Here is a 144,179-nt window from a genome sequence, read left to right on the forward strand (position 1 = left end):
TATGAAATATCACGAATTATTCGGTTGGTATAAGTGTCTCTTGGTTCATGAAAACTATCAAATGCATATTTCATATAACACATGTATTTCAAAAATAGTGTTTCTGATATTACTTCATAGTGTTTTGGTAATTAAGTCATCGACTCAACTTCATCTGCCTCCTTGATAGATGCCAATGAATTTAAAAGGTGCAAAGTTTTTTTCTGAAAGGTCAATGGAGCTTTCTCATTATTTGGCGTCCTTAATTCGTCGTCATCGCAGTTGTCTGTTAACTTTACAAAAACGTTCTCCTCTGAAACTATTGAATCAATATTTGCCACGATCATCATTATGATTTTTAGTTTATAAAATGTGTCTGATGACCCAACCTACCAACCCCCCAAAAATGCACGTTTTTTTGCTTATATCTTTCTAATGTCACCATTTTGAGCAAATGTTACACGCAGAATAAATCGTGTAGTCAACATGGCCAACATAATAATTATTTTAACATTTTTTGTTTTTTTTTGTAATCTTTATAATCTACTGGCCCAAATATTATTATTTGTAGGTTATCTCGTGTGTAAAAGAGGGACGTAATATACCAAAGGCCTTAGGGACAGTCAAACTCATAAATCTAAAACAAACTGACAACGCCATGGCTAAAAATGAAATAGACCAACAGACAAACAATAGTACATATGACACAACATAGAAAACTTATGATTAAACAACACAAACCCCACCAAAAACAAGGGGTAATTTCATGTGCTCCGGAAGGGTAATCAGATCCTGCTCCACATGTGGCACCCGTCGTGTTGCTTATGTGATAACAAATCCGGTAAATAGTCTAATTCGGTAGGTCACATTCATGAAAGGGAAGGGGATTGTAGTTACGACGTAAGGAACATATCCGATATCATTTGTGAAACGGTTATTCCATAAAGGTCAACCAACTCGTGATGGCGTCCGTAAAATTTACGAAGGGATGATTTCAACTTCACCATTTGGAACTATTGGTTTAATAGCGTCCTTGTGAGCAGCAATCCTCTATCAAGATATGAAATGCAAGCACGGGAATGTAACTATATCGGATGACCCTGTCATTCAACCAACAGGGTCACAATGGCTAAACATCGAACATAGGGGTTTACTATAAAAAAAAAAGTCTATACTATTGGAAAATTAAAAAAAAAAAAATTGAAATTGAACACCTATCTAAATAATGAAAAGGGTGAAAAGGACAATAACAATCAAAACCAAGGAGTAAACAAAGACTCACAAAACCATAGACTACATAAGGATCACCTGCTTTGCTAAATTTGGCTAAATTAAACCAAAATTGGTATCAATTATAATTAGGGTATCTTATATAATTGATTATCATGATTTTAGATTTAAACTAATTCACATGATTTCCAAAACCATAGTAGATACAGGTAAGCGGCACAGGCTTGTGTGAGCCTCTAATTTGACCGAATGGGTTGAAACTGTTTATGTCAAATATCTTTTCAAAACAAATTAGGTGGTTTTATTCGGAATGCTGTGTTTCTTTTGAAGAATGATTATTTACCTTTTTTGAATAATAAGCATTCGATAATTCTATAGAAACCAAAAGCCTTTTCCCTTGAAATGTTACAATTCGATGGTTTACTGACTGACGATTACTGTAAGCGATTTTCTAAATGAATGGATATTGATTGAAAACCTGTCCCTACAAGGAATATTACATATTTAAGTAATGCTGATATGGTACGCCCGACTTTAATTAATAAACTTCAGTGTTTAGATTAACAAGAATCATATTCTTGTATATACCAAAGAAATGGTAGTATATCATGTTAAAATAAACGTGGGCAATTTAAAAAAATCAATAAAATGATGTATTAACATGATTAACATACTTTAAAAGTCTAGTTTTTTTCTGACAAAAATTTGCTTAGTTTGCCTCAAATCAACTTTTTATCTAACCTACGTCAACAGTGTACATTTAAAATGGCTTATCTATTTTATTCATTATATTATTTATCTGGTTAGATTTAACTGCATTGTTAATGTTTCGTAACCGCTTTTTTTTTAAAACCAGCTCATCAAACTTAAACAAAACACACTGTAGGTATACTCCCACCTACAACATTAAAATAGTCAAAAACGCATAGGCTAGACTCGAAAAAGTGTTCAAAAATAAAGCAGAGATGACAAATTAGGGTTAAAAGCTTCAATGTTGCATAAGGTGTTTATTTAATTGGTCTAATAAAATTAACGGTACCAATTTTCTTGCACCAGATGCGCATTTCGACAATATATGTATCTTCAGTGATGCTCGTGGCCAAAATATTTGAAATCCAAAGCTTATATAAAAGATGAAGAGCTATAATCCAAAAGGTCCAAAAAATATAGCCAAATTCTTGAAAGGAATGAGAGCTTTGCACGAGGGAGATACATTCCTTAATTTATAATAATTTCTAATACTTTGTAACAGCAAATTTTAAATAACACAAAAAATCCGTATTTCATGCCAGTACCGAAGTACTGGCTACTGAAAAAGAATCACTGGCCTTTTAAAAAAGGTCAAAGTTAATGTTAATGTCTTATGATAGTATTTAAGGAGATGTAATCTGTATTTTATCATTTTGAATCCTTCAAAGATGAACAAGGTATGTTTGTTTTATCTGATCGTGTTTAATGACACATAGCTGAGATAAACTATGCAAATTTGAAAGAAACTTGATTTTAATCAATTGAATAATTAATCACATCTTTTTGTATATACCTACATACGGTAGTAGAGGGGCATTATGTTTTTTGGTCTTTGGCTCCGGTCGTCCGTCCGTCCGTCCGTTCGTTCGACCTGCTTCAAGTTAAAGTTATTGGTCAAGGTAATTTTTGATGAAGCTGAAGTCCAATCAACTTGAAACTTAGTACACTTGTTGCTTATGATATGGTCTTTCTAATTGTACTGCAAAATTTTACTTTTTACCCCAATTTCACGGTCCTTAAAATAGAAAATTAAAGTGAGAGCGTTTGGTCAAGGTAGTTTTTGATGAAGTTGAAATCCAATCAACTTGAAAGGTAGTACACATGTTCCCTAATGTATACTTTTTTTTAATTTGAATGAAAAATTAGATTTCCACCCACTTTTACGGTCGATGGAACATGGAAAATCATAGTGCGATTGGGGCATCCGTGTACTTTAGACACATTCTTGCTTTAATTATTCTTAATTAAAATGCAGTATTTTTTTTTTATAACTTGGAACATAGTATCGTTATAGAAACGGGTACCTCTATTTAGATGTAAATTATGAGGCTCAAACACAACATTTGAAAACAATAATATTACAATTGCTTGAAGTTAAACAACGGTAAAACTATTAAAAAAAATAGGCAACAGTAGTATACCGTTGTTTGAAATTCATAAATCGACAGAGAAAAAACAGATCCAGATTACAAACTAAAACTGAGGGAAACGCATCAAATATAAGAGAACGACGACACAACAGAAACACAACATTAAAATGTAACACACAGAAACGAACTATAATATAACAATGACCATTTCCCTGACTTCGTACAGTTTAACTATTAACTATGCCTTTCAACATGAGTATGATGAGTGAGATAAAAAAAAAGATATATGAAAATCCTCCCTAAACTTAATGATAAAGATAACAAAACATACAACTTTGTAGAAACAATGATCTACTACATGTTATATAAGTTATGCAGCGATTTGTCGATTTCTGTTAAAACGTTTTTGCTGTATATCTCTTAGACATGTCTTCTATGTATACAAAAATACATCCGAAAATATAACGTTATGTGAGCGATCTTCTAATTATCCTGCAATTCTTGATATTTTGTTTTACAGTTAGCTACCAATGATGACCTGCATTCAGCTGTCGCTGAGAAGAAACTTAAATTATTAAAAATTCTCCTTGAAGGTGGCTCCGAGGTTAATAGACGTGCATATGATGGGAAGACCGCCTTGGTGATTATATGTTGTAATTTTGGAGTGGATTACAATGAAGAATACACAATTAGTGTCATTACATTACTTCTGAAGCACAATGCCGACCCGAACGTTCAGGATCGTAAGGGTAGAACCGCTATAATGTATGCCGTGCACAACCTTAAGCCAAAATCAGTAGTGGATTTATTACTTAAACATGGTGCTGATCCATTAATTTGTGACAATCTCGGTAAAAATGCAATAAGTTTAATACGAAAAGAGTATTGGTCTCAATACTTTGACTGCTTCAGTCAGTTTGTTGAACCACCAATTGCTTCTATAGGCAACACAAATGTTGAAACGATAAAAGCTTTTAGACCATCACAAACGAAAGAGAAACGTATACACAGCTTAGGCTATCAAGAAAACATCCGCAGATTGAAAACGACTACAAAATTGGACGTAATAAAAGATAAAACATCGGACAATGATATAGATTGGTATTTTTCTGACGATATATTTTGCCCACACACTGTTCCATCTGTAAAGGAAGAGGCAGTTACTGGAGAAAATGCAATTTTGCGTCGAGTATCACACTTTCCAGGACACAAAAATGAAGATAGGGTATGTAGTTTGGTGTTTCAAGAGGCAGAGTTTGGTAATGCACGTCAAGAACCTAGTACAAATGACACTGCCATGTTTAACACAGATGAAAAAGAGAGGCGATTGATGTTCGGAAGGATTGGCGGCACAAGCAACTCCGACAATGATATTTCGTCAATGGACATTAATTTTCTTAAAAATGGTACTGCAAGATGTTTCCCGAAACTTCCTCCCATAGAAAAGATTTCAAATGATGCAATTAAGAATACTTGATAAAACTGGAGCAGACATGATTGACACGTCTTAACAAAACCGGTATTACAATACTTTTATAGTGTTTATAGATGTTTCTCAAAACTTCTCCAATTGAAATGATTTTAATTGAAATGCAAATGTAATGAAAGATAGATAACAAAATTTGGTATTATGTTATTGAATTAGTTTTCGAAATTATGGGACAAAATAGACAAAAAAGTTCAATACATGTATATCACACATTGATCTTGATTTCTAGGCGATACAAAATTTATCAATGTTTAGCCTTCTGAACGCAATAACAAAATTATGAAGTCATTGATTGAATTAAAAACTGAGTGTGAGGTATTAACTTTTAATATGTTAATATAGTTCGAAAGTTGATTACTTCCCCGTGTGATGGTCTCTGTCTCATAAACAATAAAATTGAGAATGGTAATAGGGAATGTGTCAAAGAGACAGCAACCCGACCATAGAGCAGACAACAGCAGAAGGTCACCAACACGTGTTAATGCAGCTCCACGCTTCCGGGGGCGTCTTTCAGCTGGCCCTAAACATATATATATATATATATACTAGTTCAATGATAATGAACGCCATACTCCAAATTGTAAAAAAAGATACTAAAATTAAAAATAATACAAGACCAACAAAGATCAGAGGCTCATGACTTGGGACACGCGCAAACATGCGGCTTGGTTAAACATGTTTATGAGAGTTCAACCTTCCCCCTATGCATCTAACAAATGCAGAAAAGTAAACGCATAACAATACGCTCCTTTAAATTCTGTTCAAGATAGTTCAGAATCTAATCTATCATAAACCCTGGTGTAATAATTCCGTAATACATAAATTTCACTCGCTAAAATCTTAAACATTGTGACATACACGAGCGAATCGTACAAGTTGAAAAATTTTAAAATGAAAAATGTACATTAACATCAATACATATTTTTTTTTATCCAGTAACATACTATTTATATCAGTACACGAAGGGATTAGTCATTTAGTTTAAAAAAAGGGGGTTTGGGTTTCTCCTAAAAAAGATATTTTGATCCAAAATAAAATTGAGAACAAATTTACTGCGGTCAAACAGGTTCTGCATTATTCCTGATTTTCCGAATACTGTATATTTAATAGTGCTAATTAAAAAAAAAATGAGTGATGGCGTAAAAAAACTAAAAATGTTTATACTCAAAAAAGAACATACTACTTCCCTTTATGAAGTAAAATAATCGTCCAATGAGTGCATTTTCCTCAATATATAGACATAAATAGTATTTTGGACAACTCCATAGGTAAAGAAATATGATGATAACAACTAGACGTTTATAAGGTTTTTTTTTTTTTTTAAATAAACACACTATTATCAATGTTAAATATTTCAAAAGGTTCCTGACCTAAGACTGAAAAGATGGTAGCTGCCGTTGTACGTATATTTATTTGCACTTCTTTACGTGCTAAGATGAACAAATACATTAACCAAAAGCAGGCAATAATTAAATTGCAGTGGAAGCTTTAAATTACATGCCTTAAAATTATTTGTCAGGTCAACAGTAAAACTTAAGCTTTGATAAATTTCAAACAAAAAAATAATATGCAGTGGTAGATCAAAAAATGTAATGCGGTTTTGGGTTTGGATGCCCCCTTTATTTAGACGATGCATGATTTAGAATGAGAAATATGGCTGGACCCATCCTTCATCCTTGGAAGAATTCCCTTTCAAAATGTCTTGATACGCGTCTAGTATATCCTCACATATAGTCAACAATATACCAAACAAATTGTGGATGTTTGCCCCGAACAATATTTTCTCTATTACAGTGTCTGTCAAAAATCAATAAACCAACTCTCCTCTAATAAGAGGTTAACTGACTATCCCGCGTATGTTGAATCGTATCTATATTTAATTTGGTTCCCTGTTACACCTTCTACAAGTTATTCCTATCTATTTTATATTTTTGCTTTTAGCACAAACTTAACAATGGGTAGAATTCTTGAAACTTTACACTTTTCTGTGATATGTGATCAATTGAAATTTCGACCATGTTAACCTTTTTGAGCTTACAGAGGTAGAGCCAATTTGCCGGGGATTTTTTTCACAGAAGGGCCAATTTCAAAAAATGCCGACAGAATAGAATTTACTATAAAAACAAAAAATAAAAATGCTTTTTGATCAATATCTCGATTTACATATATTATGACACGTGTGTTCAATAGTTAATTTAACCCTAAAAAAAGATGAAAGTCCAATATGCGGCTTTTCGGGTGTTTTTAGGAGGAAAAAAAGGGAATCCCCCAAGAAGGACATTTCATACCAAAAAAAAATATGCTTATTATGACTGCTGTTATTCATACTACTTTTTCCCTCAAAAATGAAATTGATTTTAGTGTGTCCTTATAACATAAAAGACAACTTTTTAAAGAAAAAGTGCAACATCGATAAATTGTACCAATAAAGCTTTTAAAAAAGAGATATAATGATAAGCAATGCCGTAGCTCAATCAGTAGAGCACAGGACTACTAATAAATTATGGTATTGAAGAAAGGGTTCGAATCTCGCTCAGAATATGTGCATTTTTTGTGGTCTTATATTAAATTTTAATGTTTCTAACATATTTTTTCGGATGTTTGCTTAATTCATAGAGTGATTCTGGTTCATTTTGACTATATAGTGTACTAGTATATCATTTTACGTGTAGCAAAGTAACAATAATGTGTCGCTTACTGTGTGCAATCCTATGAATGTTCATACTCTTCACTTACTTTCTATTCATGTGTTTACATTTATTAGATGTATTCAAGGGACAACTAGCGACAAACTGATGTAGGTGCATGCATATAATCAATAACACGATAATTTATTCTATAGAATCCTACATATGGGGGTGATATATACACATAACTTGAAATAAGGCCATTGTATACAAGTTTCAAAACAACATGGTATTATATGTAACAAATGCAGTCAACAACAATTTTGTCGCAAATTCAATCTGTTTAGATACTAGTACTTTATTTTTTACCACCGTCCCTACACCGGTAACTAAGTCATCAGAAAATAAAACAACAAAACAGAACAAATTAGTTACAATACAAATCGTGATTGTAGGTAAAACAGTAAGAAGCTGTGATATCTGTATCACAACGAAGGGCCGATTTGTTAAGATGAACGAAAAGGCAACAATATAACATGTGTTAGTAACACAGGGTGATCTATGACCAATTGATGTAAGATGTTCTCCGGTTAAAATATAAACATGTATTATCTTATCTTATAGACGATAAAACCTTAAAAGACCAGGGCAAATACAGATATACATATATTCAGAATGATATAATGACGATTTGAATTTGTTCGATATTATTTGTCTCCTTGACAAGTTACGTGGTATGGCACCTTGCTTAAAGGATGTTGATAATAAAATAAAATCAATATTAAAAAATCAATAGTCTTGGCCTTGTCTGTGTAGGAATACCTGTTCAAGGTATGAAAATACATGATGTGACGTATTTTCATGTACTATAAGTAGCATCTATCAGGCTATTTAAAACATGATTTACCTATCTTATCGAATGAAACAAATTGCCTGCAAATTGGCTCTACCTCTTGCAGGGTTATTTTATCGAGCATAATAAGGAACAAAACATTATTATCTGTTAAATACAAAAGTCAGGAACAAATCATTATTCATATGAGTTGACCAAGATTTAGGATGATAATAGTATGTAAAAAGAAGACAAACGATACTAGAGGGACAGTCAAACTCATAGATTGAAAAAAAAACTGACAACGCCATGGCTAAATATTAAAAAAAATAACAAGCAGACACACAACAGCACATAACACACAACATAAAAAAGACCAAAATGTAAGTTTGGTTCGCATTTGATTTAGCATGTTTTTAACATTATCTTTAACAGAAAAACATCAATCATAAACATGAGTTTTCAGTGATGTAAAAATACGTTTAATACGTCGAATTAAATGTCACTCTTTTTATCAGATTACTCCCTGTGTAATTACTTTTTTCCATCACTAGTTTTACCTTCTAAGAATTAATGATTTGTACTTTCCACTTATATCATTATATAATATCAAATCCTAGATTTTTTGTGTTTGTTTTGTATTTTTAAGTGTTTGCTTTCTCTCAGCTTTTGAGTTTTGACAAATTTCCAAATTAGATCGTACGGAATTTAATTTTACAAATCTTTTGTTGCGTAATAGCAAAATACTTGAATCAACTTATAAACTTTTATTATACAAGAAACATGACGGATGTCACATGTGAATAACAAGACAAGACCCCAAAACGCTATCAACCACTTGAATAAGTAAAATAACAACTACAACATTAACGAATTGCCCTAACTACCTAGGTTTTTGGTAAGGGTTAGCTTAAGTCTTCTTTTTCCACGTGCTGTATTTTAGTGTATTGCTATCGTGTTGTCGTCGTGTTGTCGTTATTTGCCTTGGCAATAACAGTTTGTGTTCGACTAAACAGTTTGAATATCACTTTGGTTTATTTCTTCATTTAATTTAATTACAGATACTGTTATTTAACTTTGACAAGACATGATAGTTATGTGACATTTAAGTGATATATTTAATATAGAAAAAATGTTAACACTTCGATGGTGTTTACCAACTATTAAGTTGCAGCTTTGTTTATATTAGTAACCTAAATATGTTTACGTTTTAGAATGTTTGTGCCTTGTTGATAGTTGACTCACCTTCGTATATTTATATTTTTTACTATTACGTAAATGATACTACTTACCTTTTGTTCTTAAAAGTACATTAGCTGTCAAATTATCGTACACCGATTTTACTCGAATTCTCATGTATGTTTATAACATATCAACACGTACATTTGTAGTATGAAGCTTCTGAAATAAACAGTCAACACTGTACGTACTTGATAAGATACATCAAAATGTGTTCTGTTTGCCATCTTGTTAACTATCGGGATGATCTCTGAAGATTGCCGATGGTCACATAAACGATACATGTATACACATCAACATTCATATAAATAGACTTCGTACAATTCGTATTCTATTTTTATTCCATAGGTTGAATGAAGTATGTCAATTGTCGTTTTTACCAGTAAGGCAATTTTGTTTGGATGGATCGATTCTGCCAACGCAATGGTTTAACTTGGTGTCACTTTGAATTATGACATTCTTTATCTTTTCCACTTTTGTTAACATACGAAATGGGCGCCAATGAAGCAGCAGACCAATATGCATTTTATATACATATCAATATTATACATAACATTGAGAATGGAAATTATATAGATCATAGCAAAGAAGCTTAATCTGATTTTTTATAAAATTTTGATTTGCGGGTTGCTGAGCTATTTAAGTAGTCTTTTGCAAACAAGATGCGCTTCTGGTGTATACGTGTTTGATGTTGTAATTTTTGACTAGTCAGTCAACATCAATCAGGCAAAGTTAACAGAAGGTTAATTTTCTATTGTTAGGTTCATTTGTTTAATTTTTTCAACTGAATTTCACATACTGAATCGAGTGAACATTTTTGAATGCAGTGTTAATTATATTTTCAACAAGCAATTATTTTTGGAAAAAAACATGCCAATACACTGTATGTAACTGGTTCAAGTACTCTTTATATGGTGCACTCGACTGTAGAGACAATTTCGAGGTTTTTTATTTTAATGCAAAGAAATTTAATGCAACGATGGTATATGTACAATATGACATGTTTATATTGTTCGAAAACTTTGCTTGTTTGAAATAATTGCCTCTTAAAATTGCATAATGCTTATGCCATTTAACAAGGTCTTTAACCTGCAACGAACATCCATCCTAATATCAACACAAATGTATTTATAGTCCATTTGAGTTTAAAATAGGAAAATATGTTGCAAAATATCTAAAAAGGGAAATATCCCTACACTGAACTTGAATTTTATTTATAGAAAAGATCCCAATGCAATGCAAAAATAACAAGCTTACAGGTAAAAATAGTTTATTTTCATTAGTTTCAGTGTCAGAGGACTTTGAAGAAAGGTCAAGGTAAATGTCAATAATGTATATCAGTATATAAGGAGTCGTCATTTGTATTTTATCACTTTTGATTAAATTTGAAAAATTTAAAATGAACAAGGTAGGTGTCTTTTATTTTGGAAAACATACGAAAATTGAGATAACTTAACTGTTGACTAATAATTACTAAGACATATTTAATTGAAAGAAGTTTTCAAACATGAGAGAGAGAGAGTAACGTTATTATAATCATTAATAACTTATCTATGTCAGTAAGCAAGGTATAATAACACCCCAACTTTCAACCTTTGACAGATCATTATACAATTTAAGTATATTGTTTATATCCAATAATTTACTAAATCGTTAGTTGTTAAAATCCAAACCATTGCATCCATTTCTTCAAAGAAACACATAAGATATTCACAGTACCGCTTTCTCAACATGGAAGCGAGGTAACAGATGATTTTATTTCACATTAAGCAAACACAATTTTGTTTACTTGTTATTTTTACAATAGTTAGTTGGATAATTGCATGATAAATACATTCAATGTATTGAACATTGTCCCGAAGGTAAAACACTAAAGCATAACTTTATTTAGGTACGGCGTGATCAGGCTATGTTCATGTCTGTGTTATGTTTAATGTTTCTTGAGATATTTGCCTTGTATTGACGTGAAAAAGGATTCACAAACAACATTATTAAAACCTAGTTACAATCATATATTTGCAGTTGACTTCAAATGATTCTCTCCATTCGGCTATCACGGAGAAGAAACTGAAACTGTTGAAAATTCTGCTTGAAGGTGGATCAGAAGTTAATAGACGTGCATACGATGGAAAAACAGCTTTAATGATAATATGTTCTGATTTCGGAGAAGAACATGATGCAGACTACATAATTGCAGTTATACAGTTACTGCTTAAGCACAAAGCTGACCCTAACCTTCAAGATCGTAAGGGCAGAACCGCTATTATGTATTCCTTGAGAAACCTTCAGCCAAAAACAGGTGTGAACATTTTATTAAAACATGGTGCAGATCCATTTATTTGTGACAATTTCGGTAAAAATGCTTTTAGTTTTATTGACACAGAGAATTGGTCCGAGTACAAAGAAAGCTTCAGTCAGTATGTCGAACCAACGAAACAACAATATGTTTTGTTTCCCACAACTTCTGCTATAAATGAAAAAAGAAATGACAAGATAAAGGCATGTAGTTTCCTACAAAAAGAAAAGAAACGTGTCTATAGCTTAGAGTATCACGATACCATATGCAGATTATTGACGCGTAGGCAAACGGACGAAAATAAAGATACCACATGTGATAATTCTATACATGATCGTTCGTTCGACGATATGTTTTCTCCACAGTCTGCTCCAGTTGAGAACGAAAATAAAATTACTGTAAAGAAGAAAATGTTGCGTAGGGCATCACACACTCCAAGTTACACGAATGAAAATATTGAATTTAGTTCGATTATAATGGAGGCAGAGTATGGTAATGCCCGGCAGAAAAGGGTAAATTCAAACCCGACTGCAAGTAGGAAAACTGACTATGAGAGAGATCGTGCAAACTCTTTTAAAGGAAAACGTCAACAAAAGCCAAAACGGCGACATTCTTCTAGTGTAGAAGCTAGTACGAATGATTTGTTTATCTTCAACAAAGATGAAGGAGAAAGATCATCGATGTTCGGAAAATCTATCGTCACCAGAAACTCTGACACTGATATATCATTAAATGATAAAAACTTTCTGATGCATGGTGCCGTCAGATCTTACCAGAAACTTCCTCCAATTGAAAAGATGACGAATGAAATAAACAGAAATGATTAAATAATGACAGAAACTAAAGAAACTAACATATATATCGTATTGACAAAAACCGATTATTTTCAAAATTCTTTTTTATATATCAAACATTGCAATACATGTATGTCAAACGATAACATAGATTTATATATAAATATTAATGTAAATAAAGTCCACATCCCACAGCAAGTCCTCTGTTTGAATAGGTAAAGCATGTTGCACTCAATAATCTACAAAAGACAAACAAAAAATGTTACAACAAATATTCAATACTGTTTTCGAGTATATATGTGCTTAAACAATTAAGTATATCTAACAAAACTTCTTGTGTACATGCGGATGGTGAACACCCTTATCGAATTTCAAATCGAGTCCATCGTATTTAAATAGACTCATGTTCAGTAAACCGGTTACAATTCTATTGGTATATTAATAGAATTATTATACGATAAAATTCATCCGCCACGTACAAAAATATCTTTTTATTAAAAAAGATCTAAAAAAATTCGTTCATGTTCCTTTTTTTTTTTAAGGAAGACGTCAAAATTGTTACAGTAACCATGTTAACTATACACAAAGAAAACCCAAGTGAGGCATTATGTGTCCACAGAAAATACGAAAACATCTTACAAAATCAAATAAGCAAGAATATTTGTTATATCACATAGGTTGAAATTGCCGACCTATGAAAGGGCGATGCAATTCACTAGTTTTACAATAACAAAATAGCGAATGTTTAGAGTACATAAACGTCAAATCTTTAAAAGACAATATGTCACTCTTACACGAGGATACTGGCAAAAAAACCCACGAAAACAATATGAAAATATAATTGATTACCTTTAAACTGGTTTCAAAATTTTCAAAGGTCACTGTTTGTTAACAAGACAATAACAAAATTTGAATTATATTAATAACCATCCAATCTATATTTAGCTTGTTAAAAGACAAATATAGACTGTTGGACATCAATATTTAGACTTTACTGTAATTTTAATTTTTTTTTACGTCTATTATCAAACAAATATACACTAGCAAAACTGTGAAATCGACTAGTTTTAAACGCCAATATGTCAACTAAGCACACGGACACTGGCAACATATTTACAAACTATGTAAGTATATGAAATATAGTTGTTCACCATTACAGTTTTTTCAAAGGTCATTGTTTGTTAGCAAAACAATAAAAGCAATTTGAATTATAATAATAATTTATCAAATACAAATAAAAAAGCTTATAATAAAAATATACAGAATGTCAGACTTTTCATTTATATTTTCTGCTATTTTATATCAAATCGATTTTCACTCCTATTTTTATTTAAGTATATAAATACAAAACTGCGTAAACAGCAACAATTGATAATCCCATTTAGACACCTTTTGTTGTGGTTATTAGTTATTGCATATGTGCAAGATGTTTTCAATGGTAACGGAAACATGTGAAAGGTCCCGTTTAACTGTTAATTAACCCCGAAGCTTATTTACAGTGGTCGAATACACACTTTAATCATACATTGCCCTTTCAATTATGTTAAACACTCCTATAAAAATATTTTCAAATAGTGACAATCTGACTAAAGCTCAAAGCCTATAATATCTAAAATTGTCCAACACTTTGAACGTCTTCCACTTCGGACTGATTCATCAGTTAAATGTCGGTTTTTTTTAAATTCTGGATGTATACCCTTTTTTTAGATAGAAAATGGTACATACTGAAAATTATATTAAAACATATCAAAATAACATCAATGCTAACATCTAACTTGTTAAAAATACAAAATTCGTGTAATATACGCATCTATTTTCTGTTCCTGGTTTTTACCAAAATCTAATATTGAAAACCTATATTAAGGTCAATATTAAATTCAACATTAATACTACCTCATGAATTCCCTTAGCTGTATTTGGAAGAGTCAATATATACTTCTCCACATTAGGTAACCATGGTAAAATATTAAGCCGATGACAAGTCGAAATATTATGTACTTTTGGCCTTTTAAACTTGTTTTGATAACTATTTACACCACTGGGTCGATGCCACTGCTGGTGGACGTTTCGTCCCCGAGGGTATCACCAGCCCAGTAGTCAGCACTTCGGTGTTGACATGAATATCAATTATATGGTCATTTTTATAAATTTTCTGTTTACAAAACTTTGAACTTTTCGAAAAACTAAGGATTTTCTAACCCCAGGAGTAGATTACCTTAGCCGTATTTGGCACAACTTTTTGGAATTTTTGGTCCTCAATGCTCTTCAACTTTGTATATGTTTTGGCTTTTTCACTATTTTGATCTGAGCGTCACTGATGAGTCTTATGTAGACGAAACGCGCGTCTGGCGTATGAAATTATAATCCTGGTACTTTTGATAACTATTTACACCGCTGGGTCGATGCCACTGCTGGTGGACGTTTCGTCCCCGAGGGTATCACCAGCCCAGTAGTCAGCACTTCGGTGTTGACATTTATATCAATTATATGGTCATTTTTATAAATTTTCTGTTAACAAAACTTTGAACTTTTCGAAAAACTAAGGATTTTCTTACCCCAGGAGTAGATTACCTTAGCCGTATTTGGCACAACTTTTTGGAATTTTTGGTCCTCAATGCTCTTCAACTTTGTATATGTTTTAGCTTTTTCACTATTTTGATCTGAGCGTCACTGATGAGTCTTATGTAGACGAAACGCGCGTCTGGCGTATGAAATTATAATCCTGGTACTTTTGATAACTATTTGATTCGAGCGTCATAGATGAGATTTTGTTTTGTACACGAAACACTTTTTTAGCGCAAATACAACCTTAAAATTCTGGCAATTATGATGACTTTATTTTTTTATTCCATTTCGTACATGCTTGTTTTGTACGGTACTCAATTTTCCTCTATCCTACATGTAGATATATACACTTTTTTTGCAAGTCTTTTTAATCAAATAATGATGTTTTGATTTTGAACACATGTTACTTTTTTACACGTGAATTGCATGATTATGTAATAAACTTTTCGTTTATGTTCCTTTCCACCAAACAGAGATTTTTTGTCTTCATATTTTGCATATTTAGAGAAATTATTTAGGCAATTTCTCGCCTTTGTCACCAAATTAAAATGTGAAAAAGCAATACTCGAATGTAAAGATTTTTTTTATTTTATTGATATTGGACGTCTTTTCATTTAAATGGACAATTATACAGGATTCATATTTGATTGTCTCCCTTTGAATAGGACAAAGTTCCAACTTGGATATATACTAGTATACTAAATAAGGCATACTAAGTCTGGGATGATGGATACATACTCTTGCATTTTATATATTAAGTCTTCACATCTCTGTCAATGTCTGTATGGTGATCCATATCAAACAGTGTACTTCATCAGCTTCTGTTAATAGGTGTATGCTACGTCCATGATGGTTGTAACAATTAATTGGATTTAAAAATCAAATGTGTGTCGCCAATTTTAGAGTTGAAAGCTAAACCAAATTAAACAGATACATTAGCAAAGCATATCATACGCGTGAGTAAAATACAAAGTATTGACATTTCATGTGGAGACTAGTTCATGTTTTAACAATTAAGACTTTTAAAAATTTGAGTGTACTACATTAATGATTAACGTATGAAAAACTTTTATTTCAGCAGAAGTTTATTTTATAAAAATGTTCATATCACCTACTGAGTGTTGATAATTGTTAGATACGTTAGTATGGGGAAATCTTATCTGCGATAATGATGACCATATTTGATCTACAAGCACATACTAAATCTTTAGTGTGTGTTGCAATTGGAAATGTATATTTTTAATGATTGTAAATGAAATCAAATTATCAACATGTTTAGCTTTTTTACAAAGTGCTAGGATTCTAACTCCATAAAACATACTTGCAGTCAACCTCATATTAATTTGGTCTTACTTAGGTATGGCTTGTTCTTACGTATATAAAAATTTAAACATACAAGGTTTTCATAATATTCTTTTTTTTTCTGGGGGGAGGGGGAGATTTGGCTCGTATTCCTGATGAATTTGGCATTGTACATTTTTGTTTCTTACCGATGAATGATGGGACATATCTCTTAAACATGTTTTACTGACGTCTACACTTGCTTCATATTTTGTACATAGTTTAAACTATCGCATGTATAATGCATTTGTAGTGAACAATAAAACATTGCTCTAATTGAGTTATCTCCCATGGATCACGGAAAAATAACTAAACAATTTTAATTCACCAATTCTTTCTCCTTCCTTTCTTTTTGGAATATGTAAGATACGTAGAATCATAATGTATAAATTGTGTATTAAGGATGTATGCTTGTCATGTTTTGGAATTTTTGTCAGATTTTCGGAATCCTCTGGTTTTATCAATTTGCGTGCCCAAAAAAGTCCCCATTAACCCCCATTTTTCTTTTAATAAATCTTTTAATGTATACTTATAATTCATATAAGGCTTACAACATTTTATTCATTTTTTAATAGTATTTGAGAATTTTAACTGGTTAAGTATGAAAAATCAAGAGAGAATATTTTCCCACCAATATTCCAATGGCTAATATCTCGAAAACAAGCACATTGACCCCTATATTTTTTTTTGCTTTTTTTATTCCTCAATTTATTCCTTACTAATTCATACTAGTTTTATTAAATGTTATTTAATTGACACTGAGCAGCAAACATTATTAAGTCTGCACTTTCATAAATGGAGTGGCCCCATATCACTTCATGTTATCAACATATTTCAACACAAAATTGACACTGAACAGCAAACATTATTAAGTCTACACTTTAATAAATGGAGTGGCCCCATATCACTTAATGTTATCAACATATTTCAACACGTGTACAGGTTGTCTACGAAAGTTTAAAATATTAATTGCTTCATGTCTGAAGGTTAAACACTCTTTTTATAAATAAACTACATCTGAAAAATAAGCGAGATTTCTTAGAACTCAAATTCCTTTCCGTGAAAGGGGGGTATGTTTCTAAAATTAAAATGTACCATTATATGTCTATCACCTTAAGTACAAACATTCATTGAACATGTTGAAACTTTTCATTCATATCGAAGTTTGATATATATATAGTGTTTGTCACAGGTGAAAAGTGTAAACAATAGCCAAACTTTTGAGTTTGTGTTTGATTTTAAGTTTCAATTTGTTATGCTTTAACATTGTATATCAATGTCCAATAATAGTGGATAGTTGAGCGTTATTAAAACATGTTTAACCCCAAAATATGCTTCATGTGACTCTCCCAATTCAGATACAGTGGTTGCGATTAGTTAATGTCAGTTTCGTTTTTCGTTACTTGTTCGTACATACCACATTATGTATGTGTTTATTGTTATGCATGTTGGTGTCATAGATGAAGGAAGATGTGGAGTGAGTGCCAATGACACAACTCTCCATCCAAATAACAATTTAAAAAAAGTTAAACCATTATAGGTCAATGTACGGCCTTCAACACGGAGCCTTGGCTCACATCGAATAACAAGTTATTAAGGGCCCCACAATTACTAGTGGAAAACCATTCAAACGGGAAAACCAAAGGTCTAATCTATTTAAAAAAATACGGGAAACGAGAAACACGTATATATTACATAAACAAACGACAACTACTGTACATCAGATTCCTGACTAAGTACAGGTGCAAACATTTACAGCGGGAGTGAACGTTTTAATGGAACCAAACCTTCTCCCTTTTTCTGAAACAATAGCATAACATCACAACATAGAAAAGCACACGATAAAATATCAATTGGCAGTCTTAACTCAATCAAAAAATGTAAATTAACACATTGTTTATAATTACATTTTATACATCATAGATTTTTATATTTCACTCAACGTCGTATGTTTTACTCGTAGTCGAGGTCTACATGCTTGCCTATATTTTTTACAGTTTCGTCGTGGTTTGACGTAGAGATATATAGTTGGTGTCAACCAATTATGCTGAGAATTCCTATTTTTCTATTTTCTAAAGACGTGTCTGGAGATCGGTAGACACTAGCTGTCTAATAATTATTAATGTTTACCGATTTTTATTAAAATGATTTGTAAAGATGTTAGACATCAACATCTATACAAACTATTACAATTCTAAACTAAACAATTAACAGGGCATGGGGATGAAAATACGTAGCTTCGTATCGTGTGTATTCTAGTTTAGACGCCATTTAATTAATTATCGATTTGACCTCTAAAATCATCTGATGACCACATAAGCGAAGTAAACATACAGTTTTAATTTGGATTTGTCATTTACCTTCGTAATAGAATTATGTGTATGACGTACATTTACAATCGTGCATACATTGATCGATATGTGCACACTTCTCATGTTTAAGTGGCGTATGTTTTATGTATTAGCTTAGTAGTGTTTAATTTGATTATGTCAACAGTACGTTACTCATCACTGTTACTTGCGTCTTACTTTCGTCATTAGATATAATCTACACGATTGACACATGAAGTTGACGTCTACAGTACAATATTACAATATGTGTTTTGTAAAATATTGGGATGAGGTATATAAAATATGTTCGTCATATAAATCTTAGTACTATTTACAAAAGAGAGCGACGATACCAGAGCGACATTCAAACTCGTAAAAAATAAAATGACAACACTATGGCTAAAACAGACAAAACAAACAGACAAACGATAGTACACAAAACACAACATACACAAATAAAGACTCATCAATACAAACTCCACCAAACACCTTGGGTAATAACATATGCTCCGGAATGGTAAGCAGATCCTGCACCATCCTGCATCACATGTTTACCAGTCGTGTTGCTCATGTTGACTATTTTCAGCTTTGCATAACTATTACCCATGCTAGATTTGAGATCGACTTCATCGTATTATCAAACAGAGATATTTCTAAGAAATGTGTAGGAACATAAACATAAATCTTTTGTTAAGAATGCGCAATCTTAAATGTGAAAAAAACGAATCGATTCTCACAACACATATGTCCAAAATTAGATTATAAAAATCCTGAAGTTCGTCACATGACGATCACTGTATGGTGATGGATAGCAGAATTCATTGAGGATTTTACTTTATCAACGGTTTTTTCGACTTTGAGTTTTTTTGGATTATTTCATAAATAAACAGATAACACCATGCATACCTAAATTTTAATTGAAAATTAGAGCAAACCATTTGATTACTTTGACAACAATGTGTGAATAAAACAACCTCAGATAATAGTTAAAAATATCAAAAATAAGGTGCAGCGGTCAATATGGTATTCTAAACTTAATCACTATAAAAACAAATAAATATATTATGAAAAAATGTCAGGTGTTTACGATATTATTATTCTAAAATAGTACATCTTATGTTATTAAAGCTAATAGCTTATGTAGAGAAGTGATCTGCTATAATATGTCTATCGACCTAACCAGATCCGTTTATGTTACAATAAAATCGATTTTAAAATAATTTTATCTTATTTATGTATATGTTTTACAAACACGGTAAGACACATTCCTTGAACATTATTTGAAGCACTTTTCAATAGGTGGCAGTTTTGAGGCAGTTTTCAACACACCATTTGTAAGTATTTGTTTATCCACAGGAGATATATCTATATTTGAGTTTCTCAAACACTTTTTTTCATTGTCTGTCTGTACAGTATTATTGCTACATTCTTTGTCAACCTTAGCTTCTGGACACGATTGGCGTCGGCCAAATACTGAAGCTGGTAATTGTAGACTATCACCATGTAAAGAACTAGCTCTTTCTTGACGTTGTTTTCCTTCGTACATAGATTCTTTAAATGCATAAGCTGTTATTTGCACATTTTCATAATGTAGGGATTGAGCTCTACCTAGGCGTTGTTTTCCTCTGTACAAAGCTCTCCCGCATTTCAAAGCGGGTATTTGAAAATTATCATCATGTAGGGATTGAGCTCTATCTAGACGTTGTTTTACTACATGCGCGTCTGACTCAAAAAACAAAGCCGGTATTTGCTGATTATTGCAATGTTTTGAATGAGCTCTATCTTTGCGTTGTTTTCTTCCGTCGACCGCTTCCTCAAATACTAAATCTTGTATTTGTAGGTTTTCACCATGTAGTGAATTTGATCTAATTTGGCGTCGTTTTCCTCCGTTCACAACTTCTTCAAAAACTGAAGATGGTATTTGCAGACTATCATCATGTAGTGAATTTGCTCTAACTTTACTTCGTTTTCCTCCGTTCACAGCTACTTCAAACACTGAAGATGGTGTTTGCAGACTATCGCCATGTAGTGAATTTGCTCTAACTTTACTTCGTTTTCCTCCGTTCACAGCTTCTTCAAACACTGAAGCTGGTATTTGCAGACTATCACCATGTAGGGAATTTGCTCTATCTTGTTGTCGTTTTCCTTCGTTCAAAGCTTCTTCAAACACTGAAGCTGGTATTTGCAGACTATCACCATGTAGGGAATTTGCTCTATCTTGGTTTCGTTTTCCTCCTTTCATAGCTTCTTCAAACTCTGAAACTGGTATTTGCAGACTATTACCATGTAGAGAACTGGCTCTTACTTGGCGTTGTTTTCCTCCGTTCACAGTTTCGTCATACACTGACGCTGGTATTTGTAGGTTGTCACCATGTAGGGAATTGGATCGCACTTGGCGTCGTTTTACTCCGTTCGAAGCTTCATCCGACTTTGAGACTGGTATTTGTAGGTTATCCCCATGTAGGGAATTAGCTCTCACTTGACGTTGTTTTTCTCCGTCTACAGCTTCTTTGAATACTGAAACTGGTACTTGTAGGTTATCCCCATGTAGGGAATTAGCTGTTACTTGGCGTTGTTGTCCTTCGTGCATGACTTTCTCAAGTGTAGTTTGAAGAAATGTTTCTATTTTTGGCTCACAAAGGGAATGTTTTACCTGACAAACTTGTATCTTTGGTACCTTTTCAAGCATAATATCATCTTCAATAGTACATTTTTTTATAACAGTTGGAATGTAACTCAGACAATTATTTTCCAGTGCACAATCTTGACGCATACTTTTATCATCTGTTTCATCTATAATTTTCTCAGATGTCGAACATATGATTAGTATATTAATGTTCGTTTGACATTTTGGATGGTGTGTATTGTTATCCTTACTGTCAGATTCATGAAATATGTAAGGCTCGTCAATATCAACATTATCGGTTACAATGGTCGAAGCGACTCTTTGTAGAACTCGCCTCTTTGAACTGACGTTAGGACGTAAGAGCGTCATGAACTGAGACAAATTATTCTGTTTTATAAAACAGAATGCATTTTTGTCATATTTGTCACATATATAAGGATCTGCCCCATATTTTAAAAGTAATTCTACTGTTGCCATTGGTGCCGAAAACATCAAGGCGTACGTCAGTGCGGATCTACCCTTTATATCTTGCAAATTTGGATCTGTTTTATTTTCAAGAAGTAACTTGATAATCAAATATACGTCGCCCTCATGCTTCTCCTCTCGGATATGACAACATGCGATCATTAAAGCTGTCTTTCCATCGTACGCTCGGCTGTTTACATCGGTTCCTCCATGAAGTAGAATTTTAATCAGCTTTATCTTCTTTTCAGCCACTGCTGCATGAAGGGCATTACATCCAATTGCCTAAAGATATATAAAGTGATGTTAACACTTTGATTTACAGCATTACACAAAGAAAATAATTTAAATCAAGTTAAATAAAATTTTCCCAAAACTCGATGATGTCTATACAATATGATTCTCGTGAAAATTTTGTCTTCTGAATTGTGTTAAATGATTGCAGATAGCATATCCAATCAGATGACAATGCCTTTATGAAGGATAAAAACCTTTGTAATACCTTTGTTATAAATAAAGAAAACCTATTAATCCAAAAATATCAATCGTGACAATTTCCATTCAAACTGAAAAAAAAAAAAAAATATTTTACACTTGCAAAAGCTTCTGTATCTTTTTTCAGGCAATATAATCATGATAAATGCGAAGTTCTACAATTCTGATGATTAAATGATATAATTTTGCCAATAGCGTTACGTACAATTGGTTTCGTCTCATTAATGCTTTTTGTTGCTGTGTACATGTAACGTTAATATTGCGCAAAGATAAACTATAGTAAAGAAGTATTGAACTTGTGGTTTTCTGTAATATTTTAAAATACTATAATGTACTATACTGCTCAAAACTGTAGATCTGTTTTGATATTTTAAAAATATTATGCAAACAACTACCTATATTCCATATGAATACAATTTTTTTCATTTTTATGAAAATGTCAGTCATATTGAAGACCAAACTATTTTGTTTATTTTCAGAAAGATTTTTTAAATGTGGCCAATTCATTCGAAATCATCTTATACCCGTTCTTAAAAAAAATCTATTAAACGCGGGAATATATCTGAAAGTATTTTAAGTCCTTTTGTAATATTATCATTTCGAAATATGTAAAAGGATTATTAACACTTTCTCAGACTTCGAGTACTTTTATAAAATAGCGTTGTGTGTTCATTTCGACCAAACTTGCAATGATGTCAAAAATAAGAGAAAAGGGTCTAAATGAATACAATGTTTCTGCATCCATGCTAATTGTGATCTACGAATCCTCGGAAAATTGAAAAGTCCCTTTTACGTATTCGCTACCTTAAGTGCACATGAACTTCAATACAAAACTACGGTAACTTAAACAAAAATAAGTATTTTCGATACTTTTGCTGATTTTTTAAGAAACTTTTGAAGTTGAACATTTTCTCCTTCATTGATTAAATAATGGGTTGGTATTTATCGTTGCCCTCAGCCTATTTTGTGGTGGTTGGTTTTTATTGGCGAAGTTAACCACAACTTGTTTTTGGTTGTTTACTGTCAAAAGTATATTTTGTTCATGTTAGTTTTGTACAAAACTTGTTTTGTGTAGTACTTTTAAATGTTTGACACTTTTGCAGGTGATACACATATTCATTTGGTCTTGTGTACTATTATTAGTGTTTTTGTCTTTTTATTTTTTTGACTGTCCCTCTTGTATCTTTTGCTTTTCCTTTAATGTTAAGAGATTGTTCATACGGTCATGTGAATGTGAATTCACAATATGGAAATGTATCAATTTAACATTTTAGAAATAAAACTTTTAATATTGTCTTAATCTGACTTACACAGGCACATTCATTGCGTTACAGATTTTTTGAAAGAACAGTTAATATGTATGCATGTTTTATTAGAAATAGTGATGGTTCTTCATTCTGTCAATACTTATACTATATATTATTCAATGCCATATTTTTTGTTTGACTGTAATATCTAAACAATAAATCGGTTGGCAGTGTAATTGTTGATTTTTCAGTTTCGGATATCACGCGGTATTAACTTATCAAACTACATTTTGATACCTGCGAATACTCTCTGTTTTTTTATTTAAAATACAAAAGGAAAAATCCCTTTGATAAAAAGAAAAAGGAGCCAAACATCCCCGAACAACAAAATGAATAAAGTGACTGATTCTCTGAACTCGGTACAGGCAAGAAACAAAATTACTATAACAACTGAGCGAACCTTAATTGCATACGCACAACACTATATTATTAAAATATGCATTTGAGATCATTAGTTTTGGTTGGATATTATAGGGTTATTGCATGAATATTGGGGAATATTGTCCCGAGTAGAATTTTATATTGCACGAGCTTGCAAGTGCCATATATGTTCTACAAGGGACAATATTCCCAAATATTCATGCAATAACCCTGTTATTGTACAGCAATATAATAGTGTAAAGTAAAAATTGGTTTAAACTAAGATTTAATTGGTTATCAAAAGTACCAGGATTATAATTTCATACGTAACCAAAAGTTAGCGTGCAGAATTAAAGACAACGTTGATGACGTCATGAATTTTGAAGATTTCATTGCACTAGTGCAATATAAGAATTTATTGCACGCTAACTTTTGGTTACGTTCTGTGGGAAATATTATATTGATATACAATAATGTTATTTATAAAACAGATAAGAAAAAAAAACACCATAAAATAAAAGATATATATGACTTATGTTGCAAACTTAAAATCAGTAATATTTTAAAGTTTTTAGATTAAAATCAATTAATTGTTATAAAACTATAATAACGATTAAATAAACAATACATTGCTATATACAAAATGATATACGCATAAAAAGTAATTTCATCTATAAATTATCATCAAAAATGTTGAAATATGTTTTAATCACTTGAATTATATCAAATTGCACTTACTGATTTGTTCTCTCACAAATATATATGTATACCAAATTTCTTCATCAGAATTAAATATAATTAATAATGTATCGACAAATTGTATTAAGGATTACTTACTGTGTTCATCATGTTCATCTCACAAAGATATTTAGATTCAGTAATGACAGTTTTCATATGATATTAGTTTTTATGCTCATAAAGATTATAAACAATTAGCGTTCACTGACATCAATACGTTAATTCTCTGTACTTTCCTTACAGTACATATTACGTATCAAGTTACATGCTAAAGAGTATTTTATAAACACGTGTAAAAATAGATAATTGCTTGCCACCTGTTATTAGTATTAATTTGTATCTGCTTGATCTGTTATTCAATATTAATTATATTTGCCTTCCAATGACAAACGTGTAGTACTGAAGATATATTAAACGTAAGTAGATAAAAAAAAGGAACTCACAAATACAGTGAACTCTAAGGAAAATTAAAACCGGAAGGTCCCTAATGAAATGGTAAAACAAATCTGCTGAAAAGACAACAGTTTTCATATTCCTGACTGTGTAGCATTTTAATGTTTTGTCGTTGTTCCCCTCATATATTTTATGCGTTTTCCTCGCTTTAAGTTTGTTACCCCGATTTGGTTTTTGTCCATGGATTTATGAGTTTTGAACAGCGGTATACTACTGTTGCCTTTTTTGGTACAGTCATTTTCAAATAAAGTAGCTGATGTTATATTCAAAATAAAAGAAGCGGCATCGTTATCTTTCTGATGTATGTATTATGTATTGACAGCGCAGATAAATGAATAATGGTAAAAGTTTGGCTGTTAAATAATATAGCACATGCATTATCAATTTTATACACTGGGTCGATGCCACTGCTGGTGGACGTTTCGTCTCCGAAGGTATCACCAGCCCAGTAGTCAGCACTTCGGTACATTGACCTATAATGGTTTACTTTTATAAATTGTAATGTGGATAGAGAGTTGTCTCATTGGCACTCACACCACATCGTCCTACATCTATGAACAATTAGAAATAATGAAGGCAGAATATTTCAAAGTACTTATCAAACTCGTGATTCAAAACAAACTGATATTGCCATGGCAAGAATAAAAAACAACTAAAAGTTGAACGACATTATGCCAAACACAACATATAAAAATACAGACTGACCAACACCAATACAAATAAAAACGGATTTGATCTAAGAAGAGAAATTATGTCCTGCTCAAAAAGTGAATTTAAGATACTAGATCATTATTCAGGGAAACAAAGTATAATAAAAGAAAATAAGGTTTAAAACTTAGCTTGTTTTTGTTACTATAAAAATACATTTGATGATGGCCAAAACCTATCACAATTAATAACAACTTTTAAACATTCATTCGACATGGTTGTACTTTTTTCAAATGTCACTTCTATGGTTTAAATATAGCTTGTAATTACCTTTCGAAGACTTACATGAACTGTTTTATGTATTACAAATATATAACAATTAACAACTACTTAAATTTATTTAAAATGACTCTACTTTTGTTTTGCGTGGTCAGGTGACGTCACTATTATGGTTCAATCCACCATTTTCTACATTAAAAAATGCCTGTACCAAGTCAGGAATATGACAGTTGTTATCCATTCGTTTGATGTGTTTGGACTTTTGATTTTGCCTTTTGATTTTTGATTTTCCTTTTTGAATTTTCCTCGGAGTTCGGTATTTTTGTGTTTTTACTTTTGAATATAGGTGGTAATTGATTTTCAAAGAATTACATCCGATGTTCTTATACGGCTACAATATATAACAATTAACACTTACTTATTTGTTTACATAATTCTTTTTTTTGTTTTGCATGATGAGGTCACAGTCGACGTCACTATTATGATTTGAATATAGCTTGTTATTGTTTATTTTGTGCGTTTTCAAAATAATATATTTTAATTTTGTTATGTATTAAACATATGTTGCAATTAACAACAGCTTTACATTTGTTTGGCAAGGTTCTACTTTTGATTCGTGACGTCAGATGACTTTGCTTTTAGGTTTTAATGAAGCTTGTTATTGTTTTTCAAAGATTTATATGTTATGTTTTATGCAACCAAAATATATAACAATTAACAACTACGTAACATTTATATGACATGATTCTGCTTTTCGCATGAGAAAGTGCTATCAGTTGAAGGTTTTAAAATAATCTTAATTATTTGGTGTTCAATATACTACATTGTATGTGTTTCGTACCTTAATGTATTACAATCAAAAACCATCTTAACATTTGTTTTGTATGTTGTTGGGTTTTTTTTTCGTACTATGATGGTTTAAATAAAACTTGTTATTGTTTTTCAAAGAAAAAACACTTTATATAGGGGAAAAAAGCACTCTTAATTTTTGTTTTCGACTACCAAATCATCTTATATCCATTGTGTACATGTTTATTTAAATAAATGAAACTTTAAAATGTTAGATTATTGTTTCCTGTATTCACTCAAATACATTATTATATCGAAATTATTTATGCAATATAAAAAAGAAGATGTGGTATGATTGCCAATGAGACAACTATCCACAAAAGACCAAAATGACACAAACATTAACAATTGTAGGTCACCGTACGGCCTTCAACAATGAGCAAAGCCCATACCGCATATAGTCAGCTATAAAAGGCCCCGATAAGACAATATAAAACAATTCAAGTGAGACAACTAACGGCCTTATTTATGTAAAAAAATGAACGAAAAACAAATATGTAACACATAAACGAACGACAACCACTGAATTACAAGCTCCTCACTTGGGACAGGCACATACATAAATAATGTGGCTGGGTTAAACCTTATAGCGGGATCTCAACCCTCTTCCTAACCTGGGACAGTGGTATAACAGTACAACATAAGAACGAACTATAAAAATCGGTTGAAAAAGGCTTAACTCATCAGATTGACAAAAAATAAAAGTGGACGTGGCCGTGTACTTATACATTCCGACACAAAAAGACACAATGAACAGATCTGAGAGTACTTACAGTTATTTGACAGCTAGTTCAAAGCCATTAACAACTAATAAAAAATCATGCCTCTAAGACTAAGCAATCAATCCGTACACATCATACATACAATGGATTTAGTGTAAAGACGTCATAAACAGCCAGAGAAATACATGGCCTTGTGCAATGCCAAGTAACAGGTATCGACAGATTGTAGATCCATGAAAATGTATATGTATATAACATACTAGTGATATTTAGTAAGCTTTTAATCTACTGAAAACAAAGTCAATATTTATACCAATGAAAACCATATTCAATGATCCTATCACAGTGTTGAATAGGTAACCTTTAAGAATAAGTTTATTTAAAGGAGCAACAAGGTTACATGGATCATTTTTAAATTTCCGGGCACGGTTAACAACATATCCGTAAAATTGAGGATGTGCTATCTCGTTTCAAAATAAGTTTTCTACAACCAAACTTCAAACCAAATCTTTATATCTATGGAAAAATTTAGTAAAGGTTTTTAGTAATTTATGGTAACGATATCCCTGGTTTAATAATTTACCAGTAATACATAGGTTGCGTTCGTGAAAATCAAAAACGTCACAACAGACACGGGCATAGCGAACAAGTTGTGAAATATAAACACCGTAAGATGGTGCCGAAGGAACATCACCATCTAAAAATGGAAAATTAACAATAGGGAACGACAAATCGTCTCTTTTGTCGTAAATTTTAGTGTCTAGTTTCCCCTTTAAAACCGAAATATCTAAATCCAGGAAAGGACAGTTATTACCGAATACATTTGATTTATTTAAAGTAAGTTCCTTGGGGTAAACTTCAGCAGTATATTGAGAAAAGTCTTGATTATCTATCGAAAAAATATCATCAAGATAACGGGAAGTGTTTTTGAATTTATCAATTAAATGCAATTTCGACGGGTCTTTACTGAATTTAGTCATACACTGTGATTCATAACAGTTCAAAAACAAGTCTGCTATTAAAGGGGCACAATAAGTGCCCATGGAGATACCTACAACCTGTCGATAAACTTTGTTACCGAAAAATACGTAAATATTATCAAGGAGAAAATTAACAGCATCAATCGTCTCATCACACCTCCAGTAAGTATATCTAGCATATTTACCCTTCTCATTAGAGAAGAAGGCTTTAAATAAGTTGCAGCAAATATATCTACATTCAGCTTTACCAACCGACCATTTGATTAAATAGGAAAATTTTTGTTTAATAAGATAGTGTGGAAGTGCAGTGTAAAGAGTAGAAAAATCGAAACTATTAACATAATCAAAAGGACCATCGAAAGCCCGCAATTTATCTTAAACATCCAAAGACTTTTTTTACACTCCAAAAATGGTTTATACCACTATGTTCATATATTTTATTACAATAATTTATGATAAGTTCTTTAATAGTAGTTAATGAACTAGTTAAGAGCACTGACATATTATTTGTAGAACAGTTACTTGAGGCGGAGATGAAACGATATTTAAATGTTTCTTTGTGTAGTTTAGGTAGCCAATACATAGTAGGGACCTTCAAATGTTCAGAAGAAGCCTTAAGCTTTGATGTGGTTGTGATATGCTTGTTTACTATATGACTCTCTGTTAAGCAGATGGACTTAAATGTAGATGAATTTAAAATTTCCTTCTTAAGAACGTCCGTGTAGCATTAACGTCATACCACAACCACATTGTTGAACATTGTTGGCTGTTTTGTAGGCCGGTAAAAACACAAACCGCTTTGAAAGTATTTGAAGTTTATTTCTTATTCTAGAAATAGGTGTATTATGTACTCTATCATTTACTTCTAAATTTTTTTCAAAATGTGATATTCTCTTATCTACCACTTTCATACATTTATTTAAATAAGAATCAAGAGATTTTTTATCAGCTTTTTCCCGTTTACACCATTTTTTTTACAAAATGAGGAAAGAGCATCGCTGGTGACTTGAAGACACTCTTTCCAATCTATTTTAGAGATGGAGGACGATATTTTGGTCCTTTTTTCAAAAAGTTTTTAACCTCTTTGCCCTGGACGATATTGAGGTGCCTTGTAATAACATGGCCATAGGGAACATGTCTAAGCTTGGACGATTCACAGTTTCAAGTTAAGGGAGTATTACTATCTATATTCACGTCGGATGTAACCGACGTATTATTCAAAATTAAACTTCTGCTGGTTTTTTTTCTATGTGTATGAAATTATAGGTGGTTCTATATTATCAAAATAGGGAGGTATCAAGTTTTGAACGGAAGAGTCATTCAATATACTAGCTAAGTTGATACAATCAATACCTCTGCTAATATATTTAATTAAAAAAAAATGACGTTTACGATCTTTAGGTTTGTCGATACGTGGGAACAGCCTATGGTTGCAAAAAACTGTTATTATACGAGAATATGCATACAGTGGTCTGAAGAATGAGATGGTGTCACACTCTTTAAAATATCGTGTAATTTACTAATGGGTATTTGACCCAGTTTACATAATAATTGATGCCTACCATTATTTTTAAATATAGAAAGGAGATTATCAAGTGCATAATTTATACAATGTTTAAATCGTTGATTTCGATTGATACGTTTCCCATGAGACCTATTATTTCGGTTTTTTTTATCAATAATATTCATGATATCAATAGAGGAAGTAGTAGATATGTTCCCTTGTCCAAGTATATTGTCATTTAGACCCAGGGGATAAGCTGTTTGAAGTCGTTTAATCCAAGACAGTTCGATAATTTTACGGGAATCTTCAAATTGTTTATGTGACTGCCCTTGTTGTTTCTGGACCGTTTCGAGCGGTTGAAATCTAATAAATTTAATATTGTGGTTGTATTTACCTAAATGTTGATAAATTATGCTTTTGAATTTCCTAGGTTTTCGGAAGCGGTATAGATGTTCCTGTGTTCGTTTAAAAAAACTCACGTCCTGTTTGTCCTACATATTGTATACCACACTTTGGCTTATTTCATGTAACCAGATAAATGAGGCTTTGGGTTTTTCATTTTATGTCACAGGAAAAAGAAAGCGAACAACCTCTCCCGTTCACTGTTGACCTTATAGTATTATCAGAAGATAATCTAGAACATGTTTGTCATTTTCTGGCATTGCACGGAAATATTTGTGGATATCCACGTGCATTTTTATTGAATAATCTGGCTTCATCAGCATTGCCACCTTTAACACAATTATAAAAACTGCTAAATTTAGATGGGGAATTTCGATTGACGGCGGTTGCATTTATATTTGGAATAAGGTTTTTATAGCACGTGAATATCCTTAAGGGATTTGAGTTTAGTGTTCATATTTGATTAAAAACATAGATGGACACAATTGACTACGATGCATTATGAACATGTATACCGAAGATTTATAAACCTCTTTAAACCATATATTTTCTGTCAAGGAAAGTCCTACTTAAGGTGGTAGACCTAGGTTAAGGGAAATAACTCTTAAACTCATCAGTACGTTTGTGTCAGCCATTTTCATAAATATGTTCTAAGCTTCTAGGATACATAGATTATTTTCAATCTGTTTCAGGTGAATGCTTAAAATACATTAATAAAACTTGACTATTACAAACGCATCACTGAATTAAAGAGTTATATCCCTGGACAAAGGTCTACCCCCTTAACCACTTAACCTGTGTTTATATGGGAAAACAATAATAAAAATTGTTAATATTTTTTTGAGAAAAGAAAATCGGGTAAACAGGTTCTTTAATCCTGTTTGATTTCACTGCTTTGTCCTTTAGATACAACTTGTGCATATCACTTTATTTGTGATTTCATTACTTTTACATTTTGATTTAATTCTGCTTTCATACCAATTAATTTAAAAAATATATATATATTATTTTATGTAATCTTTTGCAATTTGTCCTTAACAATGTTTAATTTATGAACTTTTCTGTTGTTAAACAACATTCTTTGTTTTTTTGTGGTTTTTTTTCAGATTTCACTTGTCAATATAATAACGATAAGTAAGGTAAAACCATATGCAAATATGAGTACATGTAGTGGTGTTAACAAGTTCAAAGAAAGAAATAACAAAAAGGCAAACTCTAAAAAAATCAAAATCAGAATGTCCTCTTTTAAATTGAAAAATCAAACAAATCAAACAAATCAAGCGAATGGCAACAACTGACGAACTCCAGACTTGGTTCTGGTATATAATTATGTAGAAAGTTAAATCTGGTATTATACCTAGCCAAAATACTTGTAAGACATTCGCATAAGTAGCAGAAATGTTTATCTTTAAAATTCAACTTTGAAGTAAGGACTGCAATGAAGGTATGTGCACAACATTACCAATAGCTGTATTTCTATGTTATGATGTTACCCTTTTTTGTTTCATGTAAGGACGAATATTGGTACAAGGTAAAAAATTTAAACTTTCTGAATTCGTATGCACCTTTTCTGTTATTTTTTATCGTTTGAATGGTTTCTTTTTGGGGGCCTGTTATAGCTTGCTGATTGGTTTGAGTCAAGACCCCATGTTAAAGACCGTACTTTAAATTATACATGTTATAATGGTTTACTTTTAAAAATGTGACTTGGATGGCGAGTTGTGTCATTGGCACTCATACAACAGCTTCTCATATCTACATAATTCCACGTCATCTTTCCAATAAATACCATTTTTTTTAAATATACTTTACCCGTCTTTCCTCGCTTTTACATTCTTCTTCTCCGTTCATCTTCTCTGGCAATGACCAAGTAAGACGTATGACATATACTAAAATGAATTAAGGATTTAATGCTGACTCAGTTTATTATTCACGGATTTTGGCTATACTTTTTGGACCGTTTGAATTATAGCTTTTCCTCTTTTATATAAGCTTTGGATTTCAAATATGTTGGTCACGAGCATCACTGAATAGACATGTTTTGTCGAAGTGCGCATCTGGTGCAAGAAAATTGGTACCGTTAATTTTATTATTAATAATGGTACACATACTTACTTCTTCAAACTTTTTCAGACATTAAATTAATGTTCATGTTATCACTTATATATTGATTGTAATGCTTTTAATTTGGTATTATATTGTAATGACGTGTTAATGGATAATTGTGATAATTTGATGTAGAAAGTCAACTCTAAAGGGATAACATTTAATGTAAGTAAAATACAGGGCAATTAAAGCATTATCATTAGTGAACACTACAATAGTCAACATGTTATGTTGAGTAATTAAAGAGTTCTTGAATGTCCATAATCTATTAATGTTTAAGAAAAGATCCGAATAAAGGACAATTTAAAACAGTTTCAACATAACCGTCCACTAACGTCTGTTATCACTAATGAGTTTATTTTAAACATTATACGCCAACATGGTATACACAAATACATTTGACGAAAGTCAGAAAACACTAAAATTGGTTAAAAAAAAGACAACAGCCTTGTAAATGACTAAACCAAGTTTCTGATAATGTAGCGAAATTAAAAAAAAAAGTATGCCCAGTACTTATTTTACGACCATCGTGATATTACTAAACAATACTGAACCCTGTGATAAAAAAAGGTAACAGAAGTATACCGCTGTTCCAAATTTAAAAATCGATAGATAAAAAACACATCCGGTTACAAACTAAAACTGAGGGAAACGTATCAAATATAAGAAAACTACGACACAACAGAAACACAACATAAAAATGTAACACACAGAAAGCGATAAGCTAAATAATTTATAGACGTAAACTTTTAGAACATTATATGTCGCCAAACTGAAGTCTAATATAACATTAAATAACACTAAAAAATCCATACTTATTTTGATGGTAGTAAAACCACAATGCAGTCAGTTTCTTTGTGAAAGGCATGTCACCTATCAGATCAAAAACTCTTGATGTATAATATTAGTTCCTGTCAAAAGACAAACACAAGACCGAATATTTCACAAAATACTTCGTACAAAACTAAATACTGAGGTATCGAACCCTAACAAAAGCTAAATATGTGTGATTAGTGTGATCAGGAAAACTAATCAGATCAGGCCTCACTTATTATACCCGTCATGGTCCCTACTATACATGCTATATGTACATATTCTGGTTTTTTTTCACAATTTGAATAAAATCAGAGGTGATTGTTATTCTAATTTGGCTTATCCAGATTAGAAATAAAAAAAATAAAGAGGAACGAAAGATACCCAGAGGGACATTCAGTCTCATAAACTGAAAATAAACTTACAACATTAAAATTAAAAAAAACACCAGACCCACAGACAAACAATAGAGCACATGACACAACATAGACAACTAAAGAATAAGCACCATGAACCCAAACAAACACTTAAGGAGATCTCAGGTGCTCCAGAAGGGAAAGCAGATCCTGCTCCCCTTGTGACACCCGTCGTGTTGATCATGTTATAACAAATCTGGTAAATTATCGAACTCGGTAGGTCACATTCTCATTCACGAAAAGGAAGGGGATAAGGTATTGCTTTGGTTGAACAACAATATTTTTAAGTGGAATTTTAGTCAGAGGTAAGTTGAACAATCTGTATTTAAATTGTATCTTGTGCTGTCGTCTATATTCATTTGTTCCAAATGTGTTGAATACACGGATTCTGTCGTTTCTTTCCTGCATGTTGCTGATAAATTGACATGTACTAGTTTCTGTCACAACTGTCGTCGAACAATTACTGCTGATGGGATCTTCAATAGCAGTTATTAACTCCTATGTGAACCACCAAAACTACTCATTGAATATAGGAATCGATCATCATGATAATATTGTGTATAATTATTTGTTATTTTATTAGTTTTGGCTTTAAAATATTGAAGTCATGTCAGCATGTGAACCATGAAATCTACTGTATTACGTTTACATTCAAATTTATGTTATTGTAAACGTATTGATAAGTCTTCCATTTGCAGTGATAGAACTCTGGGCAAATCAATTAGTTTACGAAGACATGTGGGAATTGGTCATCACAAAATATGGATGATAGTCTAAATATTATTTTGTTTTACATTCGTATTAGTACAATATTACATTTCTCATAAAAGTATGTGCACCTGCTTTTTAATGTTAACTGGTAGACGTATGTATGATTGACATTTAACAAATTGTGTTCATATTTTAATAATAAAATTTAAATCATTTTAATTACAATGTCAGTTTAAACGTTTCTCAATAGGTGGAAGTTTTGGCAAATACTTGACATTGCAATGAGTAAGAATGTTTCTATCAACAATTGAAATATCTATGTCAGAATTCCTCCTTTTGCTGTCGTCAAAGATCATATGTTCTGAAATGTTTTCCACACTTGGACTCTGGCTTGTCTGTCCTGTATGCTTACTATACAATTGACGTGCGATAGCTTCTGGACACGACTGTCGTCGAGCAAATACTGCTGCTGGAATCTTACGATGTTCTATGAATAAAGAGTTAGACCGACGATACAAGTCACCATCGACTGACGTGCTTATTTTCATGTCACTAGATATAACATCAACATCAGCATTTTGTGTTTGAACGTCTGTTGTGTCTATATTTGAATTGCAATGATAGTCTGCATCAGTTCCATCCAGTTGAGATACATTTATGTTCTTATTATCTCTGCTATTAACAGGTTCTTCAGAAGTAGGTGTCAGAAAGGATAGCAAGTTAACTTGTGCAGAAAAACGGCGTTTCAAGTAAGCATCGCTTTTCTTTGATTTTTTTCTTTCAGACACCAAATTCAACGTGATTGTAGGTATACACAAATCAATATCTTCCTCCTGGGTGTTCTTCGTATTTGTCTGCAAAACTTTTAGCTCATTCTTTTTGTCAATTCTATTTGCATTACTATCAAAAGCAGCTACTTGTTTTGAATTACCTCGTAATCTTTTGTCCTGCTTGAAATATGGACGCAAAATAGTGCTGTACTTAGACCAATCACTTGATTTGATAAAACAAAACGCACTTTTGTCATATCGGTCCCGTATGTGAGGATCTCCACCGAATTGTAATATCATTTGCACGACTTTGGCCGTTGCTTTATATCGTAAGGCATACATCAGTGCCGTTCGACCTTGAAGATCCTGTAAGTTCGGATCTGCCGCATGTTTAAGAAGTAATTGTATTACCTCAGTGTTATTTTCTACCTGCTCGTCCGCGCGGAAAAACGACAAGGCAATCATGAGAGCTGTTTTCCCATCGTATGCCTGTACGTTGATATTAGACCCACCTTCTAGAAGGATCTTTATCAATTTTAGCTTTCTTTGAGCAACGGCTGTGTGAAAGGCACTTGTGCTAGTAACCTAAAAAAAAAAGAAAATGCAAGTCAAAACTTATTGACGAAGACTGGAAGACAGCAGCGGTAAATATATACAGACGACACGATGATAATGAAATGGTTCTGGTCCACGTCCAGTAAAAAATATAAATTGATTAGATATAATATGAACCCTCGTTTGCACCAGACCAACATACAGAGCAAATCTAAGTTTGCTACTTCAAAAACCAATACATAATATTTTTCTTCTACATAAACTATTTCTTCTATTTCACAAATAAGACTGCGAAAAGACTTGCAACTCTATGCGGACATTCTTCTTTTCAATTTCAGAGCATGTCATTGCTTATTAAAAAAGTACGATATATCATTTTGCAGGTTTTTTTCAAGGTTCAAACCGGTGATATTACAATATAAGCCTATTAAGTACCAAAACTCAAAGAAAACAAGAAGGGAAATGTTCAGTTTTCCTCTGATACAGATGTGCAATTTTAGCCAGCGAATTCAGATCTTCTGTTATTGTTTTTCAGATGAAAGTTAAGATAGAAAAAAAATTAAAACAAATCTAACCTTCAAAAGGGCGTCTTTTCATATTAAAAGATATTTTTTATTTTTTTTTATTTGATAATCATGATATTTTGGTAAATGTTAAGTGCGAGTAATACAATATATAATAAGTGGGGACACAACTGTTTTAATAGATATGCCATCCTCGCTGAACAGACTTGTTTCTTAAAATTACTTCTTCTACAACTGATAATACATTCTATCATACGTCTATATGTTTTCTTCAAAATATGACTTTTTTTAATAATAATAATAATAATAATAATAATAATAATAATAATAATAATAATAATAATAATAATAATAATAATAAAAATAATAATAATAATAATAATAATAATAATAATAATAATAATAATAATAATAATAATAATAATAATAATAGTAATCATGATAATAAAAATAATAAAAATAATAATAATAACAATAATAATAATAATAACAATAATAGAAAAAGAATAAATATAATCATATGAATTATAAAAGTCATGATTCTATAATAAGGATGTTTGATACTCTTGTTTCATTTATTTTTTGTCAGATATTCTGAATTCTCTAGTTGCATTCGTTTAGTGACAAAAACAAATATGCCCGTTTAACCTTTCTTTTATTTTTGTAGTTTCATTATACATTTTCAAAAAGCATTTTTTTTAAATTTAGTTATTGTTATTTTTTCATTGTTTTTGAAGAAGGAAAAGAGAAATAACAATACACTTATATGAATAATATAATAAAACATATAAGGTAAAACATTAATTAATGAAATACAGATATCAAAATAAATAAACTATCTTACCGTATCCATCTATTTATGAAACCGAGACAGGCATTGTGATAATTGTACAGGGGAAAGCTTTATATACTTATACATTATCAATAATTATCACCTTAATAATTGTCTGTCAAATGGATCGATATGATCACACAATAATGGCCATCGTTTAGGGTACATTAAGTATTGCCTCCATACACAGCATGAACTACAGTGTTGTAAAATTATTGATATGCGATAATTAATTAATGGATGTTCACTTTATGGATTGATCAATGAGATAAGTTTTCTTAAAGTATAGTATGCAATGAACGTTTCAATATAATTATATTATTTAACGACTTGTTCCAGACAATATTGTTACAGCTAAAGTCCTCCATCCATTAAATTGAGATGAATCGATCAATTGTCTAAATTGAAGCATATGATACGTTATGATGTTCAATGGTCAATTAGTGTTGCTTAGTCTTCAGTTTTCTATGTTGCGTCTTCTATACTACTATTTTTCTGTTTGTCTTTTTATTTTTAGCCATGGAGTTGTCAGTTTATTTTATATCTATGAGTTTGACTCTCCCTCTGTTATCTGTTGTCCCTATCTTAGACGTCTTGCACAAAGCTGAGTCCATAAACGTAACGTTTTCAAATTACTTAAACCGTTTACCCCCGAGAAAACAAAAAAGTAATAAAATACTGGACATTTAGTTCATAACATAATTTTACACATAAACGTTCAATATGTTTTTTTCTTTTTCAAAGAGCAGTGTAATGGAAATTATAAACGACTAATTCGTGGACACTATTCATAAAATAGCGTTCAAACGTTATTTCTTTAAATTGTAGCATAATTGCTTGACATTTGAAAAAAAAAAGGTGTTTGACCTTGACTATCGAATCATTCATATTTTGCAGGATTCTTTAGAACTCTTGTTATATATATGCACATTAAGAATGACAGCCATTTCTAAATATGAAAATTGCAACCACATATTTTTAACCGTTTCTTCATTTTTTTAATATTTATCCTTCCAAATCACTACCTCTTACACATAACGAACTACATCCAAACTCATCCACCATGGCCGATTTTGATTTATTTTAAATAAAGTTCTTATGACGACTTAGTCTGAATACGTTGAATTTGTACAAATGTCAGGTCAAAACTAAAAACGTTTTTGCCGTTTTTTTCCCATGTTCGTTTTATACTTGATAGATTTAATGTTGATCATCATTTTCATAATGTTGATTTTAATGACTAGCTTCAATAATTTTATAATACAAAAAAATACTTGCCTAATCCGTTTTACTCCATTTCAATAATATTAATAACATTTTTTTTTAATTGCCTTTCTTTTTTTTACGATTTGTTTTCGTTCTGAGGCGCACAAGAAGGTTTAAAAAGCCCACCGTTTACATTTGATTTTTTGTTTACGGAAACATACTTGTGGCGTCATCTTGTTTTGTTGCCATCCAAATACATTAATATCGTTTCACGGAATTTTCCTAATAAGAGATTTTATCATAATTTTAAATTAAAACAGACTGATTTCTTTATTTTGCTGTAGATTAGAAATAAATATTTTGAATCAAAATCTTAGCCTTTGTTAACTCGGAGGGTTTTGATTTCGAACTTTGATAATATCTGGAAGTATAGATAAGTTGGTCGTAACGCGGAACAGCTGGTTTTGTGTATTAATGCGCTTTAGCTAAAAATATATATATTGCGATTAAACTCGTTGACGATAGTCATGATAGAAGGTCGTCATATTATAATATGACATTAAACAGACCTAATAAAATTCAACTGCATGAGTTCACAATTTGTTCAAATTCATGTCGGACTATACGATCATTGGCAGTCGTCGGATGTCACCGTAATGATCAATTATATGACGTTTAGCCTAAAATACTCACACAAACTGACACATACCGAATACCAGGTTATTTTCACGGATAAATCAAAATTGCGAGAATAAATTCCGCCAATTTAACATTGTACATACAAAGGTATTGATAAAAGTGTTGAATCTGCCAACATAATAACCGCCAAAATATTTGGTATACCTTTTTCAATGAAAATGGCGATAGTTTACACCTGCAAAATAACCCGCTATACGGTACATTCAAATCTTTGCATCGCCGATTGTACTTTTTATACCTTTTAATATGCTAATAGGTATTTGTGTCAAATTGTTGAACATGAACTCGACAGATTATGCCCCTTAAAAAGTGTTTTGAAAATGTCAAAAATAGTTTTTAATTGTACGTGTATTCAAGGCAAAACAAACTCTTATCAGATTTTCTCCTGTACTATGTGCATTGTAAATATTTTGTCCCGCGATTTCTTGGTCAAAATAATTATGACGTCTTGGAAGGCTAGTTTAAAGTTTTGCATTGACGCCTTTCTGCGACGATGGAAGGCGTCAAAGAAAAAAAATATAATCGTCTTTCAGGGCGTCATAATTATGTAGACTAGCGATTTCTAAGGAATCCTGTCAAGCGAATTATCGAAACTTTCCAATTTGGCTATACGTCTATGATAACCACTTCAAACCAATACATAGAAAGCACTTCAGTTTTCAGGAAGCGTTTTTTTTCTCCATTATATATTATGTTTTGCTATTTAAACAAAAAACATTTATGACTAACATGACGAAAATGTACACCATTGACTTGTAGTCATCTCCTGCATATTTCAACTGGTATAACTGAACAACTGCGTTTCCCTTTATATGAATGTGGGTTTTTTGCACTACAATATTGGTATCTATTTATTATTAGTATTTACAACCAATATGTGCTTCTGATGGACGTGTTCTTCCCAAGAGTATTCCAAATCAGGTTTCATGATATTGCAAATATAATTACAGTTTGTTCCGTTAAACTATCAAACTAGTATGTATCTAGTTCGTTTTAAAAGGGGAATGCAGATACAAACATCATTCTATAGAAAAGAAGGAAAAAATAGGTAAAGATTGGAAAAAAGTCTCATATTACAAAAGAGAATTGAAAGATATCCTATCTAATAAGTTCATGATCATATATATCTGGAAAAAAACAGATAGTTTGTGCATCGTCTTTTGTTTTCCTATTTCGGATTAGAAACAAGGAAATCGTGAACCTTTTTACAATTAAGATAGAATTTTTCGTTATTCAGGAACATACTGGCCTTTTTTTTTTGGGTTTTGGTGCATTTTTGAATTATTTAAAAATTTACATGTATGTAATTAGTTAGAAGTAATTTGTCACATATGTAATGTTCGACTACCATGTTGATATTATCAAATATGTAATGGTCGACTGCCATGATAATATTTGTTGACATTTGATTTTGGTAAAGTGTGCGTCATTCTAAAAAAAAAAATCTTTCCGTTGGTATCCTAATGTTGACCTTGTTATCTAAGGCCATCAATTTGGATATTTCGAATTTAATCAAAGACAGAAAAAGATAACGTGCTAATAATCAGTTTGACATTTAATGATACAGAAGACTCTAAAAGCAGAAATATTCGAGCTAAGAAGATTACAATGACAATGAATAGCTCAATATGAGCTCCAAAAAAAATTCATTAAACTGTCACGTCTCTAATTATAAGTTTGTACTGCAAACTCACTTTTTTTCATCAGACGTAGCAATGACGCTCGTATCAAAAGGTTTTAAGGGGTAATTTAAATAAGAAGTTACAAATTTTCAAAGGCCGAAAAGTTTAAAGGTTTTACCAAATGAGGATAACCACGTTACAATTATAACAACTGACCAAAAAAATTCCTTTATGCATTTTCATAATGGAATGAACCTCTAAGAGTTGCAATAAACATAATGTCAAATGCAAACAGTTTTGAAAACATTATAAAACTAATTCTAGATTGATGAAAACTTTTGAATTTGGAAACCCGAAAAAAAAGTAAAATAACAAAAACTAAACTCCAAGTGGAATTTTAAACGTGAGCCCAGTGAACCAATATGTCATCCTAGTATATTTGCTTTTTTTTTTTTTATTTTGTCAAACCTCGTGGTCTTTATAGCTTACACTACGAGTGATTTAAGTCATTTGTTCGCTGGTGGGTAGTTTTTGCATTGGCAATAACACACAATGTCCCTATTTTGCAAAGACTTACAATTTACTATTATTACAAATACTTAAAACCGTATAAAGAAGTTTGTATTATACTACATGTGGATATAATACTAAGAAATAGTATATATTCATATTTTTATACATAAACAACAACAAGAAATGTGTATTCCTTTGCCAGAAAATTTCTGTACCAAGTCAGGAATATGACAGTTCTTGTCCAATCGTTTTTATTGCGTTTTGTTATTTGATTTTGCCATGTGATTATGGACTTTGCGAATTGATTTTCTTCTAAGTTCAGTATTTTTGTGATTTTACTTTTTTCTTACCGTCTCGGTCATGCTTCCTGTTTTCGTTTCGTTCCGTCTCAAACATGTTAACTACTTTATAAAATAAATCTTAAAATGTTTGGCCTATTTGAACACATTGAAGAAGATGCAGCTACCTCAAGAACTGGTCTAAGAAAATAATTCTACAATTACATTCATCTTCCCAAAGAACTGGCAACAACAACATGTATAATACATGCAAATATAATTATTTTGTTTTATCAATGTTATAACAGCGTCCAATTTTATCTACATAAATCACCAGCAATTTTATATGGCATCTGTATAACTAGGTTTTTATAACAGTCGTTAAAATGTTGAAGCTCAATAGTTTATTTATTGAAATACTAATTTATTTGCAGTATTTGCAGTCGGTATTGATCACATACGTAGGTGTCGATAAGAGGTGTTACAAAATGTATTTCTGATTTAATTACTTCATTTGAAATTAATATGAAGCAAATTTATAGCAATAATTGTTTTATTGACGTAAATTTAAATGTCAAGCTTTTAAGGCCTCTGGGTCAAGACACATTATTTGACCAACTATTACCTGACACAAAGAAACAATGTAACAACACATGACACATATTTATAGCAACGTCTTAATGCAATTTGAACAGCATGCTCTTTTAATGATCAATTCATTTCTAAATTCAGTAATTTCTTTATTGACCTTAATTTCTTCTCACTTGTTCGGATACTAAAAGTTCGTATTCTCCTTTTTTCATCCAAAAGTCATCGATTGAAACCTCTAAACTAAACTTATCACCCACTTTGTATTAATTGAGAAACATGACGGGTGTCACATTTTAAGCAGAATATACGTTCACTTCCAGAGCAAAAAAAATCAATCCTTATTTAGGTGAGAGTTGTGTTGTTCTATCTTTAGTATTCTATAATTAGTTTTGTGTTCTGGGTCTTTTTATTACTTGCAATAGCATTGAGTTGAATGTTATACCAATTGTATCTTTTCCCTGTCTTTAAAAAAAACTATGACAATATTTTTACTTCGTGTCCTTCGTTACTCACAGTAGTCTAAACGAGCATTAAGTGTCGTCTCAAACATAAATAGCATAAAACGAAACTGTTCACAAAGAGGACGATATCTTAATAAAGCTCATTTTATTCCAATTTCCTTTCATCGTTATATATGTTAAAATGAGTCTCTTGATTACAATGTTGTTGTCTCTGCTACATATTATTGCGAGGTTCTTTTTATCTTGTGATTGATCCATTAGGACAGAAGTTAGAAATGTGTGTACATTTTATATTAGCAATAGCTCCACAAATTGAAATTTATAAGGTTAAGACTTTAATAGCAACGGCGACTGATATATGTATTTGTTAGACTGAGACATTTTTCTAAAATTTAACAATAGAGTATAAGTCTTTCTATGTTGTTTTATTAATCAAATATCAAGATGATAATATTTATCAGTTGACATATCGAATACGACAAATATCATAAAAACATGACTGATGATACAGATAACAAACTATTCACATCCAAAGCAACAGTTAATCATGTATAACGTTCTGATTCCATATTTTTTGTTTTTCCAAGAACCAACAAAGTCTTTGCAAAAAAACAAAAAAACAAAAAATATTTAACAAATTTTATAAAAAGAACAAAAACCCTACATAATAAACTAAAGACTTCACATGGCGTAAAAATGGGACAAATCCGTGATCATCCGTCGCATCGAAATTTATTAGTGGTGACCACCAAACAATGGAGGTCGTAACACATATAAACTGTCAAAAGGTAGTACAATGGTTTAAAAGTGTTTGTGTAAGCAACTACGTTTGACGTAATGATGTCAAACGCAAGCTCTGGAAGATTGACTAAGAAATATCCTCTCCTTATTCAGGATCATGCATCACTTTTTAATATGCATCAATGCTCTAATATGTTAATAGTTTTTATTAAAAATTGATGTCTGACAACCGAAATTTTTTAATATTGGAAGTAGGTGTGCACTTACCACCTTTTCCATACGGAGAACAAACCATAATAGAGTGAGACATCCCCTATCATACCATGGCACTGTGTGATAGTGTTTTGCCAATAAGAACAAGAAATTATATATCTAGGTCTAACCTGCACTACTGAAGTTTTCATGTTTGTAGTTCATCTGTTTTAATGTGTTAACAAAATATACTTATGCATTAATATATATTATATGTTCAAGATGTGGACGATGAAACAACAATGGTGACATGTTAATTCGTTATAATTCAAAAAAAGGTAAAACCGTTTTTGACTTCATGATGCAATATTAAAATAAATCAGACAAGAGGTGATACAATATTAAAAGGGCAGAGTAAAGTTTACCTCTATTATTAAAAGACAGAATTTTATATTGTCATGCAAGTATATTATAAGTTATTGTTACCACTTTGCCAAGACTTTTTGACCTTAAAACATTTACATTCAATTAGACAAACAAAAATTCAAAAGCACTTCATAGTTAACACCTATACCAAACAATTTGAGACATGTTTTCTAAGCGTATTGATCAAGAGGTTTTATAAGAAACAAAGGAATATTGATATAAAATTGAATATGATAGTATGAACTTCGAATATGACCAAAAATAATCCCAATAACACAGATTATGTTATAATTTACTGATAAATGTACTTTAATTGAATATCATAAAAGTTAAAACTAGGGATGGCAAAGAGTACTCGTGTACATGGGTACTCGCTCGGAAGACTGAGTATTCGAGTTCAGTGTTAGTAGTCGGATACTCGTTTGTCTGTTATACATCTAAGGCATCTTGAGATATGTCTCTTCATATTTCCTCTCACTTTAGTTCCGTTAAAATATCCCATATCTATACTATTACCTGAGAAGACCTCATTTTGTGTGTCGCTTCTCTTCCTTCATTAATAAATTAATCGTCATGCCTCTGTGTTCTGTAGGTAACATGCGTAGTCGCATTTGTCATCCGTTCTTATGATTATTCAGATTGAGTTATTTTTGGAGAAAACGACATAAAAGGGAGTCCGGATTTTGATTCCGTCATCCGTCTGACTTTTAGTCATAAATAAGACTTCCGGTTGAAACGTGCACAAGAACAACCAATCGTATAATAGATAACAAAAAATGAAAAATAAATAAGCCAATCAGAGCATTCTACTTATCATGGTGTTTAAATCGCAAAAACAAATTTGTTGTTGAAAGTGAAAGAAAGTGATTTGGCAAAAATGAAAGTAGGATAGAGATGAGAGGTAGGCGGGAGACTTTCGGGACTTCAGGATCTGGTGTATTTAAGCTTTTTTACGAATTTTGGGATTGATTCTTACGGGATGCGGGAATATATTTTTAGATTTCGGGATTTCCGGATATGAATTTCTTTAAAATTCTTCATCTCGCGATTTCATGTTTTTAAGCCCGGGATTTCGGGATCAATACATCTACGACCACCCCTCAAATTAGCCGAAGTCAGTCTTAGTCATTTATACACTATTCCTCTCCTACCATTGGCATGTTAGTAAGGCTCTGAAAAGAAAGAAACACCGATGGATTGTCATAGAAGCATATCTTATCAGACTAATAATGGTCTATATGTAAGCAGTTTCATTTTGAAATTTAATTTGACTTTTACCAAAAGATGATTTGTAGCAAAGGAGAAGAATAATTGTGGTCTGAGGCCAGAAACACACAAAATAATTGAATTTAACAGAAAGGAAATATAGGACTTTGAAAAAAGGGAGAGAGCTTTTGATACCTTTCATGGATTAATAATTAACTCTTCACATGCAAGACTGGGCAACACGAAAAAGCACACATAATTTGAAGTCGAGTATTGTTGTTGTTGTTGACTAATTAATGGCCAAGTTGTATAATACAACATTACAAACCCAGCAGGAACATATGGTACATATATTGTCTACTTTATAATATAAAAAGGAAGATGTGGTATGATTGCCAATGAGACAACTATCCACACAAGACCAAAATTACACAGACATTTACAACTATAGTTCACAATGCGGCCTTCAACAAGAGCAAATCCCATACCGCATAGTCAGCTATAAAAGGAACCGATAAGACAATGTAAAACAATTCAAACGAGAAAACTTACGGTCTTGTTTATTTTTAAGAAAATGAACGAAAAACAAATATGCAACACATAAAAAACGGCAACCACTGAATTACAGAATCCTGACTTTTGGCAGGCACATACATAAATAATATGGCGGGGTTAAACATGTTAGCCGGATTCAAACCTTCCCCCTAACCTTAGACAGTGGTATAACAGTACAAAATGAACAGACCTGAGAGTACTCGCAGTTATATGACCGCTAGTTCAAAGCCACTAACAACTAATCAAAATATCATGCATCTAAGTCTACTTTGTCGGACTTTATATGCAAATATTTTTGGTTTTATTAGAATTTGATTCATGAACACGTACACAAAGAAAAATTGTTATAATGATAGGTTATTTTTAGAGACTTTGGTCGGTATATCATTGTTTATTTGACACAAAAACAAATTGTTAAGCTATGTTTGCAGTACGTTTGTCTTTCATTAATATGTTTATGAAAGGTTATAACAAAAACATGGGTCATTCCTAAAATTGTTACTTTGCAATAGACGTTTAAAATTCATCCGAGTAGTTGCCAGTACTAGAGTATCCAGGCAGAGTATTCGCGTATTTACTTTCACGATTCAATTCCGAAGCCATACATTTTGTTCTCCAAAAATGTCCTCAATATCATTTGTTTTCTTTTGAGTCTGGGTAATTCAATTGCATGCAATTAGGAGTTAGCCTTTTATGTGTTGACATAATTTAGTTATCTGTTGAACTCATACAGCACCAGTCATGTCGACTACTAATGACTTGCTTGTTTTATCAGAAGGATAGCTAAGTCAATGTCAAAGTTCGTGTTTATGCCTTTTACTTTGAGCTTTGCTTGTTGCCGCAACTATTAGAAAGATGTATTTTTATCCTAATACGTTATAAGACCATGACTGTACACATTTACATTTGGGTTTGAGTGATCCGGTTGCTTTTCATGATGACATAAATGACTACAGCTGTCTAACGTACATAGTAAATGAAAATTAGAAGAGTTGACTATTTGAAACTAAACATACGAACGGAGAGGGACAATGACTGAGGAAAGCTGACATTAACGTTAACTAGCAGTATGACATTTATAATATAATGTCGTTGCGGATTAAAAAAAAAGGGGAAAAAACTGTTTCTTACTTGGCACAGACATTTCCCTTTGTACAAAATGGTGGATTACCCTTGATGTATTTTCACCACTTGGCGTCCGTCGTCCATCACCGTCGTCGTAAATAACTTCCACTGCATAAAATAAACCAAATGTGTCATGAATGTTCCTTATGAGGTGCTGACCAAGTTCTGTTACTTTGAAGCCGATCCATTATCCAGGATAACCACCGGTAGGGAACTTTGTTTAGCATAGGAATGTTACCGAAAAAGTATAATAACAATGTATGAACTAGCAGTTAATATATCAACAAAATAAAGTTTAAAAAGTTGACTGAATGTGGCCACGTCTTACATTGACCTATTGAGGAAATGTTCTTTTTTGTCAAAGTTAAACATAAGCTTGACATCGAGTCCATGTACCCCTCTGTTTATAAGTTATATTTTGGTATGACATGTTTGATTATGCAACAAAATTATTTGTATTTTTTTGCATGCCAAAATAACCGATGTTTTTTTTTTTTTTTTATTTTAATGACAATACGCGATACATGTTGCTTTTTTTTCTTTTTTCAAAAAAGATTTCTAAAAAAATAATTATATAACAAGAATTGATTTTAAAATGTTTATGAAAAGAAGATATTCCTATTGTTTTTCATCAAAATCTACCCATGTTTATTCGTTGAAAGTTTAGGTTTATTTATGCAAAGAATAGAAAATTTAATGTGGATATCAGTTGGTGAAAAAAACGTGTTTTAGTGTTTTCTTCAAAACTCAACGTTGTTATTGTTATGCTATGAAAAGAAGATTTGTTTATTATAATGTATCGGGGAAGGTTAAGCAGTTAAGTATGATTCGAATTTTGACTAATTTTCAGCCCACTTCACACTTTAAGTGAAAAACGTCATACTACAGGTGAAACTATTTAAAATTGTACTCTTACCATTTGCTTTCCAAAAACATCCCACATATCCATTCAAATGTCATTTCAATTAATAGAGTTTTGTCTTATGTCTTATATATATTTTAAAATATTTATTTTGCAGTATTGCCCATTAACCGATTTAATTCTTACACGGACAATGTACATGTCACGTTTGAAGGTGTCGAAAATATTTCAAACAAGGGGTATGATGAAATTTGACAAAAAAGGCAGGACGGGATTTTGATTTAAAAAAAGGCAGGATGAGAAACTTGCAAAAAATATGTCAGGATATTAATTTATTTTTAAAAAAAAAGTCAGGATAAACTAAAAATAAGAGGCAGAACCAATTTCAATAAAAAAATAAAAAGGCAGAACAGATATTACAACTAACAAAAAATAAAATTTTCATCCTAGCCCTCCTCCCATAAAAATCTAATGGTAGCTTCCTAATAATCAAACTTTGAAACAGTTTTCATATATCTTCGCTCTTGCATTTCCATATTCGTACCAAACTATTTGTAATAACTATTCAATTAACAACATTCGATTTACTATAAGCATTACTTGCCACATATCATTTCAAATGTCGTTTCAATTAACCGATATACCTGTTCTTCTTATGTCACATAAGTACATGCATAATAATGTGCATTTGGTAGAATTGTTCATCAGTAGTTGTAACTATTGTAGTGACAAAGTCATTTGAAAGTGTCGAAACCAATTTAAAACCCTTATTTTTCTCAGTAAATGATGTTTTTTCTTTATGTTAACCATGACAGTTAATATAATGGAGCATGTCGAGAAACACTCATGTTTTGCAATTCAATCTCTTAGCTGTTGAATGAGCAAAAAGTGAAATCACTAAAATACTGAACACCGAGGGAAATTCAAAAACGGAAAGTCCCGAATCAAATTGCAAATAAATCAACAGCTCAGATACATCAAACGAATGGACAACAGCTTTCATAGTTTTTACCTGATGCAGTCATTTTCTTAAGTACAAAATGGTTGATTAAACCTGATTTAATAGCTTGCTAAACGTCTCAAAATCATAGTTAATTATATGTAATAACTGTTAAATTAACAACTACCGCTGTACTTTACTAATTTGTTACCAAAACATCCCACATAAACATTCAAATGTCAGTTCAACTAACCGATTTACTTGTTCATCTGAAGTGCATGCACCATTTATAAATATAATGAGCTTCATTGGTAGAGTTGCATATAAATCAATACAAGTGCATTTCGCTTAATAATTGCAGTTACAAAGACACGGTTGAAGGTTTCGACAATATTTTAAATACTGAACTGTTTGTAATAAATGATGATTTTCTCTGTATTCATCAAAGCAGGCAAAGTAGTCGACACATAGACCATTGAACCCTTTTTGTATTAATTTCTAATCTTTGCGAGGAATAATTCGTATATTGTTTTAAAAAAAACATATCTAAAAAAGCATTTGTACTGTATCTCAGATTGTATGTGAAATTTAAACACTTACTCCGTTGAATTTGTAGTTATTATATTTAAGTCTGCTATAACATATACTTATTTGTTGTAATTGGTTTTGATCTAACTTACAGAACGAGTATACTTAAATCTGTCTTGTGACTGTTGAATTAATGTGAGTTGTTGTAGTGCTCTTTAACGATTAAATTAGTTCAGTTACTTTCAACTGATTTTTTCAAAATTTTGGAATGATGTTTCGTGATCCCATTGCCTATGGTTGTGTGAGAGTAAAGCGCATTAAAACATGTTAAGTTTAACATGCTGATGTTTGCAACAGACTATCCCAAGTTAGAAGCCTGTGAAAACTGTTCTTGTCAGGGCATTTACAGATTACTTGAAATGATTTTTCTCATGTTTGAAAGCCGAATGGTGACCAATAACTGCTTATACTTTAATCATTTTCACTTTGATCGACAGATGTGTTATTAGAAATAATCTTTTTGGTTTAATCTGTGTACATCACTGGTGGTAAGCGGATAGTCGTAACTTAACGAAAATGGGAGATTACTCTAGGGATAATTTTTTCTTTTCCGATTTTCGTGCAGTAAAAGGTTTATTTGAGCCAAACCGCTTGTCTCATACATACTAATTGTCAGTGCGTTAAGTTTGAAACAAAATTTGATTCAAAAATACATTCCAATTTTGGTAAAACATTCATTCAATAATCTGAGCATGATGGTCGTAACTAAAACAAAATAAATGTTCAGGATGGTCGTAACTTAAAATTGTGATAGTCGTAACTTAAAATTGTGATGGTCGTAACTCTTTATTTTAATTAGGACCGGATAAGACAGGTCAAAAGTTTTAGATGTATATATATATATATATACAACTCGTCTAAACATCAACCCAACAATGTTAGATCTGTAAATTTGCTTTCGCAAATTTTTGGTTCTTCCCTCGCCGGGATTCGAACCCATGCTACTGTGATATCGTGACACCAAATCGCCTGCACTGCAGCCGTCCCGCTAGACCACACGACCACCTGGGCTCTCAAAAAAAGAGCTTTCGGTGGCCATATGTTACCTTTCCACGTCAGTTTTAATCTAGCGGCGTACTACAGTACATGATATATAAGGCATGAAGATGTTATTGTTACAGATCAGCTAAATTATCTATAGTAAAGGATCCTACAAATTAATGTAAGATACAGTCACAGAAAATAATTATATTCATAAGTACGTCTGAGTCAGTGACAACCCTACAACAGATGTATCCATCGGATCACCATCAATGATGGTGATACATGGCTGTGTACATAATGTATATACAACTCGTCTAAACATCAACCCAACAATGTTAGATCTGTAAATTTGCTTTCGCAAATTTTTGGTTCTTCCCTCGCCGGGATTCGAACCCATGCTACTGTGATATCGTGACACCAAATCGCCTGCACTGCAGCCGTCCCGCTAGACCACACGACCACCTGGGCTCTCAAAAAAAGAGCTTTCGGTGGCCATATGTTACCTTTCCACGTCAGTTTTAATCTAGCGGCGTACTACAGTACATGATATATAAGGCATGAAGATGTTATTGTTACAGATCAGCTAAATTATCTATAGTAAAGGATCCTACAAATTAATGTAAGATACAGTCACAGAAAATAATTATATTCATAAGTACATCTGAGTCAGTGACAACCCTACAACAGATGTATCCATCGGATCACCATCAATGATGGTGATACATGGCTGTGTACATAATGTATATACAACTCGTCTAAACATCAACCCAACAATGTTAGATCTGTAAATTTGCTTTCGCAAATTTTTGGTTCTTCCCTCGCCGGGATTCGAACCCATGCTACTGTGATATCGTGACACCAAATCGCCTGCACTGCAGCCGTCCCGCTAGACCACACGACCACCTGGGCTCTCAAAAAAAGAGCTTTCGGTGGCCATATGTTACCTTTCCACGTCAGTTTTAATCTAGCGGCGTACTACAGTACATGATATATAAGGCATGAAGATGTTATTGTTACAGATCAGCTAAATTATCTATAGTAAAGGATCCTACAAATTAATGTAAGATACAGTCACAGAAAATAATTATATTCATAAGTACGTCTGAGTCAGTGACAACCCTACAACAGATGTATCCATCGGATCACCATCAATGATGGTGATACATGGCTGTGTACATAATGTATATACAACTCGTCTAAACATCAACCCAACAATGTTAGATCTGTAAATTTGCTTTCGCAAATTTTTGGTTCTTCCCTCGCCGGGATTCGAACCCATGCTACTGTGATATCGTGACACCAAATCGCCTGCACTGCAGCCGTCCCGCTAGACCACACGACCACCTGGGCTCTCAAAAAAAGAGCTTTCGGTGGCCATATGTTACCTTTCCACGTCAGTTTTAATCTAGCGGCGTACTACAGTACATGATATATAAGGCATGAAGATGTTATTGTTACAGATCAGCTAAATTATCTATAGTAAAGGATCCTACAAATTAATGTAAGATACAGTCACAGAAAATAATTATATTCATAAGTACGTCTGAGTCAGTGACAACCCTACAACAGATGTATCCATCGGATCACCATCAATGATGGTGATACATGGCTGTGTACATAATGTATATACAACTCGTCTAAACATCAACCCAACAATGTTAGATCTGTAAATTTGCTTTCGCAAATTTTTGGTTCTTCCCTCGCCGGGATTCGAACCCATGCTACTGTGATATCGTGACACCAAATCGCCTGCACTGCAGCCGTCCCGCTAGACCACACGACCACCTGGGCTCTCAAAAAAAGAGCTTTCGGTGGCCATATGTTACCTTTCCACGTCAGTTTTAATCTAGCGGCGTACTACAGTACATGATATATAAGGCATGAAGATGTTATTGTTACAGATCAGCTAAATTATCTATAGTAAAGGATCCTACAAATTAATGTAAGATACAGTCACAGAAAATAATTATATTCATAAGTACGTCTGAGTCAGTGACAACCCTACAACAGATGTATCCATATATATATTTGTGAAGTTGATTTTACCAAATGATATAAAATAAAAGGGTGAAGAGAGGGGTACCTGTAAAGTACAAAAGGATGGAAAATTGAAACGAATCGGAAAAAAACACACAATACAAAATGAAATGACCAGTGACTGTTACTTAAGATATCATGTATAAATAACCAAAAAGCAAATAGTTATAAGCGATAACATTATAAATTTCTAAAAAATGGAGAATTCATTTTAAAACAAGAAACACAGCTCTGGTTATGATTTCTTATTTACGATTAAAAAAATGCGTTTTTAACAAACTAGACATTACATGAAATAACAGTATCCTGATTCATTTTCTTCATATTTTGCAACTATTTAAAAGAGAAACCTTTTTAAAACATTTATTTGGAATTTAAAAGAAAAATCTACTATTCAAAATTGATACTTTAAGTCGAAAGAGCATTTTAAGTAAGAAATCAAAATAATGTTATGGGGGTCGTTATCGAGACTAGACCACACCCTCGAATTTGCAGGTTCGTAATCGAATTAAAGAACATACACCTTATTCTTAGCCTGGACTTTGAGAAGTCGTATTGTCATTTGGTAGTCCAACATATTATAAGGTGCAATGTCGAAGTTCAGGTATAATTATTACCAGTGGTTTTAGAAAATTCTGAATACTCCTATTGGTACCATGCTATCCGCTATACATCTTTGTCTTTCTAAAAGAAAATACCATGAACTTGTGTAATCATTATCAGAGAATAACAATTACTGATTCATTAGGGAAACGTTTTAATAAGATACTTGATACACGTCTTTGTAAATGCTTGGTTAAATATCATATCATTAATGATAGCGAATTTGGATTAACCATAAAAACACGACCATCTGACCATATGTTCATTCCAAAAACTACTGTGGATTCATTATTATTCGTTGATTACCACTTTTCGGCATATCTTCGTTGTTTCCAGCATCGCCACGGACGAGTCTTCTGCAGATGTTATCTATATTGAGTTTATTTGTGGGTCGATGACACTAGAGAAATACATTATTTAAAAAAACAACATCAACCCATATTCTATTGTACTGTACAAGCATATTTTTAGATACCAATTATGATGACATATAAAAATAGAAAATATCTGTTAAAAATAGAAAACATTTCGCAGGTAATTTATGAAGAATTATCGTTCTTTTCGTGGTCTAATATTTGTTTTGTTTCAAACGCGGACAAAAGTCATTAATATTTCGAGTTCATTAATACGAGAAATAATATACCTGTTTGCAAATAATAAACTTGACTGAAGTAAAAATCTAATATACAAGAAGTAAAAATTGAGCATAACATAATATCTTTTTACTTAAATATAATAAACCAGTGCATTCGTTTTTTTGATAAACTTCCTTATTTAAATAACCCTACCATGATAAGCTGTTGGAGATTTTAAATCATTGTGTTTGGCATTGGGACACCAATGTTATGGGGTTGTTCTTCAACAATCACGCATGGTAATGGGTACACACAGGTAGAAATAAATATGATGATGTTTATTTAGCTATTTAATTCAAAGATTTTCGACTTGAAGAGAGGATGTATATGTTATGTATATACATAGGTTTAAACAATGTCTCTGAGGTAAGCGACCCAACTTCAGAGCTAATAAACAGGTGATTGAAAATCTTCGTTTTAATTAAACGGAGGTTTGGTGTTATTCAATGAGACCGTAACTAAACGAAGCCTGGTTAACGTGGAAATCCTTGTTTTTCATTGTATGTTTTCAATTGCGAACGACAATTTCTAAATCAATTGAAACTGGATTGACAGGTGGAACTATCCTGATGAATGAAACTAAGAGCAACAGAAATATAAAATAATAATGTTTATACATTCAGGTAATACAATTAACACAATGCATATCAACCTCAATATCAACATTACGAATCTTGCTCCATATTTAGCAAGACATGCATGAAGGGTTGTAGGTATTTTTATGCCTTTTTGTATGGACACAATACTTTGTAAAAATGTTCTTTTTCTGAAATAATATTGTTAAATGAAATATAAATGGAAATCAGACTTGAATATAAGTAGATATTTTAAGAAGATGTTATATCCTTTTATCTATATATATCCTTCGATGTGTGTTATGATTTATAGCATAATGGAAATTAACCTAAAATGTTAATTATTAGATAACTATTAAACATCTATGTATCTGCTATGTACCTCAGTTACATGAAAATTGTTTCAAATTAGGACGTGAAAATAGACATTTTTTTCATGTATGGTTCATACTAACATGACTAATGCAATGGACTCCACCAAAAATATGAAAATCTTGAATCATTATGTTTGATATTAAAGCACCAATGGTATACATGTATTGTTTAAGACTTGAACAATCACGAAAAAGGGAGGAAGGTTGACAGTAATACGGTTTAGTAAACAGTAATGTCAGTTTGAGTAATACAATAAATTTGTAGCTATAGTAAGATCTGGTATTAGTGTCAATGAGACTACTCTATCCGAGTCACAATAAAAAAAAACTAAACCATTATAGGTAAATATACGGTCTTCAACACGGATCCTAGGCTCGCACCGAACAGCAAGATGAATATCTCGACTGAAATTATCTAGTCATTTAGTGGGTTATTTCAGTAAATGTATATGCATGAATACTTTTTGTTTGTACAAAATAGTTGGTTAGGTAGATATATTAGAACAATTATGATTAAGATGATTTTCAACTAAATTGTCACTAAGATGAAGAATGGAAATGGGAGAATGTTTTTGCCGACATCTCTGAACTGAAGCTGTCTGGCTACAGAGCAAGTACACATGTGGTTGTAGATCTTCGTTTGAAAGACATGAATGAAATTATATGTACTCATATGAAATCGAGTTATCAAATACAATAATGACATGTTCATGTGAAATAAGTTTCAAAATTATTTTCATGTTACAAACACAGATGTTAACATTTTATTTGCTCACTCATGGCTAGAAGCCTTATTTCCCACTCCAAGGCCTCTTTTTCTAAATATATAAGATTTACAGTATATTATTTTTTCCTTTGTAATTTGTTCATATGGACAACTATATCTTCTCTCTATTCACTGAAATACTATTGATATACTGTATCTATTTTTAAAGAAGCTAGCTTTTTGAAACCTTATTGTCTCTAAGTTGCCCCGGAATACTATTCAGCAAGTAATAGGTATTTCGTCTAAGTTAGGTTGGCAACAGATGTATTCATTTTGCTCATTATTTGTGACGAACAATATACATCAATAAAAGTAATTGCATTGTTTCATTTATAATTCGAAACACTTTAATAAAGTCCTCTATTATATAATTACTATGATTTATGTGTGATAAAACTATAAATAAACCTTTTATGTGATAAATATAGGTTGTACTTTGTTGAGATAATTAAACTTTGGTGATGGTTATCGGTCCTTGTAAATCTATTGTGTATTATATATATTTATAGATAAGGACCAATATAGACACTCCTTATATTTCTATTCAGCAAGGAAGATAGTTATAAATATACAAAATACACATTATTATAATAAGACTTTAAAGAACTATAGATAACAGTAGTTTGCAACATTTGCTGTCGTTGTATTCAAATATATTAAACCCATACATTTAATATGAACAAAAGCTTACACTTATATATAGACTACAATATAATTTAACTATTGAAGATCAAAACTCATTATGTTTGGCATTGGGACACCAATGTTGGGGGATTGATCTTGTCTTAAACAAGATCATTAACGAATATGAGACTGTTATATATCTGATATAAATACTATGGTTCTTGTGACCCTATAAAGGAAATCTGTATTGTACTATGCAAGAATTGTCGGTGGTTCTTGTGACCTTATCAAAGAAATCTGTATTGCACTATGCAGCAATATGAAGAAAAGACGTTTCTGTATGTCCACTGTCCAACTGCAGAGCTAATAAACAGGTGATTGAAGATCTTCGTTTTGAAAATATGCGAGAGGAGACGTTATCAAGCTGCTTTTGTCAAGCGTAAAACTTTTTTAGGGAAATAAAAAAGAACATTAATAGAACGATAAACAGATAATCCGTTTATTTTCGTATCGATATCGTAAATATTAGCCGTTCGACCCAATGTAAAACTTTTTAGAAAAGGTTCACATTGTGGCTCGCGGCTGATATTGTACGACAACAATGTGTAGAAAATCAGATAATCTACCCGTGAAGGTATACTTTTCAAATTAAACCGGATATGTAAATATACTACAATGGTATACTATTGGGAACCCAATGTTGTTTGGTTATTGATAACGGCAACCACGTGAAATATATTTATTTAATGAACTTCTTTTCTAAAGTAAACAGCAATATTATGTATGTAAGGTGTTTCAGACGTCGTTTAACTGAATCTGCGAAAAGATACTATCAAACGATTTCGATATACTTCGTTTTAAAGCTCGAATAAAGGTTGATATTGCTTTATACTGCAAATAAATATACTAAACTGGTTAGGGTAAAAATTATCATTGTATCATGTTAACATGTAAAGATTGATTTTTTTTCTGAAATTCTAGAAACAGAATATACGTTAGGTAATCAAAAAGAAACAAATACAGTCTAGTTTTATTTAAAATGCGTTTATTTCCAGTCAGAAAGTGCATTTAACAGTATAAGAAAATAAGTTTTCATGACTGGTCAATAAAATAGGGACGAAAGTTACCAGAGGGACAGCCAAACTCATAAATCCAAAATAGACTGTCAATGCCATGGCTGAAAAAGAAAGAGACAAACAGACAAACAATAGTACACATGACACAACATAGAAACTAAAGAATAAGCAACGCGAACTCCACCAAAAAATAGGGTTGATATAAGATCTCCGGAAGGATAAGCAGATCCTGCTCCACATGTGGCACCCGTCGTGTTGCTCATTTTATAACAAATCCGGTAAATTGTCTCATTCGGTAGGTCACATTCATAAAAGGGAAGTGGAATGTAGTTACGATGTAGGGAATATATCCGAAACCATTTGTGAAACGGTTATTTCTTAACGGTCAACCAACTCGTGATGGCGTCCGTAAATAGGTTTCATAGCTTTCTTGTTAGCAGCAACTCTCTATCAAGAGAAGCATGATAGGATTTTGTTTTCATTAAAACACGTTTTTTCCTAAAAATATAGGATTGGCTGCATGTTTGGTGTCCTTTGTAATTTGTTCACATGGACAGATTAAATAAAATTTATTGTCTGACATAAACTTGATCTCGAAAGAAAATGTGTCCAAGATAAAGACGCAACACAGTCTAGCATTTAAATTTTAATTGGAGTACTATACATGGAGTATTTTATATTTCGCCTTATTTGCATTTGTAACGGAATTATTCACTGTGCGCATTATTTATAATGAATACTATACATAAAACAAGTAATTGTAGAGACAAATTATAACTTAAAACACTTAATCATGTCCTCAATTATATACATACCATAACATATGTCTGATCAAATCTATAAATAAACCTATATCTGTTAAATATAGCTTGCACTTTGCTGCGATAATTGAAATTTGATGATTATCTGTCCTTTTATAGGTTTTCTGTATTAATTATATTAAATAAGGACTAAAATAGACATTATTTCCATTTCTATTAAGCAAGGAATACACATTTTTATATTAGGACTTGGAAACACTATAGAGGGCCCTCATGGGGTTTTTGATTATGTGATTACTTGGCCGTTTTTTTAATGATTATTTGATTATTAAGCCAAATATTTCATGATTATTTGATTACCTAGGACTGTATTTTAGTTTATGATTATTTGATTACTAAAGATAAGCAAATATTTAATGATTATGTGATTATATTGGCAAAAAAATGGTGATTATGTGATTACTAGGACCCCCATGAGGGGCCTCACTATAAATTACACTATTTTGCAACATTAGATTTTTGTGTACTGACATATGTCAAACCCATAAGGTTATTCCTCATAATTAATATTGATAAATTCAACAACACTTACCGTTATCCTGATGATATTTTATTGTTATATAATCAAGAATTTTCTCAATATACTGCTGACATTTACCCCAAGAAACTTACTTCAAATAAATTAAAATTATACGGTAATATCTTTTCTATCCTGGATTTAAATATTTAGGTTTTAAACGGAAACATCACACTAAAATTTACGACAAAAGGGACATGCTGTTATGTCTAATCTGACAATACATTTCAGTTGTATGTTTGTACACAGTTTAGAATCACTTTAATTTTCTATATTGATGATCTTTAAGAATCGGTAAAAAGCCGACTTTTATTTGAAAATATTTTATATGTACATGTATCAAATATGTAATGTTAGACTCAGTGGAGTGATACAATTCATAACATCGTATTATATGCTCTCATATACATATATGATACCGGTAGTTGTCTAATTTACCACTATAAAACAAAGAGAGATCGCAATAAGCTATGACACGGAAACTCGAAATATAATATTAAACAACAGTTTAATATGAAATCATGAATCCTTTTTTTTTAACTGTTTAACAAGTGTTTTGTTGGCGAGGACAAAATTTAGAAAGGCAATATTGTAGCAGTGGAAAATATTTACTGTGGCACTACTTTAAACAAATTTTTAAAAGGTAAATCAAACAGAAATGATATTTACAGATTAAGTTTCGGAATATTGTATATAGTCAATAGTACTATATGCTAAGATAGAATGCGATAACTTGTGTTAATATGTCTTTTGATTGAGTTAAGCCATTTCAGTTCTTATGTGATAGTGTGTAGTTCTATGTTGTGATGTTACACTATTGTTACAGATAAGGGTGAAGGTTGGTACCTATTAAAACGTGTAAACCCATTGGATTTGTTTGCACCTGTCATAAGTCATGGCATATGCTGTTCAGTAGTGGTCCTTTGTTTATGTGTTTCATCAGTGTGTCTCGTTTCTCGTTTTTGTATATAGATTAGATCGTTGGTTTTCTCGTTTGAATTGTTTTTCACATTAGTCATTTTTGGAGGCCTTTATAGTTTGCTGTTCGATGTTGGTTACGGCGCCGTGTTTTGAACGTAAAAAGTCAGTGAAGACCGTACTTTGACCTAGAATGGTTTACTTTTACAAATTGTGATTCGAATGGAGTGTTGATTACAGACAGCGACCAAATAAACTCATCATATAAACCATGACTCAAATTTTATATGCATGCCAGACGCGCGTTTCATTTGCCAAAGACAGCTAGTAATCTATTCCTAAGGTCATGTAAGGTGGGACACTTCCACTTGTATTTTTGTCCATCTAATGAGTTAAGCCTTTTTCAACTGATTGTTATAGTTCGTTCTTATGTTGTACTGTTATACCACTGTCCAAGGTTAGGGGGAAGGTTGGGATCCTGCTAACATGTTTTACCCCGCCACATTATGTGTGTATGTGCTTTTCCCAAGTCAGGAGTCTGTAATTTAGTGGTTGTCGTTTGTTTATGTGTTACATATTTGTTTTTCGTTAATTTTCTTAATGGCCGTTATTTTTCTCGTTTGAATGGTTTATATTGTCTAATCTGGGCCTTTTATAGCTGACTATGCGGTATGAGCTTTGTTCATTGTTGAAGGCCATATAGTGACCTATAGCTGTTAATTTCTGTGTCATTTTGGTCTTTTGTGGATAGCTGTCTCATTGGCAATCATACCATATCTTCTTTTTTATATTTAGTATTTCAAAAGTTCAAAGTTTTGTTAACAGTTAATTTGTTATTATGAACATATCAATGAAAACTCAAGTCAACACAGAGAACTTACTACTGGGCAGGTGATAAGGGTTTTGGTAACCTTAAAAAATAGCAAAGCGGTGGCCGTAATATTTATATTTAATAATTGTTACAGATAAGATACAAATATAACACAAAACGTCACATCAGATTTTGTTTTAGGTAACTAACAATAAACGTTGTGTATGTATTGCATTAAATCATTCGACGACAGGACTGCCATTTACATCTCCCTCGCGTGTTCTTTGAACAAATAGCATCACTTGAGCATCCGCGTCTTGGTCGTCGACAACGTAGTCGTCCTCTTCGTGTGTCATCGTCCCACAGGTAAGGTATCTGTGCAAAAGAAAAAGATGTCACTTTTACTTTACTTGATTTGCCAGCCTTACTATCAAGTTTAATGAAAAAGACTTCATTTCGGGGCCCTTTTATAGCTGACTATGCGGTATTGGTTTTGCTTATTGTTGAAGGCCATACGGTGACCTATTTGTAAATTTCTGTGTCACTTGGTCGCTTATGGAGAGTTGTCTCATTGGCAATCATACCACATCTTCTTTCTTATATTTAAAAACGTTTCTTAAATTTTATGGATTCTTTCAATTCTTATCTTTAACCGTGGCGAACAAATCCATGTACTTTTAGTTCCAAAGTCAGCAAGTGACCCAATGAGATAAACATGGGGTCAGTTGATTCCATCATGAGCGGAGCGAAGCTTGAAACCCATATGGAATTTACTGACCCCGTATATGTCGTATTAGGTAACTAGCTAACTGTGTAACGAATTCATCCTTCTGACTATCTGAACACGTGACATTTAGACTCGTGCCCTCTCAAAATGATTAATACTTCAGTGCTGTGGGTTCATTTATTTTCGTTAGTACAAATGTTCGAAGACTAAGTAAAATGTACATGTGTGATGATGTTTTATTGTGTGGTTGTGTCGAATTCAGCATACAAGCCTATAACATATTTTTCATTCGTTTAACATTTAATTTCGAGGTACACATAATATACCCACGAAATCCACAAAAATTGGCATCCAATGAATGATAAGGAATGTATAGTAGTAAGAACCTACTTATAATAATTTATACAGAAACAACTGCCAACAATAACAATTTGTTACTGTCAATGTATTTTCAGCATTTATTTCAAACGTCTGATGAAAGCTTTTAATTTATTATTTTCTTGTATACATTTCTCTGTTATCAAGTACTGTTATTTACATCAGAATATTATATGTAAAAACATTAATGTATATGACATTTTAAAACCGCTCGTCTAAACTCGCCCGATTCCATTATGGGATTCAATCAAGGATTTTCGATTCATTTTAGATATATTACCTTGCAATCACAATTATTGAAATATTCCCCTGAAAGGCCTCTCAACAACGTCAAGCTAATTTCGTGTTCTTCGGCAAAAAAGTCGCAAAAGTTTATAGTCATCGGTCTACCCTCATAAGAGTTCGCTGTAAAATGAAAAAAAACCACATATTTTATACTTCATTCAGTAGAAAGATGTTGTTATTTCAATATACAAAACTGAGTCTGCACTGTTGACTTTCGAGTTTATTTTTTTTAACAGGTTACCTGCTCTATTGATAGGACATACTGGTACTTGGTCAAGTAAACGCAACCTCACGCAGTAAAATCAAGATTACGGTCAGTACAATTTAGGGGGTAAATTAACTGTATTCTTTAGACGGTAAAGTTGTCCGTTAACAGTAACTTTCCACCAAAAAAATGCACTGATTATATGATTTATTTTACTTTTTGTGGCTGCTCCTGTTCGACTGGGTACCAGAATTTCCTAACACAATATGTAATCTGTCGAAAAATTATAAAATGCAGAGTCTTATGCGGAAGTTGGTATTGAGCAAAAAAGTCTATTGAAACTTACGCATTACTTTCTTTTCAGATTTTTCAGAAAAGTAAAAAACTAATGTATCAAAATAAGGAGATGTTTAATGATTGTCAATGAGACAAATACACAACAATGGTTCAAATGACGGTGGTACAAGCAGTCTTTGAACAATGCGAAACCTACAGACATTTCCTTATAGAATACATTGACGCAATGACATTTACATTTATTGGTAATAATAATATCAGGATTGTGTTAAGGACATGAACCAGTTTTCAAGTGGTTCAGGTTTAAGGGTACGAGTGACCTTTATTCTTTAAAAACAATGACGGTATGAAATGGCATGTCCTTGGTAGTACAGTTAATTATATGTCGTATATGATCAGATAAGAATAATCATTTATCGAACAAACACTTCAATGTGCGACAGAATTAAAAACTAACTCTTCATAAATTTTTAAGACTACTCCATGTTTTGAAGAAAAAAAAGTATCAGTCTTTTTAGTGGTTGTAAATTTGTTTTTTTTCAACATTCTTTTTAAATTGACTATATTATGATTTTTATTTCTTGAACTTAAACTAGTATTTCGATTTTCGACAAGTGTAAATTTACCTTTTTTATCTATTTGCTAGACTAACCTGTCATAATATACGTTTTCCCGGTGTCCAGAGTTAAAGGTCCACACTTTGACGACTCCAGTGGTGTTGTAAGTGTCCGGTTGTTTGGCAAACTATCTAGTACATCCTCTCCCTGTAATTAAATATGCCAACATTCAGCCAATAACGTTTTCTCGTTTGAATGGTTTTACACTAGTCATTTTGGGGGCTCTTTATAGCTAGGTGTTTTGTGTGAGCCAAGTCCGTGTTGACGACCGTATGGTGCATGACCTATATTGGTTTACTTTAACAAATTTGGACTTTGATGGAGAGTTGTATCATTGGCACTCATACCACATCTTCTGATATATATATATTGAATGCATTGGATATTTTATAATTTGTTTGATATATTGTTACTCGTTTGTCGTCCAGTGACATAGTTCATGCATATTCACGAAGAAGCAAATGATTAATTAATACAATACATGAATTTTGAACGTTTAGCCTATCTTGAAGAACGGCGGAAATCTCGACGTGGTTCTTTAAAGATTAATCATTATTTATTTATTTATTTTATATGTTTTAATGCCACTTTTGAAGACGAGTGCACCCTTTTGAAATAAGTCATACAGTAAGGAAGAAGGTATTGTGTTTTCTGCATGGTTTTCAATTGTTCATCAAACATTTCCTTGTTGGTTTTTTTTAAACCTTTCAGAGTTTTCCTTAACGCCGCGTTTTTTTTTTAGATAGGGACGTTTCAACTATTATAATATGCCCCGCCTATATTAACCTCATATTTAATATTCACGGTAGCTTTTAACCAATGATATCCCGAGAAAAGGAAAAGGGGTAAGATAAAAAGATATGTGGAGTAATATATATGAGGGTGTTGATGTGACGGTCTCGCTTATGAATAATTCTTTAGTTTATTACATGTCACTTTTCGATATCTTTAATTTTTGCCCGTTATTCTCATATCAGCACTCTAGTATTTTCTATTTTTTATGTTTGTCTCTATTCTTTTGTCCCCCTTTATTCTACAAGTTATGTCGAATATTCTCTATTATGTAATCCCCATCGAGACCCTTGTCTAACTAAGTAGTACTGAATCAAATATTTACTGTACCGTACTACGGCGACAAAATTATTCCCGATTCTAAGCATTCAATGAATAGAGAAGAAAGAAAGAAGCCGCGTTCTTCGTCTGTATATCAGCATCCTGTAAGTAGGAGCACCTCTTTATGGATTATATCCTTAGTAGCTTAAACACGAACATTTTTTTTTCAAATAAACACAATACATGAAGTATAGAACTTAGGGGTAATTTAAACTAGAGAAATCTGAGACTGTTCAACCCTATTTATCCGTACACCTTCAACGAATAAAGTTTTACAAAAGTATCACATGCAACAATAACAAAACGGATATTTCTTAAACTTAATATGTGTTAAAAGATGAATGGGTCGCTTCTGAACTAACTATATTGGTAAAATGATTTTTTTATTTTTATTTTAAAAAAGATTAAAGTTGCCAATTTTATTGCACCGGATGATTATTTCGCCAGTTAATGTTTAATTAATGAATGGCTATTATTTATTTTGAATTTATTGAACCATAAAACTAATTTTTGACTCTTCACATTGAATAATCCGTGAAGCGGATTATGTAAAATGTGAAGAGTCAAAAATTAGTTTTATTGTTCAATAAAATCAAAATAAATTATTGCCATTCATTATAAATAAATTTCTATCAAAACTAAGGCTCAAAGAATGTTTTATATCATTTATCTTGACAATAACAACGTACACACATGTTGGCGTATGAATACACAACGTCAGAGTGGGCGTGTCGCCATCAAAATTGATAACATTGAAAATAAAACTAATAATTTCAACAAATCAGAAGACAGTAAATACACAAAATTTATTTATTCAGCGGTGGTTGCGGCAAAAATATTTGAAAGTAAAACAATCCTTAAAGTCTTATACATTTTAAGAGCCGTTAAGACCAAAAAGGACAAAAAGTGAATTTGAACTCCGTAAAAGAATAAGCTCTATATATTCCTCATTTTAAAATGATTTCGAAATTTTATGACATCAAATTTAAATAGAATAATATCTGTTTTTCCATGCCATGATCGACACACTGGTATGCTGTATTAAGCACCTGTAATAAGACCGTACAGACTGCATAAAAGAGGGTGTGGATTTAGGTTTACATATAAGAGAATAATATGCGATAAATGGACCAAAAAAAGATAAGAGAATAATGGGTTGCTAAAATATAAAGTATAGAAAACAATGTGCGAAAAGTATAAAGAATATAAAAAGTATAAAGAATAGAGAAAATATTGAGAGAACAGAGAAATATAGAGAACAGAGAAAACGGAGTAAAAGTAAGAGAACGCGGAAATGATGAAAGGACCACATCCGCCCTCCCCATATACAGACCCTCTTAAAGTAACGAAATACTTTAAATATATTTACCTTATAGATTTCATCAATAGAAATTGTGAATTCTCCAACATGTACATCTTGATCATCAATTCTCGCTTTCATAACTGTAAAATATCAATCAGAAGGTTTTCATTTAAAAATTGAATGCTTCTTTTTGTAAATTCATTGGGGTGTAAAAGCGTTGACTGAAGTACATTTTGTATGAATATTCAATACCTATAATTACATTTTTTAGCTAGGATCATGAAAACACGAATTTTATAATTTTCTAATTTAATTCACCTGTGCACTTTATTGTGGCGACCTCGTTTAATCATGAATGAACAATCTTATTGAGCAATGTTATTGCTTGAGGAATAACACGTGATGTTCAGTTAGCCAATCAGAATAACGTATTATAATGAAACATACATCTAATAACAATGTGGTTTTGTCCGGCCATAAACCGTGTTGCACATATATTATGCAGCGGATTAATTGTTGTTATTCACGTCAAAGTCAAAGCTAGACCTTTGATACGAAGCAAAGAAACTCTCGTTTCAATAGTGTTTTCTATACGAAACGCGAGTCTGGCACAAAATCAAGATTCAATCCTGTTATCTATGATGAGTTTATTTACAGCAAGTTTAATACATGTACGACTCTTAGAATCGGGGCGAGTGGAATTCTATATACAATCTGATCATCAGGCCACAACTGTGTGCTAACTTTACAAGATTAATCTAAGCTAAGATCATTTAAGAGGATTGCATGAACAATCAATACAAAAGGAATACTTTATCCAGGATTTATAGTTTAGCTGTTATAAAACAAAAATTCAAAAGGAATATATATTTTTATGAGAATGAATACTTTCCATAGGAATTAGAAAACAGAAATATTTCCCTTCGAAACTTTACATATTTAAATAGTATTCTTGCAAAATTGCACAGGGAAATAGGAAGAATATAGTTTCCTATGAAAATATTTCATATATATGGTTTCCGAAAAAAAAAATGACAACTTCGAGTATCTAAATATTTTATCGATCAAAGGGCAATAACAAATTTTCGTGTTTGAATTTTTTTATAAATATCTTAGACATATGATATACAATTGAGAATGGAAATGGGGAATGTGTCTAAGAGACAACAAATAGAAGTTTTTAATGACGTTGACTGTCTATACAGCCCTTGCACATTTGGTAAAAGAGACAACCCGACAAAAGAGCAGACAACAGCAGAAGGTCACCAATAGGTCTTGACTTCTACACAGAGAGAAAATCCCACACCCGGTGGTGGGCATCAGCTGACCCCTAAATACAACGTATACTAGTTCAGTGATAATGTACGTCATAATAAACTCCGAATTATACACAAAAAACTAAAATTAAAAATCAAACAAGACAAAAAAAGGCAGGAGGCTCCTGACTTCAGACAAAAATCATTAATGCAGCGGGGTTAAATATGTTTTTAAAATCTAAACCCTCCCCTTGTACATGTACCTCTAACCAATATAGATATATACATTCAGCGTACCACAAAGTTCAAACTTCAGTTATCCTATACTTGAGACAGAGTAGATTAAAATATTTGTTTTTTGGGTGTCTAAGGCCGTGTTCACATTGACCTAAATTCGGTGTTGTGTTAGTGTAACTCACACGTAAACTAAACACAATTGCGTTCCCATTGATAAAACTCAATGTTTACATGTAGTTTAAATCATGTTTTATCTACACACAGTCGATAGTCAATGTAGGCCTTGTGTAGGTTAAGTGTACACAAAACTAGGCATTTAGGACATTAGTTTTACCGTGTATATATTTAAGGAGAAAACTATTTTTGAGTAAAATTGATATTTTTGATAATTATTATTATATAGTTCTTTACAGAAATGGTTGTCTAAATTTTACAGTTTTTTTTGTTAAATTTTTTAAAGTACTTTATTAACCCCTGATCAAGACTCACAAAGCAGCATCATTGCCGAACCCATAAGGCAGCAACCAATTGATTGGGGGGGGGACATTATAGTTGAGTATTAAACATAAAGGCAGGGGGTTGGGGTGGTGGGCTATGGTTTTTGTTTTGGAAAAAAGAAAAGTTTCCCGTTTTTGGCCCTGAAAAAAAAAATGTTTGTTTCACCCTCAGCTGCCACTATATATAATGCTAAAATTGATTTCGACTTGTCACCAAAATTTGTCCTGAAAAAAATGTATAGCCCACGCCCCGCCACCACCCTCCCCCTTTTTCCAAAAAAAAAAGAAGAAATAAATAGTTGCTACCTAATTCATTTGAAAAGGTCTTCCCGAATCGACTTGACGTACACAGAGATATTCGCCACTGGTATTTTCTCAAACAACGATTCACGTATAAATGCATGACTAAAAAAGTGTGAGGTAAATGATATGTTTGTTTAGTATCTCAGATCCGTCAAATTACACTTAAAATAAAAAAAAAAAACGTTACCCTATTCCTTTACCAAATACTCCTTGGAGAAGAAATACCATTTGAAACAAACAGAAAAGATAAAAATGTAGTGATCCCTAATATCTCAAAATGGCTTTCATAAGGGAGCAACCATCTGACTTAAAAATTGGGGTTGAGTCAGATTATTTTTCTCGCGCAAACGTTTTTATTCAGTTTTTTTTCCATGCTAGCAATCAAATTTTATTTATTTTACAATATTTAACACTATAATATATGGGTGAAGCTCTGGATTCCGATTTTTTTTATCATCTGTATGACCGGAATATTATTTTTTTTTTTTATCAAATTGGGGATCAAAATATTTAGCAAGGACCCCCCCCCCTCTTTTTAAAGTCAAACGGTTGTTCCCAAACTACCAGAAAAACTGTCCCAAAAATTTGCATTCGGTTCTACGTAATGAACATTTAAATGACACATAGTTTACAAGTGTGAACAAAACTTATGTACAGGTAGCTAAACAAGGTGTATGGATGTGAACAAATGTAATGTAAAACCAGTGTGCATTACGGTAAACTAAATGTAAACATGTTTACTGTACATGGCTTTTGGTGTGAACACGGCCTTACATGCAGATGTGCTGAATAAAAGATATAAATCGTTTTCCGAAGTTATCCCAACTGAAGTAGGAAATACTTTACCTCATGATTTATTGGTATATCTAACGATGACACGTGTAGTGCAAGAATGTAATCATTGTATGATTGAATTAATTTAAAACAATATTGACGGTCTACGGTTTTCATAAGAGGCACGTTGGGGGTATTTATTTTCTTGTTCATTCGTTTATGTGCCATTATTTTCTTTTCTTTATATTGTTAGTCATTATTCATGTTATTTCATGTTTTGTATTTCGTGACCATTTTTTTCTCTATTTTTTTCCCGCCACTTTTCTACATTTTATTCATCCCATTCAGCCCTTTAAATGTCTTTTTAACAACATGGAAACTAATTATCGTACTAAAATAAAATGATCATAATTTTATCATATTAAAATTATTTAGATTTTTTAGCCTATTTACAGTTTTATCTTTCTCATTACTACATCGAGGACTACATTTCCTGCAATTCACAATATGAGTGAGCGTAGCTAAATAAATACCTTCACATCTTGTCGAGTATTTAAGGAACGACCATCTAACTTCCAGGGGATATGATTTTTTGGTAAGAAAAACAACCCCCCTCCTTGAAAATAAATGGTTGCATCTTAATATGTTATTTTATTGTACTAGCGAGTACATTTCAGCTTTTAGTAGAACGGTGCACAGTTTATCTTCTAGTATAAGCGAGCACATTTTGACTCTGTCGGTCTGAACATGTATTAAATATTTGCCACTGGACTTCAAGCAAAATTCAATCAAAATAGACACATTTTGAGTAATGACGTACCCACGTAAAACGTGTTTAAACTCCACAACATTGTGTATCTATACAAATACATCCTATCTGAACCTTGTGTTGTCTGTTATGTGTCTTGTTGTACAACTTTTTATTGTCTAAGCATTGCGGTGTTGGTGGTGTTATTTTTTGATTCCCATGCTCCTTATGATCCTTATCAATACATCATCTTTTTATCAACATCTTCTTCTAGCCCTGATAATTTTTTAAGCTATCTTTCTGTAGAAGCGAGCTTATTTTGATCTTTCTTCCTGTAGAAGCGAGCTCATTTGGACCTCTGGGTGTCAAACCGCCAATTACTCCCTCTAATTTAGAACGAAAGCCTACTCGGACAAAAATAGTGCATTGGTGTCATTGTTAACTTTAACTTACCAACAAATTGTCAGAAATCAATCTCTTGGCGAAAGAGAAATCTATTAAGACCTCTTCTCTCTTATATGATTTTAAAGGTATTTAGAAAACTAGCATGTAAAAGCTGATACATGTACAATTCAGGATACAACTGGTTTCTTTGAAGTTAAACATAAGGTAAAATATTTAGAAAAAGATCTGGAAATTGTAAAATTTGGTTGAACAGATTGGCACTTTTAAGTGGTGGTATGGCACCTTTCTCTCCAAATATGTGCCGCTTTTTGTTTATTTTCTTTTACTGGCTAGGTATCATTCTGTTTGAAGTGCAGGGGTTTTATTGTGTTTTAAGGGAGAACTGTTATGACATAAAAATGTATGGTCTAGAAATAATTGTTTATACATCTTTTACAAACAAACCAAATACGAGGGTCTGGGTGAAGTATACTGAATAGACGATGCTGGGCAAAAAGTGCAGAGTAATAGACACACACAATAAAGAATATTATGAAATGATGGTGTGCAAAAATAAAAAAGAATATACAATAATGGGCAAATGATGAAGCGTAGAAGTATAGAGAAAAATGGTCAAAACAGGAGCCTGTAATTCAGTGGTTGTCGTTTGTTTATGTGTTACATATTTGTTTTTCGTTCATTTTTTTTTATATAAATAAGGCCGTTAGTTTTCTTGTTTGAATTGTTTTACACTGTCTTATCGGGGCCTTATATAGCTGACTCTGCGGTATCGGCTTAATTCGCTGTTGAAGGCCGTACGGTGACCTATAGTTGTCTCATTGGCAATCATACCACATCTTCTTTTTTATAAAACAATCAAATAATAAGAAACCGAAAGAACCTCCTCCTGGCCGCCCTCCCCCATCTGGAACCCAGACCCTCTTATACGTTCTTGTTCGTCTAATCCATCTCGGGTAACATTATTTTGATGTCGGAGATTGATTTTTGATGGTTTGACGTCCAGTGGCAAATATTTCATGCACGTCCAGTACGAAAATAAATTAACAATAAATACAAAATGCAGATTCTGTAATAGAAGCCGCCCGTGATGACGGTTGAGGAAATATGGATTGCCATGTGAAAAGAGGGTTCATTTGATAGGGCCAGACATTTATACCCTGTTATTCTGTTCAACCGTACTATCGAACGACCTTACTAAAATAAATAAAAAAATCAAATAGATGCTATTAGACAGATTAATAAAAGCAATGTTGCTCGTTTGAATTAAAATTGTTTTAAGTAATATGATTTATTTTAAAATATGCAGGGCTATGTAAGATCATGTTCTTATGTCTATCATCTAGCATTGTGTTAAACTTCTGAAGTAAAAATCGTGTTTATTTTCTGTTTTATCATTCGCGTTGCATGACTAATCATAATAAACAATTTCGATGAACCATTTTGCCCAAAAAATATGTCCGTTAAATATGATGGACAGTTTTATATAATGCAATTACAGATAAAGATAATTTAAATATAACAATGAAAACATCTTTCAAGCAGAATGTATTCCTAGTACTTTAACGATTTATAGAGAAAACTACGGAAGCCGGTTCGTCGGTTAGTGTCAGAGTGGAGTTTTATTTTTAAGTCGTTTAACGACTTAACTAACTTGTTATAACGACTGATCATACTTATCTTGTTATAACAACTTAGCTTAGTTGTTATAACGTTTTTATAACGATTTAGCTTACTTGTTTAAACAAATTAGCCAACTCGTTATAACAACTTAGAAATATAATCCAAACCTGGCATTAACCGGCTTCCGTAGAAAGCCATTTTTTACGCGTTTTCTTTAAAATTTTATTTTATAAGTTATCTTATCGGGTCCCATATCCAGTGGAGTAGGGTTTAGGACTTATTACAAGTAAAGCATCTGTTGACAATCGGCAATCTCCGGGTGACTCCGCTACTCTCCGTCTATCCTGTTGACATTCGTCACAACTCGTCCAATTACGTACTTTCATCTAACAAGAGTAACGGATTCACCCGAGGGTTGCCGAGTTCATCTGTTGAGCAATAACCGACACAATCGTAACAAAAAAAAAAAAATACAATGTTAAATAATTTGAATTAATTAAATGTCAGAAAAACGAGGGTGTGGATGGTGGTTTACAGAATAGAGATTAATCTATAAAAATTATATAGAATAAAGTAAAATGGATAACAAAATAAAGGACAGTGGATAATGATGTTCTAAAATATATAGAATAGAGGTCAAAAAGTATAAAGAATTGATGAAATGGCATAACAAATTAAATAACACAGAAACGAAAGACCCATTAGAGGACGGGGTTAAACATTTTTTTAATTGATCATCGTATGTAATAATGCATGTAATAGTGGTTGGTATAACAAATTTAAGAGAATCTGGATGAGATCCTTTATTTCTGTATTTTTCAAATCTTAAGTTCATTTCCCATTATCTTTTGAAAATGACGCTTATTCCTAAAACAAATCTGATGAATATGAGTTAACTATACTAATTGAAATTGAGAATGGAAATGGGGAATGTGTCAAAAAGACACCACCCGAGCAACGAGCAGACAACAGCCGAACGCCACCAATGGGTCTTCAACGCAACGAGAAAATCCTGCACCCGAGGTGACCCTCAGCTGTTTACTTGTTTTTACTTTTTTGTAATAAAGATATTTTATTTATTCTGTACATCATTTATTTATGCAATCAGTATAATATTTCCTAATTCGTTCATTTTGCACAGTAGTACTACAAGTATATACTTTTGCCCGCAAATATGCTCTATTCTCTATAATTTGGTTGATAAAAAAAATTATTTATTAATTGTATTTGCCAATATTCTTTATTCTGTAAACTGTATCCGGACTCTCAAATAAATCAAACAGAAAAGGAGAATGAGAGGCGAAAGCAAAACCAACTGTTTATGTTGGCACATTTGGCATATATTTTCTTGAGAACCTCTAATAATGTCCATTTTCAGTCATTAAATAATACAGTATCGATGATATTTTTAAACGTGGTGTAACTCTTATACATGCTCTTATTATATTTTTATCTCTCATTCATATCAACATGACTTTGAAACTGCAATATCGTTATTTGTATATCCTTTCTCTTTAAGGCAACACGTATAGCATATTACCATGAGCAGACGGTATGCAACTTTTGCAAATAAAACAAGAAACAGGATGTTCGCTATTATTTTTATAGATAATATCAGCTTTTGAAAATACTGTTAAGGAATTGATAGTATATAAACAAAGGAACAAAAAAAGGAAATTCTTGTTTCGATATATAAGCCATTGAAAATTTGGCGGGAAATAATTCTCTCTAGACTGTCAATGAATTTAACATAGGCATCCTTTTTTATTTAAAAAAATAGGAATAAAAAGAACAAGGATTTTGTAGGATTTTTAAATATGGCTTTTTTAAACTATATGTAAAAAAAATTAAAATACAAGAAGCGGGGATTTTTTGAACGGCATTACATAGATAACATCAGAGGATTTTATCTATCTGGCAAAAATTCTAAAACAAGAGGTGCAAACATCTTTAAGATTAAAAAAAACACTTACCAATATCAGAATAACAAACTATCTGCTGTGTATAAACTGCAGGACATCCACATTGTAAAGTGTATTCAAAAGTAGATAAGATTAAATATAAAGATATAGCGAACTTCATGATATCTCGCTCAATGTTTACTCAATAACAATACTAACTTGATGTCAAATCAAGTATTCCAGAAATTTTAAATATTACCAATTATTTATGACTTAAATCATCTTAAGGCGTAATAATCCATTTGGCAAATGAAAGTGATTAGTAAATAAATGAGATATGTAACTATTTCTTAATCACGTCTTGTCGGTTTCGATTATAGTTAACTATGATTCTGTTTCGCTTCTTCGCTTTAAATCAATTAAGCAAATTGTAATGATTGTAAAACCGTGCTATTTTTATGTCAGTTTAGATATATATTTATAATTTATTTTCAAAAATATTATTGTTTACTATCTGTTCTTTACAAAATTAATGGTAATTGTTATTATTTTTGTACTTTTGAACCGCATAATATATTTTTTTCAGAAAGGAAGAGTGTCTGTAAATTACAGAGTCATATGTAAATATTTTGCTGTTCTGTCGGTTCAATGTATTGAAAACTACTTGAGTATGTTAGTTGCAGAACGAATTTGTAAACATCAATTGTGTTTCAATGGCGGCCTTGGTACAGGCAGTAGATGTTAATTAAAACCTTGAATTATTGTTTAATAATTTAAGGATAAAGATAATTAACAAAACTTTGCGGAATTGCAATTCTTCAATGCTTTTGTTTTTATTGACTTTCTTTCCCGAGCGTTAGTGATACAAAAATCCAACATAATATATAATTTTAAAAAGATAGGATATGATAACAAATGACACAGAGCTAGGTCGTGGAGGTAGAAAAAATATCCGGTGCTCCCATTGACCACGAGTCATAGTGCGGTGACAGAAGTGTAAAAAGACGTCTAGATCGCGAGTTCCATCTCCCCAAATAACACACGGTTAAAAATGGTCATAACTTAAAGACAAATATGTCTTCTTTCGTTTTTGCCCTGTCGTCAAAATTTCGTACGGTCACATTTTTCTAAAAAAGTCGTTTTAATGACTAGTAGTATATTGAAGAGTTTCAATCCCCCTTTTTCAAAATGAAAAATTGTGTATGTTTGCTTAAATTTAATTGAAATAGTTTTTCCTGGAGCTATTTTTATATGTCAAAATATTCTATTCCGTATTTTATTTCATTTTAATCTATAAAATTTTGGACTGTTTAAAATTGAGGTAATTTTAATTGCAAATTTAGACACAAACTTCAGTTTCTTCTTCATAGTAGTTATAAAGATTATCCCATTATATTTTAAGCATATAGTAATTCATAAAACTAATAAGTGATAAAAATTTCGGAACTAAAATATGAAAGAAACCTTAAGAAATCAATGGAATAAGAATGAGAAAAAAACTTCAATTTCAACACGGAACTGAATCACTTGCCTTCCGTCACATTTTGTGTATTAGTCAATAATTTGCTCTCAACTGATACATGGAATTACTACCTTTTTCGTTATTATATACACATATTTTCATTATTGTACACTGATATATGCCACATACGTTGTTTGAATATGTTTATATTCTATGTTTTTTGTTATAAAACAACAAATATACTTTGTCAGAAAAGTCTTATTGTAAAATCAAAATAATTGACGTATAGTTTCAGTAAATATTCCGTGATATATTAAGTCCGTTACAACTTGCTCCATTAGGTCCAAAGAAAAGACAAAAGTCGTTAAATTTTATGCAGTGCTTAAAAAAATCCACTGAAATTTGAATCAGATGAGCGTATTAAGAATGTTTTATCCGTGTCAGATAAGGTTAAAGTTAAAACAGGTTCCCGTCCATCTTTTAAACTTCAAGCACTCAGTCTGTCATTTTGATAGCATTACAAATTATTTGCTAACTTAACGAAAAAAAAAAAGAAAATCCAAACCCATGAAAGCAGATATCTCAGATCACGATACTGCTTTTACTAAAAAACAAATTGGCTATTGAAAACAATTTAATTATAATTCCCATGACACCGCTACTTGATAAATATAGATCTTTCCTTCCTGTTGATTCAGATTTAAAACATTCTACTTGTAAAATGTAGTCTAAATTCATTTCGGCTGTTGTCTGCTCTATGCTCGGGTTGTTGTCGCACTGACATTCACCATTTCCTTTCTAAATTTTATCATTTGATTTTTATGGAAAATTCAGTTGTCAAACAATTTCAGCAAGTTCAAGGCAAATATAACAATATTTAGTAGCAAAAAACTATTTAAGATGCCATATCAGCTGCTAGTCAATTGAAAACTGACATCGGAATCTCAATGTCAACTGTAATAGATACAAATCACGGACAGATGTTTCATTCCGCTCATGTATGCTTTGAAAAGACATCGAGACTCTACAGAAGAATACCCAACTTCGGATGAATTGTCTCTTCCTTCTTCAATTCAGCCAATGCCTTCGTATTTATCGCCATTCATTGTATGGTTACTCGATGAAATTGCATACAGCCAAGACTATTCTCGGAAAATGGCACCAGAGAAATTGCGTAAATGCTAATCAACTGTTGAGTCAGTCGTTTGTGTGGCCTATTTCACCCCTTCTTTTCAATTAGGATTGGCATTACAAATGTACCATGAGTTTTGTTTAAAACACCTTGTTGAAACTTTGAATGCCAATGGATTTTATGCTTCTAAAATTGAAGTGCGACGCTAGTACGCTACCTAATGTGTTGCCAACCATGAAATTGAGCGAATTTAAGATAGTGTGTTCGTCTCTGATAATGTTTCCCCAGTATCTTTGCAGATAAGCATATGGCTGCCATCGCACTTTCCAAAAACCCTTTAGAGCTCTGTTAAATTTTGGATAAATTGATACGGATTGTTTGAAGCTGTTATTTTTTAGGAACCAATGTCTTAGATTTCCTACAATACCTTGTCTGTACTTGTAAAGAAAAACTCAAAATAAGGTGTTTGCTTTGAGCAGAACCTTTCATGTGCAGACCTGTGGCCATGAGTGAAATGTGTAGAAATATTAAAACATGTCTTGTGACGGTTGATGAAAAAGAAGATGATGGGGATGACGGTTGATTAGGTATAAAGCTTTCTGCACTTGTACACACGGTCCCAGGCCCCAGGTTAGGGGAGTGTTGGCGCGCCCTTAAAAAAGTTATACCTCGCCACATTCTGTATGTGTCTGTTTCAAGTCACGAGACGGTAATGCAGTGATGGCCGGTTTTTTTTATAAACTATATTTGTTTCTTTCTTATTAATTTTGTATATTAATCAAGTCGATAGATTTTTCGTTTGTTTTACATTATTCATTTCGGGAATTGAAGACTATGCAGTATAACTTTTACTCATTGTTGAAGTCCGTACAGGACCTATAATTGTTAATTTATGTCTCATTTTGGTCTCATTTGGAAAGTTACATGTAATTGTCTCATTTGCAATCATATAATATCTTCTTTTTCTTATATGAAATACTTTTAAAGTTTGTGGTACGTTGCAAGGAAAAAAAGGGGGGATAAAACCTATGATATAATATATATTTACCAGAGTTAAATACACAACAACAGATTATACTATGGAAGCAGTAATAATTGTAAAAAACAACCAAAAACAATGAGTAGTCTATAAAAAACCTGAAGTATCCACAAATTCAATTTGAGGTCATATTTGACTGAAGAGTTATATTGCTTTGGTTTGATACCTCAACCAAAACGATAGTTTAGAAAATAATTTTAAAGTATTGCCCTGCATGACACTTGATTTTTTAACCGAAATTGAAATTTTTCATAAGGTTAAGGTGCTAAAAACATTTAATAGGTTGAAAACTTGATTTTTGAAGTTTTGTTTATAAAACGTCGTTTTAGGAATTTTTTTAATAAAAAAAATCTCAATGATTAAGGTTCATGTATAATAACAAACTTAATGAAGCCTAAACAGTATCATTTTTATTTAGGTATAGTTTAGAAATAGAAAAAAATGTCAAAATTCAAACCCTCCCAAATTTTCAAAGATTTTTACATATGACCTTTGACCTCAATTTGAAAAAAAATGTGACCATATCAAGTCATGACGACAGATATAGTATTATAGTACACGATTTCCTCTTTCCAATGATATATTATATAGGTGTGTGTTCGGTGGGGAGATTAAATTAAAAAAAATCTGCCTTCAGTCACCGCACTATCATGACTTCGATTATTCATCATACATAATTCCCCATATCAAGTAACAGTGATAATGTAGTTGGTTAAATGGTTGAATGTGATCATCATGGTTATACTATTCCTGTAGCTTACATACAAATGCAGGTTAAATTCCCAATAGCTTTCTATTCAGAAATATGTTATCAATGCATATTCTGTAGAAAGCATTTACACTAGTTTATATGTGAGATAATTCGAAAATCTTGAATTTTATTCAGCCTCACAAAAACAAGGTCATTGTGTCCTATATACAAGCTAAGTCTTGATATATGCCATGCTAAGTAATTTGGTGGATTGTTATGCGATATGAATTGTCATTTTATGGAAGAACGTACACTGGCCTTTAGATGTTTAGTTGTTAAAATATTTTTCATTTTGTCGTTGATGGATAGTTGTTTTAGTGGAAAAACTGCATTACCTCCATAATTTGTATTTATCAATTCGGACTTGATATTTCTGAGTTCAAGGTTGAAATTTAGTATAATCGAAGTCATGACTTGTGGCCAATGGGAGCACCGGATAGTTTTACTACCTCCATGACCTAGCTCCGGATTTTGTCATCTGTTTGTCATTAGTCAAGTCGTTTGTCTTTGTATCGTTTGAATTAATCTAAAAAAAAAATTATAGAGACAATTATAGCTGTATATGACGTATGTCTGTGGTTCATTGCTGAAGGTCTTCCAAAGAGTCAGAGCTGCTGTAACGTGAGTCATTTGATATTTCTTATCATGGGATGTTCTCACATCTTCTTTAATTCATAGCAAGTAAATTGAAAATAATTTGCGGGAAATGTCTGATAGTATCATCCGCAGATATATTTTGGCCGTTATTTGATTATTTAATGCGTAGAAGCTTTTAAGCCGTGACATTATTTATGGGACATAAGTCAGCAAATTGTTGTGAAAGTGTAAATGAAAACAGTTTACAATAGACTACAATAATAATGATAAGAAGAAAATACATGTAAATTTAAGTTAATTTTTTTTCATAGTTTCACATGTACTTTTACAATAAATCTTACAATGAACCAAAATAATGCAATTATTATGCACTGATTATTAATGAAGTATATAAGTAGCAATGCCTCTGCTGGTGGACTTCGAGTCCCCGAGGGTATCAATAGTCTTGTAGCTAGTACTTCGGTACTGGTATGAAAAAACGTATTTTTTATGTTATTAAGATTTGCTGTTACAAAATGTTAGAAATTATTATGAAGTAAGGAATGTATCTCCCTCATGCAAAGCTCAGATTCCTTTCACGGATTTGGCTATACTTTGTGGACCTTTTGGATAATCGTTCTTCATCTTTTATATAAGCTTTGGATTTTAAATAGTTTGGCCACGAGGATCACTGAAGAGACATGTATTGTCGAAATGCGCATCTGGTGCAGGAAAATCTTACTTTATTGATGTTTTGCTGCAACCTAATAATGCATTTGATTTTGAGATGCAAGTCAACAACTACATTTGACCGTTAAGTACTATTCTTAGCCATGTCAGCCATTGATCAAAACTTTTGATACAATTTGTTAACTAGATATATTAAGACATTCAGTCAAAGAAGTATTCCCAGTAGTTTGAGAAAAGAAGATTTCTATTATATGTGTAAGGAAACAAGATGAACAAATTTTGTATAATTGTCTTTAAAGGGCAATAACACAGAAAGGGGTCAATTGACAATTTTGGTCGTATAAAACTTATTTGTAGATCTTACTTTGCTATTCATTATTGCTGTTAATGATGTTTATCTCTCCACACAATACCTTTAATAAAAAGTCACGATAGTAACCCCCCAAAAAAACTGCGAAATGTCCCAATATTTACCAATTTAGTGGCAGCAACCAAATAGCCTTGTTCGGTTCGTCTGAAAAATGCATCGCTGATATATCTTGACCCATTTTGATTTACTCCAAATGCTTTTGATTTTGAGGTGTAAGTAAAACTGCATTTGAACTCTGTTACCTATTTTTAGCCATGGCGGCGATGTTTCGTGATAAGTATAACCTACGGATACAATTTATAAACCTTAAAAACATTCAGTTAAATTTGGAAAGTATTTGGTCCAGTAGTTTTTGAGGATAAGATTCTTGAAAAAGTTTATGTCGACGACGACAACGACGGGCGCCGAACGATGGACGTCAAGTGATCACATTCACTCACATTAGGACCTTCGGCCCCGACGAGCTAAAACCAATCGGTACTTATACAATCCATCATCTTTACAGTTTACATGAAATACGCAAAAACGCTATGTTTGAATGCTCATAAAAATAAGGATACGTGTCCAAGTATCTGTTTACAAATAATATCTTTATATTTATAATAGTGGTGTTTGTTTATTGATAGAATAATAATATAATTAATGTATTACAAACACCCACATCTTTCGATCTTTAGCAAGGTTGCCAATTGCAGTGCCCATTGACATCTCTAGCACATAAAATATCACGATTACCACAATGGAAGTGTTCACATAGATTGGGGGAACGAAATACCTGTGGTTCATCCATTTCATGTGGAATCTAAAATGAAAAACAAACAGCATGCGTTGAAATAAGCTGATCGAAGATACCAGCATTACATATTTCAAATTAGAGATGCCCGTTTCGTCTAAAAAAGACTCGTTGAAATTGACTCTCTAAACGTCTATAATATAATAGTGCTTTTGTTTTTGTCTGAAATATTTATCTCATATTTAATCAATTGTCATAAGTATTAAGTTGCTTCAATGATAATCAGTTATCCCTGACATTATGCTTTGTCATATAGACTGCAATAAATTCATAATGAAATTAACGTATGATTTTTTTTCTGCAACACGTTTGCAAGAACGACTGTAAACTTATGATTTTCGCTGTGTATTCTTTGTGACTTACTATACGTCTGTTTTACAATATACTTTTTTTCTGTGTTCTAATGAACTTGGCAATATAAATCAAGTTGTCGCTTTAATGGCGTTCAAAACGCTGAAATGATTCGGATTCTTTTATATTTATATTCTATCCCATGCAAATATGCCCTGTATAACTAGCTATGGCACACCCGATTTGATTTTCAAATCCCCTTGTGATTGTTTTAATTCAAATGTTTCAGCTCGATTAAGTTTAAACTCTGATTTGTTTATATAAAGGCATGATCACTTTTTGCTTTTGCTAATGAATTTGAAATGCCGTGATAAAAGTAATGAAAAATTATAATCAATGTTATTCAAAATTCCAAATATGTTTAAATCTAGACATTTTTAGATTTGATTGAATGTTTAATGTACAAAAGAAACTGATTCATGTATTCTCGGGACAAAAACAAATTAACAAAAACATACAAAAAGGTAGGTCCTATAAATATTTGGATTATAGTGAATGGCAGCTAATTTGAACTGCAACCGGGAAAAGAGGTCATATTAGATAGTAAACATAATGAATCATTATAATGTATAGCCAACATAGACCAATAATATATGGCATACCTTACAATCACAGTTCTTTAGATATTTTCCATCAAGGCCTTCTAACAAGGTGTTAGTTGCTTTGGAAGCCTCAACTTGGAGATCACAATGGGTATTATGCATTTTGCCACGTGTTACATAGACTGAAAAGAGATTAAATAGATAATTTCATAATCACTGTCGTACATAACTTTGGTCTGGTAATCGAAAGGAATACCTCAATAAAACGAACGGTCACTGACAATTGCTCCTATTACTCATTTTATTTCACTTGACTGGGCGGAGTTTAAACGGTTCGCTCATAATAAACCAGTCCATCTATAGTTAGGGGTTTAAGGATAAACTCAAAAATGAAGTGTCCAGTCATTGTTTTGTAAATTCCTTTGATGACACTGATATGTGATTAGAAATCAGTAATAATTATAACGGTAATTATCCTTATCACACACATCTTCACATAGACTTTCCTTATGCAAATTAAAACGTAAGCTCCGCCCGATCAGTTGAAATAACATTGGTAATACCGGTTATTTAAAATTTATATAAACCGTATTCTTAGATTTTATTGATATTATGATAAACCTGGTTTAAATAAAATTGCTCTAAAACAAGATATACTGAATATGTTGAAACCCTGTAAAAGTTCAAAGAAAAACGTTCAAACCTATGAACAATGTACAATTTTCTAAAGCGAGGCTTTATATATATATATAATGATTACAAGCTTGCAATTGACTTGAAAGTTATCTTCGACAAATAAGGTTTCCGTTTCCGTACCTGAGGAATTGTAAAAAAATCATTTTGTATTATAACTTATTAACGCCACTAGCGTTTAATTAAAGTTTCATTTTTAAGAACGCTGTTTTTTTAAAAAAATCTCTTTTTTTAAATAGTAACTAGCCTTAATAATTTTATTATACGACAAAGTGCCTTAACTTTGACAGTACATTTACCTGTGAGAATATAGCTGAATCCTACTTTCAAATCTACGGGTCCACAGACTGAAAAATCTTTTGGTGTTACCAATGTCGTTTTATCAGCTAATTTATCATACCACTCTTCCTTTCCCTGGAAAAGAAAGATTGGGAAACATTCATTTACAAATTTAAAAAGGTTATATTGTATTGCAACTTTTACTATTCCTTTCCCTGCTAACCAAAGATAATTATAAACATTATTATAAAACCGTTTAATGAGTCATATTCCATACCATGTGTCTCACAAATACAAAGTTCATTAAAAAAGAGCGAAAGCCGCAACATGGATATTTAAACTTGTGTTTCAAAGACACACTGACAAGGCAATAACCCAAACAATATCCAATGTCATACGAAATTATACATTGCACAAAATATAATTCATAAAAACTAGGGGGTTCATGTTGAGCATTATACACTTATAGAGAGTCTCGAGGAGTTTGAGGACCGATCAAATTCGATGATTAGGTATTCGAATTAATGGAAAAGAGAACTGCATTTTGATAACGACTATTAAGTCATATTTGTCCTCATTTGTAAAATTTCAATATTTCATCAAATTTTATTTTTTGGTTTTTTTATTCGTATTAAATAAACTTGTGAAAGCATATAAATTTTATTTCCATTTTTTTAGAATTCTGCTGCCACTGCGAGGCAAACAAAGACAAGGAGGTTGCTAAGTTATTATTCGACATTTGTCCTTATCCAAATTCTTTGCACTATTATTTGGTATGTGAGGTTTTCGGCAGGAAAATTAAATTGTAATACTAAAATATCATACTTTTTTTAAAAGAGCAAGTGGATAAGAACAGTCTTTACATAACTACTTAAAAACAGTACAAACAATAACAAATCAACTTCTATTCCAACCAAAACCCCACTTTTATAATTAAGAAAACTATGTGACGATGACAATATTTCCATAAATATATATTTAGTACTTACTTTATAGAACTTTTTCGCGGATATTTGGTAATTTCTGTCGTAAGCATTTTCTGAGTATGATTCTATTTTAGCCTCAACGACTGAAATAGATTGAAAGGTTATATTTATTCATACAATTGTACCTGTTTAGATCGCAAATAGGCAAATATACAAATATATCCCATACGACTCGTTAGTTTCTATCAAATATGATAAACCCTCATAAAACTAGTTCAATGTTTCTGCAACTAATTGTGCTTTTGACGTGAAATATGTGTCCATATCGCTCAGCCAAACGATGTTTGAACTTTTTTTGGCTTAATGAATGTCTATTTCATTGAACCATACAAAGAGTTTTTGACTGTTTACGTTGAATAATCCGCGAAGCGAATAAGGTAAAATGTGAAGTCAAAAATCATTTTTTTAATTTAATAAATTCAAAATCGGTTATTGCCATTCATCATAAATAAATTTCTATAACAAATGAGGCTCAAAGAACTTGTGATATTATTTATATTAATAATAACAACTTATACACATGTTTGCGTATGAATATACAACGTCAGAGTGTGCGTGTCGACATAAAAATAGACAACATTGAAAAAGACAGTTATACTTTTAACTTATCAGAGGAGAGTCAATATACAAAATTTATTTACATCTAAATGTTAACCATATTTTAATTGGAAGTTAACAATATGTGACATATTTTAAACATGTCTACGTGATACCAATAATAATGTTGTGAACTATTAAAAGATAGTATAAGCCGTGTTAAGTTGTTCAACGTTTCGGATTTCTATGCTCTTCAGCTTCTCATTGATTCGACCTTTTAATTGATTTTAATCTAGTCACTCTAATAAGTGTAATGTCGACTTACTCCACGTCTAACGTTGATTTCAAATTTTATTGCATTTGTCTACGTTTTATCAAAAAAAGTATACATGTTTTGTTTTAATAACCTCATCATAGATACCAGACCATACGCTCTTTAATACAAACTGTAATCCTTGTATATATGATGAGTTTAGTCGTCTACAAAAGGATCATAAGTAACGCTTGAAAAGAACGAAAGTTGAAAAGGACATGTAGTAGATCATTGAGAAACCAACAAATCCTTATATTTTGCCAAATGCAACTAAGGTCTTCTTTTCCTGAAGTAGAAACGCCTAAGTATTAAGGTGGTAATCTTTTCGGTAGTTTTTATATTTTATATTTTATAATTTACTTTTACGACGTATGCTAAAGACAAACAAAGGCAGTGTTGTTTACACGCAACACAGGTTAAATTACCCTACAATGTGTGACTATGTAGGTTAGGATATCTAATTTATGTATTTACGAATTGAATGCTTCTTTTTGTAACTTCATTGGGGTGTAAAAGCGTTGACCGAAGTAAATTTTGGCGCTTCATACTAAAAATGTGCGCACAGTCAACCCTTTCACAACCCTATGAAGTTACAAAAAGAAGCATTCAATACTTATAATTACATTTTTTTTAGCAATGATCATGAAAACACGAATTTTATTATTGTTTTATTTGATTCACATGTGCACTTTATTGTGGGACCACGTGTTATCCTTAATGAAAAGTTTTATTGAGTAATGCAATTGCTTACGAAATACCACGTGATGTGCAGTAAGCCAACCAGAATGGAGTATCATAATGAAAAATACATTTAATGTAATTATTGGTCGCTGATATTTGTTTTTTATGTAAACGAATCATTTGTTTGAGGTTTATAGGGTATGTTGTACATTGTATAATACTTGTTATTTTTGCAAGTCGTTTTTGCTATCGATGAACTTAATGACAGAATACATGCACATTAAACATTATTGAAATTCCAATGTCTATTAAAGAAATTGGAATCTTATATTAATACTGAACGTATGCAATTGTAACGCTGATTATGCGGTATTAGTTATGTTACATGTTGAACGCCGTTCATTGACTCATAGTTGTTATCTGCGATGTCAATTGTTGGTGCCTTGTGAAGAATGATTTCATTGACAATCGCACCACATATACCTATTTTAATACTCAACAATTTGTGTTGTTTTCAGCTTCAATTTTTAACATGCTATCTTGGCTGAAGGGACATATGCATGATTTGTTACTCTTTGTGCCATTTGGTCTCTTGTTGAGAGTTGTCTTGTTGGCAATCATATCACATCTTCTTTGGTTTGTCTACCCATTTCGGTTCTTCGTCATTATCAGGATAATAATTAAAATTAATTCAGAAGAAAACATTGAATTGAAAAATGAAAATAAGAAATTAACAAAACAAACAAAATTTGTAATAAGAGATAAACGAGTCTAAACGGTTTGTGATGCCATGGATACAGGATGAATTTTATAGCGTACAAGCATTGTAGTCATCGACGAAGTTGATACTTATTGTCAAGCTTGAATATACTACAATTTGAGTTTTGAACCATTTAATATGCTTTCGATACCATAAGATGATATAGCGTAAACCAACTTATTGCACGATACAATAAAAAAAAGTATAGCGACATTTCGTCGTTAACAAAATCAAAATATCACGAGATATTAATTAGATAATTTAAATAGTTAAAAATATGTAAGGGTTCGTGTAACTGGAAGTTTTTGCGAGATGATTCTGAAAACGTTTAACACGGTAAAGATGACTTATAATAAACAATGAAAGCAAATTTTATAAATCATATGATGAAGTTACTGAAAAAAGTTGTGACTTATAATTATAGGACGGATACACTTTCGGACGGACATAGAGAGGTAAAACAGTCTATCCCGACATTATTTAAGCGGGGGTAAATTATGCATATAATTTTTATTGTTTCAATCAATACTGTCTTACCTATATGGCTGTTACAAACATTGCGCTGTGTGGATTTTGATCCACACCAACACGATTGCTCTGATATTGCAAAACAACACATCAACAAAAAACTTGCATACATCATTGTTCTCATTGTGTAAATATCGACGTGGAGGATCTGGAAAACAAAACCTTCCTGTGTTGAATATTGACTTTTGAAATCAGTTGATATAGAAGCATCAGATGCGAAAATAATTCCAGGAATATCCAGTTGATCTTGTCAAATTTATTTTAAAAAGCTTAACAAAAAATCATAGAAACAATCATCAATCAAATAAACTAGAGATAAAAAGAAAATAAATTTAATTAAAAGATATGTAAATGCATTTTATGTTATTTAAACAGATAGTGTAGATATAAATGTCGATGTTTTTAACAGTTTATAATGAAATCAATTGTTACATATTATCGTAGTATATTTATCTTATTTTTTACTTTGATCAAGCATAATACAAAAGATTAATGAAATTAATAAATAATTTCATAATATAAAATTGATGCATTTACTAACGATCAAATTACAAATGCATTGGACATTTAGGCATGTCAAATAGACGACCAAACTTTGCATAGACAAAAATATAAACAAAGATAAAGAATCTTAATCAATCTAACCTGAAATAACCAAGGAGGGAAGGAAAGGATTTGTAATAATGTATACGCATAAAAATTAAATTTGTAATTTAAAAAATCGCATTAAAATACGCTTTTTGTGAACGTTTGAGAATAACTAACAATATTGTTGCCTTTGTTTATAATACTGGGTTCTTCATTTTCGGCAGATAATCAAGAAGTTTTAAAGTTATAATATTGTTTTGACAATTTTACAATTAAAAATAGATTTATGGTATTCAAATTTTCAATTTCTTATTCAATGGTAAAATGATAGTTAATATGGTTAAGTTTAAAGTATTGTGTTTACAATTAAAATAAAAGTTATGGTATTCAAATAATTTTCAATTGTTTAATCAATGGTTAGTATAGTAACGTTTAAAGTAAAAACTGTATTAATCATACACTTAAACTGCATGTACATGAAAGACTTACCAAACAGTTGAACTTGACTGGTTTGTAATAATTGCATAAAAAAAGCAGTTTTATACATAAGGTTAATATACACCAATGAACACCAATGAACGGAAATATTGGTAATCTATCAGCGAACAATATAACAAGTCTATACATTTGTGCATTGTTAAAATCATCACACAACACCACAGACACAAGCTGTTTTTATTTTTCGTCATTCAAATCCAAATTTTGAATTAATATTAATATTACTTTTTTTTCAATTTTCTGTCCTTATAGTGTTCTGAATATTTTTATCGCATAAAATTGAAATATCTATTGAACATTTCCGTGTTACTAATATATAATAATACATCAGCATACATGTATAACTACTGTGGAATGCGTAACTATAATTTAATACATTTGATTATCAACAAAAATATACTACTATAAAAGAATGATTATGTAAGTCGTTTGTACATTGTCATATAAAATAATTGACACATCTGTTACCCATCTTAATGAAAGAAAATAAATCAGTTATAAAGGTGCAATCACGATATGCATATCATGCTTCGGTAATTTCAATTATAAGAAAAGTCATTGACCTGTGTTATGTTATGAAGTTTGTCTCATTTTTAAATAAAAATATATGACTGGTATGTATCGGTAACAGAAATATTTTATAACAACAAAAGACATGATCTTCAACATCATGGAAATATATCAAGCAATTTATAACCCGGAATCTACATCAATAAAATGAGACTTAAAGCAAGACAGGTCTTTAACAGTATACTTCATGTACAAGTATCTACCAAATATGTCAAGCAATTTATTACCAATAATCTAGATAAATAAAATGAGGCTTAAAACAACTCACGATATTTATCAATATACAGTATGTACAATGCACAAGATTCTACGCAATATATCAAAATTGTATCATAATTATGTAATCTAGATAAATAAAATGAGGCTAAAAGTAATATATAATAATAAGCAATATACAAAGTTTACAAGTGTTAACTATGTCAAAAAATATATCACCCGTAATCTAGATAAATAAAATCAGGCCGAAAGCAACACAATGTTGAACTTTGTGAAATTTTTCATATAGTTTGCAAGTTTTGCAATGTTGGTCAAACTTGTAAGCAGGGAACCAACACGTGTATAGTACACATCGTATACTATATTGACTGACTTCATATAGGAATTTCCTAGGAAGAAACATAATAGAAGTTTAAGAAGAAGTTAGCAATAACCTAGGTAGATAACTTCCAAAAATATCTTAATGAACTGTTGCACAAGAAGTCAACTGTTTTACTTTTACCTGTCGTAGAAATCGACAGGATAAAGAGTCTAATACTTTGCTTACTTTTGAAACTTGATATAAATAGCATTAGCAGTGCAATCTTCATCATTATTATACTTATACGTGTTTTGTTTAAATAAAAAAAAACAAGGACACTAGTTTATTTTTTTAAAGTTGTCTGTTGATATGATGTACTTCAGTCATGTTACGATATTGGAGATCTAGAGCTTTTAAAATCACCATAGACACATCGGAATGACACAGGACCCAAGAAAAGCTATGGTACCCTGTGAAAGTAAATGTCACCCAATGCATACATTAACGATGAAACTTAACTTTTGCATCAATATTTAATGTTATTTGAATTGTAAATAACACCATTACATGTAGCAATCATTGTCTTTTGATAAAGTTTTCTAATGCATATTATTAAAAAATATACCTATATGCTCCAAATACTCATATGGTCCGGCCCGTTTAAAACCTAACGAGTATATACTCATATGGTCCGACTATACGCGTACAGTCGGATCAAACGCTTACAGTCGGACCATACGCGTACAGTCGGGCCATACGCGTATGGTCGGACCATATTAGTATACACATATGGTCATGACCATACGCGTATGGTCCAAATACTCATATGGTCCGGAACATTTACATTGAGTCATAGATAACATTTATTCGTTCAGTGTATTTTCATTAGTTTTTTTAATATGTCATTTTATTAAGTAAAGGACCTGTCCCAAGTCAGGAGCCTCTGGCCTTTGTTAGTCTTGTTTTATTTTAATTTTAGTTTCTTGTGTACAATTTGGAAATTAGTATGTCGTTCATTATCACTGAACTAGTATATATTTGTTTAGGGGCCAGCTGAAGGACGCTTCCGGTTGCGGGAATTTCTCGCTACATTGAAGACCTGTTAGTGACCTTCTGCCGTTGTTTTTTTATTTGGTCGGGTTGTTGTCTCTTTGACACATTCCCAATTTCCATTCTCAATTTTATACTATATTCATATATCAATTCACAAATGCTATTTTGATATTAATTCATTGAGTCATAGTTATTTTGAAAATCGCTTTTCCCATTCTCACACTTTACCTTTTCATTAAAGAAACATCACTATTCACTTCAATCTGAGTTTGACTGTTTAATTCTTTTTATTTGAGTGTAACTGAAGAGCGGTCTATAGACGAACTCGCGTCAGTGATGAATTTTCTGTTTACGAAACTCACATTACAATTTTAAGCATTTATATCTTCGATGTGGTTATTTTCCAGTTTGGAATATGCCATAACTATTTTCTTTTCTTTCATCGATATTGAAAATGTTGAATAACTGATAAATTGTACAGAATTGGAATCAAAATGGTGAATTTTGAAGTAGAAATATAGGAAAAAAACATTTCATAAGTAAATATAGTAAAAAAATTACAGCAATGATAATCGAAAAACATTTCAGGAATGAGAATCGCAAAGAATAATTCGGGAATGAATATAAAAAAAGTGGCATTTTTGTTTGTTTAAAAATAGTTTCTTATATCTGGTTGAACTAAAAAGGAACATAGACCAGACCTTTAATCAATCTTAATGTTCATTTGTATATGAGATGCATAGTAGGTTTTGAATTGAATTATATATACTAAAGTCCTTGAACTAGCAGGATAGGTTGAATAGAAGCCAACAGATTTTTTCTCATAAGTTAGTGTAATTCAAATTCAGCATATCGGTTTTTGACTACAGATGTATATGTAGCACGACTTTCATATAACCGTTGAATATTTGGGCTTTTGCTTTGTATTACGACCTGACTTTATTATCATATTCGGAATGAGTATTTTCGTCTTCTTTTTTGCCTTCATCAAAAGCTGTTTGACATATGTGTTTTTCGTTAATTGATTGTCATACCACAGGGCGTGGATTGCCTTCAATGAATTTATATATATGTAAATTTTAGTTGTTTTATGGGAATGTCGATGTTTGTTGGAAAACAATCCACCTTAACCATAAACAATATATGCCGTCTTTCATTGCTGATAAGGTGTATGTAAATAATTAATAGAACTATCAGCAACATAACGTTGTTTGAAGGATAATTATGCAATTAAAGTTTCTAATTTGGAGAAGACAGACCCAGTTATTCATCTTAAGTTCAATTCCAAAAGGAACATTGGTCACTATGATTATCCAGGATAACCTCCTTTTTGAACGTCATGGACGTTTCTTTTTGAACGTCATGGACGTTTAAGTTTAGTTTCAATTAATTATTTGATACTTAATTCATTTATATTACTATCCAACGACTAGTTTAAGGATTTTTGTTCGTTTGTTGTTGTTTATGCTGCTCTTTTCCCCTTTAACCTTTACTTACATCAAATAAAAGGCCTTTATGACAATACCATAAAATTATCATGCAGACAAATATTAACTTAGACTTCAATTCATTTACATCCCTTACCATGATTGCCTTTCGTTTCTTAAATAACCAAGCATTCCCTAAATACAATGCAGAAATTTACCCAAATGTCTTAATTTGAATTAATAAATTATAAAAAAAAATCTCTATCCTTTTCAAAATTTAAACATCACATCTGCACGACAATCATTACACGAATATTTCATATGTTTCGTTCTAAATTATTATTTTTATTTTTTTGCACAGTAATGTTTCTTTGACATCTAACGGTGTTAATATATCATAACTCCTTCGGTATGTCCATGACGTTCATGATGTGTAAGATTTTGTTTTTGTTTGAATAATAGGTTATGAAGTAAAATTGTCGTTATCACACATTACCTATAACTATTAGACAAAAATAGTTTTGGAAATTTGAGTGAACCTGTAGAAAACAAACCCTGTATTCGTTTAATAATCAATATATAAAAAAAGAAGATGTGGTATGATTGACAATGAGAGTACTATCCACAAAAGACCAAAACGACACAGACCTTAAAACTATAGGTTACCGTACAGCCTTCAACAATGAGCAAATCCCATACCACATAGTCAGCTATAATAGGCCCCGATAATACAATGGAAAACAATTCAAACGAGAAAACTAAAGGCCTTATTTATGTAAAAAAAATGAAAGAAAAACAAATATGTAAGTTTGATTAAAATTGCAAAATGACAAATGCACTATAAAACTCAGAAGTAATAAAGAAATAAAAGGATTCAAAAACAAACCACAGTAAACCCAACATGGAAAACAAAATACTCTCAAAACGATTTTTCCTTTTTGAATTTTTCTTTTTCTTTCATTTATTTCCGTTTTAGACAAATCATCACATGCAAAGGGTAAAATAATCATTAAAAGGCAGCTACGACAAGAAGGAATATGGTTCTACTGTTCAATGTTTCCCTTAATCTATATTAGATTATATACAAAATCGGAATCAAACTTACCGTAAATTATACAGAAATGAAATACAGGTAAAAGGAAAAAAGTGTTTTCCATGTATATCTTAAGATTTATAAACAATAATTGTGTTGTATGTTTATTTAATAGAAGAACATTACAGTGTAAGTATTACAAACATAATCTTTTGAGTCAGATTTTTAGCAATTTTGCCAATTGCACTGACCATTAACATCTCTGGCACATACGGTATCCCAACCATTACACGATGACTGTCCACATTGCTTGTTAGAATGTGGTCCGAATTGCGGAAGATCAAACATAGTTGGAATATAAAATTCCAAAACAAACAGCTGGCTATTAAATTTAGTCCTGGTATCTGTGATGAGTTTATTGAATGGGCTCATCAAAGATACCAGATTTGATTTTTTCATTTGCGCCAGACGCGCGTTTCGTCTACAAAAGACTTGTTGAAAAGTGACGTTATTAACATCTGTTATGTTTTCGTTCTTGTCTGAAATATTAATTTCATATATTAATAGATATCATAATCATTTAGTTATTTCAATACAATTCCTTTATCATTGACCTTACTCTTTGTCATATAAACCGTAATATGTTTATTATGAAACTAACGTATGATTTTAGTCTGTAAAACGTTAGCAATAATGAATATGAACCTTCTGATGTTATACATGTGTATTCCATGCGAATAAGTGTTCGTTCAACATGAGAACATATTTACAAAACACAACAATATATACTATGATAGACCGGAATGAATGACGGCTAATTTTGTTGACCGTTACAGGAATTTAATAGCGAATATTAGTTAGCCTTGTTATAGCCAACATAGACCAATAAAATAAGGCGTACCTCACAATCACAATTCTCTTGATATTTTCCAGCAAGTCCTTCTAACAAAGTGTTCGTTGCACTTGAAGCATCAACTTGGAATCCACATAAGTTATGACTCATTTTGCCATTATATACAGAGACTAAAAATTATTTAAAAAAAGCAATACCATTACTGTATTAGTTAATAAAATGAAATAATCATTTGATTATAATAACCTGTGTGTTGTAATCAAGATTAATACTTTAATGAAATGATTTTATAAACGATCGATATGTATTCGTTAGGCTGACGACAGTTAATAACGGTAAGCAACACTGTATATTTACCATAATCTTAGTGTTGATGAATTCACTAGCAGCTTATTCAAGAGATATTCACACACAACACAACTCGCAGTAGACAAAAATACCCCAAATCGAGTTACAAGTTGAATATTCTAAAAGCCCCTAAAAATCGAATGAAAAACTATCAAACTATCAAACCTTCACACAATGTTCACAAAAATTCACAAAAATGTCAGAGTAGTCAAATTTTGATGCATAAGCTATCTTCAACAGCAAAAGATCTGTTTCTGAACTTTAATGTATTGTTTTTTTTCTAATTAAAAACGGAATTAACGCCACTATAATTTCCTTAATCTGTTTTGATTATACATAGGGTGCCGAAGTCTGATATGGCAAAGTGTTCTGTAACGAAGTTTGCTTTTCAGGCTTTGGGATGTTTGTCAGATTTTCGGAATCCTCTCGTTTTATCCATTTCAATGCCTTTAAAACAATTGCCCATTGACCCCCGTTTTTTCTTTTAATCAATCTTTTACATGTAAAATGATAATCGATCTGTAAAAGTCTTTTAATAGTTTTTGAGAACTTAAACTTGTCAATGATAAAGCTATGAAAAGTCAAGAGAGAATATTTTCGCGCCAAAATTTCAATTGCTTATATCTCGAAAACACGCTCATTGACCTATGTATTGCTTTTGCCCTTTTGACTTCTTTTTAAACCCCGATTAATATAAACTAGTGTTTTGAAAAAAAATTATTCTTTTGAAACTAAGAAGCGAACATCCTAAACATCGAATTTACATTTACCTGTGAGAATATAGCTTGATCCTACTGTCAAAACTACAGGTACACATGCCGAAGTTCATTTTGGTGTCTTCAGTGTCGTTTTGTCGGACAATGTATCATACTCCCCTTTACCCTAGTAAAAAAATTATAACGGTACTGTTTTACAATCCATATTATATATCCATCAAGTATGAGGTTTGTATGTTTGAGAAATACAAAAGAGCAGTAAAACGCAGTAAGACGCAAAATCATACGTCGCCGACAAACTAGCAAAGTAATGAAAAAGAAGATCATAAGTTAAATCTACAAAAATAACATAAAAACCAATGACTGACCAGGAATAATCACACAAACTCAACATAAGGCACTTACCGCGAGATTAATAATCAATCACATACGGAGATGTAATATGTCAAGTAAAGAAATCTGCATTGTGGTAATTGAAATAAGATCATATATTGTTTTCTGTAAAGTTATTATATCGTATCAATTCGTATTTCTAATGGAATGATAATTATGTAATAGTTATTAAAAATAATAAATTTGAATTGATATTTATGAGTTGTTATTGTAAGTTTTATAAAAAATGCTTGTGATAGGATATATAAACAAATGTACTTTAACTTCTGAATTCTACTGCAGGTGAGAGGTAATTGCTATTTTCGGCAATACACAGAAAAAAAGCAATTGTAACTAAAACCTTCGTCCTTACAAATAGCTAATTTCATGGAATCACCTCATACAATGCCGTTTTTGATAATATCAGAAATGTTAATTCAAAAGTCAAAGTTTTCAATGCGGAATGCAGTTGTTATGGTCGAATGATTCAACCTCCGTTAAAATGTATATGTATATTATCCACAAGACCAAATCTAGAAAACGAAATTTGAAAATCATGTATATAGGAACATGCGTCGTTTTTATATTGATATCTGTAACTTCCATGTGAAACATACCAACGTAATATTTTATTAATGTCTTCACATAGAAAAAATGGATGGGAGCAGTCTTGGTATAATCACTACAACAAAAAACAAACAAACACAAATCAACTCCTACTCCAATTCTAACCTCACCAATACTATTTAGAAAACTTTATGACGATGATAATTATTTCATCAGTATGAAGTTATTACTTACTTTAAAGAATTTTGTCACGGATATTTGGTAATTTTTGTCCCAGTTCAAAACACTATCTCTTGGGGTTGATTCAATTCTAGCCTCAACAACTGTAAGAGAAATCAAATATCTTTAATAAATGCGATTGTACAAACTTTTAGCCTGTATAGATGAAGACTCACAAAGAATTTTAGACTGAAAACATCTGAAATGTTATGTTATTCATGCGATTGTACATGTTTAGTTCCTTTGATCAATATGTTGGCAAATAAACAAATAGATTAAATATCCGAAAACACCTAATTAGTTGTGTTCAAACAAAAAAACATTTAAATATTGTTGCAAGTCTTTGTGTTCTGACGTGTATTTATTATTGTGCCCATCGCTAAACCAAATTATATTCTATTACTTTTAACACTTCGTCATGATTATAATTGAAATAAAATCAGAATAATTAATAGATGAAATGATTGGGGCCGTAAAAAATTATATATATTTCGAAAATATACACAAATTGTAGTGATAGACCAATTAATGTATCTGTAAAGCTAGAATTGAACAGCAAAGTCGTTGAGAAAGGCTAAACTCGAAACAACAATTGACACTACAAGCTTATGCTTACTGATGATACCTTCGTTGAAACTGGTTAATTTTAATAGGTTAAACATATTTAAGTGTTCGGTAGTAAGTTGTAGAGTGATGAATCTGAAAACCAATCACACAGTATAGATAACAGTTTTAGTCAAAACTATCTTACCTATTGGGCTGCCACAAAATATTTGCTGCGTGTAAGTAGCGGGACATCCACACTGCTCTGACAATACAAATAAACAGATCAACAGAAAACTTGAATGCATCATCATGGTTCTCATTTTGTATATATAAAGGAGTAGGGATCTGGAAAAAATAGAAACTTCCTGTATTGAATATTGCAAATTGATATAAATTTATAAAAAAAGCTTAGATACGAATTTAATTGAATACATACCCAGTTGCTCTCCGTTACGGACAGTCTTTAATTCCTCTTGTAGGAATATGACCGCTTCATCAAAACCGCATTACCTTCCAATAGGAATATCATGTAATGTAAATACTATACCTAACCCTAGCTTGTACTTAAAAATTCGACATACTTTATTTCCATATAAAGAAACACTAGTTTTTGGAAATTTGGTTATACTAAAAACGTGTACTTCCTATCTGAAGAACTGTTCACACATACTTTCCTTTTTACTTTCATAAATCTTTTTATTGTCAAAAAGGAAATTTTAAAATAGTATGCGTAAGCTTTCATTTTATACCAATATTAACAATCTAAATTACCCTGAAATCGCAATTATAAATATGACATTTTTATCATTTCTTAAAAAAAACCTTAATAAGTGCACGCAAAATTCTGAGTTTATAGTCTCTTAAATGTGTTGTTGTTTTAGACATGATATTATCATGTTGATTTAATAATTAATTTAAAAAAAAAGCTACATAGCAAATCCTGGAAACAATTATTAATCAAATTTTAAGAATTAAGAAGGAAAAGCTTATAGATTTCTGTTAAAAAAATTAACTGAATGCATTTTAAATAATGAAGGACAAATGTGTAGACATGAAAGACGCTTATCAAAATTCCATGCTAGCCAATGTTTTAAGTTTAAAATCGATAAATTTTATAAAAATTATCTTATATACAAACGATGGTAGAAATTACACATGCATTGTCCAATAAAACTTCCCCACCTACCGAAAAAAGGATAAACAAAGATAAGAAACATAATCAATATGACCGGACTTGAACAGCATCATCATGACTTACCAAAAAAAGTAAATTCTATCTATTTGAAATGCAACAAAAACGTTTTTTTACACTAGGATAGAACAAATCAATTATTTACCTGGTATGTGTTTGTCCTGTTTAATTTTGAGGTGCCAAACATACATCTGTCAATTTATATACCATGTGTCCCCCGATTTATTCATACTTAACTATGATCAGATACTAAATTGGGCAATTACACTAAAGTATTATGCAAAACATATGTCATTTGAACAAAAGTCTAGCTGACATTTTTGAATCGATGTCATGAAAACATTTATTTCTTTTAAACTACCGATAATGATCTAAAAAATCGTTATTGCCACTTTAGTGCGGTGACATAAAGCCTTTAACATTTAAAGTTAAACTGCTTTTACTTACGTCAATCAACATTTTCTCATTGTCATTTCAACTTTTATAACATAGCTTATATACAGAAATGTCTCTTTGAAAAAAATAAAAATATTTGGACCATAATTTATTGCGTAGAAAAAATAACGGCCTTCTCATCCTAACAGTAATAATGTAGTGTTATTCATTATATCGTGGTAATAATATTTATTAAAATAGATGCATTCATATACATATATAATGGTAACAAGAAATAACATATTTTTTATTTTTTTTTATTTTATTTTATTTTACATGTTCTTTTACAATCTATTTTTATTTTCATGTTATTGCTTCAAAGATATGCATTTATTCGCTAGTTTTCAGTTCGAGTACTTTCTGTCAACCAAATATACAACATCTCTTATTTGGGTCTGGCAAAATTTGGAAATAATTCTGGTTCCAATTAAGTTGGAAATAGTCATACCTTACTAAATATGTAACATATGTGTCCAAAATAGTTTCTTATATTCCTATAAATTGAGGGGAAAAAGCATCTTTTTTTTCGGGGGGGGGGGGGATTGTTTTCATAATTTTGAACCATTTATACGCATCTATTTTGATATTTTATCCAAATAGTTTATACACTGTTTGGAATGTTTGTGTTGTTTGAAGTTAAATGTGTTTACTAACAATAAAGGGATCGGAATCAAAAGTTTCGAACAATACAGTGTGATTTGATTTTGATGGGATAGTTTATGTGACTTTTCGGACCAGTAGAGTATATATGAATACTATAAATACTAGCTCGGTTCTAAGAGAAAATGAATAATAAGGCCGCCTTTAAGTTGAAAATAATTATTTTACCCCATCAAATTTATCAGATCGTTTTCAGAATTAAATGATTGTCTCCGGAAAAAATAACTTTGGCAAATAAGTCAAATATACAATGTAGATAAATAGAAATAACATGTCGGCATTTTGAATTCAATATGTGAGTAAAGTTTGATTCATGTTGACACCAGTTTATGGCATGACACAAACTAGGAACACTATACGTCGTTGTTTAGAACGTCTGATGGAATGACAGACAGACGTACTGACGAATTCTGTTTTCTAATCTTGCAATACATAAATTGAATGCTGATAGTGAACATATATTATCCACAACAGCCCTCACATGTTGGTAATGAGCTGGGAACGCTATTTATATGGCATTAACAACAGACCGCAAATGTATCTATAAGCTGTCAGTTTACTGCAATTATCGACCAATTTGGGTTAAATATCGTATGACATTTAAAATTAATCCGGGATTGAAATTGATTTTAAAAGTGCATTTAGTATCAGATAATCATTTAGATAGTAATATGTATGTACTGCAACTGTACTGTTCAAGGCTATACAAAATGTACAATTTAACTTTTATGAACTAACATGAGACAATTACTCAACATATAGACCATTGCTATACGTTAAACATACAGTGTGAAAAAGAACAGCATCCACACCATAATGTATTTTAACAAGTTTGATTTGAAATATTCAATCGATGGCAATCAACGACCTGATTTATGACAATCAATAAACGATAAACAGGCAGCTATGTGTAAACGCGATAGGAAAGACTTATTCAAACTACATTAGTTATCCTGCTAGATCAAGAACTGCAGTATTGATATTTCATTCGAAAACTCACTATGCAATCCATAAAACGCTTATTCAAGTATAGATATTTAGATCGATTAAAGTTCTGGTCTATGTGCCGTGTTAGTGTTTCACATATTGGCGATCGCTGTACACAAATGTCAATTTGAGATTCATTTCTGAATAATTCTTTTCGATATTTATTTCTGAATCATTCTATGTTCCCTTTTACATTTATCATTTTCATTCCAATATTTCGCAATTTTTATCAGTTGTTCACATTTTTAATATCGATCAAAGAAAAGGAAACTATAATTGCATTATTGCTTTTTCAAATGAAAAAAAAAACGCATCGTAGATATAAATGCTTATCATTTGAAACGCCTGATGCGAGTAAATAAACGGAAATTTCATCACTGACGCGAGTTTGTCTCTAGATGATTCTTCAGTAACACACAAATAAAAAATTAAACGACCAAACACAGTATGGCAAAATAAATAAAAACAAATAAATCTCAAAGATTCTTTTTATAATTAAAAATGAAAATGCCGAAGGCCACTAATGGGTCTTCAATGTAGCGAGAAACTCCCTCAACCGTAGGTGTCCTCCACAGTACAGTGCTAATAGACGTCATACTAAACTCCGAATTATACCTCGAGTCAATGTATACATGTTGTTTTCAATGAATCAAAATTGCGAATGTAAAAATGAAAAAAAATGGAAAATGAACATGCAACTAATGTCAATATGCAGAACAATATCGAATACAAGCAAAAAAACCTTGCCCATCATGTGCATATTAAATGATTAACACCGAATAACTGAGAAAAAAAACTGCTTGGAAAAACTGCATATCAATATTTGTTTTTTTATCATTGAAATTTAGAATGGGGTTATATGAAATAAATACTTAGAAATAACAATGCCATGAATTATTTGATTACAATAATAATATTATTTATGAAGGCAACAAGAAGACATCAAATGTATAAAGGTCTTTTTGATAATGTTGTTAAAATGTTAAAGTATTGTAATAATTTCTAAGTTTGAAATGTTTCATCTCGCAAATGAAAGAGAACGAGTTTATAAAATATTGATCTAACGAATATAATTTTACCCCTCGCCGACAAGCTTGAAGATTGATAACGGTACTTTTAATCAATAGATTGAAAAATAATTATCAACATGAGTTGGTATGAATTCAGAACCAGAAAGATATTTCAAAACGATACTAGTACATTGATCAGAGAAACAATTTTAGGATACAAACATGCTAGAAGACACACATCTTTAAACATGTACTTTCATATATGTTTTTTTTTATGGTTGATACTTATCTAAATCGATAGAATTTATATTTATTATATACTCATACAAAGTAATGGTTTATTGTACCCCATGATAACACTTATTTGTACATGTATATTCGTTAAATTTGAAGATTACCTTAGCCTCGTGATATGACTTTTTTTATCAACTACTTCCGGTTAATATCATCTGCTTCCGTTTCATATCGACTGCTTCCGGTAATTATCGCATGCTCTGCTGGAACGTCATCGAATGACATTTCGACGTCATTCTGCAAATGACGAATGACGTCGAAAAAATACACACATAAATTGGTTAATATCATCTGACACACATGAATTGGTTAATATCATCTGCTTCCGTTTCATATCGACTGCATACTTTGCTGGAACGTTTTCGAATGCAATTTCGAGGTCATTCGGCAAATTCCAGAAAATATACCTCACTGGTACGTTTCTTTGTGTAAAACATTACAAAGTTGGATACAAATACAATATAAGGAATCAGGAAAATATATTATTAAAAAATGCAAGGCAAATAATACAAAAAAAGCATTTTTTCAAAGTTTTAAAAACAAGTTTTTGTCTGTACGTCTTCTTTTGAAGAAAATAATAAAAAGAACATAACATGTCATTATTTATATCAGATCCCTTATCAGCCCATGGTCAAAATTATCCATCGAGCCTATCGGCTCTCAAGCTGATATCATAACATAGGGTTAATAATGGGTCCGAAATGAAAAATGCCATGTTATAATCTATATGTATCATATATGTAATAATAATTCACAATTAATAACATAACACTACTCGTTAACTGTCTTAAAAATCAAAATAACCAACGCTTCTCATGTATCATAAGTGTGCAACTAATGTATCAATTATATTAAATGATATTGGAAAGAAAACCTTAAAAACATTTTTTTATATTAATATATATTTGTTGATAATCATCTGTCTCATACCATAATTGTATGTTGAGGTAGACGGACTATAATCAACAAAAAATGTGCAGCGGATGTATCTATAATAGCATATGAGCTAAGGGGCGGATAAAGCCATTTCAAGCTGGGGTTCCCATTCCAGGATAACGGGATAAGTTCCAACCATATGTCCCCATTCAAAACAATTAATCGTCGAAGAAGTGGGTTCCATCCCATGGCACCCCTTGATTCCGCTACCGGAGCGCTTCAAAAAACTTCGATTAAAAATTATTTTTAAAAATAGAATAAATATAAAAACATGATAACATTCTAATTTTGACGACGAAAAAGGAAACCGCTTGTGTCCGGTGATTAGATAAAGGATTATTTTTAGAAATAAAAAATAAAGATAAACACATTATAACATTTTAATTTTAACGACGCAATATATTAAACAGCTTGTATCCGTTGATAAGTTTAATAATGAACACATATTGACTTGTTATATTGTACGCTGATAGATTACTATTATTTCTGATCACGGACGGAATACTTGTATGTAAATTTGACTTATAATACTTCTGTAGTTATGCAATTATTGTGGTACCAATTTCTTCTAACCAGCTAGCTTGTTTCGTAAATCTTTTCTCGTACATCAACTTTATGTGTGATATTAATAATTTGTTTTTCTTTAAACGTTACTAAAATTAAAACTGAATATTGAATTGAATGTTATTGTAGTCCAGTCGAAATGTGAAACAATTGCTCAGAAGGTGGTAAAAGCATCAAACTTTGCAGAGTGTTAGTTGGGTTCATTACTAACATTTATAGCTATGGACCCAATTCAGAAAATCAAAATGGCGGCTCTGGGCGGCCATTTTGAAATCATGTCCAAAAAGTCAATAAAAATTATTAGAAAAAATATGAAAAATATGTTACTAAACTAATGTTGATAAAGTTTCGTATTTCTTATGACAAAGAATATAAACTGACGACTATTGAAGTATTTAGTGGCCATCTTCAATGGTGGCCATTTTGGAAACGTAAATTTGCAATATCTTATTATTCGCTATCCTAAATTGTTTTTTGAATTAATACTAAGTTTTATATGCATTTACAACTAGTTTTGCTAATCATTTATTAATGACGGTTGCTTTTCATATAAGATTTATTCACCAAGTGCTCAAATAAGGTATGCTTATGTTAACAAATAAATGTATTCAAAGAAATACGTAAATTCTTTTAATTGCAGTTTTGTATGTAGGGCTTAGGTAATTTTTTACCATTAAAAACATCCGTATATAAAATATGAGCACTGTATGTTGAACAGGAAAAATACGTAGGTATCAAAATCACTAGAGTGACCAAATCTAATAAATAAATAAAGAATTCCGCAACGGGAAGAGAAGACACGTGATGATTTACAATGCCAAGCAAATACAAAAAGAGCAGACATAGACATTTGAGCTGGTAATCAGTCATTTTATGTAAGCATACAACTGTTCGACGTTGATGAAGGCCATACAATGGGAGAATCAGAAGGCAAAAGGTACTAATCCTGTCAAAGCAAATCTTAATATATATACTCAGGAAAAACAAAATGAGTCACGGATTGAAAAACCCAGTAAAATAACCAGCCACAGTTGTGATAAATCAACAAGAACAATGATTGCAGATATTTCTTTATTTCTTTGTGATGAGGTATCTGACTATCATCATGAAGCATCAACAATTGTGATTGACAATAGAGTATGTGACTGTCACTTGAACTACTAACCATTGTTCTTTTAGACAGATACAGTGCTGAAGATTAATATTTCAGGAGCCGATCTCATGCTAAATGTGTGTCAAAACTGCACAACAAGTCAATAAGACAGAATTCGAGACACAGAAAGAAAGTCAAAAATATGATATCCATTGCAATGGGGCTTGCCAAAATAATAGAAAACAGTGACGGCTCACAGTCTGAAACAGATATTGTTTTGATATTTGAAATTGATGATATGGAAAAATGGTACAGTAAACGTCCTTAGTAAATATTAGTTGTCATGGAAGGGATGATTAATACAACATTTATGAAAAATTGAATACTAGCTACCATAGATGATATGCAAGCACACACGATTTTCAATGAATATGTTGGGGAAGTTCTGAAACAGGCCATGTCTTTTACAAAATGTTTAAGTCGTGATGGGGAATGCCTCTTCATAGTCAAAGTAACTAGAATAGTTTGAAGGGTTAGGCTTGCTACTTTAGAAAGGTTTACAGGGACATTCATTGTAGGCTTTCAAAATGAATCCGTTCCACAATCTTTGAGACATCTTACTCTCTATTGGAGGACTGATCAGTTGCAGTTGCATCCTTTCGATGACGAGTTGCACAATTGAACTATTATAGCTGAGAAATGGTGAGTGTTGTCTTCCACTCATCGATATTACTGGATGTGTCTCAATGGTTGGCCATCCTGTATCTTTCATACTAAGGAACCTTGTATGCTTGCAGATATCCTTTGTTAGTTACATTCGTATTTTGTTAGATGTGTTGCATCAGTCCTTTCTTCCATGATAACTACAAGTTGTTCCAGGCGTTTATTGTACAATTAAGCGTGATCTGCAAGCTTGGAGATTGGTACAATACCTCTGCCTGACCGTGTGTCGTCAATCTATTTTATTATTTTGAAAAGCACAACTCCAAGGATAAATGATTCTTGGCTTTCTTTCTATGTCTTTTATTCTGCCTATTTGCCATGTCAAGTTTTATCAATCATTAAGCAGGATACTGGTGATTTGACATCTCCAGCTCTTACTTTGGCTAAGGAAATATGTCTTATAGTACAGGTGCACAGTCATGTCCCATTTTTTGTAGATTTTTAAATTTCGAAGTATCATGGAGATCTTCAGATACATCACCACAGAAAAAATACATTGCAGTCATTGTTTGTGTTGATTCAGTATCACTTAACAGTGTCTAGTTACTTCTTGTTTTCTTTCAACTGGCAATTTATCTTCAACATCAGAAGTATGTTTTCCCTTTTACTGATGAAATATTTTGAGATCTGAAAATTTGTTTGACAGGAATTGTGCCGTCTGGAGTGCTTCTGCAGTTCCATAAACCTCATTCACCTGTTTCAAATTGAAAAAGAAAAACAAATTCAAGACCCAACATTGTTGTATGCCTGCATCAAAAAGAGTGATTGCCAGCTCAAAAGTCTATGTCTGTTCTGTTTGGATCTGCTTGCCATTGCATGCAAACCCTCACATGTCCTCTCTTGCCGTTTCACACATTCCTTCTAGTCTAAACGGTCATTATTTTCTTTTGATATCTAGCTCCAGTGTTTTGAAAATCTACAATTTTGATATTTTCCAACAACAACGTTCAGTCATAACTTATTTTATTTTCTTAATATCTGTTTTACAAAGTTACTTAGGCAAACGTGTAAGTAACAGTTAGAAATTCTTAAACTGATATCTTTATTTTGTAAACATGTACATGCCTTATCTGACCATTTTATAAATATCTAATGCATATTTATTAGTAAAAAAAAGTGTGAATGCAAACAGTGAATAAATAAGATTATCGAATAATGTCATATTGGAAATTCATGTTTTCAAAATGGCCATCATTCTAAATGGCTACCAAAAAATAAATACATATGAAGTCCTCAGATGACAGTCCTTGTCATCTGGGATGAATATACCATATGACTTTATAATAACTTCCTGCAGCAAGCGCTTAACTGATAAGTCAAAGTGAACACGGTTACTAAGGAAATGCAAATGTGTAAAGGCAGTATTACGTATGTAAATGTGAAGGACAATGTGATAGAACATGATAGACAGAGTGAGGTTTGACAAATCATGTACATTTCATTTTTGTTAAATATAATTGAGAACATTTGAGCAGTTGGTCTTCCTATAACATTAATTACTTGTATGATATGAAATTCATTATGTCTGCAATCAAGGTTTTTGAAAGTTGTTTCAAATGAACAATATCAACAAAACGAATTATCCTGTAATCAGCCAACTATTATAAATGACAGGTATACAAATATTTTCTTGCTTTATCTATACTTGTAAAATAAAATCCTCCTGTTATTCTATGTTGAACAAGCGGTGGCAGGAATATTGCTTTTAGAGTAATAGTTCATTTTATGATCTTCTTCGTGGTCGCGTTTTAACTATGTCGATTACTTTTGAACATTAGAGACATGTACATTGTCGGAAAATATAAAGTAATTTGTACCCTCTACGAAACAGAAGAAGAACTCGGGGAGGGGGGGGTGTTCATAGGCTCGCTTTTCGTCCTGTTTATATAGCTCAAACAAATACATTTGTATATCTTCGACATTGGTTGTTTTTTTTTAATTTTCATCAAATAATGACCTTTTTTGGCTTAAAAAACAAAGATTTTACAAGATGGCCGCCATTCAATATGGGTAATATTTCCAAAAACTTTAGTCAACAAGACAATTGGAACAGCACTGTTATTATAATACCCAGGTTTCATGTCAATATCTTCTCTAATATTTTTTTTAGATCTTTTTTTATTAATCTTTAGAGATCAAACGACCGCCATTTTAAAATGGCCTCCTCTTTCGCAAATTTTGACTTTCAGAGTGGGTCCATAGCTTAAAATATTGTCCATGACATATACTACCACTATTCCAAATTTCATGCTTTTACCACAATCTGAGCAATTTTGTCAAAAATCTGCACAAATCGACTGGACTATTGTGAAAATCAACAATGTTAAAAAGAGAAACGGAAATACCGTAAGGTTTCCGATTTTGGTTCTGTTGTTAGGGATTTTAGTTGTGACGTTATTTAAGTAATGACGTCATATTCAATGCGTTTTTGTTGGGTTTTTTTTATTGAATTTTTAACTGTAATAGGGGACTTCGTCCCCATATTAATAGTCAATACTAAAACTTAATAAAAAAAAATGGAATGTTTTTGTTGTTTAAATCTTAGAAGATTTTATTGGCTAATATTTCATTACCACCTGAATCTTTAACATTAACCAAGGGAAAATTAATATGAAGATACCATGTCGTATGCACTAGATGCGCAAGTCCACTATAAATGTTTCTGCAATGATGCTCGTGGCCGAAAATTCAATATTTCAAAATAATTAAAATCTAATTTGAACTGTTTTTTCACTGACATTCACATTTGGGTAATAATAAGACAAAACTATGGTACAGTAATACGTCAATTTTCAAACGGAAATAACAAAAAATTTAAATCTTAAGATAAAAAAAGGTTTAATTACTCTTCCTTGGCAAATGTCAAAATGATAGAAATATGATTTATAAAAATAAAAGGGGTCGCCATTTTTGTTGTTTCTTATTTTTTTTAAGGAAAACGTCAGTGTAGGGTAGATATTTCATAGATATATAAGGAAAATGACATATTAGAAACTTATAGGTCACCTCTTTGTTTTTTTAGATAAATGGCTTTAAACCTTTCATAGCTGACTATACGGTATGGGGATTGTTCGTTGTTGAAGGCCGTACAATGACCTATAGTTGTTAATTTCTGTGTCATTTTGGTTTATTGTGGAGAGTTGTATCATTTGCAATAATTCCACATCTTCTTTTTCTATAACTAAAGTTGATCGATATGATATGATTATAAGTTTAAGGAAAATGTGTGACGATACTGAATACAGAATAAAGCGATATAATTTTTACTCAGAGGTCCTGAGTATTGTTTAATTAAATGTCTGGGTCTGAATAGCGTTCATTTATTCTAATTTCCTCTGTCGGTTGTTTTAATTTTCTAGTAATGCAAAATTTTATTGATATAATTCTTTTTGTTCCTGCACATGAAAATGTCATTCACATGAATTAAGATTCACAAAAATCTCGCAAATATTTCATGTATGTTCGGTACGATACAATTCAATTTTTAAAACCGTTGTGTATAAAAGACACAGTTGATGCACTTGTCGAAAAAAATTAACATACTGTTAGTTGTGACAATTATAAAATAATAAAGATTCTGATAAAATACTCATTCAAAAATGTTTTTCAAAGTAAAATAAGAAAAATTCCGAACTGCAAGGATATACAAATCAGAAAGTCCCATACCAAATAATGAAATTGTTTTGTATTATAAAGATGTGCAACACTTTATTCAATTGAATCATATGAAAATGTGAGGAAGACTTAAATAATCAAACTTTTATATTTATGTAACTTTATTGATAATGAAATATATTAAATCATAATTACACATACCACCATATGTATATAATTATTTACCAATATAGATACAATTGTGATATGTGGTAATTATAATTTTAAATTAATAGGAATAACATGTATCATGTATGTTTTATGGTATATTCTCAACAAGAAAAATGCAACAGATATATAGCAATATTCATGAGAATATCATATGAAAATATTCATAAAACTTTATATAACATACTATTTTAGAAATAAAAATAGAAATAAAAACAATACAAATTCTAAATGTAAATGACGAAAAAGGAAACAGCTTGCGTCCGGTGATAATTTTGACAACGCACAAATATGTTGACTTGTTCTATTGTTCGCTAATAGATGACTAAAAGTTCCGTTCATGGGCGGAAAATGTGTATGTAAACTTTACTTATAAAACTGCTGTTTGTTGTGCAATTATTGCTACCAGCTAACTTCACTTGTTTGGTAAGTCTTTTTCACGTTTTAGTGTGACATTACTTTTAATGTTACTATAGTTACCATTGCATAAGAAATTGAAAAGTATTTGAATACCATTAATTTTATTGTAATTGTACAAACAATATGATGACTTGACAACTTTATGATTATCTGCAGAAAATGACGGACCAAGTATTGCAAGTTAGTCGTCAAATGTGCACAAAACGTGTGTTTTTTATGCGATTTGTTTAATAACTCAATAACTTTGGTAGTTATGTGTTTACATCATCAAAAGTCATATCCATCCCTGGATTTTTTAGTTTGTCTAGATTGTCTAAGTCAGGTTATATTAATTGCGTTTCATTATCTTATCTTGTTTATAATTTTTGTGGTAGGACGGTTTTTGACGAGAATTCGGACGTCTATTAAACATGTTTAACTGTCCAATGCATTTGTAATTTTGATCGTTTGTATATGCATTAATTTTATATCATGAAAAGCGTTATTTTAAAATTATTAATTTTTCGTCGTATTCTAATTTTTTTAAAGTAAAAATGAAATAAACTATATTAAGATAATATGTGGAAATAATAGAAATCATATACTGTTTAAAACATCAGAATGAACATAATTGTTGATAAGCCTCTGTTAATGTCTACACTATCTTGTTAAATAACATTCACGTATCTTTTCACAAAATGTTTATACTTTTTTCCTTCCTAATTTATTTGATGGTTATACCCTTTTCCTCCCTAATTTATTTGATGTTTATCCTCTTTTCCTCCCTAATTCATTTGATGGTTATACTCTTTTCCTCCGTAATTTATTTGATGGTTATACTCTTTTCCTCCGTAATTTATTTGATGGTTATACTCTTTTCCTCCGTAATTTATTTGATGGTTATACTCTTTTACTCCCTAATTTATTTGATGGTTATTCTCTTTTACTCCCTTCTTTATTTGAAGGTTATACTCTTTTTCTCCCTAATTTATTTGATTGAAGATGATTTTTTTGTTGAGCTTTTACTGTAAATCCGATAGATTAACTGGGTATTCCTGAAATTAATTTCGTATCTTAGGCTTACATCTCAATTCATATCAATTGTCAATATTCAATACAGGAAGTTATTGGTTTTTACAGACTCTCATTCACAATATTAACAATATGAGAACCATCATGATGTATTCCAGTTTTCTGGTGATCTGTTTATTCGCAATGTCAGAGCAGTGTGGATGTCCAGCCCCTTATACGCAGCAAATAGTTTGTGGCAGCCCAATAGGTAAGAGAGTATTGATTTAAACAATAACAATAATGTGTCCAAGGTAAACGGATGCCCCACTGGCACTTTCATTTTCCATGTTCAATGGACCGTGAAATAAGGTCAAAAGTCTAATTTAACTTTAAAATTAGAAAGATCATATCATAAGCAACACGTGTACTAAGTGTCTAGTTGATTGGACTTCAGCTTCATCAAAAACTACCTTGACCAAAAACTTTTACCTGCGGACGAGCGAACGAACGAACGGACGGACCGACGAACGAACGAACGGAGCCACAGACCAGAAAGCATAATGCCCCTCTACTATCGTACGTGGGGCATAAAAAACTTTATGCAAAACTTATCACTGTTGTTAAAAAGCGCGGATATACTGTTTACCTCTGTTTGTCCCTTCGAACGTGTATCCGTCCAATTATTAGCGATTTCGTCACATCTTTTTCAGAAACTACATCATAAGGATTTTTTAAATTTGGTCTCAGGGTTTATAATAAGTCAGCTTTACCGTGTGATGCGTTTTCAGATTTATCGCGCAACATCTTCCATTATAACACTTACATCTGTTTACGTTATTCAAGTTATCTATTTCATCAATGAGCAAAGCCCACACAACATAAACCCATTAACACCAAAAAAAATATCCAGTGATGAAAACGGTTTGGTATGATATGATAAAAAAAATGTTTATTTTAGGAATATTGTTTCAGTTTGATTACGCACTTCTTATACATTATTATAATAGTGCTTATAATTCAAAATTTGTTCATTTGATAAATATTGGCGTTTTGAAATTAAATTGTGCATAAATACACGATATGTAATAAACGTACTCACATGAAGCTGGCAAACTTAGAAGGAACAATCTTTTAATAATAGGGTTTTAATCAATAAGAAATTGGCCCTTGTTGCTTGTATGCATATTCACGACAGGTCTCTACGTGTATTGAGTCATTACATCATGCGTAAACATAAAACTGAAACACAACGAAAATTGTTGAGTATGAAAATAATAATGTGTGGTACAATTGCAAATGAGATAATTCTCTACAGGAGATTCAAATGACAAAGCAGCTATCAACTATTGGTCACTGTACGGCCTTTAACATTGAGCAAAACCAATACCGCATAGTTCGCGTTACAATTGCATTCCTTCAGTAGTAATCCTTACATTTTAAAATTGATAGGTATTTATAGAAAATAATTGGTATTTGAAATTCAATAACATTTGAGGTACATTCACTTTATCAGAAATTTAGTCTATACATGTATGAGAAAAGACTAAAATGAATTACAAGTATAATAGAGTGTACAATATACCCTACTAACCACAAACACATGATTCGTTTAAATGAAAATAAAAAATCAGCGTACAATACATGCATCGGATATCCTGTTGTAAAAGTAAATGATAAAATAGAAACATGTTCCACCTACCGAAAGGATGATTACCTAAATACTAAAGCGTTTCTACCTCAGTAAAAGATAACATAAGCTGTATTTGGCAAATCTTCTAGGATTTTTGGTCCTTTATGCCTTTCAACTTCGTGGCCAGTCAACATTGTTTTCTATCTAAGCGTCACAAATGTAACAATATAAACGATTATTTTTATGTAACAAGGTTAACAAGGTTAACATTTAAATGTAAAAAAAATATTTACACATACTAGTATTACATGTCACAGTCAGGCGCACAATTAGTTTCGGAACCATTTAATTAGTTTTATTAGGGTATATGCGAAAACAACTAAGAAAGTCTATTTGTATATATTTGTATATATGTTTATTTGCTATCATCAATCTACAAATCGGTCTAAACAGATACAATCGCATGAATAAATATATTTGTTCTTAATATTTCAGTCGTTGAGGCTAAAATTGAATCATTTTCAGAGAATGATTACGACAAAAATTACCAAATATCCGTGACAAAGTTCTATAAAGTAAGTACTAAATTCATTAATTTAATGGAATTAGTGTCATCATAGGTTGGGTTCAGAGTAGAGGTTGATTTGTTATAGTTGTTTGCTGTTCTGGAGTAGTTATGCAAAGACTGCTCTTATCCACTTATTCCTTTAAAAAAGGGTGCTATTTTAGTATTACAATTAAATATTCCTGCCGAAAACCTAACTGACCAAATGTTAGTGCAAATACTTTTTTCAAGAAAAAAACTGTCAAACTCCGCTGCGGAAGAAAATACTCAGTCCGCAAGACCAAATGAAAATTTCGTAAAATAGCGATAATACAATATAATCTTCATAAATACATGTTTTTCACAATCTTTCTTTACCAGGGGAAAGGAGTGTATGATACCTTGTCAAATAAAACAACACTCGTGACACCAAAAGGAACTTCTATGTGTGGACCTGTAGTTTTGAATGTGGGATCAAGCTATATTCTCTCAGGTAAATGCACTGTCGATGTTGATGCACTTTGTCGTATAGAAAACTTATGCAGGCTAGTTAATGATTTGATAAAACACACATTAAAACAATACTTTTTGTTAACAGCATTCTTAATAGAAAAGGCTCCAGAAACTAACGTAGATTTAATTCCGTTTGGAATCCTTTTAAGTTCGGAAACGTACCATTTGTTGTTGCAGATTGTGTTTATCTTACATGATACAACACATTGCATGAAGGTTTTACAGTTTTTCATTCGATTTTTTAAAGGGTTTAAAAATATTTAGTTTATATATCTTGATTGGGGGCAATGTTATCAATTATGGGTGCTGTCAGTACCCGTTCGTTTGAAGTATTCCTTTTGATTACCAGACTAACAGTATGTACCAGTGTGATGATGGCATAGTCTTTTTTTACTCTTTTCAGTCTCTTTATATGGTGAGAAAATGCATCATAACTTATGTGAACTCCAAGTTGAGGTATCCAGTGCATCGAACAAATTGTTAGAAGGCCTTGCAGGACAATATCAAGAGAACTGTGATTGTGAGGTATGCTTTATTGTACTGGTCTATGTTGGTTATTACAAGGCTAAATTATATTCGCTATTCAATTTGACCGAATTTTCCTGTAGCAGTCCAAATTAGTCGCGATTTATTCTGGTGGATCCATATCAAAGACTTTCCGTTTAAATAGTTTGTTAATGTGTTCGTTTCCTGAACGTAATACATCTTATGGAATAAATTTGTATTACATCAGAAGTTTTACATGTGTTAAAGTTAACGTTTTACTGACTAAAATCATACGCTAAAGTCAAAATAAAATTTGCAGTTAATATGACCATTGGTAAAGCATAAGGTCAGTGATAAAGGAATTGTATCGAAACACCCAAATGGTTATGATATATAATGAGAAATGAAATGCATATTTCAGACAAAAATGAATACTGCAATCAGCTATTTTACTATACAGATAAAGCTATACGTATAAACGTTAGCTTTATACGTCAATGACCTCAACTAACCTATAAGCCCCGCCTCCTTACCGGAACTACTGTATTTCATTAACAACGTCAGGTCACGACCATGACAACGTAAAGTATCAATGATCAAACTTTTATGAATTTAAACGTTTATGTCTTCAAATTGGTTATTTATATACCATGTTTATCAAATGTTATTAATTAAGTTCATTTTCCCTTTCTAATTCCGTAATATGTTAATGTCTTACCGCTTGAACTACGTTAATAGAGAAACCCTCAGAATGGTACCCCAAGAGGGAAAATCAAAATACTTTTTTTAGACAACTTTTGTTACATATTTTTTTTTTCATTTTTCATTTTTTTTTCGATTTCAGTATAAAGACAATAAACGTATAGTGTCTTGAAATATGAAATTTATTTGTATCCGGCATGAATGTAAAAGAAAATGCGAGGTTCTACCGAGCATTTTCCCGTTTCTACATGTTCTAAGCCTCATACAAAAAAAATCATATTTCAAGACACTATACGTATATTGTCCAAATAACAGACGTTTCGATTGTCATTTTTTAACGAGTATTGTGCAGACAAAACGCGCATCTGGTACAAATATAAAACTTCAATTCTGATGAGCTTATATATTTTTAAGCTGGTTTTTTTTTTTTTAGATTCCATCTATGTACGATCTTCCGCATTTGGGATCACGTTCCAACAAACAATGTGGACACTCATCATGTACTGGTTGGGATACCGTGTGTGCCAGAGATGGTAATGGTCAGTGCAATTGGCAAACTTGTTAAAACAATGAAAAATGTGACTCAAAATATCTTTATGTTTGTAATACACTGTAATATTCTACTATTAAATAAAGATACACCATCATTATTGTTTATAAATCTAAAGATATACATGGAAAATACTGATGGTCTATTACCTGTATTTCATGTTTGCTGTAGAATTTACGGTTTGTATTGATTGCGAGTTTATATATGTTGTTATATAAATAAAGGGAAACATTAAACAGTAGAACAACAAATACGCACTACATAAACACAGTTTAAAATAGACTTCTTCTTGATGTAGCTGCCTTTTAAAGAAATATGTATATGATGATTTTTTTCTAAAACGGAAAGAAATGAAAGAAAACGAGAAACTAAAAACATCAAAGCGCTGTAAGTATTTTAGGCAGTTAACAAAAAACCACAGCAAACATAATTATGAAAACTGTGGCAATGTTGCTTCAATTTTTTTTTAAATATTTAAAAGAACAAACATTAAACATACATATATAAATGTACATCTATGTTCATTTAATGAATTAATCATTAAGGCAAATAATTTATATTTTATTAAGATTTTCAATAGCAACGTATATATCAAGTAAAATATTTTTCGTCTAGTCGATCATCATTGTGCGTATTAGCTGACTGTTAGTAGTTCAAGTTGATTTTAGTACGAGCTTGTAAAAGTATAAATGGACTCGCTTCCCTGGAAAGAAAACTGAGTTTGTGATCTACAGTACAAAAGTTATGAGACACAAATCACACAAATGTTTACTACTAAAGTGATCAATGGTGAGGTCTGACTGACCTGTCCATAGTAAATGTAAATGACTCCCACCTTCACCCCAAGTCGATGATGTCTAAATTTGCAATACAATGACAGGTGTTAGGTCTAGCAAAGTGATATGCATATGTGACGCCTATGAGATTGACCCTAAGAAATGAATATGGTTTAGGAGTTGGTATCTCATTCTTTTACACACACACGAGGGTGTGTGACGACCCTAGGGACTACCCCTATTTTTCATTTGATTTTTTATATTGTCCCTTACATGAATATATATGGTTTACCAGGACCATATATGTTGTTAGATATACTGTTCCCATCTGTCACAAAGACTCACATTGTATTTGATTTTGACATCAAAATTTGTCAAAAAGTAAGTTTGAGTTGCAGTACAAAATATTTTCTGTTTTTTCATTCTTTTGCATATATCGTTTGGTTTTCAATTCTAGTGTTTATACTTATTTACCATGCAAAGATGTGTTCTGTCATCTGTCTGATTTTTTTTAAAAGTTGATCGCCATAACCCGGAATTAAACCCATATCCGCTTCCAGAATCGGATCCGATATTGTAATTTTCTTCTCATATCAGCCATTTTGTTTTCAATATTGTTTTTGTCAGATACGATTTTACTCGAATTTACACATTATTTGTCGGCGATTTTCTGTATAAAGCTAGCGTTTGAATAAAATGAACATCGCTGACATGAATAATAATTCTAAAAACAAGTTTTGAGATCGTTTATTTGGAAACTTTGGTTAAAAGGTTTCCAAAGTATTTTTTTAATTCCTCTCAAGTCGGGCATATCGAGCGTAGCTAGTTACCAAGTCAAAAGTTCGACTGCAAAAGTGGAAGGTCGCAGACCTCGGACAACCGCTTATTTGAACCCCTGCCTCCAAATTGAAAATATACAAAAATTTCCTCTTATAATTTAAAATTGTCGATCGGAATATCTCCGGGTTTGCTTACCACAACCTCTCCGTTTCTGATTCTAAATATTATAAACAAAACTAAATCGGAACTTTCAAGTAGACAATCTGAACAAGTTTTCAGTGTTTAACATGATAAACTAATATCAGACAAGCAAAGACAGAAGAATTAGGGAGCCAAGTTTAATTGCCAAGATGGGATTTAGAACAACAATCCCTTACATGGTAAGATGAATGGCGATATCCTCAATACCAACTACAGTTCCTTCTAAAATAATGCATGATGTGTTACTAACACCTACAAATCTGCACAGCTGGAAACATTCAGAAACACCAGATTGTCCATTGTGCGGAAACAGAGGAACACTAAAACATGTACTTTCAGAATGCAATATCGCTTTTACACAGGGAAGATATACATTGCGACACAACCAAGTACTCTAGTACTCTTAAGTGATAGAGAAACAATGGAAAGATGCAAAACACACTAGAAACAAACCTTTTACAATCCAGTTTGTGAAGTAGGGGGAACTAGGTCAGAAAAGTAAACAGAACACATCAGGAATTTTCATTCAGGTAAAAGACTGGCAGTTACATGTGAATCTTGCATAAACCTGTTTGTTGCATGTGAATCTTTTAATAACAGTTCATGAAGAAATCACCTAAATTGTTTACACATAAAATTCACGTATCATCCCTTTCTTTAATTTAAAGGCAGATTAAACCTCGTATTTTTTTTTTATAAAAAAGATGTCCACATTTAAGTGCTTGCTTCCAGGAATGATTTTTTTTTTATTAAAAGAATATGTGGTTTTTTTTTATAAAAAGATGGATAGTTTTCATTATTAAACGTTTGTACATTTACCTTTTTCTAAATAATTTCTTTTGACATGTCCACATTTAGAAGAATTTATCTTTTTTAATTGCCTGCTTCCAAGAAGCAATTCGTCGAAGCAGAATTACCTTAGCGTGAATCTCACGTAAAAAGCCGGTGATCGCAATACGCATTGATCCGTTACTGAAATAATCTATAATTTGATTGTACATGTTTAACACGCGTTCAATATCCATGCTTTTTTGTTGATTGTTTACTATGAGGTGACAATCGGTAAACATCGGAGTCAAAACACGGCATTTATTGAGCTGTAATATTTGTTATTTTATAACAGACAGAGAGAGAACAAAAATAACGATTATATGATATACTTGCATAAAGAATGATAAAATCGTGCATAGAAGACCAAGTTTATGATATATCATGATATACATACATTGGTTCAAGAATTGTATAAACATAATTTTTTATCAGTCTCTCATTTCAAAAGTCTTTAATAAAATTATAACAAAAATACTTTCTTGTTTTACGTGAAAATCACATGAAAATTTTAATTCGAGGCTCGTTCGAATTGCTGCACTTAACACTATGATATTAAACAATGGTAATGCCATCGCTATATCCATGCATGAAAAAAAGCGCTTCACAAACAATTAGTAGACACTTTTGTAATTGATCGGATTGATTGTTGTTTAACGTTGAGAGTCAGATATTTCATTTATGTTCACGACGATACAATACAATCTGTAAAACACTTATGTTTATAAACTTCTGATGCACTAGTCAAAAAGGGTTAACGTTCTGTTTGTCGTGAAAATTATAAAGAAAACAAAGATCCCGATAAAAAGAACTTTTCAAAAAAATTAAATAAGAAAAATACCGAACTCAAAGAATATTGAAAACTAAAATTCCAGTACCAAATGACAAAATTATTAGCTCAAACACATCCAGATAATGATAAACAACTGTCATGTTCATGACTGGGTACAGTCATTAAGATGTATACACTGTGTATTATAAACGTGTTAGTTGTCTGCTTACATGTCGAACAAACTTTGCAAACCTTACAAACTATATGCAAAATTTCAAAAAATTAAACAACGTGTTGCTCTCGTCTCACTTTATTTATCTAGATTTTGAATGATTCATTTTTTGACACATTTCTTAGACAAATGTACATGCTATATATTTCTAAATATCATGTTTTGCTTTCAGCCTCCTTTTATTTATCTAAATTATGGGTGATATGTAAGTTGATATCTTAAGTAGACATTTGTAAATGTTGTGGATTGCTTCATATCATACGTTGATGTAAGCCTCATTTCATTTATCTAGATGCTGAGTAATAAATTGCTTGATATATTTGGTAGATACTAGTATCTTAAATATATTGTGAAAGACCTATCTTGCTTTAAGCCTCATTCTATTAATTTAGATTCTGGGTAATTAATTGCTTGATATATTTCTATAATGTTGAAGATCATGTCTTTTGTTGTAAAATATTTCTGTTACCGATACATACTTATCTTTTTTTATTTAAAAATGAGACAAGCTTTATAACATAACAGAAGCATTGACTTTTCTAATACCTCAAATTACCGAAGCATAATATACATATCACAATTGCAGCTTTATTGGTGATATTTTTCGTTATTTAGACGTGCAACAGATGTGTAAATTATATTATATGAAAATGTAAAAACGACCAACATAATCAAATTTTAATATAAAATATTTTTGTTGATAATGAAATGTATTAAATCATAATTACGCATTCCACATTATTTAAACATGTATGAAGATGTATTATAATATATTAGCAACACGGAAGTGCAACATATGTGTATTTTTTTTTTCAATGAAAATATTCAGAACACTATAAAGACAGAAAATTAGAAAAAAATGAAAAAGACAAAATTTTATTTGAATGACGAAGAAGGAAACAGCGTGCGTCTGGTGGTGATTTTGACAATGCATAAATGTATTGACCTGTTATATTGTTCGCTGACAGATTACCAATATTCTCCAGTTACGTATAAAACTCCCGTGTTTTGTGCAATTATTACAAACCAGTCAAGTTCACATGTTTGGTAGGTCTTTAATAAACATGAAGTTAAGTTTGAGATTAAGACAGTTTTTACTTTAAACGTACTGTAATAACCATTGAATAAGAAGTTGAAATAATTCGATTACCATTACTTTATTTTAATTGTAAAAGCAATATTGTAAATATTACGAAATTTGATGAGACTCGTCAAAGTGAAAGGGTTGGCTCTATAGAACCAGGTTTAATACACCATTTTCTACATTTGAAAATGTCTGTACCAATTCCGGAATATGACAGTTCTTGTCCATTCGTTTTTAATGTGTTTTGTTATTTGATTTTGCCATATGATTATCGACTTTCCGAATTGATTTTCCTCTAAGTTCAGTATTTTTTGTGATTTTACTTTTTATAATGAATTCTTGATTATCTGTAGAAAATGAAGGACCAAGTATTATAAGTAAAGGCAACAAATGTGTAAGTTATTCGATTAACGTGTACAAAATGTGTACTTTTTAGGCGATTTTTTAATTTACTAATTTGACTTTAGGTGTATACACTATTCAAAATCTTATCCTTTGCTCAATTCTTTAGTGTGTCAAGATTGTAAATGTCAGGTTAAAATGATTATGATTCTTTATCGTTGTTAATTAATTTGTCGGTAGAGAGTTTGGCCGTCTGTAAATATAAAAAAGAAGATATGGTATGATTGCCAATGAGACAACTATTCACATAAGACCAAAATGACACAAACATTAACAACTATAGGTCACCTTATGTATAACTGTTCAATGCATTTGTATGTACAAAGTTAGTTGATGCATTATTTTATATAATGATTTTTTTTAATTCATTAATTTTTCGCCTCATTCTTATTTTCGAAATAAAAATAAGATAAAATGTACTAAGATAATGTGTGGAAATAATATTAATTATAAACTATAACATCAGCAACAATATCTAGAGCATCTGTTTAAATAACATGAAATACATTCACATATCTTTTTTTAAATATGTGTACTTTATAAAGAAAAAAAAAATATCCACAAAATTTCCCTCGTATATACTCTTAAATCATTAGATGTGTTCCTGTCTTTCGGAAGCTTATTAACATCCATTTTATCAGCAATCAAAGACGGGCTTCAAAGTTATTGTGAAACTGCCTACTCTAGAGGTGGCGTGAATCAGATGTGGATACTTAAAAATTCCAAAGATCTTTTAGAGTACATACAATATAACTCTCTTTCATCTTGTAACAGTATTAAAACATTTGACTTTTCCACAAGTATTCCACATTCCAAACTAAAAGACAAATTAAAAGGGTTGGTATTACTTTGCTTCATAAAAATGAATCGACAACGTAGATACAAGTATCTTGTCTTAGGGAGGGATAAATCCTACTTTGTAAAGAATCATTCTGATTCAAATATTATCAAGATGCTTGTTTTCTTGATTGACAACATATTTGTTACATTCGGAGGACGTGTTTTTTCTACAGACTGTCGGCATCCCAATGGGAACAAACTGTGCCCCTCTACTTGCTGACTTGTTTCTTTATTATTATGAGGCTGACTTCATGCAGGAACTTCTTAGGAAGAAAGATAAGAAGTTAGCAATATCCTTTAACTCTACTTTCCGCTATATAGATGACGTTCTTTCACTAAACTAAACAATTCAAAATTTGGTGAATTGGAGATAAAGGATACTACAGATACAGTTAAGTCGGCTTCATATCTTGACTTACATATATAAATTGACAATGAGGGTCGGTTGAAGACAAAACTTTACGACAACAGAGATGATTTCAGCTTTCCAATTGTGAACTTTCCATTTCTAAGTAGCAACATTCCAGCAGCACCTGCATACGGGGTATGTATCTCCAAATTGATACGATATTCCCGTGCTTGCGTTTCCTATCATGATTTTCTTGATAGAGGGTTACTGCTCACAAGGAAGCTATTAAGCCAAGAGTTCCAAATGGTGAAGTTGAAATCATCCCTTCGTAAAGTTTACGGACGCCTTCACGAGTTAGTTGACCGTTATGGAATAACCGTTTCACAAATGATATCGGATATGTTCCTTACGTCGTAACTACAATCCCCTTCCCTTTCATGAATTTGACCTACCGAATTAGACTTTTTACCGGATTTGTAATCACATAAGCAACACGACGGTTGCCGCATGTGGAGCAGGATCTGCTTACCCTTCCGGAGCACCTGAGATCACCCCTAAATTTTTGTGGGGTTCGTGTTGTTTATTCTTTAGTTTTCTATGTTGTGTCATGTGTTCTATTGTTTTTCTGTTTGTCTTTTTCATTTTTAGCCATGGCGTTGTCAGTTTGTTTTAGATTTACGAGTTTGACTGTCCCTTTGGTATCTTTGGTCCCTCTTTTTATACAAAGAAGAAGAAGTACTCTTTTCTCTCTATTTTATTTGATTGATGATTGTTATGATTTGTTGTTTAGCTTTTTTAAAAATAGGACCAACTGGATATTCATGATTAATTTTCGTTTTTTAAGCTTTTACATCAATTGATTTCATGTTTCAATATTCAATACAGGAAGGTATTTTTACAGATCCTCCCTGTCGATATTTACATAATAAGAACCATGAAGATGTATTCAAGTTTGATGGTGATCTGTTGTTTTGCAATGTCAGAACAATCATGTTTGTGTGGATCCTGGTATACACAGGACATTGTTTGTGACAGCAAAATAGGTAAGACAGTATTAATTAAAACAATAGAAATTGTATGCATAATTTATCACCGCTTTAAATTTTTTTTAGAATATTCTGTTTTGCCTCCGTCTGTCTGTCAGAACATATATTAGTCCTATTACTTCATTTGTTCGTCACATCTTTCTCAGGAACTTAATTTTAATAATAATATAAAACAAATTCATCGATAACTACAATTTGTGTACGCTATGAAATGCATCATTCGTGTATTTATGGCATCATGAACCGTTTAGAATCACCTGTCTTTTTTATATTTTGTTTGTTTTGGTTAAAAAAAAGTGTATTTATTATTATTATTATTATTATTATTATTATTATTATTATTATTATCATTATTATTATTATTATTATTATTATTATTTCTATTATTATTATTGTTATTTTGATTTTCAATCCAAGAATTTATTCTGAATTTATTTCAATTATTATCCTGATAATGATGAGGACCGAACTGTGTCGACAAACAAAAAAAGATAATGTATAATTGTCAAGGAGACAACTCTCCACAAGAGACTAAATAGTACATAAATTAACAAAAATAGGTCAACATACTATCGTCAACAATGCACAAAGCCAACTACGCACAATCACCTATAAATTTTTGTTTTTTTCAATTCAACATTTTTTTTCTGAATTTATTTCAACTATTATCCTAAACAAATATAAAATAATTCAAACGAGTAAACTAAGACCCTAATGTATGTACAAAACATGACCCAGCAACATGTATGCAACGATAACCACTGAATAACAGGCCCCTGATGTTTGACAGACACATAAAAAGATTGTGGCAGGGTTCAACATGTTAAATTTCTTCAGTATTTATGCAGGTATTGCTTATTCAATAATGTGTATTGTACATGAATCGTTGTCATGAATTTCTATATGAGAAAAGATTAACATGAATAACAAGTATAATAGAATATACTACATACCCTATAAACCATAAACAAATGATTAGTTAAAATAGAAATAAACATCAGCGAACAATACATGCATCAGATCTCTTGAGTCACACATTGTCAGGATATTTAACCAGTGTTACGTGTACTCATCATAAATACCAGGATTAACGACAGAAACGCACTTCGTCTGCAAAAGACTCATTAGTGACACTCAAATAAAAAAGTTTAAAAACTCCAAATAAAGTACGAAGTGGAAGAGCATTGAGGACCTACATTCCTAACAATTTTGTGAAAATAGGTAGACTAGGTTGTGAAACATTAAATTTATAATCATGGCCATATCAATTGTGTTTCATATCAGCACAGACGTGTTGACTACTGGGCTGGTGATACCCTCGGGGAATTAAAACTCCACAAACAGTGGAATCGACCCAACAGTTGTAAATAAACATCATAAATATCAGAATTAAATTTTGTATTAACATGATTAACGCACGTATGGCTCATTTTTAGTTTTAAACATATTTATTTATAGTGGATTGGGAAACAAGTTTTTCAACTTATATTAATCCCTTTCCACTTTGCGGGTGCGAGTGCTGCCTTGTAGCGGCATTAGCCTACTCTTTTTCGAAATCTACAAGGGTGTCTTTAACGTGCAAGAGATATGGCTCTCTCTTAACACGGGTCAGCCATTTATCGTCCCCTTCCGATGGACTATCATCGTTTCCTCAAGACCATACTCGCAAATGGTGTCAAGGGAGAGCCGAAAATTGAGTTCCTGAAATTTTCATCCCAGACGGGAATCGAACCAGGAACCTTTGTGCTAGTAGTCCGATGCACTAACCACTACACCACGGCTCTACTTCGTATTACATATGGCTCATTACAAAATATCCAGCCTGTTATCTATGATGATGTTATATAAATAAACATGGAAGCAAACCATGTGATTGTTTTTGGATGAAATGAAGACAAATGCAATAATATTTGAAATTAGCGTCGGACGTTAAGTTAGTCGACATGACTCTTATTAGACTGGCTTGGTTAAAATCAGTTGGAAGGTCGTATTAATGCTAAGGTGAAGTGCGTAAACATCCCAACAGTTGGATAGGTTAATGTTATTTTTAGTGTCACGTTCAGGTTTGAATGTTTATAAGGATGCAATTCACTTGTTATGTCACATACTATTGACTTCCAATTAAAATGAGTTATTTTTTATGAAACATGCTTATTATTTAAATGCAATACATTAAATTTAAACCTCGTTTAGATGAGCAATATGTATGTTACGTTAGCAGCTCAATCAGTTTCAGAAACATTTAACTAGTGTTAATAGGCGTAAACATATTTTCGGAAACATCTAAACAGGTGTTATGGGATATATTTGTCCATTTGTTTATTTGACATCAAATTGATCATTCGATGAACACAGGAACACTTGCATGAATATTTTTTTCCTTATATTTCAGTCGTTAAGGCTAAAATTGAATCATTTTCAATGAATGATTACTACAAAAATTACCAAATATCCGAGACAAAGATCTATAAAGTAAGTACAAAATTTATACTATTTATACAGATAAAATTACTGTCATCATCACACAGTTTTCTGAAAAGTTACGACGTGAAGAACATATCCGATATCATTTGGGAAACGGTTAATTCATAACGGTCAACCAACACGTGATGGCGTCAAGTTTTTTTTTATTAAGGGATGATTTCAACTTCACCATTTGGAACTCATGGCTTCCTTGTGAGCAGCATCCCCTATCAAGAAAGTCATGATAAGAAATGCAAGCACTGTAATATCGTATCAATTGGGAGATATATACCCCGTATGCAGGTGCTGCTTGAATGTTGCTACTTAGAAATGGAAATTTCACAATTGGAAAATTGATATCATCTCTTTTGACGTAAAAAAAATGTTTTCAACCGACCCTCATTGTCAATTTCTAGATGGAAGTCAAGATATGAGGCCGATTGAACTGTATCTGTAGTATACCCCAAGGGTGACTGGGGTATCAAATTATGGTCATTTGGTCTTCTCCCGACCGGCAGTAAAACGCTTGCCGAAGTGGGGCGTCCGTTTGGCTGTGCGGGATGTATCAAGTTCGCAGTCACGTCCGGTCAGAAGGGGGACGTTAAATTTGATGCCTCATGTAAAGAGAATGCCACGATCTTTGCACGTTAAGAACCCTTGCAACAACTCTTCGAAGGGTCCGTAGGTGGCCTGTTGCAAGGCTAAATTTCTATCCCTATCCAATATACCCTCATTTTCTAGTGGCCGTTTAATGTTCATCGACCATCATCCCAGATGGCCTCTATTGTATTAACCTACCTATTGCATTTATTGTGAACTTGTTTACGTCCTGAATATGCATGAAATATTTGCCACTGGACGTTAAGCAACCAACAATCATTCATTCAATGTATCTGTAGTATCCTTTATATGTAGTTCGATGGGATAAATGCGGTACATATAGTCACCAAATTTTGAATTATTTAATGAAAGAACATAATATATATAGGGGAAAGTAGAGTTAAAGGATATCGTTAACTTCTTACCTTTCTTCCTTAGAAGTTCATGCATGAAGTCAGCCTCATAATAATAAAGAAACAAATTGGCAATTATAGGTGCACAATTTGTTCCCATTGGAATGCTATAGTCTGTTGAAAAACACGTCTTCCGAACGTAACAAGTATGTTGTCAATCAGAAAATCAAGCATTTGATGATATCAATTTCAAAGAATTTTTTGTTTCAATCAGAGCGACCCTTTACAACATAGGATGTATCCCTCCCTACAATACAACCTTTGAATAAATGAATAAATGTTTTTCACAATCTTTTTTTACCAGGGGAAAGGAACGTATGATACCTTAACTGATAAAACGACACTGGAGACACCAATAAGTTATATGGCATGTGGACCCGTAGATTTGAAAGTAGGATCAAGCTATATTCTCACAGGTAAATGTGCTGTCAAAGTTTAGGTCCACTTCGCTGTATAAGAAACCTTTTAATGCTGGTTGATATAGTTTTTAAATGCACATCACACACATTTTTTCTTGTTAACAGCATTCTTGATGATGAAACTGCAAGTAAATGCTATTGGCGTTACTTTGTTATTAGACAAACTGAAATTTTCCCAATTCCTCAGGTATGGAAACAAAACCTTAGTTGTTGAATCTAACTTGTACGTCAATTGCAAGCCTGTTATCATAATAAAGTCTGGCTTCAGAAAAATGTATACTGTTCTTAGGTTGGAACGGTTTTTTTTTTGGCTTTTACAGAGTTCTAACATATTCAGCATGTTCAGTATATTTTGATTTGGGGCATTTTATTTTTTTCATGTTTTTTTTACATTAGTATCATAAACTGGAATATCATATTATATCAATGAAAACTTGGAATATTGTTCATATAACGGTATGAACAATTGTCTGTGATCGTTTGTTTTATTGAAGTATTCCTTTTGGTTACTTAACATAGGTAATGTGCTAGTGTGATGATGATATTGTCTAAGGTAACTCTTTTCAGCCTCTATACATAATGGCAAAATGGAAATTAGCAGTTGTGACCTCAAAGTTGAGGCTTCCAAAGCATCGAACACCATGTTAGAAGGCCTTGCTGGAAAATATGAAGAGAACTGTGATTGCAAGGTATGTTTTATTTGGTCTTTCCCCTTTTCTGTGGAAAGATCTATTGGTTTTCTTCTGATTATTTTTTTTCTTCCAACTAATTTTTTTCCTTCGCTGTTTTTGTTTTTGTTTCACAAGATGTCGTTAAGTTATTTTGAATATGATATCAAACACTTTATACGCTTTTGAGACTGACCCTGCTTAACCGAATACTTTCCATTATAAGACTTATCTCCCTGAACACTGTTTTTCTTGTGATCTCAATGGCTTCGCAACCGTATAAGAAACCGACAAATTTATTTTTCCAAATTATTCGTTATATCCTCAGGATGTCCTGTTTTATTTTGACCCTAGCCGTATATAGATTCCATATGAGAGTTTTCCCCCTTTTATGTTTGATATAAGTAAAATGCATATCTAACTGGTAAACCATAAGTGGTAGGGACCTAGGGCCTTTTGATTTGAGATCATTGGTCCAAAAATTTGAAAATAAGGTCCAGGTAAAAGGTCATGGTCATATTCTTAATTTTGATTTTGTCTGATTTTTACTTATTTTTAAAAACTATTTTAGGTATCAACAAAATTATTTGTACTAAATTGTTAGTTGCGACATGTCGTTAATCACTAATTTGGGTAGAAAAGGTGCGTATACAATAAATGGGAGTTTTTGCCCCTATTATATCTAGAATTACGCATAAAGTGACATAACTTATCAACCATACATTTTAGAGACCTAGGGTCTTTTGATTGGAAGTACTTGGTCAATGTCCTTGAAATTGAGATCAGGTGATAGGTTAATTTGACGTTCTAGATTTGACCTTTGCTTCAAATTCATTATAAACACGATAAAGTCATATGACTCTGTGATTTAGGTTACACACCAAATGACTTGAAAAAAAATCAAACCTAAAGTGATCTTTGTAACAGGAAGTAGCTCTTTTTGGTCATTTTTTTTACTAAAAAGTATATAGAAATCATATATTTTTGGAATCACCTAAAAATTACCTTTCATTTGACACTGGAAATAACATTTTAAACCGAATTATAATATGTTTACATCAAAATAAATCATCAAGAAGTGGAAAGACCTTCAATTGTTCTCTGAACAATTGGTTTTTAATTCTATCTGTCTATGTTTGTTATCATAATGCTAAATTATATTGGCTATCTAATATTAACTCTTTTCCCGGTAGCAGTTCAACTTAGCAGCGGCATTCATTCCGGTCGATCATATTATAGAACCTAATTTTTGTATGTTTTGATAATTTGTTATCGTCCTGAATATACATGAATATTTCTTTTATATACATTAATGAATAATTCAAATTTAAAAATGGCAAAAGATATGTGTAATTTTGAACAGCATCGATTAGAAATTTTACTTTGTCGTTATCTTATAACTTATTTCAAGGTATTTCAAATTCATTAAGAAAATTAATAAGAGTAGTATGCCTTCATATTAGATTAACCTGACAAAAGATCAGGTTGCACTCGAATTGAAACATTTAATTTATCAAATTTGAAAGCAGTTACAAGGATGAGTAGAATTGAAAATGAAAACAGTTGTGGTCTAGCTAGCTTTAAATACCATCTCTGCATGGAATAAACTATGAATATAAAAGGATCCGAATCTTTTCAGTGTCATGAACGTCATTAAGCGGCAACTTAATTTACATTGCCAAGTCCATTAGAAGACACAAAAACTAGTAAAGTATATTGCACCTGCAGACTTGCATTTTAAAACAGTTGTATAGTAAGCCGAAAGAAATACAGTTAAAAATCATAAGTTTCAGAGTAGTTATTGCAAACGTCAAGATCATACGTTTATTTTATCAAAAAATTATTGCAGTCTATATGACAAAATATTAGTTTAGGGATAAACTATTACTATTCAAGCAACTAAATGCTTATGATAACTAATTAACTATGAGACAATTGATTGATTGATTGTTGGTTGCTTAACGTCCAGTGGCAAATATTTCATGCATATTCAGGACGAGAACAAGTTCACAATAAATACAATAGGTAGGTTGATACAATAGAGGCCATCTGGGATGATGGTTGGAGAAATTTGGACTGCCACCGGAAAATGAGGGTATATTGGATAGGGACAGAAATTTAGCCTTGCAACAGGCCACCTACGGACCCCTCAGAGAGTTGTTGCAAGGGTTCTTAACGTGCAAAGAGCGTGGCACTCTCTTTACACGAGGCATCGGATTTAACGTCCCCCTTCTGACCGGACGTGACTGCGAACTTGATACATCCCGCACAGCCAAACGGACGCCCCACTTCGGCAAGCGTTTTACTGCCGGTCGGGAGAAGACCAAGTGACCATATTTCTATACCCCAGTCACCCTTGGGGAAACTATGAGACAAACATTTCAGACAAAAACGAAAACATAAGTTCAGAGAGTCATCTTTTAACGAGTCTTTTGTAGACAAACGTGAGTCTCTTACAAATTTAAAGAAAAATAATGCTGGCATCTATAATGAGCGTATTTAAAAGCAAGCTGTTTGTTCTTCTATTTTAGACGCCAAATGAGTTTGATCAACAGATTGTACTTTGGCGTACCAACAAGCAACATTGTGGATACCCACATTGTAATGACAATGATGATCTCGTATGTGCTAGGGATGACAATGGTCAGTGCAATTGGCCAAAATGCTAAAAAAATGACTCTTAAGATTTTCGTGTTTGTAAGACATTAATTATATTATTCTTCTATCAATAAACAAACACCACTATTATTGTCTATAAATCTAAAGATATTATTCGAAAGCAGATATCTGAAAACGGATTCATATTTTCTATGAGCATTCATACATAAAGTTCTCCGTATTTCATTTAGATTGTAAAGATCAAGGATGTACTGGAACCGATTCTGTTTAGCAAATCGGGACCTAATGTCCTCATGTGAGCGCATGCCATGATTGGGTGTTTATCTTCCGTCGTCCGTCTTTGTCGACGTAAACGTTTTAAAAATCATATCGTCTGAATTTTCTGGATCAAGTACCTTCCAAATTTAATTGTATGAGTCTTAGGGTATATAGTTTATAAATTGTATCCAAAGGTTTGATCCATCAACAAAAAAGGCTGTCATAGCTAAAAAAAAAAAATAACACAGGGATCAAATACATTTTTTTACTTACATCTCAAAAACTAAAGCATTTCGAGTAAAGCGAAATGGGGAAAACATTTTCAACAGATCAAGATATATCATCCATGAAAGTTTCAGACGAACCGACAACCCGTTTGGGTTGCTGCAATTAAATTGGTAATTTGAAGCACATTTTGCAAGTTGTTTTGTTATTATCTTCAATATTATTAAAGATAGAGTATGTAGCGATAAAACTATTAGCAGCAATAATGTATAGCAAATAAAGATCTACAAATTTTGTTTTCTTGTAGTACCTACGTTTCAACAGATATTTTACTCTTTTTTGTAATAGTTATCGAAATCAGACATAGAAGAAAGACAGAAATTGTAATCAGAAGTATCGTCATCAAAATATGAGCCAAAAGTCAACCCACCATTTTTTTCATAAAATGCCCTGTACCAAGTCAGAAATATGACCATTGATTCATTATAGTTCGTTTCTGTGTGTGTTACATTTCGGTGTTGTGTCTTTAATTTTGTTGTGTCGTAGTTCTCTTATATTTGATACGTTTACCTCAGTTTAGTTTGTAACCATGATTTGATTTTTTTCTCTATCGATTGATGACTTTTGAACAGCGGTATACTACTGTTGCCTTTATTTTGTTAGTTGACTCCTTAAAAGAGATATTGCACCTTCCATGATGTCTTTTTCTTTTATTGCCATGGTGTTATCATTTTATATTCGACTACTGAGTTTTATAGTGCATTTGGTATTTTTCTCTCTTTATAATCGAAATTGATTATAAAACAAGTATTAATCATAATTTCCATCGAGACAACGACTAGTTTGAGCAAGCAGCAACACGTTTTGTTGTGTTTAAAAATTACATTAATTTTGCTTTATTTCACTGTGATATACGGGCTCTGGAAAAAAAGCAACATTAGTCGTTGTTGAATTGTCATAAATCAATAAAACCAAAACCAGTCAAAGTCATAAACCAAAATCGAGGAAAACACTTCAGCTATAAGAGGAACGGAACAACAGAACAACGGAACAAAGATTAAACTCAATAAAGCATTTAATCTTGAGAGTTATAAGCTAACAATATGTTTTTGTAAGATTTCAACCGATATCGTGAGTTGATTAACCGTTGTGATATACATTTATCTATTTCACTGATCTCAAGGAAAACGTTTTAATTTTCGTAATCTACATCCTGTCTTCTATCCCGTCCAAAACAATCGACTTACCACATGGTGTATACATAAAATCGAGAATGGAAATAGAGAATTCGTCAAAGAGACAACAACCAGACCCTTGAGCAGGCAACTGTCAAAAGCCACCAATGGGTCTTTTATTCATCGACAAACTAAAAAAAAAAAAGTCCAGAGGCTCCTGACTTCATTTCTTAGCTTTATATTTGTTTTTTGTTTTTCGGTGGATTTTATGAGAAAGGAACAAAGACTGACGTCCAGAATATGAAATCATTTCAAAGCATATTGTGTAGATGTTTCCAATCTGCAAATCTTCATTTGTCTACATAGCGTTAATGCGAAGAAGGTATATTTTTTCGAGGATGCAAAAGTAAATATTACGCTTTTCACACATCATGTTTTGACGGTTCTTGCCATTTGTAGTAAAAAGTCAAATCACAAAAATACTGAACTTAGAGGAAAATCAATTCGGAAAGTCCATAATCACATGGCAAAATCAAATAACAAAACGCATAAAAAAACGAATGGACAAGAACTGTCATATTCCTAACTTGATACAGGCATTTTCAAATGTAGAAAAAGGTGGATTAAAACTGGTTCTATAGTGCTTACCCTCTCACTTTGATGACAGTCTTATCAAATTCCGTCATATTTACATTGATGTGTTAAATAAACAATAAAATAGTCCAAATATGGGTACATCAGTCATCATCGTATAACAATTTTAAAAGGAACAATTTAACAGAACATCTGTTTGTGTCAACTTTCTTCGCATTTACATATAATTCATTTAAATAAAAGTTAGGAGATGTTGTATGACTTCGAATAAATCCACTATCCAATAAACAAAAATGTAAACAGTTAGGCATAGATTACCCTTGCTGTATTTGGCAAAACTTTTAGGAATTTTGGTTCTCAATGCTTTTCAACTTCGTAACTTATTTGGCATTTTAAACTTTTTTAGATTCGAGCGTCACTGATGAGTCTTGTGAAGATGAAACGCGCGTCTGGCGTATATACTTAATTTAGTCCTGGTATCTATGATGAGTTTATTTACCATACGTCATTCACATTGATTAACAGCAATACTGTGTTGTCAGATATACAAGACCCCGACATAAAATATGTCAAACAATCAAATTGAGCAAAAATAACGGCTAAATATCTTGCTTTGTATAAGATCACTCTGATTCACACAACATATTCTCTGAAACTAACATTATCAAAATGCTTGACTTCATTATTGACAACATATGTGTTACGTAAGGAGGACGTGTTTTTCAACAAACTGTTGGCATTCCAATGGAAACAATTTGTGCCTTCTTCTTGTCGACTTGTTTCTTTATTATTATGAGGGTGACTTCATACAGGAACTTCAAAGAAAGAAAGATAAGAAGTTAGCTATATCCGTTAACTCTACTGTCCGCAGTATAGATGATGTTCTCTCATTAAAATATTCAAAAAATTAATGCAACTATCCCATCGAACTAAAGATAAAAGATACAACAGATACAGTTAAGTCGGCCTCAAATCTTGACTTACATCTAGCAATTGACAATGAGGTTCGATTGAAAACAAAACTTCACGACAAAAGAGGTGATTTCAGTTTTTCAAATGTGAACTTTCCATTTCTAAGTATTAACATACCAGCAGCACCTGAATATGTTTTATATATCTCCCAATTGAGACGATATTCCCGTCCTTGCATTTCCTTTCATGATTTTCTTGATAGAAGGCTACTGCTCACAAGGAAACTATTGAACCAAAAATTCCAAATGGTGAAGTTAACATCATCACTTCGTAAATTTTACGGATGCCATTACGAGTTAGTTGACCGTTGTGTTATAACCGTTTTGAAATAACCGTTTCAAAAATGATATCGAATATGTTCCTTACGTCTTAACTGATTCCTTTTCACTTCATGAATGTGACCTACCGAATTACACTATTAACCGGATTTGAAATCACATAAGAAACACGACGGGTGCCACATGTAGAGCAGAATATGCTTACCGAACCTGAGTTCACCCCTAGTTTTTAGTGTGGTTCATGTTGTTTATTCTTTAGTTTTCTATATTGTGTCATGTGTGCTGTTGTATATCCTTTTGTCTTCTTTCATTCTCCCCCAAGGGTGACTTGGGAATAGAAATATGGTCACTTGGTCTTCTCACGACCGGCAGTAAAACGCTTGCCGAAGTGGGGCGTCCGTTTGGCTGTGCGGGATGCATCAAGTTCGCAGTCACGTCCGGTCAGATGGGGACGTTAAATCCGATGCCTCGTGTAAAGAGAGTGCCACGCTCTTTGCACGTTAAGAACCTTTGCGACAACTCTTTGAGGGGTCCGTAGATGGCCTGTTGCAAGGCAAAATTTCTGTCCCTATCCAATTTACCCTCATTTTCCAGTGGCAGTCCAAATTTCCCCGACCATCATCCTAGATGGCCTATATTACAACTACCTACCTATTGTATTCATTGTTAACTTGTTCTCGTCCTGAATAGGCATGACATATTTGCCACTGGACGTAAAGCAACCAACAATCAATCAATCAATCAATCTTTCATTTTTAACCACAACGTTGTCAGATTTTTTTTCGATTTATGAGTTTGACTGTCCCTCTGGTGTCTTTCGTCTCTTTTCTGCAAACAAATGTTTCCAAAACAAATATATGACAGTCATGAACTGACGAAAAGCACTGAACTTCAGGATTCGCATCTGAGAGAGTTGTTTAGAAATACTCCCTTTATCGAGACAGCATGCTACCAAAGTGTGAAAATCAGTTGAAATTGCCTCCACTCAAAATTCTAAACCGAATCAATTGTTTTGCCATTTTTTTAAATTTTTAATAAAATTGAGAATGGAAATGGGGAATGTATCAAAGAGACAACAACCCCACCATAGGAAAAACAACAACAGAAGGTCACCAACAGGTCTTCAATGTAACGAGAATTCCCGCACCCGGAGGCGTTCTTCAGCTTGCCCCTAAACAAATATATACTACTTACGTGATAACGAACGCCATACTAATTTCCAAATTGTACACAAGAAACTAAAATTAAAATAATACAAAACTAACAAACACCACAGGTTCCTGATTTGGAACAGGCGCAAAAATACGGCGGGGTTAAACATGTTTATGAGATCTCAACCCTCCCTTTATACCTCTAGCCAATGTAGAAAAGTAAACGCATAACAATAATGTTAGATATATATGAATAAAAAAGCAAATATGAAGCACATTCCCTTATGTGTGCTTTTTGTTATTAAGATATAATATAATTGGTCTGGAACAATCCGATGAAATCTTCTAGGAGTTATTACTTCAAAACATTTTTTTTATTTTCAATACATTTAATCTTACGTCATATTGGTACATGCAAATGCCATAAGGTACATTACCGTGAACTATGACGACCGAAAGTGACCATGAGAGAATTCGATGGTTTTTTTTTGCACTTATTTCATGGAAAAGTTCATAGGAGCCATAATTTTAAGATGGGTATACATAAACCTATCATTTGAGACCAGAAGTGACATTTAGTAAGCCGGTTGTGCATAATCATCACCCTCATGACATTCGTCAGTATATCCAAACTGTATCATATTAAACCGGAACATATATAAGCACATCATGTATAGAATTAATAGATATCATAAATATTTCTTTTGGATCAATGTAAATAACACTAAGTTGGCAGTTATATCAATTTTAAATTTCAAACAAAAGAAAATGAACCATGTATTCATGTAACCGGTAAGAAGAAACCTATGTTTTTACGTCAAAACTAACTGAGTAAATCAGAAGTAGTTAAAACTTTTACAGTTTCTGTGGGAAGTAATATATTAGGGGATAATCATGCAATTCCGGACAGGACCTGTCAAATTTGTTCAGGTAAATCATTATTTCGAACTTTAAGCAGATTATTTGTTTTCTTTAATCATGATAATAACAGGGCTGGTGAATCTTTCATTTGAATCGTCATCGGAGTTCGACAATTTTGTGATTTTACTTTCTATTATTATTGCATGCGTTATGGTCGTCCAAAAACTTAAATTCGAAGCAAACTTTATTGTTCTTAACTTTGAAAATTTTAATCATCATTTGGAAGAATACACATAAAACTTCAAATAACTTCTGAGAGGATGTATTTACTGACTTCTTTTGGGCATCCTTCTTTTCTGGAGAACGAAGAGGAGATGGGGCTCTAGTAGACTTTGTACTGGACGCAGAAGATAACTTCTTAGATGAAGATGAAGGATGAGTATTTGAGGTGGAAGAATCATCTATGTCACTGGGAAGATCCCAGACAGATTCACCGCCCCAACTGTCTATTTTTGCTGTTTCTTTTTTATTTGATTTCTTTTTCTCAATTTTTTGTGATGATAGTGGGCTCTGTAGGGAAGATTGAGTTGACTGAGTACTGGTTTTGGAAGATTTTGGTTTTCTTGGAATTTTTTATCGGTAGGTTCTGTTTCAACAGGCAGCATTGGAAAATTGTCCGCATCAGTTGGCCAAGTCATGCGATGAGTGTGCATGCAGCATGTACTGACAAATTATAGTCGTTTGACTCATTTGTTAACCGAGGATACAAAGAACAATTAAAATCTAATTTTAATGACTGGTACTTAGCACAAGTAGTACAACAGCTAAACAAATCACGAAGACATCACCGGTCAACGTGCATCAAGGGTCATCGTAGATGTGAAGACATCCGACATGAAACCTGTTCATGCTCAGGCAAGAGTTTCAACACAACAGATCATGTCTATCCGTACCGACCTAATCAAGTATGTCAACCGTAAAGATGGTTCATTGTGAATTTTACATTTAATAAAATTCTATGTAATGGTTTGTTTCATACTGAGCGCTATTATATGGGTGTGAACTAAGTCTGGTTAAAAATTGTTAAAAGTATGTGTGCAAATGTTTTGTTGTGTGTATTTGAGCGGTTATAAAATTTCAATTAATGTGTTATCTGCTCCTGTTTGTAAGGTTTGTTAAAATGTCCAAATGAAGGTGGAATACTAGTACATTATAAGCATTAATTTTCGTTGGGTTAAAATTTCGTGGTTTTGTATCCAAAAGTAAGTTCGTGTGGATTTAATTTCGTGGTTTGTAAGTTTGGATCAAATATGAAAATGTCAGCCAAACAAAGAACGAAGTTGAAGTGCATTGAGAACCAAAAAATCCTTTTGCATGATACAGCTTATGTAATCTATTCCTCAGTTGGTAATTAAGTTTTGTGAACTCCAATTTTATCATTCATAAAATTTAAGAAGAAGTGTAAACATGTTTATCTTAAATAAGATAAAAAGTCTAAAATACGTGAACCATCCACCCAAGGATTGCGTTCACCGAGCCGTGCAATATACGAAGATGATGCAATAGTAATTACGGTAGCAAATGAAGTCATCGAATGATTTTTAAGTGATAACCCAAAAGCTTAACCTTCTAGACGAGGGATAAGGAAACGCGGAGAATATGGATCATATACGCCTTAAAAACGTGCTAAATTTGCAAAAATCGTAAACGATTTTCGTGTGACAAAGGCGTCAAGAAAAATATCAAGTGATCTGGGAAAACAGGTGTCGGAAACAGTAATCAGAAGTATAAGAGACGAATTCCCGTGCTTGTATTTCCTATCATGATTTTCCTGATAGAGGGTTGCTGATAACAAGGAAGCTATTGACAGTTATGGAATAACCGTTTCACAGATGATATCGGATAACTACAATATCCTTCCCTTTTATGAATGTGACCTAACGAATTAGACTATTTACCAGATTTGTTATAACATAAGCAACATGATGGGTGCCACATATGAAGCAACATCTGCATACCCTTCCGGAGCACATGATATCACCCAGGTTTTTAGTGTGGTTCGTGTTGCTTATTCCCTAGTTTTATGTGTTGTGTCACGTGTTGTTTTTCTGTTTGTCTTTTTCAATTTTAGCCATGGCGTTGTCAGTTTATTTTCGATTAATGAGTTTGACTGTCTCTTTGGTATCGTTCGTCCCTCTTGCATGGTAAACCTTGAACAGAGAGTTGCATCTACAATTAAAGTATTACCTACCAAAATTCGAATGTAGGCCCTCAATGTTGGGAGATAAACTTGATGACAGAGGAAAAAAATGTTTGTGGAAAATATACGTGCTGCTTATATGGGTCGTTCCTACGACTATAGCTACTGCTGCCACCCGCGGCATAGTCAGAGCTGAAAATCGTGCTTTGCTTGTTGAAAACGGAGTGCATTTAGTTGTAAGTCGAGATTATGCTAGATGACTTTTGAGGCGAGTGCATGAATTTAGTAAAAAGAAAAGGGACAAAAACGGCACCAAAGTTACCAGTAGATTTTGAAAACTTTAAGGCGGAATATTTGAACAAAAATACAAAATGTGTTGACGAGTATGATATTTCACATGAACTGACAATAAACTGTGATCGTATAGGTCTTAAAACGGTTCCGATAAGTTAATGGACTTTAGAAGAAAAGGGATCAACAGATTGTAGCATCGTTGCGTTAGATGATAAAAGAGAAATAACGGGTATCGTTGAAATTTCCCTGACAGATGTATTACTTCCGTTTCAATTATTTTACAAGGGTACAACTGATAGATGTCATCCTTCTTATACATTTTCTAAAGACTGGAATATATCGCATTCTGAGAATCACTGGTCAACAAGTTTTACGATGATAGAATACGCGAAATCCGTATTGATACCATACTTTGTTCGTAAAGATATTAAACGTTCCGTGAAAAGAAAGGTATATACACTACTCACATTCGAAGTATTTAAGGCACATCAAGACAAGGACCTTCTTGAACTGCTTCATAACAATCGGATTCGTACAGTGTTTGTTCCGCCCTAGTATAAACGTGTGACCGTACCGTTAACGGGAAATTAAAGTCCATCATCAAGCAAAAATGTATCAATTGGTATGCAGATCAAATGTCTTCTCAACTGGAAAAGGGTGTACCTGTTGAAAAAGTAATTGTCGATTTCCGGATTAGTGCAATTAAACCGGCACACGCTAATTGGATGAACACGCATTGGATGTTTTATAAAAGGACAGTGATTGTGTAATTAATGGATTTCGGCTTGCGGATAATACAGACACGTTATACTGTTAAATGACATTGATTGAAAGTTTAGATATTGATTTATTACTGTACAAACAAAACATTCAATGAGTCGACTGGCAAGAATTTAACTTTTTTGGGAAGTACGAATGTTTGACTCATTTTTACCATTAAATGAGTCTTTTTACCTGTAAGTCAAAAACACTAGAAACAGAACGACATAAGGTATCAGAAGGACAGTCATATTCATAAATTGAGCTGGCAATGCCATGGCTAACAAAGAAAAAGAAAAATAGGCAAATAATAGGTCTCAAGACACATCAGCGAAACCTAAAGACTTAGAACCCAAAGCAAAACTGGGGCTACCGAAGGTAAGAAGACCTTGCTTCACAGGTGGCATCCGTCGCGTTGCTCATGTTCTACAAAATACGTGTGATAGTTGGTACATTTGTAATACATACAAATAGTCAATACATTTCAACATGATCATTGGACGTTACATTATGACTTTTTTTCCTGGTTATACAATACTTCTCTATACCATGTTTACATTCGTAAGCAACATAATTATAAGTTAATAATTGTGTCTCCAATGTTTTCTTTTTTGTTCAATTTTAATGTTTTGACAACTTTTTTTTTTTTTTTTTTTTTTTTTTATCTTTATTATAATCTCACTTCTATATACATATCACAGATTACAATTACACATATATAAAACATTTATGTCCATTATTGTCATTTTTCCCTGAAAAGAAAAAAAAAACCAACAACAAATCGCTCATTTTCTCTAAGTCAATCGCTCATTTACACAATTCAACAAATCGCCCATTTACTCTGAGTCATCAAATTATCATATACGAAACTGATTATATCAATGTCACTTTTTTAATCAATCTATCCTATGATAAACTAATTGTATAAATATACTTTCTTTTTTTTATATTTTCTTTTTTATATATAAAACAATAAAATAGCCTTTGAACTATTACAAGAAAAAATACACAAAATGTTAGCATACGCAAATGTTATTTTAACTAATATTTTTAAGTCCTAACAAAAATAGGTTGGTTTCCAAACCTAAGTTTTGATACATAATAAACAATATAATTAAAGAGTTAATTCACGCACGAAACGGATCTTGTTTTTTCCAAATAACTGTTCATTCCACAAAACACCACGGACAAAGTTTGTGAACTTCCGAGTATCTTTCTAATTTCGGAACATGAAAAACATAACTACTAATTTCTTCATCGTCCGTTTTTCTCAAATCTCTAAATCTATTGATATAAAACATTGTGTCTTCATAACCTGATTTGTTCGTATCAAGATTCACATGATTAATTTTCTGCTTTGTTATATTACAAATAACTATTGTATCTCTCTTTTTAATTTTTCCTAATACGAGATCGCCTTCTGGTCGTCTATTAAATACTATTTTCTGATAATGGCTATCGTTACACGGACTGTTCCCGGTAATAATCGATTTTGATGCGACTGTTTTTATTTCGTCATCTATTTCTACACGTTCACATTCCTTTATAGTTGTGTGTACACTTTGTTTTTTAATTTCCACACTCGTTCCACATATTGAACTACGACACACTCTTTTTTCAGGTGGCGATTCATTGTTGTTATTGATCGACCTGTTTATAGATACTCGTACCGGCTGAGTAATTTTCATTACAGGTTTAATGTGTACCTTCTCGGGGGCTACTAGCGGGAGATCTACCGTGTCAATTTGCTGATTTTCATCACACGATTCACTCATATCTTCATCCGAACTATCGCTTTCTATGTCACTAGTGTCTAGATCGACGTCGTTTTGTGTATTCTCTATTATTTTATCTTGCCACGTTTTTAATCGTTTAGTGTCCCTGTCTTTGTTGGATCTCGACTTATGCTTTACACTTTTTTTTACATTCACCAATTCACCTCTGGTCCAAATCAACGAAATTCGCATTTTATCACCTAGGTAATTCGAATTCCAAGTAAATTGTTCATATTCTTCTACAATACTGTTAATGAGTGCAACTAATGGTTTTGGTAATTTCTCCATTATAATGTCCCTTCTGCGAGCCTCAATATTTTCACATGAAGAAGTAAAGTTCACATAACATCATATAAAGCCATTATTTTTGCAAAAATGTCAGTAATTAAACTTACATAACTGTTTAGAAAGTGTTTTTAACTATTTCCGGCTGGTAATATCCAAATCCAATAGAAAATATAACTTCAAAACAGGACAAGCAAAATATACGTCTACATAGGTGTAAGGTGCACTCGACTTTTTGCTTCACAGGTGGCATCCGTCGCGTTGCTCATGTTCTACAAAATACGTGTGATAGTTGGTACATTTGTAATACATACAAATAGTCAATACATTTCAACATGATCATTGGACGTTACATTATGACTTTTTTTCCTGGTTATACAATACTTCTCTATACCATGTTTACATTCGTAAGCAACATAATTATAAGTTAATAATTGTGTCTCCAATGTTTTCTTTTTTGTTCAATTTTAATGTTTTGACAACTTTTTATATTGGTTTTGTTTATGGCAGTTTTGCTTTTAATTGGTATGAATCTTCATTGTTAAAGTTTTCCTTCAAACTGTAGGGGTCCTCTGCATTTTCAAATAAGTTAAAACTATTTTTTCCAACATATGACTGAAGATTTGTAGATATATATTCAATATTGGTGTCCTTACGACTTTATTCATTATTAGTCAAACCACTTTTTCCGTTTATTAAAACACAAGCCTATGTCGTATGTTTTTATATGTTGTGATGTTATGCTATTGTTTCAGAAAAAGGGAGAAGGTTTGGGCCCATTAAAACGTTTAATCCCGCTGCAAATGTTTGCACCTGTCCTAAGTCAGGAATCTGATGTACAGTAGTTGTCGTTTGTTTATGTAATATATACGTGTTTCTCGTTTCTCGTTTTGTTTATATAGATTAGACCGTTGGTTTTCCCGTTTGAATGGTTTTACACTAGTAATTTTGGGGCCCTTTATAGCTTGTTGTTCGGTGTGAGCCAAGGCTCCGTGTTGAAGGCCGTACTTTAACCTATAATGGTTTAATTTTTAAATTGTTATTTGGATGGAGAGTTGTCTCATTGGCACTCACACCACATCTTCCTATATCTATATTATGTGTATTTAAACAAATCCGTAGATTTTCAGCAATGTTTGTGATATTTCAAAGAAGACATTTCCTTTCTCAATTTTATGTGTTGTACAGTATATTACAAAAAGAACATCTTTGGAGTCACTTTTCTTTAACAATCTTGCCAATTGCACTGACCATCATTATCCCTGCTACATATGGTATCATAATTATTACATGCTAGAGGTAGGTCTCCGCATTGGTGTTTGGTCCGTGGTCCTGTTTTTGCTGGTGCATAAATTGAAGGAATCTAGAAATTAAAAAGGGAGCTTGCTCATCGCTATGTTTGTATGTTACAAAATTGTGTGGTTGTAAGGATAATATCTATTTCTGAATCAATGAATACCGTATCTTTGGTTTTGTCAGTCCTTAATTCCGCAAAATAAAAGAAACAAGAATTCCGAGCGTTAACTGGTTTTTATTATTCGTTATTATGTTGAACTATTTCACCCCTGTCCCATGTTGGGAGAGGATTGGGATCCCGCTTACATATTTCCCCCTGCCACTCTCTGTGTGTATGCGCTTGTCAGGAGCCTTTAATTTAGTTGATGTGTAACGTATAAACTTTTTCATTCTTTATCTTGTACATAAATAAGGCAGTTAGATTTCTCGTTTGAATTATGGGACCTTTCATAGTCGACTATTTGGAATGGTATTATTTCATTGATGAAGGTTTTACGGTGACCTATAATTGTTAATTTCTTATGGAGTGTTTTCTCATTAGCAATCATACCACGTTCTTTTTTTATATTCAAGTGTATAGAATTGTGGTCATGCATCAGTCTCGGTCATTTTTTCCCAAAGTTGAACGCTTGTTACTGATTTAAAATTCTTATCGTTAACAACTTTTTGCATACCTGACAACGACAAATCTCAAGATATTTTCCGCTCATGCCTTCTAGCAATGCGTTTGTTGCATTAGATAAACTAGCTCGGATATCACACAACCTCAAATGCATATTGTCATCATGGACAAAGACTGTTAAGAACAAACAAAACAACTATCATTGTATTAATACTTGTTATTATTAGTTCATATAATGATAGTGTTATGATAAACTTAATGGTAATCACAAAGAAACCCTATAATGAAATAACCGATCACTGTGTATATGTTGCCTGAATGAACCTACCGGTAAGTACGGTACGCCTACATATCAATTATGAGTAACATGACGGGCTCACATGTGGAGCAGGATATGTTTACCCTTCCGGAACACCTAATATCATCCACAGTTTATGTTTGAGTTAGTGTTTCTTAGTCTTAAGTTTTTTATATTCTTTCTTCTGTATTGTTATTTGTCTTTTTTTTTTTAGCCATGGCATTTTCAGTTTATTTTCGATCTAGGAGTTTTACTGTCCCTCTAGTGAATTTCGCCCCTCTTTTACAGATACCAGTAACGTTAGGTAATTATGTCATGAAAGAAAGAAACTTTCAAAATATGAAACAAATTATTCACAAGGTTTTAAAAAAGGGTGTAAATGAAGCCAGGCTTTAATGTGCAATTAATCTCCTATAATGTATGCTGTGTCATACCTTAAGGATTGTGTTAATACTATATTTTCGAATCACTAATGGCGTCAACGATACTATATTGTTTTTTTTTAATTTGTATTGCTTGAAATGCTTTTATCAAATATCATCATGTTGGTATACGCTTTTTTTAACTTTGACCCGTATGCTCCAACTTAATATACGGCAAATTTTGCCTCAACATGAATTGTTCATTTACCTGAGAGAATATAGCTTGATCCTACTTTTAAAACTACAGGTCCACATGCTGAAGGATTTTTAGGGGTCTTCAGTGTCGTTCCATCGGAGAATGAATAAATTCCTTCTCCCTAATGTACAAATATTATGTTAACAAAAATTTAATCAAATTATTGCAATAATCATATTCTATAGCACATTCTTACGGTAACATCTTTAGTAGAATGTGATCTGTCTCTCAGTCAAAGCTGAAGTAATACACACGATCGTAACCGAGAAAATATAAATGGTCAATATTATAAATTCTAATATGACGACCTATAAACGCAGTAATACACAACAATGGCTGTTCCGCGATACGACCAACTTATTTAACTGCAAGATATTCTCAATTTTCGACATCAAAATCCCCAGTTTACGAAGGCCAAGATTCAGATACAAATTATGGATCTCTCCATATTTGTCAGTCAATTTTAATTTTTTTTTTCAAGGTAAAGTTTAAGGAAAAGAAATTCCCCCAAATTGATGTGATTGTCTTGGTTTGCAACTAAATAAGGTGACGTCGCGAGTATGTTTCCGTAAACAAAACATTAAATGTTAATACCGGGTGTTTTTAAGCGTCTTGTACGCATCAGAACGGATAGAAAATACATTGGAAGAAAATACATAATAATTATCAAGTGAAAGAAGCGATTAAAAAAATAATCATTGAATCATATAATATAACTAATATTATCAAAATTGGGTAAAACGGAAGGACCAAAACAGTATCGTTTGTATAGCGCTTCCACAGTGCTCAAAATTATCGAATTTGTCCTATAAGAATCGAAATAATGAATACCCCATAAAACTAATAGCTCCATACGAAATACGTGACGGCGTTAAACCAATAATAACGACACATACTTACTCGAAGTGTGATTAATAAGTATAATATAATACGGCCATTATTTATCTGCATTTAATTTATGTTGTATTGTATACCTCCATGCTTCTAAATAGATAATACTTAGGGAAAGGTGAAGGTCACCCTTATATGAAGTTTTCATGTCTGTACGCTTTATTTGTTATGCCATGTCTCTCATTTGTTTTATATTTATCAATTATTCTTAGTTGTTTTGTTTATCACTTCATTATTCATTTTATTTGTCGGTTATTATCTTGTATCATAACAAAGTAATTTCATTTTGAAAGAAATAGAGGTGAATATGTCAGTTGGATATTCGAATCCATATGGCAAAGACCAACTGACAAGGTCATAGAAAAAACAACGATCAAACGATAATAACAAAATATACAACACACAACAAAGTAACGAAAAGATAAGCAACATGCACCCGCAAAACCTGGTGTGATTATATCGTCATCTGTGATTTTTTTTTCTTGTTTGATTTTTAATGGTTTAAACATATCTATTTATAGGGTTTATATTAATCAATTTCCCTTTTGCGATTGCGAGTGCTGCTTTGTAGCGGCAATGACCTGCTCTTTTTCGAAATCTTCAAGTCAGAGTGTTTTATACCAATGCCTGCCGACGGACTATGGTCGTTTCCCCAAGACCATACTCGCAAATAGTGTCAATAGAGAAAATCCCGGATCGGTAATCAAATCAGGAACCTCTGTGTTATTAGTCCGATGTACTACGCTTTACACCACAGCTCTCATAATTTATATTAGTTATGATATGAAACATAATGGATGTTAAGGTAATGATATGCTACTGTTGACTACATTTTACTGTTTAGTCGCCAACAATACAATCTCTATAAGATGTGAATTGTAAGAACAAAGTTCTCTTCAGTGAGACAGTGAAAAACTATAGCTTTCAAACCAAAAACATTAGGACAGATGTTAAGCTATAGCTGGGCAAGCAGACAAGCACACTGCTTAGTAGTTTTCGTCAGAAATAATTGAGGAATAAACACTTGGTCCTTATATAACTTTTTGCCCTTCCTGAAACATGTCATGTTTTGCAGTTTAAAACGTTTGCCATTAAAAAGGTTATGGTTTCCAGTTGATAATGAGATCTGAATTGATGAATAATGAACATATATATTATTAACATGATTAATATGGTCTTGTCGACAAAATAAAATGAAAGAAATGAAAATTACATATATCATAGCAGAAGGTGTCTCTATGGTTTATATTTCGTCATGATACACATAGACACGTTATATTATTAACTTGATCTTTGAACAAGATTATTGAGGCAGTGTGTGCAAAACAACCACACAAACATCCACAAAAGGCAAACCTCCAAACCGGATTACATTTATTGATTGATTCATGGTTGCTTAACATCCAGTGGCAAATAGTTCGTGCATAATCAGGACGAGAACAAGTTCACGATAAACACAATAGATAGGTTGATACAAATGAGGCCATCTGGGCTGATGGTCGGGGAAATTTGGACTGCCACTAGAAAATTAGTGTATATTGGATAGGAACAGAAACTTTGCCTTGCAACAGGTCACCTACGAACCCCTCAAAGAGTTGTTGCAATGGTTCTTAACGTGCAAAGAACGTGGCACTTCATTTACACGAGACATCGGATTTAACGTTCCTCTTTTCACCGGACGTGACTGCAAACTTGATATATCCCACACAGCCAATCGGACGCCCGACTTCGGCAACCATATTTCTATACCCCAGTCACCCTTGGGGGCATCCGTATAACAACAAAATAATAAGTTGCGCGTGTTAATGTACATACTTTCTATTGACCTTAACTTTAAATAGATATGAATAAGAAAACAACATCATTATATACTTACTTTATATATTTTTTTCACTGATATTTGGTAGTTTGTGTCATTATTAGTTTCAGAGAACGACTCAATTTTAGCCTCAAGGACTGAAATAGAAAAATACATATTATTTTGTTCATCCGATTGTACTTTTCATTTTGTAGTGACGACGCTTTCAACATAATGAGCAAAACTATTTTTTCTTGTTCAAATGAGTTATATGGTGAAGGTTCATATTCTTGTTTTTATTAATATATTGTTAAGATGCGCAAGATAAACGAAGGGATGGATTTTGTGCTGGTGATATTTGTTAAATAACACGATATTGTGTGGCCGTACCGAGTCAGGATATCCGGACAATGCAATGTTCGTTGTTTTTATGTTTAATTGAATATCAATTTTATATAAGGTATCAAGGTGCCAGGTGTATGTGGTTTATATCGTACTTCAATTATGATTTTAATACATATTAGCTATTATCCTTATCTATTAACGTAATTTAAAAATAATGACAAATTTATGTATGTCTTAATATTTATAAAATTTCTTGCTTTCCATAACAATTCATAATTTGAATTCATAATATGAAAGGAAGCAATTTTAAAATATCTTCTGTGGTCATCAAATCTTATTTATTTTAAATATGGCTCATGAGTAAAGGGTCATCGATTTTTAACCGGAAATGTGCAAATAAACTGTTTCTCATGACCAACAAATTCACATGTCAAGACACCTATATTTCTTATCATTATTTCTTAGTTAAACGTGAATTAAATCTTGTATGTATATCTTTATTGACCCTTTGATGTTCAAATTCATGTAGTTTGTTTTACATTTCTCAATATGAACCTTATGACTGCACTTATGTTATATACATAGATAATATGACATGTCGGATGAAATTAACACACGTATAATTTGGAAATAATAAGTTGGTAACCAAAGATGCCAAGAGAAAAATCAAGACGATTCATTATTAATACCCTTTACAAATAGATGATATATTTTAGACAGTGACATACATTATATGTATACATGCATATATATCTTACTTTTCAAAATAGTATACATCTCGGTGACATATTAAAACAAAATATACGACTGTCGGTTTACAATAATAACTTACCTACTAAAAGTGG

At 31.9% G+C, this 144,179-nt stretch overlaps 7 protein-coding genes across 10 annotated transcripts in view; 3 read left to right on the top strand and 4 right to left on the bottom strand.

Moving 5' to 3' along the window:
* The first annotated feature begins 10,915 nt into the window (after nt 1–10,915).
* Nucleotides 10,916–12,639, top strand: LOC134717979 (uncharacterized). The gene is made up of 2 exons (XM_063580479.1): nt 10,916–10,924; nt 11,539–12,639. The coding sequence occupies exons 1-2, from the start codon at nt 10,916–10,918 to the stop codon at nt 12,637–12,639; spliced, it is 1,110 nt and encodes a 369-aa protein (XP_063436549.1).
* Nucleotides 12,640–34,761: 22,122 nt separating this feature from the next.
* Nucleotides 34,762–37,432, bottom strand: LOC134719670 (ankycorbin-like). Its single transcript, XM_063582645.1, has 2 exons — nt 37,407–37,432; nt 34,762–36,068 (listed from the first exon to the last, which is right to left on the bottom strand). Exons 1-2 carry the CDS (start codon nt 37,413–37,415, stop codon nt 34,941–34,943), a joined length of 1,137 nt encoding a protein of 378 aa, XP_063438715.1. The 5' UTR covers nt 37,416–37,432; the 3' UTR covers nt 34,762–34,940.
* A 22,828-nt stretch (nt 37,433–60,260) lies between these two features.
* On the bottom strand, nt 60,261–73,079 carry LOC134719671 (metalloproteinase inhibitor 2-like). Its single transcript, XM_063582646.1, has 5 exons — nt 72,879–73,079; nt 65,132–65,205; nt 62,685–62,796; nt 61,526–61,650; nt 60,261–60,515 (listed from the first exon to the last, which is right to left on the bottom strand). Exons 1-5 carry the CDS (start codon nt 72,985–72,987, stop codon nt 60,375–60,377), a joined length of 561 nt encoding a protein of 186 aa, XP_063438716.1. The 5' UTR covers nt 72,988–73,079; the 3' UTR covers nt 60,261–60,374.
* Nucleotides 73,080–79,484: 6,405 nt separating this feature from the next.
* LOC134719672 (metalloproteinase inhibitor 2-like) lies at nt 79,485–85,434 on the bottom strand. Its single transcript, XM_063582647.1, has 5 exons — nt 85,299–85,434; nt 82,474–82,553; nt 81,505–81,619; nt 80,573–80,694; nt 79,485–79,628 (listed from the first exon to the last, which is right to left on the bottom strand). The coding sequence occupies exons 1-5, from the start codon at nt 85,411–85,413 to the stop codon at nt 79,500–79,502; spliced, it is 561 nt and encodes a 186-aa protein (XP_063438717.1). The 5' UTR covers nt 85,414–85,434; the 3' UTR covers nt 79,485–79,499.
* A 15,087-nt stretch (nt 85,435–100,521) lies between these two features.
* LOC134718872 (metalloproteinase inhibitor 2-like) lies at nt 100,522–112,244 on the top strand. 4 transcript variants are annotated; one of them, XM_063581699.1, is made up of 6 exons: nt 100,522–100,617; nt 107,852–107,990; nt 109,848–109,927; nt 110,278–110,389; nt 110,813–110,934; nt 112,031–112,244. In XM_063581699.1, exons 2-6 carry the CDS (start codon nt 107,876–107,878, stop codon nt 112,160–112,162), a joined length of 561 nt encoding a protein of 186 aa, XP_063437769.1. In that variant the 5' UTR covers nt 100,522–100,617; nt 107,852–107,875; the 3' UTR covers nt 112,163–112,244. The 4 variants fall into 4 exon arrangements, with proteins under 4 accessions (XP_063437769.1, XP_063437767.1, XP_063437768.1 ...); XM_063581697.1 differs by lacking the exon at nt 100,522–100,617 and adding an exon at nt 106,579–106,738; XM_063581698.1 differs by lacking the exon at nt 100,522–100,617 and adding an exon at nt 106,595–106,738 and having other exon boundaries at nt 107,832–107,990.
* Nucleotides 112,245–119,345: 7,101 nt separating this feature from the next.
* Nucleotides 119,346–126,910, top strand: LOC134717980 (metalloproteinase inhibitor 2-like). The gene is made up of 6 exons (XM_063580480.1): nt 119,346–119,454; nt 121,850–121,929; nt 123,238–123,349; nt 123,920–124,041; nt 126,552–126,663; nt 126,870–126,910. The coding sequence occupies exons 1-6, from the start codon at nt 119,346–119,348 to the stop codon at nt 126,908–126,910; spliced, it is 576 nt and encodes a 191-aa protein (XP_063436550.1).
* An 11,741-nt stretch (nt 126,911–138,651) lies between these two features.
* Nucleotides 138,652–144,179, bottom strand: part of LOC134719673 (uncharacterized) — a 6,469-nt gene continuing 941 nt past the window's right edge. Inside the window, exons 2-6 of the mRNA XM_063582648.1 lie at nt 144,167–144,179; nt 143,068–143,147; nt 140,313–140,421; nt 139,437–139,558; nt 138,652–138,829 (exon numbers count right to left, since the gene is read on the bottom strand). The exon at nt 144,167–144,179 is cut by the window's right edge and continues 120 nt beyond it. Of these exons, the coding sequence (XP_063438718.1) occupies nt 138,692–138,829; nt 139,437–139,558; nt 140,313–140,421; nt 143,068–143,147; nt 144,167–144,179 (462 nt within the window). The 3' untranslated portion in view covers nt 138,652–138,691. The remainder of the gene's footprint in view (nt 138,830–139,436; nt 139,559–140,312; nt 140,422–143,067; nt 143,148–144,166) is intronic.

Source organism: Mytilus trossulus, chromosome 5 (assembly GCF_036588685.1).
Source record: "Mytilus trossulus isolate FHL-02 chromosome 5, PNRI_Mtr1.1.1.hap1, whole genome shotgun sequence".
Lineage (NCBI taxonomy): Eukaryota > Metazoa > Mollusca > Bivalvia > Mytilida > Mytilidae > Mytilus > Mytilus trossulus.

Bases quoted from the DNA above. Each gene is read 5' to 3' on its own strand.
- LOC134717980 (XM_063580480.1), top strand. From the start codon at position 119,346: ATGAAGATGTATTCAAGTTTGATGGTGATCTGTTGTTTTGCAATGTCA. The intron at 119,455-121,849 runs GTAAGACAGTAT...CTTATATTTCAG, and splicing joins TGTTTGTGACAGCAAAATAG to TCGTTAAGGCTAAAATTGAA. The intron at 123,350-123,919 runs GTAAATGTGCTG...AACTCTTTTCAG, and splicing joins ATCAAGCTATATTCTCACAG to CCTCTATACATAATGGCAAA.
- LOC134719672 (XM_063582647.1), bottom strand. From the start codon at position 85,413: ATGAGAACAATGATGTATGCAAGTTTTTTGTTGATGTGTTGTTTTGCA. The intron at 82,554-85,298 runs GTAAGACAGTAT...AATCTATTTCAG, and splicing joins TGTTTGTAACAGCCATATAG to TCGTTGAGGCTAAAATAGAA. The intron at 81,620-82,473 runs GTAAGTACTAAA...TTTCTTTTCCAG, and splicing joins CCGCGAAAAAGTTCTATAAA to GGAAAGGAAGAGTGGTATGA.
- LOC134719671 (XM_063582646.1), bottom strand. From the start codon at position 72,987: ATGAAGTTCGCTATATCTTTATATTTAATCTTATCTACTTTTGAATAC. The intron at 65,206-72,878 runs GTAAGTGTTTTT...GATATTTTACAG, and splicing joins AGTTTGTTATTCTGATATTG to TTATGAAAGCGAGAATTGAT. The intron at 62,797-65,131 runs GTAAATATATTT...ATTTAATTACAG, and splicing joins CTATTGATGAAATCTATAAG to GGAGAGGATGTACTAGATAG.
- LOC134718872 (XM_063581696.1), top strand. The intron at 109,928-110,277 runs GTAAGTACTAAA...TTTCTTTACCAG, and splicing joins CCGTGACAAAGTTCTATAAA to GGGAAAGGAGTGTATGATAC. The intron at 110,935-112,030 runs GTATGCTTTATT...TTTTTTTTTTAG, and splicing joins AAGAGAACTGTGATTGTGAG to ATTCCATCTATGTACGATCT.